The sequence below is a fragment of the Acomys minous genome (genome assembly GCF_964271855.1).
Source record: "Acomys minous genome assembly, chromosome: 1".
NCBI lineage: Eukaryota > Metazoa > Chordata > Mammalia > Rodentia > Muridae > Acomys > Acomys minous.
In genome coordinates, this window is record NC_140483.1 from 20,685,208 (window position 1) to 20,829,386 (window position 144,179).

The 144,179-nt window shown below is 40.2% G+C and overlaps 2 protein-coding genes and 2 long non-coding RNA genes across 5 annotated transcripts; 2 read left to right on the forward strand and 2 right to left on the reverse strand.

Moving 5' to 3' along the window:
- Positions 1 to 28,755: 28,755 nt before the first annotated feature.
- On the reverse strand, positions 28,756 to 88,760 carry LOC311595336. 2 transcript variants are annotated; one of them, XR_014778404.1, is made up of 4 exons: positions 88,717 to 88,760; positions 39,773 to 39,820; positions 30,183 to 30,563; positions 28,756 to 29,911 (listed from the first exon to the last, which is right to left on the reverse strand). It is a non-coding gene; the product is annotated as an uncharacterized lncRNA (long non-coding RNA). The 2 variants fall into 2 exon arrangements; XR_014778405.1 differs by lacking the exon at positions 88,717 to 88,760 and adding an exon at positions 45,551 to 45,607.
- Positions 43,217 to 44,146, reverse strand: LOC311591927 (olfactory receptor 10J5; the record flags this gene model as incomplete). Its single annotated transcript, XM_084771762.1, has 1 exon — positions 43,217 to 44,146. The coding sequence occupies one exon, from the start codon at positions 44,144 to 44,146 to the stop codon at positions 43,217 to 43,219; it is 930 nt and encodes a 309-aa protein (XP_084627888.1).
- Positions 88,761 to 89,832: 1,072 nt separating the features above from the next.
- Positions 89,833 to 90,987, forward strand: APCS (amyloid P component, serum). Its single transcript, XM_084797612.1, has 2 exons — positions 89,833 to 90,109; positions 90,227 to 90,987. Exons 1-2 carry the CDS (start codon positions 90,043 to 90,045, stop codon positions 90,832 to 90,834), a joined length of 675 nt encoding a protein of 224 aa, XP_084653738.1. The 5' UTR covers positions 89,833 to 90,042; the 3' UTR covers positions 90,835 to 90,987.
- A 3,472-nt stretch (positions 90,988 to 94,459) lies between these two features.
- On the forward strand, positions 94,460 to 106,281 carry LOC311605394. The gene is made up of 3 exons (XR_014781922.1): positions 94,460 to 94,528; positions 99,781 to 99,907; positions 102,755 to 106,281. It is a non-coding gene; the product is annotated as an uncharacterized lncRNA (long non-coding RNA).
- The last annotated feature ends 37,898 nt before the right edge of the window (positions 106,282 to 144,179 follow it).

Genomic DNA, 144,179 nt, shown 5'->3' on the forward strand with positions numbered 1-144,179 from the left:
CATGAACAGCAATTAATGATTTTTAAGGAGAGCATATAGGGGGCATATGGAAGAATTTGGAGGGGGAAGAGGAAATTATATAATTATATTACAATCTCCAAAATAATAAAAATAATAAAAAAAAGAATAATGACCTGGTATCTTACCTGACAGGAGTAATATGACATCATATTGTTTGATAGAAGAGATTCTTTCAAATCCCCTTCCTTAGCCTGACAACTGCTTCTGAGTGTTATTGCCTGAGACCCTCTCTTTGGAAGAGGAGTCTGCTTTCATGGCCAATGCTAAGCTTTCCACTTGTAACTGAAGAGAAGCAAAGTAGTGGTGTTCTCAACTGCCATGAGAAAAATTATGCATTTCTGCCTCCAGGGAATGCTGCCATTTTCAGAGTATGAATCAGAAATTGCTGATGCTTCATAAAATAAGACAGATGAATCTCGGTGCCATATTGCCAAAGGCCATGTTCACTAGAGTGTCCCTTAATCCATCATTTAGTGAGCACCTGCTTACATGTCTCATGTTAGCAGGAATAATAGCAGGACAGCCGGGACCCCAACCTTTCAGCCAGCTATCTCCTGCTTTAGATTCTTAATGGGCAATTTTCTACACAGATGACACTCTAAGAATCTGCAAACAATTGTCCCCAAATACAGCACAGTGTCTTACTTCAATGGCCAGGGCCAAGTCACATGTGTTGCCTAAGACATTCTCTAGACAGTCTATTGAGGTCTAGATTTGAAGATTTGGGACAAACAGTTTGACATTTTTACCACATCTACTCCAGGAAGTTTTCCAGATGGAGTATTTATTTGTTAAAACAGTAAAAGGAAGGACAAACAAGTATTCATAAACATAGAATTTATATTTCTCTCAGGCCCAAAGAGTACTGATCCAAGGAGATCACTCCAGGATTTTTCCTCTAATTGGTGGACTTCCTGGTCTTGGAGACCTTTCCTGCTTGTAGGACCTCTGAAGCTGGAAGAAGTGATACTACTGTTGCTGTAGCCTTGGAAATATGAGAGAAAACAGCAATTCTAATTGCCTTCCTGGAAAAATATGTGTAATATGTATCTCTCTCTCTCTCATTCTCTCTCTTTTTTTCTTTCCCCACTCCAGTAATTAGAACTTCCCAAGAAATTGAATAACTCCTTTTATTTTTTTTTCTTAAACTGGTAGTTTCTACTACGAAATATTTATCCTGATTTTCATGATATATTTAAAAGTAACGGCCTGTATAATAAATAATTGCGAAATTATCACATTTAAATCAAGTATTGTCTATGTCCAAAAAAAGCCCAGGCAATATTCTTATACTGTCAGTATAAACACGGAAGGGTTATGTCCCCACGGATGAACCACTCACAGCTTGTTGCTCTGATTTCATCGCTGTGTCCACTACTACATGCCTTTTTCAGAAATTATGATTTCCTGTTGCTGCAGATATAATATTAAAAGCAAACTTTAGGAGCCACACCACTGCTCCCTTAAAAATTATTATCTGCTTCACAATTGGATGAGTTTATCCTATTTCTTCCATCAATATTAGGTCTGCTACTTGGTCAAAACTTAAATATTGTACTGTAAACCTTAGTGCTTTCAAGTGCATAATAATACACAATTTGAAATACATTTTTAGGCACAATGTCTGCTGTGATGAATCAAAAAATAGAAAAAAAACTTGTAAAGTAAGTAAATCAGAAGTTATCAACTCCATTCTTCAGAAGAGAATTATGACACACATTTCTGTGAATCTTTTTTGCAAACTTCAAACTTTGGGTTCACTGCAATTCCCTTTCTTCCAGTCTACTTTGTTTGTGTCTCAAAGTCCCTTTTTGTATAATGTGGCTTCTCTGGTCAGAGCTGGTTGACTAAGGAAAATGGACTCCGTCTCAGTAGCATCCCTCCGGCTCCCTCGCAGAGAAATACAGGAACTAAGACAGAAATAAAGATCTTGGAGGAGTTAAAATATAGAACAGAAAATGAGGAAGGAGAGACCAGAAACGGTAGTTAAAAATGCAAAGATGCTATCCACACAGACAAACCAAAACCAGGAACACTAAATTCCAGAGCTTTTGTCTGAAAGAAATAACCAGTCTGAGTCGGGGAGGGGAAGGAAGAACTGCATAGATTTTTTTTTTTTTTTTTGGTAAGGGTGAGGGGAGACCTCAAACTTTGACAGTCTTAAAACTCTCAGCTCCATGATGTAATTTCTTCCCTGATCTGTCTGCATTCTCGTCCTTGAGCTTTGTGGGAAGATACTATAACTTACAATGATTTTCCCCCTTTTCCCTGAGCTAAGCCTAATTGGTTTCTATATTTTGCAACCAACATGAAAAATAAGACTCAAAGTGATTAAACTTATCCAAGATCACATTTTCTGATAGTGAAAACTGAAAAATTAAAACCATAGCCCAGGTCCCCTAACTTATATTATGATGGATTATTGCATCCCAGAAATGCCCGCTCAGACTCAGGCAGTGGGAACACGGGGTTTTGTGCACAAAAATCAGAAAAGAGGAGACAGCCTTCAAATTAGATAGCCAAGGTGACTCCAGTAGGTTTGATGCTAAACATTCAACAGTGTGTTCTCACAGACTGCATCATTAGTTAATAAGTTACTGTATACAAAATAATATTCCTTCTTTTAAATTTTATTAATTTATTCATATTACATCTCAATGGTTATCCCATCCCTTGTATCCTCCCATTCCTCCCTCCCTCTCATTTTCCCCTTACTCCCCTCCCCTGTGACTGTGACTGAGGGGGACTTCTTCCCCCTGTATATGCTCATAGGGTATCAATATTCCTTACTTAGTAAAGGAGTTTCTGAAATGTAATTAGGATCTTAATCGAGCTCATCCTACATTAACGTGAGTCTTACACATGATGACAAGAATCTTTATGAGGAGACATGAGGAAGCCATGGTGAAGAGAAGTACACATGACAGCAAGGTCAGTGCATCATATATACATGCCAACTTAGAGCAACGATTTGGCATCTGACAGCAGAGCAATCCTGTGGTTACCTGGGCTTCGGAATTCTGGCCTCCAGAGCAGTAGAAGAATCCACTTCTACTGCTCAAAATCATCAATTTATTGTGACTTACTATATCAGTCATAAGAAACTAATCACCATCAGAAATGTTAGTATGGAGAAGGAAAATAGAAGGGAAAGAGAACTTAATAGTAGTCGGGTTATTACTGTCCACATAGGGTTCTGAAGTTACTTACCATTTACTTAGCATCTACTGAAGTTCAACAGAGGAATAACCAACAAGATGCAGAAACCAGGGTCAGGCATTGGCCCTAAGAAGCTCATGGTTTTTAAATCAGGATTGGCTGAGCTGTTTCTAGGACAGCTGGTGAAAAGTAATTAATATTCTTTAGAATACTATTTTTCATTCATTCATTTGCTAAAGATTTGGCAAGATTTTTTTTTGCCTGTCATGTCTCATCAGGAAAGACACAAAACATCTTTATTGCTCTTCCATTGTCAATACCAGCCTTATCCTCCATGCACCTCCACTGCCCTGTTATGAAGGGAGCAGCTTGTGGATGCTTACTCAGGAATGTCTTCAACATAAGCAGGGAGGTCAATAATGGTTTCTGCAAATGTTGCAGGATTATGAAGGCCACCAGTGGAAAAGTTGGAGACACTGGCTTCAAGGAGACAGGTGGGTGACATAGCTCCAGGCGCTTTAATCTCCTGGCAAAGAACCAGGAGAGAACAAAGCAGATAGTCAGGAACTCTCATCGCTGTAGGTTGCACACTCACTCACATAACATAAGCAAAAGGAGCTTTTAAAATGTACGAATACCCATGTAGAATAAATTCTGTAAAAAGGGACCAGTTTGGATTGTGCTGGAATTAGGATCTGTGAAAGCATCTTTTATTTATAGTTAGATAAGTAGACCATGAGAACATGAGCTTTTTCTACCTACTTCTTTCACTGCAAAAGAACTTGTACTATTTTCAGACTAACTAAATTAACAGACAGTTAGTTTGGCCCATTGCTATTTCAATGAAAAATCAGTTTTCTGCATGTATAGCTTATTTTAAAAAATCAGCAATGTATGCTTGAGTGTTATTTGATGATAATGTCTGAAGATAAGTGCATAATGCAACTATTTGATGAAAGAATTCCCAGGAAGAACCCATAATAAAAAGAAAAAGAAGAGGAGGAGGAGGAGGAGGAGGAGGAGGAGGAGGAGGAGGAGGAGGAGGAGGAAGAAGAAGAAGAAGAAGAAGAAGAAGAAGAAGAAGAAGAAGAAGAAGAAGAAGAAGAAGAAGGCTATGAATATCTCAAGACCCCTTTGCTTCCCTCCAACAAACAGAAGCCAAGCCTCTATATATTCAAATGCCCTGTTCTTAACAACTTGTGTTCTTAAATGTTCAGACTATAAAAGTTATCCCAACACTACTCAAAAAATGTCCCCACATCTCAACAGGCACAGAAGTGGAACAACTTCTGGTTATTCCCAAGACCTAGGCATGAAACAGCTTCATCACTGTCTAGAACTTACCCACCCACACTCGCATGGGGTACATAAGCCCAGGATGCCAGCACAGTCCAATAGGGAAAAGGTAGCTAACCCTTTGATGAGTGAGAAATTGATTACAGAAGTTAATTTGACTTAGAGAAATATAACATCTGCTGTCCCTTGAGATGGGAAAATCAATTCAAAATTTATTATTCCATGTGGAGAATCAATGCTTTGAAGGACTCTTATAATTATCTTGCAAAATATCAGAATAATTTGGGAAATTTTGAGTAATATATACTAAAGACTTATCTTTAATCCTTTGTAATGGTTTTCCATTGTACTTAATATGAAAAAAGTTAACTTCTGAGTGATTGATCCATAGCTTCAAAAAGTGACCTATTATTTATCTATAATTTCTTCATGAATGTTTAGATCCTATCAAAGGACATTTAGACTATGTCCTTCCTCAGACACCAGCCCATTGATTAAAACCCCATAAGTATTAAACCATTACGAGTGACTGAGCAATCCCTCTTGCCACTATGACCACTCCCAACTTCTCCCAAACCAACAGCTCATCAGAGTACTCATGTCTCTGTAGGTTACGATGGCAAGCACTGGTCACTCTGATTGTGTGCTCAGTTATTCTGGGCCTTGAGGTTGAGTAAAAGTTGGATATCTTGCTGGTGTTCTTCTGGTTGCTAAAAATACAACATTGCAGATTAAAATAGCAGTGTCTCCCCTTTTCTGTTGTCATCCCTATCATGCAAGAAAGACAGTTTTTAACGTCTAGGATCTATATGGTCTTCAATGCACCTAACACTTCAGTCTTCCAGACCCAGTTACCACCTCAGTCTTTGAAGAAGTTTGTCAGCACATTTATTCTATAAACTAGCCCCTCTTTCAAACACATGAAATTGTTAAGAATATGATACAGAGACCTTTCTGCTGCCCAGCCTTTGAAAAATATTTATTGGGGATTTATTGATCACTTATTAAGTAAATTTACTGTGTATATTTATTCACATGCAATGAAAAAACTAGACTGCCACTGATGCTGTTATACTATTCAGAAACAGATAATTAACATTTAACAGATAATTTCATAATATTTTGGATGATAAAACATGTTAAAAAAATAAAAAGCACCAACAGCTCCCAATTTTTACAGGATAATTCAGGATGCCATCACTAGTGGGAGACTTTGAAGCAAAAAGTTGAAAGAACAAAAAAGGCATCCATGCAACTTTCTAGGTAAAGAGCATTCCAGAAGAGCTTTTTCAAAGTTCTGAGTTAGAGCTATGCTGTGTAGGTTGGAGGAAGAGCAAAGAAGTCAGTGTGGACTGACCTGAGTCACCTGGAAGTGTGAAGAATCGAAGGGCCTGGATAATTGTCCTAAGCATGCCTACATATTAGATTCACATGGGGAGCTTTTTGTTAGTTTTCTTTTAAACTAATTCCCAAAAGAAGCAAGTAAGAAAATGTAATCTGAAAGACGGTGGAAAGGACAGCGTCCTGTGGGAGAGCCAGTTAGCTCTGTGTGAGAAAAGTCAAAGTGGACACCCATAAGAATTCAAAGATAGGAGAGTCCATGCCATAAATGAGCCATGTTTAATCCCAGGAAGAAAAAGAAAAAAATTTAGAAGTGTGGGAGCGTGGGGGTTAAGTTTCATTGTGATTGGATGTCTGAGCCAAAGGGTTCCCTTGGTAGTAAGAAATTAAGGTGGGTGTATATAAAACTTTGAAGCCATACATGGTATAGAGTACGTGTGGCAGAAATGACAGCCACTGTTAGTAAAATAGCCTTCGCGGTGCAAGAACTTTACATTTATAGTTTCAACCAGCCCCATAGAGAAGATACTGAAACACAATTCCAGAAAGTTCCAAAATGCAAGATGTGAACTTGTTGTGCACCACAGAAAGCATAAGTAGCTGAGTCTTGGTAGGGTCTTCTACCTCAGAGAGGCTTAACCTCTCTCCAGCCTTCTTTGAGCTCTGTTTGCTTGAGTTTTGTGCAAGTTAGTATTATAACACGTATGACAGTATTTATGTAGTGAATGGACACAAATATTTTTGGCATCACTCCCTAAACAATACAAGGTAAGAATTATTTATATATCATTTATATTTTATCCAGTATGATAAATACTTGTGAGATGAACTAAATGTATAGGAAGATGCGCACGCTTCATATGTAAAATAAAAGAGATGTGAGCATCTGAAGATGTTGGTATTTACAAGGGACAGTGGAACCAACCTTCCAGTGATACCAAGGAAAAACTATATCATGGTAACTGAGATCTAGGGATCTAGACCCAGGTGAAATTAGGTCCAATGGACTTGGGGATGACTATACTCATGTGTTTAATTTAGGGAGTAAAAATATCCTTTAAATTACATGTAAAGTTCTGGCAAAAGAGTAGTACAAAGCCTAGAATACAGAATGAGGAACTTGGATCACCAAAATCCTGAGAACTTGAAGAAAATCTGTGAAGAAAAAAAACAGTGCAAATCTGAAAAAAAAAATCAGCAGATTTAAATTTTCCAAAAGTTTCTGACAGCCAGAAAGCAACAATGATGCAGTACTATATAGTGGTTGTGATTTTATACCTAAAGTCTCTGATGTTGATATAACTGCCTTCTCATGGCCTGTATTTGGTGACTTGATTTGAATGGAATAAGTCTATAAAAGCGATGGGGGAGCTAGTAATAAAATGACTCCTAATGATATTCTGATATCTCATATATCAGTGCCTTATTTAGCTCTCATCAAAGAAGCTTCCTCTAGCGTCACACAGGAACAGATGCAGAAGCCGTCAGCCAGACATGATGCAGACGGAGAGACCTTAGAACATACAGCTCTAAATGGGATGTCTCCATCAAATCCCTCCACACAAAGCTCAGAGAACCCCACAGAAGAGAGGGCAGAAAGAGTGTAAGAGCCAGAGAGGATGGAAGACAACTGGAGAACAAGTCCCGCTAAATTTCAAGAGATAGGATTACACGTTCAAGTTTTGTTCAAGAACATAATCACATGTTGTGTTGGAGTTTTGATGTTTGTCCAAATGCACATTTTAATAGAACAACTTTGTCGTCTTCCTAACTCCATTAATGGGGCTCAATTCATCGCCCTGTACACTGTTCTAAGGTTGAGTACAAAGCCACTTAGGAACAGGATGGATGTGAAATAGTATCATCTGTCTTTCCCTTCACCCACTTCCTGAGCCTTGACCAACAGACATCTTATCCTGAAACAAGCAATGTACCAAGCTCAGGCAGCAGAAAGCTTATTTTTTTTTTATAGCAATCCCCAAAGCATGGAAAAACAAACAGATTGCTTGGCTTAGTAATGCACAAAGGCTGTGCTAAGAGGCAGTCACTCTTGGCAGCATAAAAGGTCTGATTGTCTATAGATGTTTGACCCTGAGGCCATGTCATACAGCTTCTCTTTTGGTGTTTTGTTTTATCTCTACTAAAATTTATTGAATTTTTCTTACAAGATACAAAATCAGAACCTACTTACTGTAACAATAAAAAACAAAGACATTGCTGGCAAACAATGAAAAAGCCAACAATGTCCCTTTTCCTTCATTCCAAAGGTAGTCAGTGGTAACAGTTTGCCCTGCATGCTGTTGCCTTTTCTTTAGGAATTGGCTTTATTTGTTTTTTACCTAGACTCCCCAACATGCATTACTTGGCAATATGCATCTTTTCACCTATAACATACTAAAGTTGTCACTTCAGATTGATAAAAGTAGATAAAATTTATTGTTTTATATAGCTGTGTGATTCTCTGTTGTGTGGATAGACAATAGCCATTTTCTTGCTATTTCCAGAATTTATGATTACACACCTAGCTCAGGGTCAGTGGGCATATTTCCTTAGCAATACATCCATTGACTACAAAGCACAAGGCCCTGGTATTGATCCCACACACAAGATAGAAAGTGATAGATGATAGATAGATAGAAATAGATAGATAGATAGATAGATAGATAGATAGATAGATAGACAGACAGACAGACAGACAGACAGACAGAGATAAGATAAATGGGGTAGTGGTTAATATTTTGACTTATAATTATATTTTATATAGCTGAGTAGTATTCCATTGTGTAAATTTACCACAATTTCTTTATCCATTCTTCAGTTGAGGGACATCTAGGTTGATTCCAGATTCTGGATATTACAAATAAGACTATTATGAAGAGAGTTGAGCAAGTGTCCTTGTTATATGGTAGAGCATCTTTTGGGTACATGCCCAGGAGTGGTAAAGCTGGGTCTTGAGGTGGAGCTATTCTCAATTTTCTGAGAAATCACCAAATTGATTTCCAAAGTGGTTCTACAAGTTTATACTCCCACCAGCAATAAAGGAGTGCTCCCCTTTCTCCATATCCTTGCCAGCATGTGCTGTCACTTGAGATTTTTTTTAAACCTTATCCAATCTGAAGGGTGGAAGATGGAATCTTAGAGTCTTTTTGAATTGCATTTCCCTGATGACTAAGGATGTTGAGCACTTCTTTAAGAGCTTCTGGGTTATTCAAGATTCCTTGTTGAGAATTCTCTGTTCAAGGAAAACATTAAATTTGCGGGCAGATGGATGGAACTATAAAATATCATCCTGAGTGAGGTAACCCAGACAGAGGAAGACACACATGGTATGTACTCAATTATAAGAGGATTTTAGCCATGTATAACGGGACGAACATACTACAATTCACAGACCCGAAGAAGATAAGTAACAAGGAAGACCCAAGGGAGGATGGTTAAATCTCACTCAGAAGGGGAAGTAAAATAGACAGCAGAGTGGTTGAAGAGAGGGAACAAGGGAGGAGAGGGAGTGAGGAGAGAAATGAGGGTGGAGGCCAGACCTAGAGAGAACAGGGGCAGGAGGGCAGGGAAGAGAAACCATGGGCAGGGGCATCTCTGAAAAGCTGGAGACCTAAGACAGGGTAAGCTTCTGGGAGGATATAAGGGTGACTCTAGGTGAGACTTCTAGTAGCAGGGGTCATGGAGACTGAGGAGGACACATTCTAACTAGAAGGACTCCTAGTGGTGGGAGAGAAGCACCAACCCACCCACAAAAGCTTAGACCCAAAATTTACCCTGCGTACAGGAGGTTGAAGGGTAAAGATACGGCTGATATTGAGGGGATGTCCAACCAGTGCCTGGCCCAACCTGAGGTCCATCTTAGGGGAGAAAGTCAACCCCTGGCCCCATTAATGATACTCTGCTATGTTCCTAGACAAGACCCTAGCATAACTGTCCTCTAAAAAGCTCCTCTCAGCATCAGATCAAAGCAGATGCCACAACTCATAGCCAAACATTTGGCAAAGCATGGGGTGGGGTTGGAGGTGGGGTCTTGTGGAAAAGTCGGAGGAAGGGTAGAAGGACCTGGAAGTGTCAAGAGCTCCATAAGAAGTCCAACAGAGCCAATTAATCAGGACCCAGAGTGGCTTATGAAGACTGAAGCACCAACCAAAGGCCACACACAGACTGGACCTAGGCCCCCTACACAGATGTAGGCAATGGGCAGCTAAGGCTTCATGTGGATCCCTTAGTAAGGGGGGCAGGGGGGCTGTCTCTGACAAGAACTCTGCTGCCTGCTTTTTGATCACTACCCCGCCCAGGCAGTGCTGCTTCACCAGGCCACAGGGGGAAGAGGATGCACTCAGTCATGATGTGACTTGATAAGCTGGGGTAGGTGGGTGTATGGGGCTCCCCTTTCAGAAAAGGGGACTGGGGAGAGGGAAGAGGGAGGGAGGGAGGGAGGGTTGGAAATGGAGGAGAGGAGAGAGAGAGAGAGCAACGATCAAATGTAAAATGAATAAGTAAGTTGATTAATTAAAAATGTATTTGTATAAATTAAAAACATTTTTAGCCCTTCAGAGTTGTACCACTAGGGAAAAATATGGATATATAATATAAATTTATCAAAACTTATACATAACACAAAGAGGAATATTAGTAAGGGTTTCCCTTGTCCATTTTCTCACTGTTGATGAATTACAAACTTTCAGAGTCCGGAGTGAGGCTAGCATTCCAATACAGCTTTGGCATTTATGTCTCTATTAGCCATGTTGAGCATTTTTCATACATTTCAGAAAATTAGTTATCTTTTTCATTCTTCACAAAATTGGCTTTAAAAAGGCAATAAACGAGTGTGAATATTTTTCTTTGCATTTTTAGTTAAATTAATAAACTTTGTTGTTTAGAGTAGTTTTAGTTTAACAGCGAAGTTGAGAAGAAAGTCCAAAGTTGCCACATATTCTACTCCTCCCCAACATGTGCTTCCACTTTGGGAACACTTTGGGCACAGTGGCACACTTTGCCATCTGTGAACCACCACTGACACATGACTATCATCATCCACAGGCTGCACATCAGTATTCTGCCTCTAATTGCTTATAAGTTTTGACAGTTTTATAATCTGAATATATCACAGTATCATACAAAAGTATTTCGCTGCCCTTAAACATCCCCTCTATTCCACCTATTTATCCTTCCATCTTCTGTAACCATTGAAGATATTTTTGAAATATATCTAAGCCTTCCACACAGCCTTGGAAAAATAAGTGAGATCCTTTCTGAATCAGGAAGATGAATGAGAAAGCGGTGGCTCCCAGTGGCCACAGTGGAACTTTGGGCTGATAGTCTTTGACAGAAACAAGATGAGTGACACATCCCATGTTGCATGCTGCCAGATGTCAAAACCTGATCTTTTTTTTTTTCAGGGAAAAAGAAAGAGAGAGAAAAGTTGGAAGTCTTCATTCATCTTGCACAGAGGAGTAATCACTCTACAAATTCTGATATGCAGAGAAAAATGCAAATCCTTTACTTGACCATAATTATTATGCCTAACATAAAGAAACATCCCACCCACTGGTTAGGGAGCATGAAGACATTATACAGTTTAGTCTTCATTCTCTCTCCAATAATTTGAACAGTTTACTTAGGCAGCAGGCTCAGTCTCTCGATCTTCACCAATAATTATCCTCCAGATGCCAGTTGGGCGGCAACAATTAGTCAGAAGTGATATGAAGAGAATCCTGTCTCCATGTGTACTCACTGGCCCCCACATCAGATAAGCTGACTGGTCAGGAAGCTTCAGGTATCTGCCTGTCTCTGTCTCCTTAGAACTGGGATTATAGGCATACACTACTACTCAGGGATTTTTTTTTCATGAGTTTTGGGTGTCTAACTCAGGTCCTCATGCTTGTGTGGCAAGCACTTTGATGCTCTATCTCCCAGCCCTACTGTAATATCGTTGTCATGAGTCAATATTGCCTGCTGCCTCTGTATTCTCTGTGAATTGTACTCCTGAAGTTTCTCTGCTGAATAGACAAGCTGAAAGAGTCGCAATTCGGAATCATCCTCGGTTTCTAAGACAAACATCCCTGAGTGACCACTGTGGAACTGGCCACAACTAGAATGGTTTCAGCAATGCCACACTAGTGGGGAAGCCAAAGAAACTATATTGGCTCACATATAAGTCCAGGCCAAGTCATGGGCAGAAAAATCACAAAACACCTTTATGTTTCATGAGTACTATGAATGGAAGGTGCAGCCCTTCCATAAAATGACCTAACAGATTAACTCTCTGCGATGTAATGAAGGGCCTTCCTAACCCTGGAACGTGATGGATAACCAGGACTTTCTGTGAAAGGAAGTTAAGGGACAGCACTGAGGCCTCTTACTTCTGCAAACTGCTCTAGCTCCTAGGTCTGACACACCAAATGTCACCAACTCCAGTTTCCTCTCACCAGGGAGGTAGAAGACAGCACTGACCACTTCCTTGCATAAAGCTATTAAATGAAAATCGCAGTGTTGGGTATGGATGCCTTCCTGCAAGTTGGAAGTCAGAAAGGTCCCAGGAGCTCCCAAAATAACACAGGCCACTGCCGTTTTTCTTTGCTGTCTACCAGGACTAGACGGTAAGACTGTATTGCTAAATACATCATATACTTGGTCAAACTGGAGCTGAGCTAGAGGTTTCCTCCCTGATGTGTACCTTTTATAGTGCTGGAAGGTGCTAAATGTGCTGTTGGGAGAAAAAAGTTATCAATGGTCCTACCCAGCTATGGACCCCATGAGCTAAGATTAATGAATGACTTGATGGGCTGGACTTGCCCACTTATGATATAACAGTGGTGTAATTGGTGTGGAAGTAATTAACGAAAACCAACCGTGCTAATTGGGTTTTAAATCTGCTCCACAAAAGGGAATGTATTTCTGGTACTGTAAATCTGGTCAAGAGCCCATGGACAATGTGATGGTTTAAAAATGGATGGCCCCCATAGGCCCAGCTATGGGAATGTTTGCTAACTAGGGAGCCACACTATTTGAAAAGGATTAGAAGGTGTGACTTTGTTGAAGCAGGTGTGGCCTTGTTGGAGGACGTATTACTGGGGGGTGGGCTGTGGGGTTTCAGGAACTCAAGCTAGGCCCAGCGGCTCTCTCTCCTCCTGCTGCCTGTGGATTCAACATTGAACTCTAAGCCGCTGCTCCAGCACCATGTCTCCCTGCATGCCATCTTGCTCCCCACGATGATAATAATGGACTAAACCTCTGAAAGTCAAAGCAAACCCTAGTTAAACGCTTCCCTCTAGAAGAGTTGCCATGGTCATGGTGTCTTCACAGCAACAGAGCACTAACCAAGACAGCCAAGAAGGCCAGCAGCCTTAGAAAGAAACTGACTACTGTTGTTTGCCTAGAGTTACATGTTGTCAAACTGTCTTCTAAATACTTCTAAATACATTTGATTGTTTTGGCTCTCAGCCTTCAAAGGAAAAGCTTTAAGACCAAAGGTGGTTATTATAGAGACTTACAGATGGTCAAAATGAAAATAAATAACTGTTAAGTTTTCAGCCCTAAACAGAACATCTACACTGCTTCCCTGACCTCATGCCAGCCACTGAGACTCAAGAAACATCACAGAAGAGGGTGCAGGAAGAATATAAGAGCCAGAAGATGGCTGGGGAATCCTTTAAAACAGCGTCTTCTGGATGTGATAGGCCTAGTGCATCCATGAATTCGCTGCACCTGTGGTTACCTACAGAAGAAATTCACATTTCCTCATGGATGATAACAGGTTCATGAAGCTCCACATTGTGGGATTATGGGTAGTTAGTAGGAAAGAAGAGTCATTTTCTTTAGTGGTATAGCTACATGGCAACCTGCCCATGCTCTAGTAAGCAATCCTTTACCTAAGCTCATGTGTACAGCCATAATTAAACTCAGTGGGTCACACACACAAAAAAAAAAGACAGCAAAGCAAGAGGAGGGGCTTTCTGGGAAGAAAATAGGTCTAAGAAGGACAGGAAGGAGTATAAAAGGGTGTAATGTGTGATTAAAGTTTATTAAAATGTATTATATACATGTATGAAACTGTCAAGGGATTTTATTTTTTTATAATTTATTTTTAATACATTCACATCCTGATTGTAGCCCACTCCCTCACTTCCTCCAGGTACCCCCTTCCCTCCCTCTTCCTCTCAGGCCCCCTCCCCTATTCCTTAGAAAGGGGGAGCCCTCCTCCCCTACCATGTGACCCAAGCCTATCAAGTCTCATCAGAACTATCTGTATCCTCTTCCTCTGTGGCCTGGCAAGGTTGCCCCGCCAGGAGACAGTGATGAACTACAGGGCAACAGGGTCCATGTCAGAGACAGCCCCTGCAAAGGATTTTAAAATATAAAAAAAAAATGGCTAGGTGTGAAAACGAATGATCAAAGAGCCCATTTTTCCTTGGAGATTTTTTTTTGCAGATCAGGTCTTGGCTGCACTGTCTGCTGCACGTCTTAGGAAAGAATGGTTTCTGGGGCAGGCTGGCTCCTTGGCAGCCTCTCTGGGAACACTCTCCTAGAACAGAGCATCCTTCTCCTAGAAATCATTAGGACCACTGCTCCCTGGACCCCCACCCCCACCCTAAGAGCTTTCTAGGAACAGTAGCTTCTGTAGCACTTGATGCTTTCAGAGTCTCCCTTCTCTCCAAAACTTTGCAGACTTCTTTTCACTAGCCTTTCTCACTAGGACCATCAGCTTCCTCCTTGCTCTGACTTCCCAGGCTTCTATACTTCAGTGATGGGAATGGGGTGTCCTTTATCTCTCTCATCCAGGGCAGTGGGTTTTGCCATCCTTGGAAAGCACCAAGGACTTCAATCCTGAAACCATCTATGCCCTACACTCTCTATGCTGCAGAAACCCAAGGACAGTCTGTCATTCACAGTCTAGATAAAAAGTTGGGACCCCCTAATGCTCTTTCCACAGTCTTTTTCATAGTAAAATGATAATCAGTCCCTTCTCCTTTCAATCTGCATTCATCGTCCATTGAAGCAAACACCATAAACTGCAATATGAGGCATGAAAGTCTTTGCCTCCACATCAGACAAATGTTAGAAAGGGCCTGTAACTTTAAAAAATATAAAAACATAAAAAATAAAATTAATAAATGATAACACTAAAAGATTAAAAGTTACAAACACAAATGTTGGCAAGGATAGGTACAAGATGGAACCTTTATACACCATTCGTGGGAATGTGAACTAATCCAGACACCAAGGAACTAAGAATGGAGGTTCTCAAAAAAAAAAAAAGAAGAAGAAAGAAAGAAAAAAAGAAAGAAAGAAAGAAAACTAAACATAGATTTATCTTACAATCCAAGTATATCATTCTAGGATATTAACTTGAGGATCTCCATGTTATCCTATCACAGACATGCTTTCACATCAATGTTTATTGTAGCAGTATTCGCAATAGTTAATCTATGGAACCAACCTAAGAATCTAGCAACCAAAACTATGCATAAAGAGAATATTCTTTGTGTGTTTGTGTGTGAAAGTTTTCTAGTCATAAAGAATTAAGCTGTCATTTGCAGAAAATTGATGCTATTGGAGATGATCATGTTAAGTGAATTGAGTCAGTTTCGAACAGACGAATATGAGATGCTTTCTTTCATTTTGTGGTTGCTAGATTTTATATAGACACATAAAATTATTTATGCATATATGACATGAAACTATCAAAGAAAATGTCTTTAGGAACAAAGGAGACTGATAGAAAGCTGGGTCAGAAAAGTGAAAATAAAGGGTATGGATGATGTTCCCAGCATACAGCATATAGTTGAACAAATTTGTTTGTTTGATTGTTTTAAATAAACTCAAACTATGCTCTGGCTTCTTGCTCCCATCTGAAAAGAGCCATCTCTCAACTATGGTTTCATCATTTAACTCAAATACATCACATCACTTGCCACAGCAGGGCTTTGGCTCTCCTTATTTCTTAGAAGCTTAGGCCACTTAGCTTCTTAGCCTCTCTGTTCAGTCGCTTTGGTTCTTAAATGGAGGTTCTTGTAGTGGTGGAAATATGTGGATGTGGGTTTCTTGGTTCTGTTTCAGTCTCCTCTGAGTACAGCTGGAGCTCAATTCGTTCTCTTTTGTCAAGTTAGCTTTTTTTTTTTTTTTTTGTCAAGTTAGCTTTAACACAATGAAACCTACTGCCAGTTCAGTGAATTCAAATAGGGGATGCGCTCATTCCTCCCAACTAGTGTAGCTGGCTGAATTGATGGCGAAGTCGTTGTTTGCACCAATGCTCCAGGGGTTCCTTGGAAAGAATGGAGTCACCCACACATTCCAGATCCCTTTAGTGATTAGGTCCTAATATACAACCTTTCTTTATTTGTACTTTCCAAGAGCAGAGCAGTTATTCTTCAACTCCCAGGGAAGGCTCCACTCCTTGGACAGGACACTCAGCATTTCCTTCCTAGGACCACTGAGATGTTTAGAAGAGAGGCAGATAGCTGGGTACTAGGGCACATGTCAGCAATCCCAGAGCTAGGGAGGGCAAGGCAGGAGGATTGCTGCAAGTTCAACCTAGGAGGATACAAGCAAGGAAGGCAGTCTAGGCTACAGAATGAAGCTTTATCTTAAAAAAAAAAATAGAAGTGAAGGGAAGGAGGAAAGAAGGGAGGGAGGGAGGGAGGGAGGGAGGGAGGGAGGGAGGGAGGAAAAGAGAGAAAACTAGGTGGACCAAGCTACCTACATTTTCAGAGGTGCCTTCTTCACCCCTGGAGAGGGCACCCTAGTGTAGTGAAATGTAGCTTCTTTTTGAATGGTTTGAAACATTTCCTATTTGCTGTGATCTTTATTGTACACTTGGAAGGATTTAGAATCACCGAGGAGACAAACTTCTGGGGACATGTGTGAAAAAGTTTTTAGATTGGCTTAACTGAAGTGGGAAAACCTACCTTAAATGCGAGTAGTATCGTCCCACGAGCTGGGCTCCCAAGCTGAACAAAAAGGAAAAAGCGAGCAGACAGTAGTATTCATCTCTCTCTGCTTCCTGACTGGGGAAGTGGTGTGTGGTGTTGTGTGGTGTGATGTGATGTGGTGTGGTATGGAATGATATGTGGTGTGGTATGATGTGGTGTGGTGTGGTATGATATGTGGTGTGGTGTGATGTGGTGTGATGTGGTGTGGTGTGGTGTGGTGTGATGTGGTGTGGTGTGGTATGGGATGTGGTGTGTGGTGTGGGGGGGTGTGATGTGGTGTGGTGTGATGTGATGTGGTGTGTAGTGTGGTATGGTGTGATGTGGTGTGTAGTGTGGTGTGGTGTGGTGTGATGTGATGTGGTATGGGATGTGGTGTGTGGTGTGGTGTGGTGTGGTGTGGTGTGATGTGATGTGATGTGGTGTAATGTGGTGTGATTTGATGTGGCGTCATGTGGTGTGCTATGATGTGGTATCATGTGGTGTGGTATGATGTGGTGTGTGGTGTGATGTGTTGTGGTGTGATGTGGTGTGGTGTGATGTGGTGTGGTGTGATGTGTTGTGGTGTGATGTGTTGTGATATGATATGGGGTGGTGTGGTGTGGTGTGACTGATAAGACATGATGTGACAGGATTGATGTGGTGTGGCATGGCATCATGTGATGTGATGAAGTGAGTGAGTGATGTGACTATATGCCTCATGCTCCTAGCATTAGGCTTCCACCATGATGATGGAGCTAAAGTAAACAAGTCCCTCTTTATTTGCTTCTGGCTATGTATTTGTAATAGAAATGAAAAGTGTCCAGTGAAACATTTTTATTTTGCCAATCAAATGTACTTATTCATTAAAAAATTACTTATTTTGTTTCAGATTATATATTGAGGTCATATATTGAATTATAACATAATTACATCATCTCCCCCTTCCCTTTCCTCCCTCCAAAACCTCAATTATACCCTTCTTTTAGTGTGTAACAACTAATAAATATATGTTAAAGAAAACTATTATCATAACTGATTTAGCAAATTAAAAATGCATATTATACTATAAAACTACTAAGGGATAATTTGAAGATAGTCCTTTAGTATTTCATTCAAGGGAATTTAGCATTACTTTTTAAATTTACCATATTGACTGTTTTTGTCTTTCCTTAGGATAATAAACACTTTGTACTTTTCTTTACTGAAGCACTGGCAAAGAAAAAAAAAGAGGAAGAGGAGAAAAAGGAGTGGGAGGAGGAGGAGGAAGAGGAGAAAGAGGAGGAGAAGGAGTGGCCACTCTGGGATTAAAGGAGAGGTTTTTCATTGGCTTTGTGCCTAAATAACAAAAACTTTAGTTTTATGGTTAATTATGATGTGGTGTGTGTGTGTGTGTGTATGTGTGTGTGTGTGTGTGTGTGTGTGTGTGTGTGTGTGTGTGTGTGTGTGTGTGTGTATGACTGTGTAGAGTTATGTGCTTATGAGTACAATGCCATTGGAAACCAAAAGAGGGTCTTAGATGCCCTGGAGTTGGAGTTACAGGTGTTTATGAGCCACTCACTGTGATTTCTGGTAACCAATCTTGGGTCTTTTACAAGAGAGTAAGTGTTCATAAGCCTGAGACTCTTCCTCAGCTTCTTGAAACATATTTCTTAAAAATCAATGGGTACAAAAAGAAATATTAATGGAAATTAGAAAGCCAAATATTTGAATAACAATAAACATAAGGTATTTAAAAAACATCATATGTACTTCAGCTGTGACTATAAGAAACATTAAAGCCCTAGATTCATATGTTAGGAAAGTAAACTAAAACCAATTAACTGTGTATTTGTAAATTGGATCCAATAAGGTATCTATAAATCTATAAATAGAGAACAACAATAGAAACCTAAAGAAATAATACAAATAAATGCAAAGATTTAGACAAACAGAAAACTAACTAACACAGAGACCAACAAAAACCAAATGTCTGTTCTTTAGGAAAAACGAATAATGTTTAATAAGTTGCTAATTAGGTAGACCAAAAAACAAAGCACAAGAAACATATCTGAATCTTTAAAGTTTCACTGGATATGTGTGTTCTCGTGTGAGTGCACGATGGGGAAAGTAGTACAAGAACGACAGGGGGAGGTTGTGCATGTGTGTTAGGGGAAAGGCTTGTATGCCAGGAAGCGCATGTGGAGGTCAGGGACCACTGTGGGAATCTGCTTCTCTTCTTCCACCTCACATAGGCTTCAGTGATCAGACTCGGGACTCCAGGCTTGCCCAGCAAACACCTCAACCTGCCGAGTCATTTTGCCAGACCCAGAATCTTATTGAGATAAAAAACCAAATTAGAGTCGGATAATTTTGCATCAATATTTTAAATTTTAAACCTAAGATAAAGAATTCACAAAACCTAGCAAAACACTCACACACACACACACACACACACACACACACACACACACACACACACACAAAGATCTGTGTAATCTTATACTAAAGAAACTCGATGATTTCCATACTTCTGCCCTTACTTGTACTTTTACTTTCTGTGGTTTCACTTACTCAGGGTTCAAAACATTGGATGAGAAGTTCCAGCCACAAGCAGCTCCCATGTTCTAGACTGAGCACCATTCTGATCAGCATGATGTAATCCCTCCCTCTCCTACCCAATCCTGTTCATCCTTTGTGCAGCGTATCTACCCTGTATATACTACTCCTTTGTTAGTCACCTCGTAGCCACCAGATGCATTGCAGGGGTATTTCTGTGCTTATCTTCCTGTATCTCTTATCTTATTTGATAATGGCTTCAAGCCATTAATTAAGGACACTGAGAATGCAAAGACATCTCCCAAAGAATCCAGAAGATACTTTCTTCTAACTGAAATGCTAATACAATACAATATTTTGATAGAAAGACTACATTCGTGTGACTATTATTATAGTACACTATAATTCTATTTGGCAATGAGTTACTCTTGTTAATCGTTTACTGTGCCTAATTTATAAGCTAAGCTTTGTAGTATTATTTGTATGGAAGGAAAGGACAGGCTTGGGAACTACTTATGGCTTCAGGCATGTTTCACTTCCCAGTCTTTAACATACATCACATGGATAACAGGGAAAGCGGTATATGTTTAAAAATCTGTCTTCCAAGGAATCTGTCAACCAAACAATCAACATTAAAACACTAGTCTTATTTCAAACATTTCTTCGGAGAACAAAAACAAAGGAACTTTCCTCGATTTATTTGTTTAGAGCATCACCTAACAGCATATACTGACAAGGAATGCAGCAACATGAAAGCTGAATAATGCATCACAATTATGTTGCATTTATTCTAGGAATAAAAAAAATTGGGGTTAACACTTTAAAATCAATCAACTTAATTCACCACAATTACAGAAATGAAAGGAAAACCGTATCATCTTCTCAACAGACACAGAAACCCAGCCTCCATTCATAATGACGAGACGCGTATCACTTCAACCCCAGCAGAGAACACCGTAAACGCATTATAGAACATAGATTTATTTTTGTGGTATCACTTTGCATGTACAAAATATATTTTGGCTTATTCCATAATTCTCTGCTCCTTGGGGTAATAAAGAGCTGATTAATGGAGAGCTTAACAACTGTACACGGAAGCCCTCTGTGAGGGGGCAGTCATTTCACCAGCTCAACAAGGCATTGAAAAATTAACTGAATGTAACAGGCAACGGGAAACATAAGCAACACAAAAGAAGCTCCAGAAATAAAGGGATGAGATCCTGATAACGAAGCAATTCAAATGCCAGTCACATTTGTTTCTCAGTCCTTGGACAAGGCTTTGGTGACATTAAAACACGTCACTCTAGGGTCTAAGAGGTGAACTCTCTGTGCTGATTGTAAAATACCAGACATGGAGATTTACCTTAGATACATGCAAAACACAGAACTGTAGACAGTTAATTACTTCCACAAAGAGCTGGTCTTCTAAAAAGTGGAGGGGAGCTACTTTTTTTTAATATAGTTTATTAATTTATTCATATTACATCTCAATTGTTATCCCATCCCTTGTATCCTCCCATTCCTCCCTCCCTCTCGCTTTCCCCTTACTCCCTTCCCCTATACCTGTGACTGAGGGGGACCTCCTCCCCCTGTATATGCTCATAGGGTGTCAAGTCTCTTCTGGGTAGCCTGCTATCCTTCCTCTGAGTGCCACCAGGCCTCCCCATCCAGGGGACGCAGAGGGGAACTACTTTTGAAGAGGAAAGGGATCAGTGGGTTAGAAGAGACAGGATAAGGAAAGGTAATGGTATAGGTATGAGCAAAGACGATGGTATACATGTATAAAGGTGTCATAATGAAGCCACAGTGAAGTTGTGTATTCTAATTGAAATTTTTCAATTAAAAAAATGAAAAAAAATAGAAGTTTTCTTGTGGAACTCATTTCCTTAGGAGCTGCACTCCGTCCCTGGGACAGCCTGAGGTGAGCCAGCACAAACCATCCCTGCTGTGAGGTTTCCTTACCAGGCCTCTGTATGGGCTTAGATCCCAGCAAGTCCTAAGGGAGGCTTCAAGAGCAAACACCAACAGTCACTGGGGTAGAAAAAAGTTTTTGGAACAAGTCTTTCAACCCCACTGTGCAAACTGCAATTCCCGGGTTCTGGGCCTAAGGAGGTCAGTTCCGTGTCCTTGCACTAAGCATCAGAGGAAAGAAGGCAGCTGATGAGTAAGAAGTCAGGGAGGTCTCGACAGCAAATTCAATTTCTGCAGCTTTCTCCAGCTGTACAGCCAACTTCACCTGGTAATCTATGTATTCTCCAGGGAACAGAACCTCTTCCTGAGCACGTTTAAGAAAGAGAAAGGCAGAAAAATATTTACCCGGCGAAATGTCAGGGAAGGAAAAACACAGACAGAATCGTTTTATTAACAGTTTCCTTCCTCCTTACATTACACATTCTCCAAGGTAGCCCACTACCTCTGCAAACTCCAAGACCAGGAACCCTGCCTGCGTAGACAGCACTCGACCTAGGAAGGTGCTAAGGGCTTTAACCTTATAGCAGGAGCATCTGTCATTAAAGCTTAGATCGTGCAGGGTCTACATGCACAGGGTGAGGTGCACAGGGGCTTCTAGTGTATCAATAATTTGTGAACGATTTTTCACTTCTCTTCTCAGGTGCCAAGAGTTTGAGATTCTCAAATGTAGGAAGAGATGACCTTTGCCTGACAAATCGATGGTAGTTAATTATTAAAAGGTACCATTACTGCCTGCATCCCAACCTTCAGGGGCCTTCACTCCAGTAATGAGGATAGGCGGAACCGTTGGAAAGCATTCATATCAGAAAACAGGCAGATTGTGGATGGGTATAACTAATAACTCATTGTACCAGGAGCCCAGATTTGGAGGTCTTTGTTTCCTACTCATGGGATGGGTCTTCTTGACTTCTTCCTCATCACTCTTGGGTTCTCTTAAATGACAGGAGGGAACCCCTGAGCTCTGGCCTTGCGGACTAAGGAAGGAGTCCTGAGGGCTGGCATGCTTGCCTCTTTCATCTTGCTGCTGCGTTCTCCTTTCTCCAACAGACTTCTCTCCCCCGCCCGCCCTCATCTCTGCCCCTCCCCCCTACCCTCCCGTTCTCTCTTCCTAGTGCTTGTTTACTGCTCACTCTGTGTTTCTGGGTTGCTAGGCACAGAGGTGGCTATAAAGAAATGCAGTCTGACCTTTCTTTCAAAGGCTTGTCGTTTCTCTCCACCGTCAGCTAAGGAACATTCTCCCATGCCCTTCCACCCATCCTTTCATCAGAGCCCTCATAACCATGAAAGAACCTCTCTTTCTTTTCCAAAGGCTCATAACACCTCGCCCAGAAGCCCCTTTCCCCTGACTCACTAAAGTATTCCCCGCTATGGATTATGGTTCTCTGCGTGTTAAATATTCACTGGACGCTGACTGTGGAAATGGAAATTGGTCCTTCTGCCCAACATCATTTGTCTCAGAAGAGACATAAAAAGCCTCCTCTTCACTAGCTGGACTTGACCTCTCTGCTCTTCATTTGCCCAGATATCCACCCACAGGGAATCCCGGCCGCTTCTGTGTTCAAGTCCAAATTTACAGAGGACCTTCAGATTTCAGACATCTTCGCAAGCACAGAGCTCAGAGCCGAAAGCCCTGGAGCTTGCTCTTCCTTTCCTGGTCCAGTTTCCTCTGGGAAAAGTGTCATCTCCTACTGCCCCCAAACCAGGAGCTGAGTAGAAGCAACACGACAAATAATTTCTGCTTCACAGGGTACAACATGAAGTCGCTGGAACTGCTGATGTTTCATAAAAGAAGCTGTGCAGTCAGAATCATGTCTGGGGAAAACGCACTCAGTCTGCTCTTGCCTCTGGAAATATCCCTGACAATCTTCACTTTAATAGTTTAAATTTAATCAACTTGCCTTCTGTTCTCAAAGTTTAAATCTCAGTATTAATAAACCAATAAAGGCCCATCAGTACCAGCACTAGAGCATATGGTATGTGCTCAAAAAAAAAAAAAAAAAAAAAAAACGTAAAGAAATAGACATTTCCCGCATGCTTCCGGATCCTGCTTCTTTTCTAATAATCATTTTAACATCGAAAAACAAAATTTATCATTGTTCTCACGGCTGCGTAACTGAAAGTCTTGGTGGGTGCTACAGAGAGGTCACCTCTTCTTCTCCCCGCCTAGGAGTTCCTCCCACTGTCCCGTGAATCTGTAATTTAAGTGGAAATTTCAAGATTCATTATATTAGAATCCTGGGGAAAAATCTCTCATACTCTCAAGATATAACCACAAGAAAAACAATCCAATTAGAACATATGGAATAGTCCTGTTCTGTGGAGTATTACTTGGCAATAAAAAGTGATTAACTTTTAACACATACAACAATTTGAGAGGGTCTGCCTACATTGTCTTTATTTTTCATAATCTAGCTCTTGAAGATGAAGATTAGAAGGGCGCTAATTTGCCTAATCCCTCTAGTCTCATGCAAAAAGTCAAGTATGTTCTCCTTAAGCCTTGTTTGAGCAGCACACAAAACTCGATGTTTATTATTATTTTTATTCAATCCAAACTAAATTTTCCACAGGATGTTTCCTTTGAGCCACAAGTTATTTAGATGTATTGTATTTGGTTTTCAAACATTCAGATATCTTCTGCATATCTTCCTGTTACTGATTCATAATACAATTATGTTGTAATAATACTTTGTGCCATTTTAATCATTGTAAAGACAGTTTGAGTTGGTTTTGAATACTAGAAAATATTCTATCTCTGCAATCTCCATGACCTTTGAAGGGGTGTATAATGTTTACTCTGCCATTTTAAAATTAGATGGTTTATACATAACAGAAAAACTTAGTTTTAAAAAACTGTAGCTTCTTTTTCTATTCTTTAAATTTTCATTTTTTCCTCTATATCTACAAAGTTTGAGCCTATTGTCTCATCAATTATTGAGACAGAATAATTGAAAATTTTAATAATGCACATTCTGACCATGGATTTGTCTGTCTCCTCAGTTGTATTAGTTTGCTGCATTAATTTTGAAACTTCAGCATTGTATGTGTAGATATGCTGTTTTCTCAGTGAATTGAAATTTACCATTTTTATTTACTTTAAGTTTACAGGTCAGTGGTCTTTTTGCTTAAAGAAAGATAACATGATTAAACTTGAAAAAGAACTAAGCCGGAGGACTAACTTCTCCCATGTAAAAGGTTTTCTACAAATCAAAGCATCCAGTTGTCAGGACTGCACTATATGGTGCTGGAAAGACAGTTCTGCAGTGAACATTATGACCTGCTCTTCCAGAGGACCCGGGTTCAGTTCCCAGTACTCATGGATGGTGGCATCGCAATCTTCCCAACACCAGCTGCAGAGGATCCAATGCTCTCCTTCAGCCTCCTCAGGCAGCTTCACTCATGTGGAATTCATGTACACAAATATGCATATACACAGGAAAGTGAAATAAACTAAAAGGCTGTCCTGTGGAGGTACAGTGTAGAGTGATGAGGCAGAACTGGCAACGTGGTGATAAAGCCTTTCACCTTTGGGAACTGATACCCAATATGCTACCATGAGGATTCAGTGAGGGGGGAGATTAGTTTGTATCATTTAGTCTAGGGATGGCTTATGTGCTCATGACATTGGCTAGGCCAATCACTTCTTCGTAGGACATTTAAGGATATTGCAACCAAGGAAGAAATAAATAGACCTTTCTAAAACTAATAAACTTTCATGCCTCAGAAGTCACTTTGGAGAAAGGGAAAAGACCCTCCCAAGAGAAAAAATATATATTTTTGAGTCATTGGTGTAAGCAGTGTCTAAAGTCCAGAGGAAGCTATTACAGCTTCACAGTAAAAAGTAAATATCCATGCAATATAAAAATTTTAAAGTACACCTTTCACATTAAAAGACCTGGCCCTTGTTGCTTGGAAATGCTTCACTGTGTTTCCATGGGTTTACTTCTGTTTTCCGTATTCTACTGCAGTGACTTACATGTATGCTAATATTTCACAGCTTTACAGTCCAGGTCAATGTAGATTTGTGGTAAGCCTGGATATCCTGCCTTTTTCTACTCGAAAGTCTTGGCTGTCCCAGGTGTTTCCACTTACACTTTAACTTCAATTTTCGGTTTGCATTTTTTAAAACTTGTGTAATGTTGATTGAGAGACTGTTCGAGTTTGAACACTATCCTAGAAAATACACAGTATTTTCAGCATTTGTTTTGTGTGAGTGCACATGTGGAGGTTGGAGGGAAACTTGTGGAAGCAGGTTCTTTCCTCCCACCATACGGATCGCAGGAGCTGAACGTGGGCAGCCAGGATTGCTACCCATTGACCCGTCTGACTAGCTCCCGAGAACTGTTGTCCGAACATTTAACACATAATGTACATATGTGTTTGTCCATTTATTCATGTGCATATCCATTTATTCAAGTCCACTTCATTTCTCTCAGCAGCATGTTATAGTATATTCAGAAGTCTTTAGATATTTGTATAAATTATCATTATAACTGTAATTAAATTTAACAACATGTTAGGGTGTCTTAATTTCAGGCTATCTGTTACTTAATATTGAGAAATATAACTGATGGAAGTCATTAGTCTTGTATTCTGTAAACTTACCAAATTTGTGTGCTAATTCTAGTACATTTTCAACCATTTTTGGTTTTCCAAGTTCCCAACATAATACTATTTATACTTATTCTGTTTTAATTTCGGTGTTTTGAATTTATATCCTTAGCTTTATTGTGCTGGTTAAAAGCAGGACAGTGTTAAGTATAAGTGCCAAGAAGAGCACCTTGTCTCACCCTTGTTCTGAGAGAGAAAGCATTGTCATCGACTCTTAGTGGTTGACAGCAGTTGCCTTCAGTTCTTAGATGGCCAGGAGATTTTCATAAGGGAGAATTCAATTTTGCCTGTTTCTTCTATATCAATTTTGAGGTAATAATCTGACTTTTTTTTCCTTCATGACTTACACAATAAATTCATTAGCTAATATTTTTACTTATTACTGAGAAAAACCTTACTAGCTTATGGTATATAACTGGTTTTATATATTGTTGGGTGTTGTTTTGTTTTGTGTGTATGTGGGTGGTGGTGGTATGTTGGAGTCAGTTGGCTGCCAGGATCTCCCTGTGTTCACCTTTCAATGCTGGGGTTACAGGCACATACAGCTCTGCCTGATTTTATGTGGTTTCTGGGGATTTGAACTCAGATCCTCTTGTTTTTCACAGCAATCATTTTTGCCCACTGAGCCAGCTCAACAGCCCTCATATTGATGTTTATTACTAGTATATTCATCAATGGATATAGATCTTTAATTTTTGTTATTAAATTATACGTGAAGATTGTCTCACTTTGTTGTGTATAAAAAATGTGACTTCTCTATGAGCATATACAGGGGGAGAAAGTCCCCCTTGGTCACAGTCAAAGGGGAGGGGAATAAGGGGAAAATGGGAGTGAGGGAGGAATGGGAGGATACAAGGGATGGGATAACAATTGAGATGTTAATAAAATATATTTTTTAAAAATGTGACTTCCTAAAATGAAATGAAAAGTACTCTCATTTTTAATTCAAAAATGCAAACTTTTCCTTAAATCTCTGATAGAATATCAGTGATATTATTGAGTCCCGAGACATTCATTTGAATACATTTAATTTAATTTAATTTGTTTTATTTAATAACGCATGGTTATTCAGATTTTCTGTTTATTCTTGAATTAAACTTAATCACATATAGCTTCAAATAATTTACCTATCCCATATGTGCCTAAATTTATTGACCATGGTTTTCATAATATTTATAATTTTTTTACATGGACTGCCTCTACATTACAAGTCTTCTTTAGTTATTTTTCCTTTTCTTCCTGGTTCGGCTATCTAGACATTAATCAGTTTTGTTTAGAAAATATTTTGATTAAGTGAGATGTGGGGGTACATATCTATGACCCTCCACCTCGGAAGCTAAAGTAGGAAAGTGGCAAAAATCTGTTAGTCAGCGCTACATAGAGACAAAGAAAGAATAATTTGGTTACATTGACATTATTTGATTTCTTTTTAAAATCTTTTTTCTCTTATTGAAAACAGATTCCTTTCTCATACACTATACCCTGATTATAGTTTCCCCTTTCTCTACTCCTCCTAGTTCCTCTTTCCTTCAAATCCACTCCTTTTCTGTCTCTGATTGGAAAAGAACAGACTTCTAAGAGAAAATGTCCAAACATGACAAAATAAAATATAAGATGAAGTAAACACTATTATATTGAGGTTGGACACAGCAACCGAACAGAGGGGAGAAGAGTGATATTATTTAATTTGTACTCACTGACTTCAGTTTGAATATTCAATGTTTATTTTCTTCTGCTTAATTTCCTCTTCTTTTAAAACAAAAACTTAGACAACTGTGGGACACTGCTATTAAGGTCAAAGTCTCACAGTACCAGATAACCCCTGAGCTCAGTGTAAAAAGTATGGATTCCATTTGTCGGCAGGGCTCCATCTTCTCTACCCGATCTGGAGAGCCTGAATCCCCACATTCACTGCCTGATGAATGTCATGTAGTCCTTAGGGGGGAATCAGGTTCAGTTTCCTTTCTCCTGGCAAAACTTGTTCAGCAATCACCTGGGGATTCCTGGAAATACCCTACCCTATGCTAATGAGACTTTAGCTTTCAACAAATGGCCTTTAACCATACCTTGAGTTCTTCCCCCACCCATAGGATAACTAAGTACTATCCTCTCCCTCTTATAGGGCTGTGCTATTTCATGTAAATGAAGTATCCCTGAAATCCCTAGCCCCAGTAAATCAAACACATTCACCCTCATAACCCCTCAAACTGCCCCCAAGTTTGTAAGTCCCTGATACCACATGAAATAAGCAATGCTACTATCAGCTTTTCACCATGACCCTCTGAGATCCCTCATTTATTATTCTGAGGAAAGAAGGGCTCGCCTCCTCCGTGAAGAATCCCAATGAATCGCTGGGCTTGCCTGGCAATCAGGAAACCACATAGCTTCCGGACCCAGGGCTTGGCTGCTGACCAGGCAACCATAGCTGCTTTGGCCATTGCTGAAGCCCGCCCTGCTGCCTTGAGCTCAATGCTGACCTGCCAGAGAAACAGCCAGCAAACCTGTATCCACCAGACTTATGCTCCATCTATGAACCGACCAGGCATGGGCTTTTAATTAAGCCATTAATACAGTGGCTTAGCCAAAGGGCTGTAACACTTCAGTATCATCACGGGCTTTGAAATGCTGGGGTTTTCACTGTTCTCTGGTACCGGCAATCTCATTTAAAAGAGCTAACGGTAACACCCAATGGAAAAATCCCTTCTAACCCAAAGGTGATACTAGGAGCCTTTCCTAGCACACAGGCCTCTGCTCTGAGAGCTCTAGCTGCTCCTGGAAGAGGCAGAACCTTGATCTCAGGGGTTCCTCTGCTTCTGTTCAGACGCCAACAGCACCTGGACCATCCCCCTAGAGAAATGCACACTTCCGGTGCATCAAGCGACAGCAGCAGTGGGAATGCATGACAGCTGAATATTGCCCATTCTTTAATAGCTTGAATGTTTAAGGTTAAAACACTTCATCTAAAGCATTAACTATCACACAAAGTTTTCATATTTTGTGTTTTCACTTCCATTCAGCTCAAGATAGCTACCAATTATTACATTTTAATATTTTATTGCCTTTTATTTATCAGTCTTGCAAGGGTCTTTGTTCTTCTTCTACCATGCGGGTCCCAGGACCTAAATTCAGATAATGAGTTGTGGTGGTGGGTGCCTTTGTCTGTTGAACTTCTTTGCCAGGCCATTGTTCCAATTATTCTTTTGACTTGTCATTGACCCATGAGGTATTTAATGGTATTATTTGACATAACATTCATGGATTTTTTTTCATGTACATTTGTTATTAAATTCTATTTTAATTCTATAAAATGTTAGAAAACAATTTTGCACAGTATGATTCCTTCTAAATATATTTGTTTTAAAGTTATTTTATAATTTCTTTTATTTCTTTTACTTTTGAGATTATAAAATAATTACATAATTTCTCCCTTTAATTTTCTTCCCTTGATGCCCTCCTTTCTTAAATTCATTGTCTCATTTTCCAATAATTATTCTTGCATATATATATACACATATATATATATTCATAAATGCATAAGCACAACTTTCTCAGTGTGTAGTATTGCTTGTATGTATGCTTTAGGGACTGACCATCTAGTATTGCACAATCAGTTGGTGTGCTCCTTCTTAGGAAGATTATTATTATTGTTTGAGAATTGCAAATATGCTTATTAATGGGTTTTGATCACATTTCCCTCCCACTCTCTTTCTCCCAATTCCTTGCCTATCTTCCTTCCCAACTCCATGTGCTTGTTTTTTAGCCCACTAAGTCCGCTTCATGCTGCCTATATGTTCACGGGTGTAGGACCATCTTCTGAAGCATGCGTAGCTTCCCAAGAGTCACATCCCTGAAGAGCTGATTCTCCCTCTCACAACAGCCATCAGTTGCTGGTATCTCCTCAGCTAAGGTGGAATTTCATGAGTTCTTCCTCTAGCCACTCTAGGATTTTGGCTGGGTTTATCTGGTGAAGGTCTTGTGGATGCAGTCATAATCACTATGTACAATTGTGCTGTCCTGTCCAGCAAATAGTGTTCTTCTGTAGACATCCACTCTCTTGGTTCTTTTTGCTGTTATTGGAAAAGACATTTAAAAAAAAAATAAACAACAAAATTTTTATGGTGTCAGAAGTTGTAGTTCTGCACCTACTCATCAGTAAGGGAAGCCATATTGGTCTCCATTCACTCCGTGTGGTCCTTTATCATAACAGGAAAGGGCCATACCATAATCCTGTGCTCTTTCCAATGTTCCCATCTCAGTGAACATCTGTAGGTCTTCTCGTGGTGTCCTTGACCTTTCTGGCTCCCTCTATCCTTCCTCCCACTCTTCCACAGCACTCACCAAGCTCAGCACATTGCTTGGCCATGACTCTGCATCTTTTTCCATCAGTTGCCAGATAAAATAGAGCATCACTAATAATGACAGGGGTTGGCTCTTTCCCATGGTGTGGGTCTCAGGCTGGGCCAGTTGACGATTTGCCATTCCCTCCATCTCTGTTCCATCTTTACCCATACACTTCTTGTAGACAAGACACCTTCCTGGTTCCTTCTTCCAAGATGATCATTGAGTCTTAAGAAAGGGGATACGATACAGATATTGTATTTAAAGATGAGCACTCCAAAGTTTCTTATTCTCTGAATGTTGTCCAATTCTGGGTCACTGTCTTAATCATCCTCTACCACAAAAAGAGCCATCTGCATGAGGGTAGAGAGATGCACTAACCTATGGGTATAAAGATAAATAATTAAGAGTCAGTTTAGCTCATTTGGCAGATTCTACTGTAAGGCCCATGACTAGTCACTCCATAGTTGTGGGTCCCAGCTAAATATTCAGGCATGAGTTCCATCTTGTAAAATAGGCCCAAAATCCAATCAGTAGCATCAAGGCAATTATTATAGTTCTCAGGGTTCACAGTTGGGTAAGACCTGTTGTATACCCTGTATATCTCTCCCTGGTAGTATACATAGAACCCTCTAGCACTTTGAAAGCTAACTAGTAGGGATGAACATATCAGTTCTAGACTATAACCAGAGCACCAGAAGTGGCCATTTGGGGGTAGGAGTCTGTGGACACCCCCACATACACACACCAGCAAAAAACAAAAACAAAAACAAAACAAAACAAAAACCTAGAAAAACCCGTAACTTCCAGGAGGCTTTTTATTGATAATCTGTGTTATTGATAATCTGTGTTATCTGAGAGAGGTACTGCTCTCCTACATTTTAGGGAAATTCCATTTAAACATCATTTGTATGTGTATATATTTTAGAAAGCTTCTGCAGTAGTTTCCATGTGGCTGTTTCAAAAATCTTTAGAGTTAGTCATTGCTCCGCCTGTTCTTTTTCTGCCTTACACTTCATCTCCCATCCCACTTCACCCTTCCTAGTCCATTACTACGCCCGCTTTTTTTTTTTTTTTAACCACTAACTTTCTATTCCCCCTTCCTGGAAATCCCCACATGATCTCCTGACCAGTGTTCTGGCTTCTACGGGTATTCCAGTCCAAACACACACTACCTAAAGAGTTGAAGTCATCATCTGCATCTTGGCTAATGTTACAAATACGTGAAGTAAATTGTGTTCTTTTGCTAGACAAGTTTCCTGTACAAGTTGGCAGAAAGTACTCTTCAGGCATTTCCTGTTTTTACTTTTTCTCTCTACTTGTTACATAGACTAGGGAGAACTATGAAGATTGTCAACATTAATTATGTTTTTCTCTCCTCGTTTTAGTTTTGCTGTGTTTCGGTGTGGTGTTTTCAGGCTCTGTTATTAGGTATTTCTGATTCAGAATACTGTTTGCTGATAAACTGCTTGTCTCCTTCGTCGCGTGAACTATCCCCTGTGTCTGACTTAACTAAAGGAAAATATGCCTCTGGTTAAATACAACAAATCTGATATTGATGTAGCCCCTATAGTATTCTTAAACATAGTATTTTTATAATATATAATGTTCCATCCTTATTTTAAACTGTTTCTCATTATATTTAAAGGATGCCTTATGTAATAAGGCATAATAGCCTTGTTTCATTTTGTCTGACAGTCTCACTATTTTATCTAGACCTAATGTAATTATTAGTACAGTTGGGCCTAATCTATCACCTTGCTATTCAGATGTATGTTCCACCTCTTCTTTGTTCCAGGTTCCCCTTTTCCTGTCATACTTGGATTAATTATGTTTTAAGATTCTATCTCATAGCCAACTTTGGCTTATTAGCTATACTTCTTTGTTCTACTTTTAAGTGGTTGCTCAGGGGCTTATAATACTCATTCTGAATGTGTCATAGCACACCTTTAGAAAGCGTTATCCCACCTCACACACAACATCAGATGAGAACAATACCCTTGCCTATTCATACTGTCACCCTTTTCTTACATTTCATTCTGCATGGCTTGTACTGCAATACATATTTTCTAAAGATTTTAAATGATGTTTCCTTTATGAATATTTCTGTCTGACAGAGAGAGAGAAAGAGACAGACAGGGAGAGAGAAAGACAGAGACAGAGAGAGCTGTGTGTTTAACTACACATTCCACAGCAGATGTGTGGACATAAATTGGCAACTTTGTGGAATCAGCTCACTTTTCACATTTTTAAAAGATTTCTTATTTATTTTTTGTATTTATGGGTGTTTTGCCTGCATGTATATCTGTAGGCTATGTGTATGTGTGCAGTATCCACAGAAGTCAGAAGGAAGCATAAAACCCTCGGAGACTGGAGTTACAGATCACTGTGAGTTGCAATGTGGGGGCTGGGAATCGAACCCAAGTCCTCCAGAAGAGTGGCTGGTGCGCTTTACCACTGAGCCATCTTTCCAGCCCCCTCTTCTTCTATCTTTACATGAGTTCTGGAGACGGAAATAATGTCATGAGGCTTGCACTGTTGGAGTGCAAGTGCTTTTGCTTGCTGAACCATCTTGACGGCCCCTTAAAATAATTTTAAAGTGTATTTGAGATTTAGACATTTCACAGTTTTTCACTTTCTTCACCCCATGTGTATATCCTCATTTCAGTGTGGTATTACTTTTTTCTCCACTTGAAGGACTTTTAGTTTTTATTGTATTTCAGGTGTGCTGACAATAAATTCTCTCACGTTGGACTTAAAATCATTAATGAGGCTTATTTTTTCTGAATATAAAATCTAAAAGCATACAGATTTTATCATTTAGTACTTTAAAGATAGTGTGGTGTTGCTTCTGACTTTCACTTTTTCAGAAAGAAGTCTGATTCTTTTCATATTTCTATGCAAATTGTTCTGGTTTAATTTCTCTTGCTGTGACAGATACCTTGGCCAAAAGAAACTTTAGGAGAGAGTTGGTTTGTTTGGCTTACAATTCCAGGTCATAGCCTATCTCTGAGATAAGTCCAGGCGAAATTGAAGGCTGGCAATGCGTAACAGTTTTCTCTGAGATAGAAACATTCCATCCTTCAGGGAAGCTCATTAAAGATGAAAGTAAACAACCCAAAATTGCATCAGGAAGTCCCTAAAACTGACCAAATCCACTAGGTCCTTCCCTGTCAGAGTAAGCAATGAGTCTCCGACTATCTGAGCTAAACTGCAAAGGCTCAGACAAGCCAATCTGCAAAGTGGACTATTGAGATTAGACCAGCTGCCTGGGAGAAACAAACCAGCTGAGTTACCTGGAAGATAATAAACCAGTTGAATCAGTTGGAAAGGACATTCTCCTATCTGTTGGGATCCCTAAATGCTGGCAGTATGCTTGATATTCTCAGCTTTGAGAACTGTCACTTGTGCTGGGATGAGCTTTGGTAATACAGCTGTGTCTGAGTCATTTCTGCTCCAATAAGTGACACCTTTCCCATATTCCTGTCACCCCAATAAAACTCACTAGTTCACCAACTTAGACTTGGGTATATCTGTTCTCTGGTCTGACATGGGCTCCCTATCTGGAGTGAGGAAGGATGTGTGTTGTTTCTCCCCAGTAAAAAGCTGTCACACAACAGCCTGCTGCTTGGTATTCCGCACATTACCCTAGAACAAAGAACTCACTTCACAGCAAAAGAAACTATGACACGAACTATTGAGGGTGCTGCCAGCTGGCTGGCTCACTATGGTTTTGAAATTCCCGAGTAAGCTTTGAGCTGTAGGAGTGAGATTGTGTTTTCCCTGAACTTCATGCGTTTCACTGAACTTCATCTTTGGGTTCTGTAGTAGGCATGTCATTGGAGGGTCTCCTTGAGGGCTCATATGGTTTCCCATGGTTGGAGATGACAATATTTAAAGGTACACCTTTTGAGAAGTGAGACCTGGTAGAAGACATGTCATTGATAGAGTGTCAACCTTGGAAGGGCTTAATGAAAGTATCATGCATCTGGATTATTTCCCACAAGAATGACTTGATATATATATATATATATATATATATATATATATATATGTGTGTGTGTGTGTGTGTGTGTGTATGTATGTATGCATGCCAGTTCCACAGCCTCCTGCACCTTGTCTCACCATCTAACTACCAACTCTTCTTCCTATTGTTTTCCTATGATTCCAAGCACCATGCTGTGACGTCACATGCCATGAAGACTTCACCAAAACCAAACAGATACTGCCTCCGTACACTTGGATCTCTAGAACTGTGAGCTAAATGAAAGTCCTTTGTTTATAAATAACCTAGTTTCAAGTTACTTTTTTGCATTACCAAAAACGGATTAATACGATAGGCTTATAGTTTGTGCGAAATTTTAAATTATGACTTCTAATATTTATTATGACTTCTAATAGTATTATCATGACATAAATATTATGACTGTAACAACCCTCTCTTATTCTTTTTGATGAGATTATTTAGATTATATTGTTTGTTTGTTTGTTTGTTCCATTAATAGTCCATTTTATTGTCTTAAGTATCTGAGTGTTTGGCTTTTGTTTTGTTTTCTGAGATAGAGTCTTACATGTAGCCAAGAATGAGTTTGAACTCCTGACTCTCCTGTCTCCTCCTCTCCCCTAGTCCTTGGATTATAGGTGTGTATCACCACACTCAGTGTACACATTATTTGGGATTGAATCCAGGGAGTGATGCATACAAAGCAATCTCTTTAAAGGAGCTGCATTCTCAACTCCAATGCATTGTTTTCAATAGCCTGTTTGGTTGTTTTTTCTCCTATTGGAATAAATTTCTGTTCATATGTCTTCAACCTCAGTGAACTTTCCTTCTACAGCTTCTAGGCTGTGGTTAATCTTATCCAGGAATTTTTCCATTGCAAATGTCTTATTTATTTTATATTTTGTTTCTTTGTCTTCCTTTCATCTTCTCATTCCATCCCCATCTTCTTCCAATCCTTTCACATATTTGAAATAGTGAATATTTTACCATTCTTGACCACTAATTCTGTCATCTCTTATCTCTTTATTTTAAATAATTTCTCTCTTGACTCTAAGTAGCATTTTTATATTTACCAGATTTTTAGTGATTACTAGAGATGTTTTATTTCATATAGACTTGTTCATATATTATTAAACAGTATTGAGCATTGTTTAACTGTAAATTTGGGGTTACTTATGGGTCACTTTGACCCTTCTTCCTTCTTTCTAAATTGTATATGGCATATCACCTGACTCAGTCTTAAGGTTGAAGGAGCCACCTTCTCATTGTATGGTCTTCCTGACATCTCAGTTGGATGTTTGGGGCTTTCGGTTAATCCTCTCTACTCTCCAGCCAAGTCTACAGTTGAGAATTTCTGTCTGTTTTACATTTCCCCATAATTGTTTTCTGACAGCTTTAAATCACCTTCCCTGATGTATATGTGTTTCAGTATTCTGTGAATGACCAGGGAGGGAGGTGCTTCTCCTAGAGCTTTTATTTTGTACAGCTTCCTTTTCTTCTTATATTTTCCTTCACAACTTGCCGTTTTCTACTGACTATTGTCCAAAAATCTGATAACAGTTGATTCATATATTTTACAATTAAAAATCTGTTTTGGAAGGAGGAAGAAATAGCATTGCTTCCTTGACCGGAGCAACAGAGCATAATTGACTTAACTTTACACCTTTCTTTGGATATTATCATTTGAATATGCTTCAACTTCAAATTTCCTTTCATCACTTACTCTGTAGAAAAATAAATAGAGCTGTGCCTTCTACAGCTGGCTAAGCATTGCACCACTAATCACTGCAGAGACATCGCCTGAGAAAGGGACTTCATTTCCTAGTTCCAGAATGATCCACACACATGACAGATTTCCTGCCATGAACTGACATCACCAGCACCAGATTCCTCCAGTACAAGCACCGACATTAGCAACCTAGAGTATGTGGCTGAAAATATCCATGGGTCACAGCATCTCTCTTTCTACAGCAGACTGCCTCCACAACACAACTTATCCCTCATAGTTTTCTGGCAAAGTCCCAAGTACAGGTTTCCAGCAAGTTCTTTTAGAGTGACAAATTGCCTTGCCTCTGCTATAGAGTGTCTTAAGGTTCCCCTTGATGTGCCTGGTCATTAGTCTACCTCCAATGGATCAGGAGGCCTCCTCGGCCATCCTTCTAGCTACTAGGTATCCATGTCCTCATTGAATGAGCAGGAACTAGGAAATTAACCATAGAGTGGGTCCTTGAACCAATTAGCAGAGAATATATCAGACCTGAAACGACATCATATTTATTACCTGACAAAAGTCAGCACAGTAGAGTAATTCATTGCCTCAGTTCATTTCCAGAATTATAACAATTTATTGACTCTGATCCTCTAGATTGACAGAAAAAAATAAGTGTTCTTGAGAGAGTATCCAACATCACTGGTTCAAGCACACATTGTAAATCTTCACCCAAACTCCCACAAAGGACTTAAACTATATACTAGGATTACTGCATCTCTGCTCTGTGGATTCTAGCCTCTTGCTTCGCACTACTACCCCATGGATTAACATACACCTTCACAACTCCACATAGTCTTCTTGGTGTTAAGACTGCACCAATTCTCTTTAAACAAAGCCTCTCACAACACAGCCACATGAATCCTAAATCTTGCAATAGCATGTTATAATGGTATAGCACTGTGCTCTCAAACTGTTGAAAAATTAAAAGGTATTTTTTTTATATAACATGGAGTTTTCTTCTAAATCTAACATCTAGTCTTCACCTCTTCCTATAAATCTAAAATAGTCATTTTCTTTCAGCTTGAGAAACTTTCTTTATTATTTATAGTAAAGCATTTATTTTCTCCCTTTCCATGCCTCTGAAAGTACTTTGCTTTCGTTTTTATGTTAATTTTTCTGAATGACCTTGCCTCTGTGAGGGTAAGCATATGAAGTCATAGGACAACTTGCATGTGTCAGTCCTCTCTACCATCTAAGTTGCAGGCACCTGAACTTGGGTAGTCCTGTTTGACAGCACATATCTTGACCTGCCAAGCCATCTCATTGGTCTGGGAATTAAATTGTAGGTTCAAATACACAAAATTTAAGTACAGGTTTTCTTTTTTCTTACTTTGGATTCACTAAGAATCTTGGATTTAAAAGTTTATATTTTCCACTAATTTAAGTAAATTTTTGTCAGCATATTTTAAATGCTTCTATGGTGAATTCTATTCTTTCTTTTTGAGAGTTCATGGGTATTAGATTTATTCTTTTTACTCAAATCACCAAGATTATACCTTTTCCACCCGTTTTTCTCTATCCTATGATTCAATAACCTTTATAGTCAAGTTTCTTGACTCTATTCTACAATGTTAACAAGTGGTTAAGTAGATTGGCAAATTCTTCATTTCACATATTTTAATTTTTAAGTCTTTATTTCTTGACTGAAACTTTATGACTGTTCACTCACTGTAGGCATATACTCCCATAAGACCTTGAACCTATATATGCCAAATGCTGTAATGCTTCTGAATACTAATATACATCACAAAAATGTTCTTCCGTACATATGACTTTCCCTTTTCTGCAGGTCACACTTTTTGTTGTTCTCAAAAGGAGCATTTTCAAATTGCATATTAAAGTTTGTTTATAAATGATAAAGTTTCTAGATTTATTAACCTAATGCATCTGTGTTCTGAGTAGACTCCATTTGAGGATGTCTCAGTTTAAGACAACACTTGTACTTGGCAAAATCATTGACTTTAACCTCCTCTCACCAATATACGCAGAAACAAAATTTACTGACCATTACATCGTTCTCTCTTCTAGTACTAGAACTTCTGTGTATAGTACTAATGACCTTATATTAAAATGAGTTACAAACAGATGGCTGCCCATTCTGAGCAATACTTACCTATCCTAGTGCCTGACTCTTAGTGTAAGGATGCTTTCTATGAAAATAGTGAGTGAAATAATCGGAACCCTTTTGATTGTAAGACATAGTTCATAAAATACTGCAAAATATATGGGACATTTATTTAAGCAAGAAATCTAATACAAACTCAGTTCAGTTCCAACTGAATATATAAAATGCCCATAACATATACTCAAAATTATATCCATGATCATAATAGACCTTGGAACAAAGCCAAGAAAGGAAGAATCAATATTGATTGAAATGAAGCTTTAACATGTGAAAAGTAAAGTGTATATATTAATCATAGTTCGTTCTCTAATTAAAAATAATGAATTGTGTGCATTTATACATATGAATAAAATTATATGCAGCATTGGCTATACGATAGGCAGATTTTTACCTAATACCTCTGTTTTAGCCTTACTCCTGCTTCTAATGGCCTGTGTTATCTTAGGAGACTAAATTACCCACAGCACTGCGTTCATCTGACCAAAACAATGAAATAGAGCAGGCATGTTTATACTACTTTACAGGAGGGCTGTGGGGATCAAATGAGTTTATGAATGTAAAGGAACTTCTCTGAACTGCAAAGAGCTGTAAAAACCGAAGAGGTGGTATTTATGGTAGACCTTCGTGGCTATGACAAAACCTGACATTGACAATTGAAAGGAGGAAGGATCTACTCCAGCTTAAGTCTTCAGTGTGTGATCAATTGGCTGTCCTGTTTTGGGGATGTAGTGAGGCACAACACTGTAGCAGGGAAGACACAGAAAACTAAAGCTGGTCATCTCATAGTGGCCAGTGAGAAAAGGGTGGACACGACAGGATATCACCCCAATGGGATGCCTCAGTGGCACAGTTCTTCCTGCTGGACCCAACACAGTACAGTTTCTATAATCTTCTCAAATAGCAATACTAGCTGGAGACCAAAGTTTCAGTATATGTGCTTGTTGGAGAGACACTTCATATCCTAACAGTATTCAATGAAATAATGCAAATAATTCACACCTTCCTGTACTGCCCATCACATCTAAGCGCCCAGTGCCAGCTCCCTGTGCACAGAAGCCAACAAATGGCCCAACACACATGTTCTGTCACACAGCAGCAGCAATACAACTGACATGGTTTTTTACACATTTTAAACATGTCTTTTTCAAAGAAAGGTCTGCATGTTCCTACTGTCTTTGATTAAATTTATTTTTCTTGCTCCTTTTTTTTTTTCTTTTCCCATGAAATTATACCCATTGATAAAATGTTTTCTTGTTCTTACTTTCAGGTGTGCGAAAGCCATTTTCTCCTCTAATGTATCACAGATTGCATTCAGAGAATGGAAAAAACATCAAGTAAAACTTTTTTCTGGAGAAGTTACAAAATCAATGCTGTGAAGATCGCATCATAGAAATTTTGAGATTCATGATAATCTTTCTATAACTTTTTTTCTGAAAGCTATATTTTTGAAATGTCTTAACTCTTGATTTTATATCTCAGGCTAAAGAGCACTTGCTTGTAAGTTTGTCAAAGTTATTTTCCTGATTAGGGTTCAAACCTATTGATCCAATGTTAGTCCCAGTTCCTTCAAAATAATGATTTTTTCTACTTTTAAGGGATTCATTGTTACAAATATGTGAAGAAGTAATAAATACTGTAAATAATTCTGCAATAGGGAAAAGCTCTTTCAAGTGCATTCCCATGTTGCTTACCTCTACTCTGCTCATTTTGTTTTCTTCTTGACTTCAGATGAGAGAAGTCTAAAAGGCAGACAGGAAAATAATAGGTTGTACTTACCAATAATCATGGCAACCCTTGAAACGACCTTATAGTAAGTGCTCACACATTCAGCTTTCTGAAGATGTATTAAGCCCCTACTTTTGCTCAGCTAAAACTCAACATGATGTTGAGCCAACAGAGAAGAATGACAATCCTGTCCTCCTAATATTTCTGGCCTTTTCAGGATGGTGTGCCACTGTTTAAACTCTTCCTCTCTCTTAATCACCCTCCCACACATCAGTTGACCCAAGTGCCACACAAATTTATTAAAATACCAGCTTTCTGTGAATTTTTTTCTGGCCTCTTAAAATAAATTTGTCCATTTCTCTTTTATACTTTTTAAGACTACCCTTGACCCAGACAACAATGCCTTACATGGGCCTTCAGCAGTTGTTTTGTACCTCTTGTCATTTTGTCTGACTTCACCCATTGAACTATGAATAACATGAAAAATAGCTCCTGCATTACTCATTATTGTAGCCCAATAGCCAGTTAATTGCTTGGCACATAGTGCTTGGAAAATATACTTGGTGTATATAAATAACATTATAGGCATTTTCTGATGAACAAAGAAGTTGAACAAAAATATGCTACAAAATGAATAGAGGTGTTTGTAATGTGCAAGGGGAGGAAAAATAAGATAAAGGAACTTGAGTATGGCAAGATATTGGAGGGATGACGATAAGAAAACACAATGAAGACATGAAAATAGTCCCACATTAGTAAGCAATGTGGGTATTGTGGATAAATTATAGGAGCCAGAAACCAATGACTCAGTGTCCCTGACTCATCCTACTGGGGGGGGGGGATCTGGGACGGCATAACCTTGCCCACCCATTTGCTGCACTCCAGACATCTCTCACAGTGAGTCAAAAAGCCGCTCAAGCATGTAAAACAACTACCTTAGTGGGTTGTTCACTTACTGGTGAATGTTGGACAAAAGGACAGGAATGGTGCCGAACACTTAAGGAATCAGTAGAGGAAGTGGTAAACCCTGAGTAAAGATTGTATTTACCTCCTGATCCCTGCATATCTCCATCTTATAAGAATATATATAATACCCACGTGAACTGAGTATGCATCAAAGGTTCCATCCTGAAAATAGTCAAAGGAAATACGGGAGCAAATAGTCTCTAAAGGTGGAAATTAAATTTTGTGTCAGATTTGTGTGCTTTATATTACTACACTCTTTCAAAATGGAGCTTCCAACTGAGTAAGACTGTCAATGAATTTCCCCCAGTGGACTGTATAGCACCATCCATTAGTGTGAGAGCTAAGCAACAGACAGGAAGCTTCCCAGTCAGTACTCACTTGATGGCCCCATGTCCTGTTACCAATGTGTGTGCTGCCTTTAGTAATAGGGTCTTGCCACCAAGTTCTAATGAACAACCAAAAGCAATGGAGCAACTTGTGTTGGTACCTCCAAGACCTCACTGGAGAAGTTTCTTTGTGCTGTGAATAATGGTTACCACAGAAACTCTCAATAAGTTTTAAGTTTAGAGAATAAGTGTCTGGGGATGGATCAACAAACAAATGGGACATCTATATCACACATTCATCACTAGGCTCAGGGACCATCACAGAAGAGCATATGGGAAGACTGTTAAGAGCCAGTGGTCAGGAAGGATCAGATCAAAACAATGGCTTTGGGACAGCTGTACTCATGAACTCATAGTGGCTGTGATTTCCTGCAAATTCTACCCCAAGTCGACATTCTTGCATGAAGTGAGAAGGGGCTCATGAGTTCCCATCCCTAACTGAGGAGCTAAGGACAGTTGATGTTTTTTGGTGGGGAAAGAGTCAGTTTTCTGCAAAGATGCGACTCCTGTTAGGTCAGCAACACTCTATAATCTAGTGGGTAGCCCCACACACAGAAGTATGTGCAAAGTACAAATTAGAAATGATTAGTTATTAAATAAAAGCACAGAAACACAAAGAAAGACATAAATTTGGTGTATAGTAAGGTGGAGATGGAGCTAGAAGGAGTTTGGAGTAGATAAGATCAAAGTAAACTATGAAAATCTCAGAGAATTAATGAAAATATTTCTATTTTATTTTTATTTTAATGAAAAAACATTCATATTTAAACATGAAATTCAGTGAATCATTTAAAAGACTTCAGAAAAGTTATGATATCTCAAGCACCCCAAAGCAATTATGAACCTCTGATATCAGATAATTATGCCATTGAACTGGCGTGATTGATACGGGTGATACATATACAGGACACTTAACATCCAGCCTTGGACCTCCTCACATGGGTATCTACAGAACAGAAAGGCTACGGGCCACCTAGAAGATGCTCAGCCCAATATCTGTGAGTCAGAATGGAAAATAAGAGCTTGGGGATATAGTAACCATGTGTGTCACAAAGTTGGTAAAATGTGGTTGTTTTCATATCTGTGTCTCTTGGAAAATTTTCCAGCTCTTTTCTGAGTAGAGATAAACAAATTCAAGTGGGAATATCTACAACACAAAAATCACCCAATCATCTTTATTTAGAATGAAAAATAATAGACTACGATCCCGCTAATTTTAATATAAATACCTGGAGAAATATAAAATATGCACAGATTGCTGCAAGAATAAAACTTAGCAACATTAAACTTGAACTCTGGAATCAGCACAGCCCATATATAAGAAAGCAACTTCAATTTCATTTTAGCTGCTATGTAAAAAATAAAAGCAAAAATTTCCATAGGTTGAAAGGAGTCATTATAAAAAATGTAACTAGAGAGAAGCTTCCTCAGTGTGTTTTCTTAACTGCTTAGTCTCTGGAAGACAAAGCATTTTGCTTTGATTGTACATGGAAAAAAATGAACTACACAGAGAAGCTGATAATATTTAAGGATTTAATGTAACTAAATAATGAAATATGGGACCCTTTTGCAAAGGTCTTTACTTTTCAATCGCTAAGAATTGAGAAAAGCCTCTCTAAAATGAGTATATTTTAACTCTTCAAAATGAAAGTCTTCTCCTTTGAGCATGAAGACGGAGATGAAAGCTGTTGTCCCTCAGCTCGTTGTGCACTGACCCCTTTCTACTGTGTTACACTTGTGTCCTCTCTACATATAGATGACTTGACTTTCTGAGAGTCTAGGTGAAGTGGAAACCAAAGGAGGTTTCCAAACCAAAACTACCCAGAATGTAAATAAGTAAGCTTAATTCAATAAAAAAAATGATTCTTGGACCTGAGATCCAAACATTAGAGCTGAAATCTTGTTTTCTGCCATCACTGAGATACTAAAAATAAAGGCATTTCCACTCTCTGACACTATTCTCTACAGACATCGTATTTGAGCAAGCATGTGGATAATGGCTTATTGGCAAATAGACATGCTGGGCTAAAGGTGTCCCGACCAAAAGTTCAAAATCTGTTAAGAGGTGTTTCTGCCCACAACTCTACATAAAGCATCTTTGACCTCTTTGTTCCTGAGACTGTAGACAACAGGGTTCAGCAAAGGAGTGATTATGGTATAGGTCACAGAGAGAAGAAGGTCTTTTTCTACTGAGCTTTCTGACTTGGGTTTAAGGTAGGCAATGGAGGCACAGCCATAATGGACAATGACCACAGTGAGATGAGAGGCACAGGTGGCAAAGGCTTTCTTCCGGCCTTCAGCTGAGGCAATTTTAAGGATGGAGGAGATGATGAGGACATAGGAGATGAGTATCACCCCGATAGGCACAAGAATCACAAATGAACTGACACCATAATTGATTATCTCATTAAGAGTGGTATCAACACAAGAAAGTTTCATTACTGGATATATGTCACAGAAAAAGTGCTCCACCACCGTGCCGCAGAAGGGCAAACTGAACATCGCTGGCACGTGGAGAACGGCCATAACCAGACCAGTGCCTAAAGAGCCACAAACCAACCAGGCACACATTCCTTTGCTCATGATGGTCGTATATCTCAGAGGCACACAAATGGCCACATAACGATCATAGCCCATTGCTGTGAGCAGGAAGCAGTTGTTGGTGGCCAAGGTGACAAAAAAGAACATTTGGGTTGCACAACCTGCCAAGGATATGGTAAGGTTGTAAAAAATCAGACTGGAAAGCATTCTCGGGACAATGACCAGTGTGTATACAGTCTCTGAACTTGCCAACATGCTCAGGAAAAAGTACATGGGCGTGTGAAGGTGGTGGTCCAGGTGCGTGATCGTCACTATGATGATGTTGCCAGCCAAAGTGAAAATGTAGATGGTTAGGAAAACCACAAAAAGGGTTGTTTGGTGCTTTCCAAAGCTAGAGAATCCCAAGAAGATGAAACTTGTCACTTCAGTGAAGTTCTTTTTCTGCATTCTGCACTACTGGGGTCTCAAAGTGATAAGAAGAGTCGTCAAGGGGAAACATCCATCAGCTATGGAACTTTAAAGTAAGCAATGATGACAGGCTGCACTGAAGGCTAAACAGACTCTCTTCCTTTGTGGCAAAGACTCTCCACATCTGGAGACTTAGTCCATGAAGAGGAAACACTGGCATGCCTTTTTGTAATGTATGTGTAGAAGCATTAACAAATCCTCCTTTGTAAGCCTTCTGAATACTTGCTCATCTCACACAGTATGGTGACATTGGAAGTGAAGGGGGTAGGATGGAGACGGCCATGCTCTGTTATCCACTGAACAAAAATTAACACCAGTAAAGGACATGTCAAGAAAATCATAAAGATAGATGTTTATGAACGAAATGATTTGGTAGTATGAAGTATTTGAGGAAGATGGACTTTGAAAAAGAAATAGTTGCTAGATTTAGTGACAAAGTCACTAGGAACCTCTTTACACAGTCCTACAGTGGAATTCTAAACGTGAAGATTTGAGTTCAGCAAGAAAATACGGGCCAGAAATATCACATCCTCAAAGAACAATTGCAAAATGGCTTATTCCTCATTCAGTCGACTAAAAATTGACCTCCCACAGCTCAACCAAAGAAATGTATATTTGTTGATTGCAGTAGTCCTTCAAGTGAAGTCAAGAAAAGATCTTTGAGCACGAAACAATTAGTTTCCACTGAAAACAAAAAGAATTTTTAAGACAATGTGAAGCATAGAGGAAAGAATATAAACTCCATAGTTAAGAGGGGATGAATGGGTGAAGTATTTGGAGCCCAACTGATTCCTGTTTTGAAAACTACCAAACAGTCCATTTGATGTAATTATGAGAGGCAGAAAATACTAGCCCCTTGATGAGAGAGAAAGAGAGAGACAGAGAGAGAGAGACAGAGAGAGACAGAGAGACAGAGAGAGAGACAGAGAGAGAAAGAGAGAGAGCGAGAGAGAGAGACAGAGACAGAGACACAGACACAGACACAGACACAGAGACAGAGACAGAGACTCAGAGAGAAAGAGACAGAGAGACAGAGAGAGAACATATATATGGGCTGGAGATTTGGTTACCTATCATACATGAGGACTTGGGTTCAGTCTCCAAAAATGTACGGTGGCACACATGGAGGTAGGAGCAGAAGGAGCAGAAGGTTAAGGTCATCCTCAACTATGTTGTGAACTAAAGGTCAGCAAACAGACAGGCAGAAAGATAGACAGAGACAGAGACAGAGAGAACCTGAAAGGATAAAAGGATATCTCACACAGTGACCACTTCACTGCTTCTGTTCCGTTTCCACAGTTACTAAACAGACATTCTTTCTCCTGCTCTCTAAGTTGTGCCTATTGGCATCACGTGCTCATGCTTATGAAACCATTCCCTCACTTGTCACTGAAGAAGTCTCCACTACTAAGGCGGTCAGACTTTGTTTTTTTTTCCTTCCATGTCCCTTGGTTTGACACGTCTGACCCTACTCATGGAAACATTCTCTAGCCTTGGTTTCCATGGTACCACATTTATGCTTCTGTCATCCCAGAGCTTGCTTACTTACAGACCATGAATCTGTTCATTCTGCCTGCACTGTGGCTACTTACCTGCTCTCTGGCTCCTCCTCTGCCCTTGCTTCTTTTCTATCCATTCTCTAGATCACAATTTTCTCTGTGTTTCTACATTGACTGCTTTCAAATATCTATTTTTATCAAAAATATTTCACAAATATCCAACTTACTTCTCTCTTCACTTTTATGTGCCTTGAAATCCCAATGAAGTTTATATAATTTTTGAAACAAATTAATGCCAGCCAATCTCCATGTTTGTATCTTCTTCAGTGACTTCATGACATCATTCTAGTCAATGCATGCTGGCGTCCTAGAGCTTCACCTACAGTACATAAAATTCCATAGACTTTCCTTAAAGTATACTTTGCTCTGTCCCAGTTTCTAGATCCATAGTTACCAGCCTAATGGTAAGGTACTCAACTACTTGTCATTGACTCAGGCCTATAATCTCAGCATTTGGTAGAGGCCTAAGGGTTACAAGTTGACAACCAGCCTCAACTATTCTGAAAGATCCTTTCTCAAATCAACAACAAAAGCAGTGGTTAAGATAGCTTAATCATCTAGCTAGAAAACAAAACATGTCATTATAAAAACCATATGTCTATGGAATGACAAATAACTTTGGGAAAAGACCTATAAATTTTAGGACCTACACGACTTCCATTACTATATGGATCAACATGGCGTGAGACAGACACAAACACAGACAAGTGGGACTCCATAAACCCCCAGGGCTGTGATTCTTTGTGGCTACTGTTTCATTGTTCTCTATTTGTCTTCAGAATTACCTTTTCTATCACATGCTGTAATTCTTAGAAATTTGAGTTTACTGAATTTTATCCCCATTAATTCAAATGCCTCTGAAGAAGTTTCCATCTCTAAAGCCTTTGCTTTTTCCCTCTTATTCTTGTTCTTCTCCACATCATTTAACATATCTGCCCGCTGCCCCATGAAAACATAGAACAATGTAATGTATAATTCAAAAATACATCATTTAGGTGGTCAATCATTTTTTCTAAAGGCCTAAGGTATCTCAATGATACACTTTCAACAATTGTTCCTGGAACAAGCAAAGTCTCAGAAAGGAAAAAACAAACTTCAAATTTTACCCCATGACATATGCAGAAATTATTCTAAATGAATCATAGGCATGTACAAAAGACAAAGCTATAAGAAATTCTAGGACAAAAATAAGAGATGAAAATTTGTGACCCTCAAATAAGAGAAAGGTTCTTAGTGGTAAAGCAAAATGCCTAAATTAAAATAGAACAAATTGCAGCTTAAGTCTCATCATTGTTAGAAAAACAAAAAGATAAACCATGCGCTAGTAGAAAGCATTCCCAGCATAAAACTCTGAAATTATATCCAGAATATATAAAGAGCTTTGGAAGTCAATGATAGGGACACATTTTAAATTGCAAAATATTTAAACATTTACAAAAAATACATAAAATACCTAATAATCACATGAAGGAATCTGAGCAACATTACCCATTGAAGAGATGCACAATAAAATCACAGTGAGATGCACACCTACTCAAATGGCTAAAATTAGAAGGCTTAACAACACCTAATGCAGTAACCAAGTGAAAGAACTGGGAGTCTTAAATATTGATGGTTGGAATGTGAAGTGTTATAGCCTATTTGGAGGACAATGTGATCATTTTTTATTGAGTTAAATCTGTACCAACATCCATTACTCCATAATTTTTCCTGGGCATTTACACAAGAGAAAAAAAAAAGTGTCCACAAAGGGATATTCATGTCTAGATTTTTTAGGAGTCATTTTCCTAAAAGCCCAAAGCTAAAAACTAAGTCTAAATTATGATACAGTTACATAAAGAAATATTCTCAGCTATATAATTAAATATTAAAATGGTCTGGGGAATTGTTTCAAATGAGTCAGAGTACTAGTTTCTCTTCCAGAGAACCTGGGTTCAATTCCCAGCTCTTATAGATCTGAAGACTTAACAAAATCAGAAAATGCATTCTAAAATTATTGAACTATATATTGTGAGATATACGAAGCTTTGTTGCATTCCATTGTGTGACATCATATGGAGTCACACAACATTGTATAAAGCCCTATTGTTTGTCATTAGGGTCTTGTGCATGTTAAGCCAACATCTGCCACTAAACTACACCCCTAACCTCTTGCATCATATTACATTGTAATATTTTATGTACTTCAGCAGAGTTAATACTTAAAATGATTCTCATTTGATTAATGCTTGAAGGAAGTACTGGAGAGAAACATGGTAATATTAGAAACATTGGAATTAGGTAACTTGGATGTGGATCAAGAGATTGTGGATGTCAAAACATGAGGGCTAAGACAAAGCAGTTGTTTTGTGTCTACAATGGCTTCAGATGCCAAGTTGGAGCTGGACACTTAAACAGACTGTCTGAGTTGTAATATACTAGACGTACACTGCATTTCCAATCTGAGGAAGGCACCTCTGCTGTACTGACAAAAATTATCACAACATCCACTGACTCTCAGAAAGTCTGTTGGCCTTTACACCATCTCCTCTGCTACAGGAAGGATAACATCCCTGATGCACAGGAACATTCCCATATCCACTATCTAATCTGTGCTCACATCCATATTTTTAACTCTTACCTGGAATGCCCATTGTTTCATGCAGCCCATTAAGACATTAGGACCTGTCCTTAGTACTTAGAATAACATCTTCATCCTTCCCAATTCGTATTTGGATTTGAAGTGAAGTTATATTCTCATTCTTAACATTAAAACCGAAGAAATTCAAGCTTATCAAACTCAAATAAATCTACTTTTAATTTTTAAAATTGTCTCACATAAACGTTTTAAGACTCGGCTCCTTGCCTACCACATCCACGAAGTCCTGTCATAACAACCCAATACCTCACCCCCCTCCCTTTCATAAGGGCTGTGCCCACTGGTGTGCTGCAGCCTGCTTGCCTCCGCTCAGCTCAGCACAGCAGCAGGCTGCACACATCATCTCCTGGCCCCATATTCAAAACTTTCATGTTTGCTAGATTTAAATCTATAGAGAATTTTTTAACTCAGGAACTAACAAACATTAAAAATCAAGACTTGCTTATTTCCTGAGACTTGGTTGTTAGAATTTACTTCCTGCTGCTTTGAGCAATGTTGTCTCCTTTGTGGTGGCCCCACTTTGAGTCGGAGTGCAAAACTCTCCAAAATTGCTCTAAAATTTCTCCATCAAACTCAAGAAAGCACTCAATAAGTTCTCACTGGTTGAAGAATCTAGAATTATCAGTGCAATGTAAGTTAGCTGTATGACAAAGAAACAAAGGTGCTACCCATAAAAATAGTAGGGCCTAGCAATGAGCTGCATGCTGCTAGCATGCAGCACCGCGGAGTGAAAAGTGATTTCTTTCTCTGTCTTTCTTCACATATTTCTGCAGGGAACCAAATGGCACTGCAAATTGAGAGCAACTTTGGGAAGGGAAAACAGTGGAGCAAGAAAGAGAGGATGTCTAGCCAATGGACAGGACGTTCCTCACAGTTGAGTGGAGAGTGGGGTCTGACTTTCACACGAACTCTGGTGACCCATATTTGACCACGTCCCCTGGATGGGGAGGCCTGGTGGCACTCAGAGGAAGGATTGCAGGATACCAAGAAGAGACTTGATACCCTATGAGCATATACGGGGGAAGAGGTCTCCCTCAGTTACAGTCATAGGGGAGGTGAGTAAGGGGAAAATGGGAGGGAGGGAGGGAGGAATGGGAGGATACAAGGGATGGGATAACAATTTAGATGTAATATGAATAAATTAATAAAAATATTTTTAAAAAAGAAAAGAGTTCAAGAAATCCAAATGAATAAAAATCAAAATGTGATGCTTAAAGATTAAAAAAAAAAAAAAGGAAGAAAGAAAGAGAGGATGAGCAGTTCAGAGAGTTTTCACTTAGTAAACGATCACTATGGCAAATGACAGGGACAAGGATGTCAGTGGCGATCACAGGGGGTCAGACTTCCAATAGCTGAATTTTCCAGCCCTTGCTTTTGCTATGTGGTCAATGCATTTACTGTCCAAATCAAGAGCTTGGAGTTAGGTGAAGTGTTAGCAAATCATCTGTGTGTACCAACATTACTATCACTCCTGGGCCCTCTCCTTTTTCTTGTTGTATAGATGTCAAACTCACTGGTTCTTCAATTAGTTGCTTAAGATGATCCCCAAATATAACACCCAAGAAACTGTGAAATTCTGAGAAACCTGTTTAGTTTTGCCATCTTTCAGTCGCATATGCATGTTACATAGCAGTAGGACTGATGTCAAAGAAATTTTGTGAGGATTAAATGAGCTAATCCATCTAAAGTATTTAGGACACAGTACATACTCAATAATTGATGTCTTGGATTATCTTTGGTGTGGCTTTATAGCAAAGAGAAAATATTCAGGATTTTTTTTAAAAAATCAATGAAAACAACAAAAAAGTATTAAATTATGAAAGTTGACAGGGAGAAAGGGATTGGGAGGGTTTAAATGGATTAATTTATGAAGGAAATAACACTGAAAGGAACTAATGAAATGAAAAGTTAGTGTAGCCAATGTTTTGATTATGAAGACTATATGTCAAATAAGACAGGAAATAGAAATGTTTAAAACATGGAAAGAATTTATTATCAAATATATTGGTATGTATAAGAAATCATACCTATTTTCTAAATCTTAGTTTACCTGTGATACAACGGGAATTTTTTTTTAATCTACAACTTGGATCAGTTCCCTGGAAATTAACATAATATGTAAATGAGTACTGCAAAAAACAAAGAAAGAAAACTCTTGAACCACTCCTCCTAAGACTTAGGAACACAATTCTAAGATACCAGGGAGACATAAAGCAGACAATTCTAAGATAGCAAAGAGGCAGAAAGCAGCCCCTTTATAAATCTGTGATTATTATATCTCTCTGAGTCATCTATGCATGGAAAATTCTTGGTAGCAGATGAGTGTAGGAAAGAATCTAGAAAGCTGTGCTGTTAGAGCTCAACAGGCTTCCCTGTGATGTTTAATTCCAGGTCTTGGCCAAGGATGAGCACAGGACCAGTTGGGACCAGAACCTGACTGAGAATAATAGATGGTAGTCCCAGCCCATCTCAGCTCTGTTCTGACCACATCTGCAAAACAACAAAAATAAAATAAATTGGAAAACTGTCTCTGTGCCTCCTCAAGGCTCCTCCTCGCAATTGCTCACCTCTCTCCAGATCTAGATAGACCTGCAGCTTAGAGGGGAAAACTGGTGTGTCACGACATACTCGTTTGTTCCCAGGCTCTGAAGGCAGTGCTAATAGAAGAGGAAGCTTCTGTGCAGACAGAGACCAAGAGGGAAATCTCAGAAGGAAGCCATGTTGTCTACTCTGCCCTCCTGGGTGTCCTGTCTTCACATTTCCCTAGGCATCTCAAGAGAACCAGGAGTCATGTTCCAAATAGATACCAGGGGAATTTATTAAAAACAGGGATTTTTATCTGTCTTGGGTGTTGGTGCTGTGGGATCCCCAGAGCCTGCCTCCCAGGTGCTTTCACTTCCCTTTCTTCAGAACCTTGCTGACGATATCGGTTTATGAGTTTTCTCTTCAGAAGACAGTGGACTCATTGGCATGTTGTTTCCAGGGGGAAAAAAGACATTGGTGGGATTATTTCACTCTCAACTGGATAGATTTTTTTTTTTTTAGAAAATCATATCCCAAGTATTAATTGTTAGGCTCCCAGGGGACTTTGAATGTGGGTATCAAATTCCTGACACCTAAAGTTCCCTCTGTTTGCACAATGCCAACTCCGCTTGGGTGGTGCAAGTTTCTTTCCACAATTATGATGGCTATTGACTGTCAACTGGATGGCATCTGGAGCTAACCAAAATCCAAACAGAGAGGGCACACCTGTGAGGGACTTCTGCTCAATTTGAAGTAGGAAGATCCATGGCTAATCCAGATCTTTGAGGTAGGAACTCTTTCTTTTAATCCAGATCTTTCAAACTGGGAAGACACATGCCTTTAATCCAGATCATGACCCCAGGTGGCAAAGGGCAAGAGGAAAGGACATCTCTCCCTCACCCACACCAGCCCGTGGCAGACAAGTGGCAGGGCCAGCTTTCTTGCTCTAATGTCCTCTGGGTCAGCTCTCCTATGCTTTCCAGGCTAAGGATGGAGCCAGATCTCCCCTGCCTGTACCCTCTGGGCAGGCTCACTACCATCTCCAGCAACCAGGGACAGCTCTTCTGGACTTCCAAGGTAAAGTGCTGGACCTGCTGTCCAGTGAGACTGGAGTGGCTCTGCCCAACACTCAGATATCAACATGGCCCAGGTAGCAGCCCAGACCAGCTATGTCTACCTGGTCTTTGGTGGTAACAGACCTCCACTTCTGCAGGGCAATGGACTCAGACACAGCCTTGGCAGCAGCAAAGGCCAGGACCTCACCATGGCTTCAGGTGGCATTGCCAGCTACTCACATCAGGCTATCCCTTGCTACCCTCAAGTCTCCAGTTCTGTCTTCACTGTGTGCACAACTTTCTCCCTCTCTTTCTCCTCTATCCCTTCCCCACTTCCTTGCTCATCTCAGTGACACCCAGTGCCTCTGGGTATCTGGAGTCATCTCAGGAGTACTATGTCCTGTGTGGGTGGCATGGCACCAAGAAGAGTTATCTCTGACTTCCTCTCCAATTACCCCTTAGTTCAGTTTTCTCTTCAGTTCATAATGACCTTGACACTTTGCATAGTCCTTAATACTTCCAAAGTTATGTGAAGCAAATATGTAAATTCATCATAAATGAAGTTCATGTTCTTTTATCCCCAAGATCTATACCCTTCTCCTAGCACAAGTTTCTATCAGCCCTTGCATGTGACAGAGGTAATGCGAGCATTAGGTCTAAATCCTCCAACGTGTAGAGTTTCATTGTGCATTTTTATACACATAGCATTAACACTGTTCTTTTTCATTTGAAAACTTTCATACATTAAATGTTGATCATATTTCTCACTCACCCAACTCCTCTCAGATTCTGCCATCTCCCCATCCATACAAGTTCATAGTCATTCTCTCTCTCTCTCTCTCTCTCTCTCTCTCTCTCTCTCTCTCTCTCTCTCTCTCTCTCTCTCTCTCTCCTCTCCCTCTCCCTCTCCCTCTCTCTCTCTCAAAAAAAAAAAAAAACAACAGAAAACAAACAACAAAAAATGAAAATCAGAATAAATCAATAAGACAAAAAAAAATCCCAAAACAAAACTACAAAAAACATAGAGTTTGTTTTGTGTTGACCAACTACTTCTGGGCATGGGTCCCCCTTAAAGTGTAGTAGATATACCCAGTGGTAATTTATTGGTGAAAACTGATTTTCTTTTTGCCAGTGGATATCCATTGCAGATAACTTCTTGGTTAGGGGTGAGGGGACCCAGTGTCCACTCTTCCCTCTCTGTGCTAGGATCCCATTTCCCTGAATCTGTATAGGTCTTGTGCCAGGAACCACAGTGTTTATGAGTTTATATGTTTATCAGTCTTGTGTCTCGAAGTCACTGTCTCCTTGGAGTCATTCATCACAATCTTTCCAATTCCTCTCCTGCATGGATCCCTGAGCATTGGGAGAAGGACATCCTACTTAGCATATCCCCTCTGTGGCACATGGCAGCAGCATATCCTGGAAATATGTACTGTTGGAGGTTGCAGAGTTTGGAGCTGAGTGATGCTGATGATTACCTGTCTCCCCTCACAACACACAGGGTATCCCTCCACAACCCTAGTCAGTAGAGGTGAAGCTTTAGTTGGGCACCAGCTTGCTCTCTGTGGTCTATGATGCAAGTAAGTGTTCTCTTCACAACAGCTCCAGGGCAACCAACAGCCTTGGCAATAGCCTGTTGCGTTTAGAGGGTCCATGGGTCCCTTCAGAGGCTTTACTAGGTGACATAAGGTGTCGAGTTGGGTCATTGTCTCCCCAATTGTGTTTGGACTCCATTTACGTTCTTTACATGTATATTTTTTCTTTCTTTTTTTCTTTCTTCCCTTCTTTCTTTCTTGTTTTGTTACCTGGAAATTCCAAATATTACAATTCAGTGATTGTCATAAATACTCTCAAGTTTTCTAGAGTTTCCTCATGTCCCTCTTCTATCCTTCTCCCCTCTTTTGTTTATATATATAATCTTCCTCCCCTCTAATTGTTCCCTTTCTACTTTCATGGCCCGTACACACACACACACACACACACACACACACACACACACACACACACACACCTTTAAAACTAATTTTGTGTATGAGAGAAATTATACTATTTATATTCCTGTGTCTGCCTGACTTCACTTAACAAAATGGTCTCCAGCTCCATCAATTTTTATACAAATGTCACAATCTCATTCTTCACAGCTGGGTAAATTTTCATGGCACGTGTATCATATTTTCTTTTTCATTCATCTGTAGGTAGATTTCTGGCAATATCTTAGCTATTGTGAGCACTGCCGCAGTAGACGTGCAAGTATATCTGTAGTGTGTTGGCTTTTATTCTTTCAGGGATATACCAGGAATGATGTAAGTCAGTCATATGGCTCTATTTTTATTATTTGAGGAAACTCCAGATTTAAGACATGATTCCATAAGCCGCACCAGTTTATTTTTTACCAACAGTGTATAAGGATCTCCTTTCTCCACATCCTTGCTAGAACTTATCCAATATTTGTTTGTATCTTTAAACAAAATTTTAACCATAGTGAAATGTTGCAGGTAAAACACAAGAGACCCCTGTACAAACTTTTCCCAGATTTACAAGTTGCTTACATTTTGTCCCATTTGCCTCATCAGGTGACATCTAAATTATATTAGAGTAAATCAGTGTCTGCTTCCTAAGGGAAAGATGAGTGTCTTATATAACATAATCAAAATTTAAATATATTAAGGCCATTGTCTCATCTTAAACATGTACTTTCAAGAAACAAAATAATACATAAAGCTTGGTGATCCTAGTTTTAGCAGGAGATTTTGGTAGGACAGTGAAGGAATTCCCCCTTTGGACCTTTTCCTCTAGAAGGAAACAAGTTTATTTAGTACACTCTAAAGACTGAAGCAGCAGGCACAGCAGTAAGAACCAACTGGCACTTGTGGCCATGGGCTGCAGGAGTGTCTATGTTGGAGGAGGCCTTCTTCATTGGGCTGAGCCAGTCTGTGTGTCTCATACCTGGATGGATATGTCATTACTATGAGAATGAGGGCAGGTCTGAGACATCAGGTTACAGCTAATTGAGTTAACCGTATCATTCTGATGCCCTCCTATATTGCAGGATGGAATTGTGGTTTGGGCAAGGGGGTGAGGAAATGCTTTTGGGAACAAGCTTTTCCTATTTCTAGTGACTTTGTTATGGTGTCCCAGGGAAGGAAGGGCACCAGAGTCGGAAGACCCTTCCCTCACTCCTCATTACCTCCCCCTCTTCTACCTGATCAGGAGCATTGTTCTAAAGCAGCCAGCCTCCTGAGATTGACCGCTTACCCAATACAAACATCCATCCCTTTGCAAACCCTGCAGTATTCATCTCTAATTTTCTCCATGACCCAAATAACCACTCTTACTTTTCCCTTGATCATTGCTCATCTGTCTCACCTATCTTCTGTGTGCCTTATCCCTCTTCTCTTTTTGTGTTCTCTCAAAGAACTGTGGCTTTTTTCTAACCACTCAAGAAGAGTGGTTAGCAAATGCAGGGCTCATTGCTTTCAAACATTTCAGTTTTCCCTTCAAACAAGGACATTCGTCTTAGTGAACACATAGCACTCCCTCAAACCAGGAATGAACACTGTAAATCCTTACTATCATGAAAATCTTAGTTCATAATCAGGGTTTTCCCAAGTGTGTCCATCCAAATCTCAATCACAAGGGAGTCAAATTCAGAATTACTCAGAATCAAACTTTACATTTAATATTTTTTATCCTGTCAATCTCTCTTAGTCTAGAAAAGGTTTTCTTTCTTTCTTTTTTTCTTTTCTTTTCTTTTTTTTTTTTAATTTAGTTTGGTTGTTGTTGTTGTTTTACTCCAAAGATTACAGTTCAGTGATTGTCTTAAATATCCTCACATTTTCTAGAGTTTTCTCATGGTTATGTTTGTGTTTGGGTTGCTGATAAAGAAGAAATGATTTTTTCATTGTTTATTGCATGCTAATAAGTGGCAAGATTCTGAATTATTCTTTTTCTTTTCTGTTGTTTTCCATGCTATGAATGGAATTCAGAGCCTTGTGGAGGCTAGGCCAGTGCTCCACCATTAAACTATTCCCCCAGCCTTGCTTTTTCGCCTTTTTTTTTAATTAAAAATGTTTTTAATACAATACATTCTAATTATGGTTTTCCATTTCCCCTCCTCCAGCTCCCCCCCCCTATGTTCTCCCCACTTCTCCACCAAACCAAACCCACCCTTTCTTTCTCTTTCTCTTTCATTAGGATACAAGCAGGCATTTTTTTTTTAAAGAAGCAGCTTTCCTTTTCTGAGATGGACTCTTAACATATGAGTCAGTCTAGATTCCAATTTACTATGCTCTTGCTTCAGCCTTCTGTGTGTTGGAGTGAGATATACATGCCAACCTGTCAGCATCCAAATTACGCTACCCCCAATGATGTCCAATCACTTTACTTAAAGAATATAAGTCAAGTTTCTCTATTTATTTTAGTCTCTCATTTATCATTTTGGGTTGATAGCCATTTTGCACTTCATCATATTTTTATTACTAATTTGTCATATTATTATAGATTTGTGGTTTGCTATTTTATTCAATGGTTTATAATTACTTTCATTATCTACACTGGCATTCAAATTATTTTAAATTCGTTCCAAGTGGGCCCCTTTAATTTATCTTTGGTTCAGTTTTGACCAGTATTCGTTACCGTAACCAGAAGAGAACTACAAATCAAAGTCAAACAGGAGTATTACCTGTTTGAGTGGCAGCTTCTAAAAATAATCAAAAACTGGATGTGGATAAATTGTAATTCTTGTACATTATTAATAAAAATGTAAAATAGTGATGCCATTTTGAGAGATAGTAAGACAGTGTTTCGCCAAAATAATTTCAATTGCTCACTAGTCTTGGAGAGTAAAACAGGGTGTCCTGAGCATGACAAGACCACTGTGTTCATGGACTCACAGCGCTGTGGTTGCCTGCACAGGACCTGTGCAAGGTCAGTCCAGTCAACATTGATCCTGCGGCTAGAAGGAGTTCATAAGTCCCCACCTCTGCTTCAGGAAATATGGCCAATTGATGGTCTGGTCGAAGGATAGTCACTTCTCTCTTAGGGTATGTGCCCTGGGAAATATACCATACTCTACTGAATAAATCTACCCAGAAAGTATATGAACATCACAAATTGATAGGATACTAAACAACAAAAAAGGGGGGAAGGGAAGAAAGAGGACACCAAGTTGTGGGGGGATCAGGAGGAGGAAAAGATCAGGTAGGAGTTAAGTGAGGGTATTTGGGGTAAATATATCTCCCACCCAGAAGTATATAGACATCACAAATTGGGTCCAATGGGTAGTAAATTTTTTTAAATGATTTTCTGTTAAAAAATGGAATTTTCAAGCAATGCACAAATTCTACTTCTGGATCTACCAGAAGAATTGAAGTCAAGATCTTGGAAAGACAGAGCACCACAGGTTCACAGCAACATTATTCACAATAGCTAAGATATAAAAAAAATATATATATATATGATGAATGAATAAAGAAAATGTTATATGTATGTGCAATAGAACAGATGAGAAGTGAGGAATAACTGTTGCTTCACAGGCATATAGCTCTGATTATACACAGTTAATATATTCATACACCTGTGAACACCATTAAGCCTTAGTAAACAAAGCTTTATTGGGTACTTAAAAGTGCATCCAAGTATACAAACCACAATAAAGAATAAAGGATCCTTAATCTGAGAGAATAAACATAACAAGTTGATTAAGAGTGAATAGTTTTTTTGTCTCCTTACTTTTCAAATCTATCATCTATCTATCTATCTATCTATCTATCTTTCTATCTATCATCTATCTATTTATCTATCTATGTCTGTGTGTTTGTTTGAAAGAAATGTCAAGATAATTTTCTATTACTTAATTCCCCAAAACATTTATTTAGCACCTAGTATTTATGGAGCAAATTGATAGGCAGTAGGTGAGACCTTTAAAAAGGAGAAAATACTTTAAGACTCTTTTTACTTAAAAATGTATTTATATAATATCATTTGATATACATAAGAACAGGGTGTCTATATATAAATACTTTCATTATAAGACCAAGTATTGGAATCACGAAAAACTGACATACTGTTAATAATAACTTTAAGCACTTGGTATCCACAAAACACTCAACCAAAAATATTTAGCATGCATTTAGTATTCACTACAACTCTGTTTCATATATGAGGGACAATAGATTCAGAAGGTTGAACATCTTATGAAGTTTACACATTAAGAAAATGGAGGGACATAATTGGAATACAGATTTATCTGATTCCAAAACATTTACACTTCATCACTATGGCATTCGGAAGGTGGAAACATCCCATCTTAGATCAGGAGACATTCCATGAAGCAGATGGCATGTGAGATTGACTTTTAAGAACTATTCAAGCTCTTATCAGAGACATGTCTAAAAACTATTTTAGGTATAAAGAAAGTGAGTCAAAGTACATAAAAGGAAAGCCCTCAAGTATGTAAGAGGACCCACAAGAAGGAGAAAGACCAGTGGATTGAGAGAAATACCAAGAGACCAGGGGAGGGGAGAATTGAATGATTCTTGGGTTACTTGAATGATTCTAGACCTTCAGTTACTAAGTATATATTTTACTTAAGGGGTAAAGTACACTCCAAGCAGAACTCCATCTCTGCATATGCTTCCCTCAGACTTACAGCTGAATGACATCAATTAGAATATGAACAGTTCTGAGGATTCAAATAAAGAACGGCAGTTCCTAAATCTGGAAATCCAAATCCATTCAAGCAGGTTGGGAAGTGGAATGAAGAACAGGGTATGAAGTTCTTTCCAGAAAAAGGAAAGAACATAAGAGCAGTTGCGGAGAAACTAATATGTTGTTTTTAACAAAATTTCAATAGTTCAATTTTACCAATAAAGACTCAGGGGATAGATACTCGAGTGAAAGCCTGCTAGCTCAGAGAAGCATAAAAAGCACCCAGAAGACATTCCTCCTCAGCCAACATCCTCAAGGAAAGGAAAAACAAAACAAAAACAAACAAAACACCTTCCCTATGCCTTTTCAAAAAAATCTCGATCTGAATGTTTCTCTCTTCTAGTTCCTGTGCATCTCTCTACCCATCTTCCTGATTTCTTCTTATTCTTTATGGTTTTTTTCCTATGTTCACTCACTGCTAACTGGTTGCTTGCTCTGCCTCTTGACATATAATTGAAGCAGAAAGCTCTTGGACTAAAGGTGTATGCTAGGGCTGAGCCACACCATAACTAGAAACAGGTTTTCCCAGTAAACAACACAATCTTGGAGTTCATGATGTGATAAAATATCCGGCAACAGTAGTCACATTAAAATGAAGAGCACTTTAACAAGAAAAACTATTTATACTAAATAGAATATTAAATATCTGTAGTTAACAAATTTTTGGAAATCTGGAAGAAAGAACAAGTGTACAACATTCTTACTTATAAGGGAAACAGAAATCAATGCATAAAACCTAACAAGTAAGAAAGGAAAGCCTAAATACCTCACGTTATGTAGTAGACATTCAAAAGATATGTTCAGTGGATGTGTGCATGAATGGATGTGGAGACACCATCATCATAAATATGGTTATTAAATTTTGCATTAAGTGGCTAGAGACATATGAGAGAAAAAGACCTTATATATAAGCTCATAAAGACCTAGACCATGGCTCAGAAACTTCTGAAATGTCACAGGACCTTCCAATTAAGGGGTTTGTGGAAAACAGGGTGAGGCCATCTTGATACAGGCAGCCCAACCTCTCAACCTATTCATAACCCCACAACTGCACATCCACCTCTCTTCCAGTCACAAAATCTAACCCCTGGCAGTCAATTCTGTCTAAAAACTGTCATTGATTTCCCAGCCCAGAGCCTCATCATTCCTGTTTCTACAGAGACTCTGATAGCAGGCATCAGAATGTATGACTGGAAAATCACTCACTCACACAGTGCTGACACTTTCCATCCCCTGTTGCTATCCAAGATTCATATAAAGCCTGAATTCCCTGCATTTCCAGTATGTGAATCTCTACATAATTACATTAGATGAGTAGACAGAGCCATGTCTGCCTTTTTGCCCTTTGGTCATCATTGTCACTTTAAGCTTTCAGCATTGCCAGCCTTTGCTCAGTCAAATAGGGACATGTGGAGTCCAAGAGCATATGTGGTAGAGTAGGTAGGTTGGAAGTGACAGACCATGAAAATGAGAGAGGTTGATGAAAACAAATTGAATTCATGATATGTCTTAATATATATAATTATAGATGTGTATATATGTGCAATCCCATGTGTATGTATTTCAATCATGTCTATTTACCTCCTACTAAATACCTCCAGCTCCTCTTAGACCCTCCTCATCACATCCCCCTCCCAAGTTCGTGTCAACTTTTTAATAGCCTACTAAGTCCAAAGAGAGCTACTCATATGTGCATAGATGTAAGGGCTATCCACTGCAGCATGGGAAAAACCTATCAAAGTCCACACTGGCACAAAAAAATTACTCTCCCTCCCCCTAAAAGCTGTAAAATGTTAATACCTCCTCATCTGTGAGTGGGGCCTTGTGAGGCCCTGTGTCTTGATCTTGTGTAGGTCTTGTGCAGGTAACTATAGCTGCTGCTAGTTTATGAGTGTATCAGCCCTGCAATGTGCAGAGGACACTGTCTTACAGCAGGTGTCCTCCAACCTGTGGCTTACACCCTTTCCAGTCCTTTTCTGTCGTGTTTCCCAAGCTTTCATAGGGAAGGGTGTGATGTAGACGTTACACTTTAGGCGGAGCCCTCTGCCATCAGTTGCCCCTGTACTTTGATCAGTAGTGAATCTCTGTATTGACTGATATATGATCTTCCTTGTTCACATTTCAAGGGTAGATGATGTTATTACTTTATTTCTCTCACATATGTGAGTAATAGGTATTCATTTTTGCACACAAATCTTCTAATGCTCACATGAGCTTGATCAAAATTGGAGAAACATTTACAGAACATTATCAAGTTCCTCCTGCCTGTACTGACCTCTACACAAAAGACTTATTCTTGTCCCACAGCTCTTAGATGAAGAGCAATGAGATGATCATTTTTAAGTCTAGAAATAGATTACAAACTCACCACTGAGAATGACAAGATTTCCCCTAATTTCTACTAGCAGTTTCCTGACCCAATGCACATCTGTGCAGATGGGAGTCCTCAATGGACATTGATTGCCAAGCTCTGGTTTGATGGAAAGTCTTTGAAGCAAGCATTTTATGCAGAGGCTCATCCAAAGATGATTTCCATATGGGAGCATGTTTCTTAGGTTTGATAACTGCCAGTCTGCTATGAGAAAGATTAAGAATTTGGGCATGTGGGATTCTGTGCTGTCCCTGGAAAATACCATGTTTGTTTATCAGAGTCTACTTTGAACCCAACAACACGAACTTGGTTTTTAACTATGAGAGGCAGGAATACCTAGTCACCATGACCTGTAAGTGGGGGTAAGAAAAATCACCAACAAGAAATACTTACAGGAAAAGATAATGATACCCTGACCTGTAGATCAGGTCTGCTATTTTCTTTTAATTTCTCATTTATTGAATTACTGGGTTTATATTAAATATAAAATCTCTTGGTGTTTGCTCATTATTTTCATCATTCAAAGTATCTCCTAAGCAGTCCCATTTTTAAAATCGAATGCTGGGAACTAACCAAAAACAGTTGAAGCCAAAGAAACCACTGGAAAGAGCATATGAGGGCATGGGCTTTGGTTATAATACAATGCTGGAAAACTGGACATTCCAGAAATGGGTGATTGAGTCCATTGCCTTCTGAGCCTGCAAATAGTTCCTAAATGCTGAAGGAGAAATCCAGCCTGTGTTTCTCTCAGGTCCTATCAGCTTCACAACCAAGTGATAAGAGAACGGGTAAGAGAGTCAAGAGCCAGGCAGGTGCTTTGTGAAAAGAGAGTAGAGGATCAATGAGAGGTGGGTTTCCTATCCTTCACCTACATCAATCTGAGAATTGTCTCATCAAAGTGAATTTGAACTTGGTCTATATCAGGGACCTAAGAATACAGCTTAACTTATGATTTGTTTCCAAGAAGTCCTATAGACCCTAAAAGAAATTCACTTAGCAGGCAGGATGAAAGTCAATAAGCCCCGTTATGGGAGCAACTTTGGTAGAGAAAATAGGAGACCATCAAGAGCAACAGATGGCCCTTTTGGGTTAGTGACTTTTTGTCACCCAAAGCAAGAGTAGTGATGGAACGTAAGGTAGAAAGGATTTATTTTGTCCAGCTTTAGGGATTTCAGGACATGCTTGGCTGGATCTATTACTTTGGGGCTTAAGATGAGATAGAAAGTACATTATGACAGCAAGCACACACTGGAGCAATAGGCGATTGCCTCAGATTGGCTGGAAAGCAGAGAGGCAAAGAAAGAGCCTCAAGATAAGGCAAGCTTCCAATGACCTATTTCCTCCAAGTAGACCTAATTCCCAAAAAGACCCATTCAGCTATGAATGCATCCAGGTACTAACCCCCTAAAGATTGTAGTACCTTCACCATCCAGTCAGTTAATAGTGCCACCATCTGGGGAACAGCTTTTAATGTGAGCCTTTCTAGGACACTTCTTTTCCAAATCACACAACACGTCATCCCTATCCCCAGAAGCTCATGTTTATATGATAATATATAATGCTTGGGGGTTTTCTCTAAGGGTACACTCTTAGTCTCAACAGTTCTGATGTTTCTCAAAAGTCCAAAATCAAAGTCTCCTCTGAGACTAAATTTAAACATATTATTCGCTTGAGTTACTATAAAATAAGGTAAATTCAAATATAAACAATTGTATGCAGTAAATATTATCATTCTAAAATGGAAAATGGGGCAAAGAAAAGTGGTGGGATTAAGACAAGACCAAAGCCCATGAAAGCAAATATTAAATCTTTTTTTTTTAATGTATTAATTTAATTATTTACTTTTTCTTCCCATTGCAGCTTCCCATCCCTCCTCCCCTACCCTCACCCTCACTCCCTCCCTCTCTCCTCAGATAAGGGTAGGACTCTCATGGATATCAACCCACCTTGGCATATCAAGTTGCAGTAGGACTAGGCTAATCTTATCCTATTGTGGCGAGATAGGGCAGCCCAGTTAGGAGAAAGGGATCGAAAGTCAGGCAACAGAGTCAGAGAGAGGCCCTGCTTCTGCTTTTAGGAGTCCCACATGAAGACCAAGCTACACAACTGTTACATATAGGTAGAGGGCCTAGTCATTCCCATGCATGTTCTTTGGTTGGTAGTTCAGTCTCTGTGGGCCCCTATGGATCCAGCTTAGTGGATTCTGTGGGGTTTATGTCTGGAATCAGGAGGCCTTGGTACTGTAATGTGAACTGCTAGCATCTTGCTGCCTGAAAATTACATAGCTTCTTCCTTAGACTGGCTCTCTTCTTCCTGCCTATGAGTTTCCTTAATAGGTGTTCCACATCCTCAGCAATCTCTAGTTCCTGTGTCCACTGTGGCTTATATTTTGCCCTCTTAGCTCTATACACCGACTTCTCTAGAAACAACACAGAGAATCTAAACTCCTATATATTGGCTGATTTCAGGATTTCCTTTCAAATCCCCAAGGAAGCATCTGTGACCCTGGAACTGTGGCACTCTGCGTGCTTGCAGCATCAGCATTGTGTGGACAATGGGAAGTTCTGCCTCCAGCTTGAACTTGGACCACAGTTGTGGTGACCCCTCTCTGGGTCTGAGTGCCTGAGTGCAGTGAAATGAACTCTGATGAAACAACATTCCAGTAAGCGAGTGCAATGAAATGCATTCTGATGAAACAACATTCCAGTAAGCCCCAAGAAGCAGGATGTCTTTTTTAAAAATCTTTCAAACAATTCTACACTTTCACGCAGAACCCTGTGGTGGATGCAGTCTTGGTAATTCCTGTGATACCTTCAAGACACCTTTCCTATTTTCCCAGTGCAGTGTACTTTTCCCCCCTCCTTTCTTTTCTTAACTTTTTCCCTGTGAAGGGGCAAATATTCTTCCTTTGAATTCAACCTCTGCCAAATTGCTCCCTCCAAACAAGCTTCAATTTCCAACAAGCCTTTCTGCTACGAATTCTACCATTGGCTTAACCTGTTCATGAATACAGGGAAACAGGAAATTATCCTGAAGGTGATCTTCAGAAAGGATGAGTTAAATAATCCCTTAGATTAGAAATGGAGGAGAAACAGGTGGACAGTGTTACCAGTTGAGAAGCAGTTTATGGAGAAGACCAGAGACGTGCTCTATTAGTGTGACACTCAGCCCATTCCAGGGCTTATCCATGGAAATACATGTTGGGAAGGATCCCTTCAAAGTGTTGTGGTTTTTTTACATATCCATGTTCTATGAAACATGGAGAAAGTCATAAAACTTTGATGCTCTATAACCATCTTAGTCATTCACTTATCAAATCAATTTATTCCACATCGACTATTTACCAGGCTCCATGCTAGGCACTGGAATCACGAGGCTCAACAAAAGAGATGAGTCCTGGCCAAAATAGTTTTTATCATTGGAACAAAAGTATCTTAGTCATCAGTAACCAATATTTAAAAGAATGGCTTGTGAGTTATTATTTCTGTTCAACTTGTAGTTAAATCTACATTCTTTCCTCCCAAGCTCTCTTTCTAGCCTAGACATAAACCTTCTATTTCAGAAATGTTAACTGCCATTGGGATTATCTCTCAGTCAATGTCACAGGAAGTTTGTCCTCAGCAAATCCTTATTGTTAATTGAAATGGAATGCTGGTGACCTTCCCAGGGTACTTCCTAAAGTTGTCAGAGGTATCAGTAATGGTGTCCAAAGAGAGGAATTTCTTAACTGGGGAAAGCAATCATGTCATTGAAAATTTATTAGCAGAAAAGAAAACTTAACAACATGAGACTTGTAAATAGCCTGCAAAAAAAATTTGGAGTCAGAGATCATAATAATTTCTGGATCATCTGCTTATCCTGACATCTGTGAAGAACTGGAGGACGAGAGGCACAATCAAAGCCCTAGAGTAGATGCCCAGTGAGAAGAACAAAAGTAAATAAGTGACTTTAGTGTAGCTAGTCATCATCACTCCAAGTCACTCACCTGACCCTCTACCATAAGAACTGACTTGGGGCTGCTGAGAAAAGATCCTTCTGTGCAACCTACATAGAAATTTGGAAGGACAAAAAAAATCACAGGGAGTGATACTTTACACCATTCCATGTCTCACAAGTTTTAGAGTAATTCCATATAGGCCCCTTAAGTCTAGAGTCTACATTGTATTGGGAAGGAAATTGCTAATTTTGGAGTCTAAGAGTGAACTTTTTAGATTGTCCAAAGAGATGCCACAACATTGAAGCAGAAAGAGAAAACAGACCTCAATGACCTCATTCACTAACATGATAGATCTCATAGGACTATAAATTGGCTTCTTTCAGTTTCAAAGTTTTCTATTAACCTCTCTAGTTATATAACTAGGTCACACCACATAAAGTTAGAATTATTTTTTGTAGTCAAAATGTTGGAATACCAGCAATTCTATATAGTTCAATCTAGTCAGTATCCTGAGAAGCAATCTCACAGTTGGGGTAGTACAATTTATCTAGAAAAAAAAATTATAGCTATAGGGGTCCGAATAGACAGATAGGGTGCTGATGATGCTTTGCAAGACGAGATAACCCCTTCTGATGGAAACAGAATATGCTACACTGATGTCTTCCTCCAGTGTGGTCTGTTGGGTATCACCCTCCATGGATAGATAGGAAGAAAAGGATAGAGAGGTAAAGGACAAGGAGGAGCAACGACAAGGAGGCAGAAAGAAAGAGAAAGGGGGGACAAGGATAAAAGAGAAGGGAGAGACAAGGAAAGGAAAGAGGAGAAAAAACAGGAATGGAAGAATGCTGTATCAATTTATAATGCTATCCATGATATTATTAGTGTCAATTAGTCATACTGGAGGATTTCATCATGACACTTTCACACACGTCTGTGATATATTTTATCATTTTCACAGGACTTTCTTGTTCCCTGCCTCTTTTTACAGTCCCTTCCCTCTTCTCAATTAGCTCTTTTTCCAGCTAAGTGCCTTACTAAAAAAAAAATTGATAAGTTTCATCAGAGATGTTCATGAGAGCTTAGGTAAAAAGCTTATTTAAAGGAACACAGGCATTTCCCAGTGGTTACATCACTGAAGAAAATGTCTCTCTGAAGAGTCATGGGGAGGGATAGAAGGACCTGGAGAGGACAAGAACGCCTCAAGAAAACTGACAGAGTCAACTTACCTTGGTCCATGGGGGCTTACAGAGATGGAAGCACCAGCAAAACAGCATGCACGGACTGGACCTAGGCCCTCTACACATACATAACTGATGGCAGCATCTTCACGTGGGTCCGCTAGTAAGTTGAGCTAGTGCTGTCTATGACATGGACTCTGTTGCCTGCTTTTGGATCCCTTCCCCCTAATGAGGCTGCCTTGCCTGGGTTCAATTGATGAGGATGAGCTCAGTCCTGATGCAAACTTGGTTTGCTGGGGTGGGTTGGGGGAGGTGGCTCCCCTTTTCTGAGGAGAAGGGTAAAGGATATAAGAGGAAAATGGTCAGACAGCAGGAGTGGGAGGAGAGGAAAAAGAGGGCTACAGTCAGGTTGTAAAACAAATATATAAATTTTAAAAAGAAAATATCTTTCATGGGGCTGGCAAGATAGCCCCATGATTAGAGCCCTGGCTGCTCTTCCAGGGGACTGAGGTTGGGTTCCCAGAACCCACATAGCAACTGCCAATCATCTGTAACTCTACTTCCAGGGGACCAGATGCTTTCTTCTGGCTCCCAGGGGCACCAAGCACACACAGTGGAGTTCAGACATTCATATAGGCAAAACACCCACATGCAGAAATGAAAATAAATCTAAATTTGAAAGAAAACGTCTCTCCCTCTCCCCTCAATCAATAACCTAATGAATCTTAAGGGAAGGTTGGAGTTGCATGACAAAGCGCCCAGCCTACCTAAGTCTTTTACTCAGGTAATTAGAGCTGCTTTGAGTTCAGTGAAGATTTTTAAGCATCCAATACTTGAATTCCTTTTGCTTACAGCAACACGATTTTGTTTTCTGTCTCAGCTAGCATGAAACTCCACATAGAAAATTGCTGGTGCATTTTGAAGGTCTCCATCTAAAACCTGCTTGTTTTAACTTCAAGGTATAAGTGGCTTCGGCGCCATGTTCATGCTCAATACAGGAAGAAGGGAAGAGGTTGCACCAAAAAAGTTTCCATCCATCCCTGTTGTCTTTCAGGAAAGCAAAGCCTAAAGCCTCCCTGCTCTTTGAAGAAATCTATTATGCCTTGCTGGCTGAAGCTATGCCACGTGGCCACTTACATGCAGAGCATGCTGAGGTGGTGCGCACTTCCTAGTGGCAACGCTGAGCTTCTCTGAATGTTCCACCTTTTGGCGACCAGCTCCTTGACATTTAGAAGCTGGGGGAGTTGAGGGAGCTGTGTCCCAGAGTTTGGCCACTCTCCGTGTTACTGCTGAAAACCATCTGCCTCCTGCTTCCAGCATCCCTGCATCTCTTTACAGGGAACCCTGCAGGTCTCCAGCGGTGCCCAGATCCCTCTTCTCTCTAACATTTACAGGGACAGAGCACCCTGATGGGCCAATTCAGAGATCTTGTTCTGTGAGTTATTCTTAAAGACACAGCCTATAGCCTGCTCCTGCAGGCCTCAGTGGTTTTGCAAACACTTAATTACATCTTTTAAATGTCTTTCTGTTTACAACAACTAGCATGGTTTCTGCTTCCTGAAACAGGGCTCTAGCTGACGCACAAGCCTCTGTTTTGCTACAGGTAGCGATGTGGAAAGCAAGCTCTGCGGGGACTCAAGTCTCTGCCCAGGCTTGTCAAGGAAAAAACTAACAAGAACTAATTTCCTCAGCTTCCCTGAGCCTGCCCAAGCGAACACATATTTACTTTCCAGGCACAGCTTTAGTCACCCAGATCTGAATCTATGTAAGTGTCCTTGCTTCTGACATTAGTCCTGTCCTGGACAAATGACACTAATTGTGCATCCTGAGGTTTAAGTAGCCTATTCACTTTAGTTTTCTTTCTATTGAACAATATGATTTCAGAAATCATAAACTGATGCATGAATGCATCTCAGAACATTCAGTTTCCAGGAATAATAATCATTTTTGGAATCTCTAATAGATTTCTAATGGCGTTTGCTAAAATCTAACATTTATTCAGTTTCCAACTCTAAGGTTGTAAGAAGCGTTCTTTTGAGCTGTTCGAATTTTTTTTTCATCGTGTTTTTAAACTGTTATTTTTGTTGTTTTGTTTTAACTAGAACTGACAAATACAATGGTAAATATGAGGGCAAAAATAACAATATAATGATTATGATGATAGCTAACATGTTATATATTGCCATGTTCCAGATGCTATTCTGCATTCTATATGCAAAATTGACATGAACAAACTCCAGAGCAGAGCTGGATGTGTAGCTCAAGAGTCAAGTACCCGCCTAGCATGGGCAAATCATCTGTTCAGTGCCGCAGACATTTAATGAGATACACAATACAATTATTGCAAGATAGCAGATAAGCACTTAAACATGGACAATGTGAAAACCCAATGGAGATGAATCATCTGGAAAACAGCAGGCACAGAACTGGAGGTCAGATACCTGGGTTAGGACTCCATGCACCTCATAGCTCCCACACACTTCTTACTGGAAATGTGGAATAAAATACCTTACACGCAGAAACAATGAAGTGTTGCATCTACCACTAGATCGGCACCATCTTGAAAACCAGATAGTTTAGTTTTACAATTAAGCTTAGTTGTTTAGGGGTTAAGATGTTTTTAGGTCTAGCCCAAGGGATATGTCCCATGAAAGTCTTCACTTACCAGGAAGGTGAGACAGAGGGGAGGACATCCTATTGGGACTCTAGATGAGAGAAGCATGGGAGAATGGGGAAATAGAAGGATCCAGAGGGTCCTAGAAACCTACAAGAAGAACATTATGATGGGCAGATCTGGGCCCAGGGGTCCTGCTCAAACTATAGTACCAGCCAAGGACAATACGTGCAGTAAACTTCAAACCCTTACACAGATCTAGCCTATGGACAGGACATTCTCCACAGTTGAGTGGAAAGTAGGGTCTAACTTTCACACAAACTCTGGTGCCCCATATTTGACCACATTCCCTGGATGAGGAGGCCTGGTAGCACTCAGAGGAAGGATAGCAGGCTACCAAGAAGAGACTTGATACCCTATAAGCATATACAGGGGGAGGAAGTCCCCCTCAGTCACAGTCATAGGGGAGAGGAGTAAGGGGAAAATGTGAAGAAGAGAGGAATGGGAAGATACAAAGGATGGGATAACAATTGAGATGTAATATGAATAAATCAATAAAATATATTTTTTAAATTTCCATTATAAGACTCTGTGGTGTGCATTCACTGAAACTCGTGAAAACCATTGTCCTGAAGACACTACATACAACAACAGATCCTCGAGCCATAACTAAAAAGCAACATTTCTTACTCCTTGTCCCTGCTACTGTGTGTCCACACACATAAGGATATCCACCATGAGAAACCATGCTCATGGTGGAGCCAGTTGACTCCCAAGTGTAACTGCCCACAAGTCCTTTTGTTTGTGTACAATGTTCTATTCAAACACACATCCTTGAGTGTCTGAAGATCTGTTTCTTTTTCTTTAAAAAAAAACAAAACAAAACAAAACAAAACAAAAAAACTCCCTTCTCACTCAGTACTTAATCTGACATTTTAGTGTCTAAGAGGTTAGTCTATCTAAACTGGCCTTACAATTATTCTCCTACTTGGAAAATGGTTCTCTCTCTCTCTCTCTCTCTCTCTCTCTCTCTCTCTCTCTCTCTCTCTCTCTCTCTCTCAATCTATGTGTGTGTGTGCGCGCACGCGCGCGTGTGTCTTCTCTCTTTCTCTCTGTCACCCTGTCTCTCTCTCTCTCCTCTTCTCTTCTCCAAGACAGATTCCTCCTCCTCCTGATCAAGATAACTCTCCATATGGCCAGCAGAACGTCTCAGAACAAGGTGCTTGTTTTTCACATCTTCTAAGAGCACAGGGTAATAACAGTGAAAGTTTCAATGAATGAAACTGAGTAGTAATGTTCACTCAACAGGATACATGATGGAGTAAATAGAATTTTCTTATACATCCATTTTAAGAATAAAATCATTATAATCCACTTTATTTAGTAGGACAAGCAACTCAGATTTTTACGTCAGAAGCAGCTGCCTAGTCCATCAACAATTTGTTAAGAAGTAGCTTCCCATCTCAGAATTAAATTTGCCAGTCCCTTTTCTTCTAAGAATAGCCCCAGGGACTATTCCTGCCAAGAGTACATGCACAGAAATGCCACTGGCCACTCCTAGACCACCATGGTAAGAAGCAAGGGAGGGTTTCAGCCTTGTCCTTTTCTTGTCCTCACCTGCAGGCAGAGCATTCATCCCAAGACTGTGAAGTCTGGAAATAGCAGAGCCATATGATGTAAGATCTTTGAAATACAACTTGGAAGAGAGTATCTTGCCAACCGGGAACAAACAATTATATTTTAAAAGAGCCAGAAATACTTTCTCGTGGTGTTAAGTCATGAATTTTTTATAGATTATTATTTTAACCACTATTAGTTAATACTTGTGTTGTTTATCTTGAATTTTTAATTTTTGCTTTGTGCTTAGCTTCTTGCAAAGTAAACATGCCTGCAAACAGACTTACTGCACAAGATAAATGAGCAATAAATGTGTTAGTTTTGTCAACTTAACATAAATTTATAATTACCAGGAAAGAGAGAATCTCAAGTGAACAATTTCCTCCATCAGATTGACCAATGTTTATGTCTGTGAGGCATTTTCTCAATTCTTGGTTGATATACTAGGGCCCTGGCATGGTGGGCGTTGCCATGTGTAGGCAGGTGACCCTGGCCTGTATACAAAAGGTAGCTGAAGTAAACTAGAGGAGACACATAAGTAAAGCCTCATTCCTCTATGGCTTTGGCTGTGGTTCCTGCCTCCAGGTTCCTGCTTGTGTCACTGCCCTGACTTCCCTCAGTAACAAACTATAACATGGAAATATAAGACAAATAGACCCTTTTCTTCCCAAGTTCCCTTTTAAATCATGGTTCACGACAGTAACAGAAAACAAACCAGGACAGTGCATTATGCAAATATAAAGTCCTTGGAGTTAGGAACTGTTTAATTTAAAGATCCATTCATCTAGAAGGCCAGCTGGAATGTGAGAGACAAGCTTATAAAGATTGTGGTATCAAAATAATAGTATCTACTTTGAACATCTCTGGCCTTTTGCTTCCTGTCCTTCTTCCATACCATGTGGCCTCTTTCTGCTGCTACTTTAAGATGCTGCCTTTGAAAAGGCATGGTGGCTGGTCCCTAAAGAAAATGTTTCCTCTTAAACTGTCTAAAAATCCCCCACTTAGTTCCAACAACAGACAAGTCAACTTGATTGACACTGTCTCAGAAATGTCTTTACCACTGGGTATCCAGATGTCCCCATCAAAATCTGAAATCAACCTCTTTTTCCTTCACCAACAAATTTTGACTTAAAAAAAAAAAAGGACTCAAAGAACACAAAAGTATAATCGCCATGACACAGTCAACATTACACCACAGCCTCTTATTTAATGATGTCGACCTGTCTTATACTAGTCTTGTCTCACACTCTCCCCTATGTTTTTACTGCTTCAGAAACATTCCCATAATAACAAGTGTAACATCCAATATGATTCACGTAGTATAAAGTACTCTGCTACACTGCACATTATTAAACAGTGTCTGAGTCTCTTCAGCTATCGGCAGTGCCTATTCTTTCTCGGTCAAAAGACAAGCTTTATTCATATTTTCAAATCCAGGCCAAATGTTGCCTCTTGTACAAAGCTGTGCAACAGCCACTCCTCATCCCCATAGTGACGGTTAGGACCCTTTGTTAACTGTAGCTGCAAAATTCTGTGATTCCTGTCTGCATAAGACTGGCATGTAAGGGAGAATAATTCGATTACCATTTTTCCAAGTCCTGGAGAGACCTTATCTCTTTATTCCTAGCACTAGACCTAGCACCTGACACTGAAATACTGAAACATATTTTTATTGAAACAAGACACTATGCTACAAAGGCATTAGCAAAAATCACAAGATGAAACACAAAAGCTTGGGGAATGCTTGCAAGGCAAGTGGATCAGCAAAAATCTCTTGAACAAACATTTGTTCAACTGGAAAAATTATTAATGACAATTATTCCAAGCTTCTGGAGATTTCCCTGCGTGCTTGCAATCATTTATTCGTTAAACTTTCTAAACGGCTTTAATAAGGACACATTTTGGGAAAATGGAGAACTGACATTTTAGACAGGTCTGTACCCACCCCACTCTGTATTGCAGAAGAGCTATTGCAGGTGAAGATGAAAGCTGGGAAAGTGGGAAATTCCTTCTCCATGAGCTCAGATCTTCACAAGACCTATTCACATGGAGCAGAAGCCATGCATGTACCCATTCAATGACTACACCGCAGGGAATTTTTCATAGGCCAGTTAACAGAGAGCAAGCATCATCCTTCCTACCCTCGTTTCCTGTTCGATACACATAAGTACTGCATGGATATAAGCACAAATTTCACACAATGAATAATTAACAATTGATTGAAAAGTATGAATTATACTAATCATTAAGCATTCCTTAAGAAGAGAGGCTTTACCACCTGTATTGTCCTTGGCTGGTGCCTTAGTTTGAGCGGGACCCCTGTGCCCAAATCTGCCTATCATAATGTTCTACTTGTAGGCTTCTAGGACCCTCTGGATCCTTCTACTTTGGACAATACAGGCGGTAAACCTTAAACCCCTACCTAGATCTAGCCAATGGACAGAACACTCTCCACAGAAGAGTGGAGAGTGGGATATTACTTTCTCACATACTCTGGTGCCTCACCTTTGACCATGTCCCCTGGAGGGGGTGACCTGGTGGCACTCAGAGGAAGGACAGCGGGTTACCAAGAAGAGACTTGATACCCTATGAGCATATACAGGGGGAGGTAATCCCCCTCAGGAACAGTCATAGGGGAGGGGAATAAGGGGAAAATGGGAGGGAGGGAAGAATGGGAGGATACAAGGGATGGGATAACCATTGAGATGTAACAAGAATAAATTAATAAAGGAGAGAGAAAAAACATTAAAAAAAAAGAGAGGCTTGTTGGTATATAATTTTTTAAAAATTGATGCAAAATGAGTTTAATTTTGGTGCATTGGTATAGAACTCAAATTTAAGATTATTCTTCACGCACATTATATCTATATTTCTTCTCTAATGTGAAGTATTATACCCATACAACTCAATTATAATACAAGGTTTACTTCCAGTACCTTGAAAGTGGTACTGCAGGCTGTTTAGGATAATTAAGTGATACAAGCCTATTTTTAGTTGATCAAATCATGGCCATGTCAATTACTAGTCTATTTTTATCACAAGTGTATACATCCTAGGTTTAACAGAGAGATATGATTTATAGATGTATAAGGTAAAATAGTTAGATAAGGTCTTCAAAAGCCTCAGAGACCTACAGAATATGGCATTTAAAGATTTTTTTATTACTTTAAAGATTCTTTGACAAGAAGACAGGTTAGCTCCTGGCAACACCCCACATACTTCAACAAAGATGATAAGCATCAAAGAATCTTCTTAGGGAGATGGCTTCAAATACAGCAAACAAGCCACTGGGGAAAATGTCCTCATTTCTGCCAGATAGAATTCTGCTTAAAAACAGGCAAGCTTGGATGCAGGCAGAGTCAACAGCCAAACAAGCTCTGCCAAGACAGGGTAAGAAAGTCTTCAATAGTTCCTGCCTCTGTCATATAGACTGGGCCAAAAGGCTGAAGAAGATGTTCCAATGGTATAAAGAGCTTTAGGTGACTGTTCAGGCAGCAAACTGTCTACCATTTTTTCATTTTGGAATCTGTTAACTTGCGCTTCCAGTTTACTTGGGTAATTAAGTTTTATTCTTTCTGAAGACCCGATAGCTTAGTCTTACAATTAAGCTTAGTTGTTTAGGGATTAAGATGCTTTTGGGTCTAGATAGACCTTTTAAGTTGATAGAGATGAGATATGATAAATATTGGTTTACACTTAGAATTTCAGACTCACCAAGACAGCAAAGATGTTTTTCTCAAGGTTGCCAAATACAAATAGCCAAAACCCTATGAATGTAACATTTATATAATTCCTGATTGTTTCACCACCTTCTTGACGTCATCATACTTAACAGCTGTGTCCAGCTGGCATTTAGATCCAAGACAGACACATTGGCAGTTCCTACCCCCATGGAAGGCCACAGCAGTTAGCTTCATATTCAGCTCTGGGATGACTTTGCCACAACCTTGGCAATACCAATGGATGAAGCAATAATGTTTTGGGCAGCCCCATGGCCATCAGGCCACAGATTTCCAGAGGGTCAATCCATAGTTTTCTAGGTATCAGTGAGGTATGGACTGTGGTTATGAGTTCTTCCATGATGCCAAAGTCATTACCTTGGCCAAGGGAGCTAAGCACTTGGTGGTGCAGAAAGCATTGCTGACAATTTTGAGTGAGTTGGCATACTTCTTGTGGTTCGCTCCCATCACAAACATGAGGACATTGGCAGAAGGGGCAGAGATAATGACCCTTTTGGCCCCACCCTTCAAGTGGGCCTTGGCCTTCTCCATGGTGGTGAAGACACAGTAGACTCCACAACATACTCAATGCCAGCATCACCCCATTTCATATTAGCAGGATAATGCTCCTGGAAGATGGTGATGAGCTTCTCATTGATGACAAAGCTTCCTGTTCTCAGCCTTGACTGTGCCATTGAACTTGCCATGGGTAGAGTCATACTGGAACATGTAAACCATGATGTTGAGGTCAATAAAGGGGTCATTGATGGCAATAATCTACACTTTCCCAGATGAGGAGACAGCCCTGGTAACTAGTCACCCAATACAGCCAAATCCCTTCATTCCATCATTCACCATCATGTCTAAAGGACAAGGCTGGCACTGCACAAAAAGATGCATCTATCTCTGGAACAGAGAGATGCAAAGAACGTGTCTGAAGTCTTAGCCAGAGCAATAAGGCAAGTGAAAGAAATAAAGGAAATACAAATTTATTTGTAGAAAATCTGATTCTATGCACAAAAGACCCTAAAGACTGCCAGGAAACTCCTAAAGCTGCTAAACTTTCAGAAAACAAGTAGGATACAAAATTACTACACAAGGAAAATCATCAAGGAACAAAAAAGGCTTAAGCACCAGAGGATCAGGACATCTGCTATGAGACAAGGTCTTCTACAAATGATAAAGAAACCACACTCATGAAATTTGAACATTATGGTTGCCTACACAAAACTTGCACAATGATATTAGTTGACATGTGAACATGAATGGATAAATCTCATGAAGAATAACTTTAAGGTGTTCCTACTCTACCCTTATGCCCCAGTACTACATTCCAATAAAAACTACTGATGAATGATCAAAAAAATTGATTCTGAGAGAGGGAGAGAGGCTGAGAGAGAGAGAGAGAAAAATCAGATAAACAATTGAATTCACAATATCTTCAAAAAATTAAAAATCTAGAAATAAATCTAACCAAAGAAGTGAGTTGTACAACAACAACTTTAAGGATCTAAAGGAAGAGATAATATGGTAGAAGATGGAAAGTGCTCCCATACTCTGGATTGGTAGGTTAATATATTGAATATTGTCATCCTCCCAAAAGCAATCTACAAATTCAATATAATCTTCCATAAAACTCCTGAGTTAGAGACGCTAAATCAATTAGAAGAAAAAGTGGGGAAGAACCTGGAACACATTGGCACAGGAGACAACTTCCTGAACAGAACACCAACAGCCCAGGTCTTAAGGTCATCAATTAATAAATGGGACCTCATGAGGCTGAGAAGTTTCAGTAAGGCAAGTGATACTGTCAAGAGAACAAAGCGACAGCCTACAGACTGGGAAAAGATCTTCACCAACCCTACATCTGACAAAGGTCTAATATCCAAAATATATAAAGACCTCAAGAAATTAAATACCACAAAACCAAATAACCCAATTGAGAAATGGGGCTCAGAATTAAACAGAATTCTCAACAAAGGAATATCGAATGGATAAAAAACACTTAAAGAAATGCTCAACATCTTTAGTCATCAGAGAAATTGCAAATCAAAACAACTCTGAGATTCCATCTTACACCCATCAGAATGGACAAGATCAAAAATTCAAGCAACACCACATGCTGGTGAGGATGTGGAGAAAGAAGAACACTCCTTCATTGCTGGTGGGAATGCAGACTAGTGCAGCCACTTTGGAAATCTATCTGGCACTATCTCAGAAAACTGGGAATAGGGCTTCCTCAAGACCCAGCTATTCCACTCCTTGGAATATACCCAGAAGATGCTCCAGCATACAACAGGGACATATGCTCAACCACATTCATAGCAGCCTTATTCATAATAGCCAGAACATGGAAACAGCCTAAATGTCCCTCAGTAGAAGAATGGATAAAGAAACTGTGGTACATTTACACTATGGAATACTACTCAGCTATTAAAAACAAGGAATTTCCAAATTTTGTGGACAAATGGATTGAACTAGAAATGATCATAATGAGTGAGTTAACCCAGAAGCAGAGAGACTCAAACAGTATATACTCACTTATAACTGGACACTAGCCCAAGGGGCATGTCTCATGAAAGTCTTCACTTACAAGGAAAGTAGGATAGAGGTGAGGACATCCTAAGGTGAGATAAATATAGGAGATAGGGAAATAGATGGATCCAAAGGGTCCTAGAAACCTACAAGAAGAACACTACGATGGGTGGATCTGGGCCCAGGGGTTCTACTCGATCTATGGCACCAACAAAGGACAATACGTGCAGTCATCATCAAATGCCTACCTAGATCTAGCCAAAGGACAGGACATTATCCACAGTTAAGTGGAGACTGGGGACTGACTTTCACATGAACTCTGGTGCCCCAGATTTGGCCATGTCCCCTTGATGGTAAGGCCCATTGGCACTCAGAGGAAGGATAGCAGGCTACCAAGAAGAAACTTGATACCCTAGCATCATATTCAGGGGGAGGAGGTTCCCATCAGCCACAGTCATAGGGAAGGGGAATGGGGTGAAAGCGGGAGGGAGGGAGGAATGGGAGGATGCACGGGATGGGATAGCAATTGAGATGTAATATGAATGATTTTATTTTTCAATAAAAAATAGTATCGTAAATAAATAAATAAATAAACAAATATGTTAAAATTAAAAAAAACTCCTGAGTTAATTCTTTATGAAAATTAAAATTTTAATCTTATATTTCATGGGAAATGCAGAAGACCCAGGATAGCTGAAATAATCCTGAATAATAAAAATACTATTGGAAATCACAATATTCATGATCTCAAATTAAATTACAGAGCTATTTTAATAAAAACAGCAGTGATAGTGGCATCAAAACAGACATATTAATCAATGGACTAGAACTGAGAGTGCATATATAAGCCTACATTCCTACAACCATCCAATTTGACAAAGAAGTGAACAATACACATTGGAGAAAAGAAAACATCTTCAACAAATGGTCAAACTTGGTAGCTATTTATGGTAGATGAGAACTCTCACCCTGTGCAAAACTCAACCATAAGTAGATTAAGAACCTCAATATAAGACCTAATATTCTGAATCTGTTAAAGAATAAGTAGTAAATATACAGTTCAACTTAAAGACACAGGAAAAAAGGACTTTCTAAACAGAACTCCATCAGCGTAGACATTAAGATCAAGAATTGAAAAATCGAGCTTCATGAGACTTGAAAGCTTCTGTACAGTAAAGGATGCCATCCTCAGAGTCTAGAGGCAGCCTGAATAACAGGGAAAAAAAACTTTCCCAGCTATATAGCTGACAGAAGGCTAAGGTCTAGGATACATAAGGGATTGAACTAAATCTAAACATCAAGATAACAAACAGCTCAATTTAAAATTGGGGCATGGAAATAAACAGAGCTCTCAGCAGATGAAACACAAATGGCTGAGAGATTTTTTTGTTGTTGTTTTATGTTCAACATCATTATCCATCAGAGAAATGCAAATTGAAACTACTTTGAGATTTCATATTGCCCTAGTCTGAATGGCTAAGATTAAATAAAATGATAACAAATGTTAATGTGGATTTGAGGTAAAGGGAACACTTATTCACTGCTAGTAAGAGTACAAACTGATACAGCCTCTGTGGAAATCATTATGCAGGTTCCTCAAAAGCTAGAACTAGATCTACCATACAATCTAGTTGTAGTGTTTTGGAACATTCACCGAATGGATTTTGTATCCTACTATGGAGCTACTTGCTCATCCATGTTCATTTTTGCTCTCTACATGATAGCCAAGAAATACAAATAGCTCAAATGCCCATCATGCATAGAATAGATGGTGAAAATGTATATTCGCCGAATAGAATGTTATTTAGCTATTAAGAAAGAGAAGTTTGAGCCAGGTGTGGTGGCACACGCCTTTAATCTCAGCACTCAGGGAGGCAGAGGCAGGCAGATCTCTATGTGTTGGAGGCCACTCTGGTCTGCAAAATGAGTCCAGGCTAGCCAATGCTACACAGAGAAACCCTGTCTTGAAAAGAAAAAAAAAAGGAAGGCAGGCAGGCAGGAAGGAAGGAAGGAAGGAAGGAAGGAAGGAAGGAAGGAAGGAAGAAATTTTCATGTAAATGGATGGATCTGGAAATAGCCATCAATAGTCATTGAGGTAACACAGATCCAGAAGACAAATCTACAAGTTGTCTTTCATGTGTAGGTGTTTGCTAGCTTTGACTCTTTAGATATGTGCATTTAAGTTGGAGTGCCCATAGAAGACAGAAAATCAATACAGTCCCCGGGGGATGATTTGAGGGAGGAGAGATATAATGCAGGTGATATGAAGTGTAACTGTAGAATAACAAAATGAGAAAGATTCTGTGAGGTGGGGATAGAAAGAGAAGTAGAAGGGGGAGTATGAGGTGAAATAACTAACGCCAAAGCCCTTTGGAAAAGTTGCGTGAAAACCCTAGTTAGATGATTCCTAAAATGTATACATATACATGTATTCAAAGAGGTTTAGATGGAACTACATCAAACAGGGGGAGATGGCAGGAGCCATGATTTACCTGGATACCACGAGCTATCAAATAAAGAGTCCTGTCTTAGGAATAAGTTATCTCTTTTTTTGAGTTCTTGGTCAGTGGAGTCCCATGTACTCCCTAACATTTTAGGCTACTGTCACTGCTCTTTGTTACCCTCCATAAATTGATGGTAAGACTCCCTAGCCGAAGACACTATAAACTTGAGTCAGAGAACACAGCAAAATCAAGCTGGTAGCAAAGTAAGCTTGCTCCCTAATGGCTAGCTTTCATGGTCCTAAAAAGTGTTATGTGGGATACATGAAAAGAAAAATAATCATCAGCCCTACTTGGCTGGAAACCAATATGAACTACAACAATGGACAGTCTATCCTGCTAATGACCCCTACCTCCTAATAGCCCATCAATAAGATCACATCAGTGGGTTCCATTGATAAAAATTAGTTCCCTCACTATGCTATGGGTGTCATCAGTAGGACACCAAGCTTTCAACACATGGGTCATTTAGGGTGACACTTCATATCCAATTCATAATTTAGTGAGTAAGTGAGACCTTATAAGTATTCAGCAACTTATATTTTAGGTAAAAAATACAACAAATATTTCTACTAAATAAAGACATCTTTCTTTTTTAACATATATATTTATTTTATTACACATGATTAAAGCAAACTAAATATAGCAGGGAGAACCATGAGACAATTGTGGATTATATAAATGTTACATTCATAGTGATTTGGCTATTTGTATTTGTCAAACTTGAAATAAACATCTTTCCTTTCTTGTTGGGTTTAAATTTCTGATCAAAATTCAATATCTATCATATCTCATCTCTATTAACTTAAATCCTTTATCTTGATCTAAAAAGATCTTATCCTCTAACCGACTAAACTTGATTGTAAAACTAAACTATCTGGTCTTCAACCCCACTCAGAGACTTGAGAAGGAATAAAACTTAAATGCCTGGGTGACTTTCAAATAGAAATAATTTCATAAAGACGAAATATTAAAAATACTCTCAAAGAAGAGATAGAGTGACCAATCTTGCCTGGATGAGGTAAAAAAGTAGACAAGAAGAAAGAAATTGATGATGATGATGATGATGATGATGATGATGATGATGATGATAAAGAAGAAAAAGATGATGATAATGACTGATAATGATGATGAAGGTGGTGGTGGTAGTGATGATGATAAAGAGCAAAAAGAAGAGGAAAGAAAATAAATAAGAGACATAGGAAACAAATGAGGAGAAAGTGGAGGAGTAAGTGGAGAGTCCTACCATTATTATCACCTATGGAGTCCCAACCACATCAAATATATTTCTCACCACTTTCTTTTCTAGTCACTCATACCAAGTCTCATAGATTAATTGCCATTTTTCAGTCATTCCTGAAATTTCCTTTGCATAGTTTTATTATTATTTTGGTTAAAATATATTTATAAGTGTAGATGTACATGAGTATATACATCATTCAAATATGAAATTTACCTCTTACTGCAAGTTTTTGACAAAACTGTCTTGCAAAACCCTATTACAGAGCAATAGATATTTACCTTCAGTAAATCAGACATTTCTTTGAAAATATGATTCTTAGATTGGAGAATATACGCATGGTGTCTGCAATTGCAATCTTTTCTGTTCAGTTTCAAAAATTCCCAAACCCGTTAAAATGAGTTTCAAAATCCATCAGGAGCCTGATGCTCAGAGTTACCTCTAAAAGTACGTTAGGGACTGGTGCTCACTGAGACATTGACATCTCCTATTGATGTGCCCATTCTGCCAAGTAGGAGAAACAGTTAGGAGAAGATGCTCCTGTTCCTACAACCTTCAACCTTCAGCAGCCTATTGGCAGGAAATAAAAACATGGGTGGGCAATAAGTGTGTCTTTAACCTACTTTAGTGACTGTGAAAACAAGTAAGACAAAAAAGTGAAAAGAGTTGATACGAAGTTAAAATAACTCAAATATCCCCAAACTGTAGAAATGACTAACATAATGTATCTTCTAATTCTATCTCACACTGGACATATCAAAAATTTGTCCTAGTCATATGCATCACGACCTAGAAAAAAAATAAGATAAAGACACAGAGGAGCTTTTTAGAAAATATATTGCCAAAAAGGACACATGATTAGAAACAAACTGTTAACCTCTCCTTCCCACTCTATTCCAACCTATCCACCCAGAGAAGACACAAAAACATTTGGAAGGTGTGAGCCAATGAAAATTATAGTTGACATTTACAGTGGAGCATTCAAAGCTATTTGCACACAATTAACCACTACTGACCCAGTTACCGTGCAGCCTTCATAGAATGTAATCATTCTCAAAAGCTTTCAAGAGGGTAGGAGAGGACACCTTCAACGCAGGTGCCATTTCCTGAGAAGCAACATTCACCTGATCTTCATTGTGGCCACATCAAGACAACAAGAATAATTTGGATTTAAAAAAAAATACAGGTTTCCTCTGACATTAGTAAAGTGTTCTCCACATAAATATACATTATGTGAGTGGTCAACCAGGATGAGCCCAGGGAATCTCCTCTTCTTTTCTGAAAGCCATCTTTTTTTTTTTTTCAACCATCAAATGGTAACACTCTTTAAAATGCCATTAAGGGTCAAGTAATGGGACTGGGAGTCCTAGGTTGACCCTGGGGTTACGCAACTGAAGTCATTTCTGCCATCATCACCAGTCAAAGATGAAAGTCAAACGCTGAAAGGCCAGGTGAAATGACAGTCAGGAGGGCTGTCAATCACAGTGCTCACCTCCAGGAGTAAGTCATCAAAGCACTACTGGAAAGCTGCTACATGGTGGTGGTGGAGAGCCTCAGAGTAGAAAGCCTAGCTTTTGCCTTTCTGGAAGGGAGCTCAAGTACGAGAAACAGCCTGAGTGCTTCAGCCAATTTACAACAAAGCTCTCTATTTTGTTCACTTGTGAGATACAAAATGTTTGTGAGCAGGAAAAACATTGCCCCAGACTAAAGGTCCTCCTGATGAAATGAGTCAATCTATTAAGAAATCCTTCTGTCCACATCATTCTGTGTACATGATATCCCCAACCTCCGGATACCTGACTCAGTAAACAGTTGGGATCTACAGCTGAGTGCTGAACATGTTGGGTAGGAGGCTTCTTTTATGTTTACTTTATCCATATGGGCTTAAGCCAGACAATGATGTCATAGGTATACAGGACAAGAACTGTGGAAAGGATGGAGGCATAAACACAATGACGCAATCCTCAACACCATGGTAGCAGTGGGTGCTGATATAAGAATTGTAAACTAAGCCCAGGAGATTATTGCGATAAATAAATGTTGTTTATTTCAAGGATAATATAAATACAGGAAAGCTTCAAGATAAAATGACACAGAAGTGGGTCACTGCAGACCAGACGTGTTAGTGGAGCATAGGTATCACGTGAACAGCTGTTACGATCAACACTCAAGAACCATACCACACACCAGTTTTGTTTCCAAGGTCTTTATCTCATGAAGGCCTAGGAAATCACACACCAGTCGATTGTGGCTCAAGATGACAAAGACCAAGAAAGCTGTGAAGGTCTCTAATCTGTGAGACTAGAAAGTACTACAGAATGCTGACCAGTGTGTATGGGCTCTGACGTAGCCACCGTGTATGGTGACCAATGGTTTGGGTAATCTATAGTTATGTCCCCTTCTAGTGAAGACAGAGACGGCAGCACTCACAGATGTTCAGGATACCAGGCAAGTTGGATTGTGAAACCTCTGTGAGGCTCTTGCTCTGTATTCTGATGGGCTGGATATGACAGTGAAATAGGTCTGTAGGGTAGGAAAGGTCTTCAGATAATGAACTTGTAGTCATGGGAACAAACATGAGGGAAAACAGAATGATAAACACGGTACATGACAGCCCCAGCCAAATCTTTTTCCAGCTGACTATATGAAAAAGCTGACCCTATTTCCTCAATACCTGTTTTCACTGTCACTGTAGACTGAGCAATAATTTCCATGCACATCAAAGTTTCTTTTCAACATATTCAAGATGTAGGGTTACACTGAGTCCTTGACATTGATTTTTTTCTTTTTTTTTAATTTCCTTCTTCCAGGTGTTTGTGTCATGAGAGATCATGCGTAGCACAGAGATTGTTATGACAAGCAAGTTCCAATAAAAAGCCAATTTTATAAAAAAAAAAAAAGTTATATTAGAATGATTGACAAGAATTCCTTTTGACAATAAGAGCTAAATTTTGTGCTTAAGAAACTAAAAATGATCATCTCAAAAAGAAATGCAAGGATTACGAAAGGAAATAGACAGAAAGGGAGACACTGTGACATCCTAGAGAATAGTTTCAGTTGAATTCTGAATGTAAAAGTGAGATCCTAGTGAGACAACATTGTCTGAACATCTCACTGAACCCCAGAGTAGAACATAACTACCTTAGCAGGGATTTTCTTTTATAAATGAAGCCTGAAATTAAGAATGGAGGACTGAGATCAAGAAAAGAGACTACTATGTATCAATAGGGCCCCGCAAGTGACCAGCCAATTTGTGATGACTCTGGGATTGGGAAATGGAGGTTGTACCTGGAGCCCAGACTGAGTTTGAAAGAGCCACTTTGGTAAAGAGTTGGTTCTAATCTTGGGTGTTCTGTAGTCTGTTTTGTGCTGTGTAACAGAAAGGCATAGACTGGATAATTTATAAATAAGGGAAGAACAGTTGGCTCATTGTTCAAAAGTCCAAGAATAGACTGCATCTGCAAGGGCTAGCTTGCTGTCTAGCTTGATAGAAGACATCAGATAATAAAGGAGAATCTTAAAAGGAGTAGGAGTGCCAAATGTGCTTCTATAATATGGCCACTTATGCAATGATCACACTAATCCATAAGGGCATGGTCCTCACTGCCAACCCATCTCTTAAAGGCATACCCTCTTAACACTGCAACATTGGAGACTAAGTTTTCAACACATGAACTCTGAGGAATATATGCAAACCATAGAGTTCTATCAGCCTTCTAAAATCCACCTCCATCTCCATGAAAATGTACTCATGTCATTCCATGAGCTTCCAAAGCCTCAAATTGTTGCTATGTCAACTCAAAAATCCAGAGTCCTTGACCTCTTCAGCACTATAAGGAACATCCGGAAACAATTAAAACAAGCTTTCTTGATAAAGGATGAGGTCTGCACTTACCTATGGGTCTAAGGACAGATATTTAGAACATAGGGATTATGCACATTTAGTAGGCATAAAATGAGCTTAGCATGGACACAATAGACACGCTAAACTGCACAGAGGGAAGCCTAGGAAGCCCCAACCACACACAAAGTCCTATAGACAACTAAGGAATGGTGAGAGTGAGAGAAATGATCATTCCTAGGGAAGAAAACACCAACTGGTTATTCAATACCATCTAACAAGGATGCTTTTCCTCTGCTTTATAAAAACCTATTTCTTTTTTGATAATCCATACATGCACACAGTGTTTCCCAGTATCACTCATCACCACCCCCATTCCCCATCCCCAGCTCCTCCTGTATTTCTCCAGTACATCCTCCTCTTAAATTCTTTTTACTATAGCCTGTTGCGTCCAATTAGTGCTACCTATAGATGCATGGCTACAGAGCTATCTACTGCAGTATGGTTAGCCTACAAAGAGCCAAATCCCTAAAGAAAATGGAGTCCTCCTCTCACATCCTTCAACTGACAGTGGACCCTTTGATACTCAATTCCATCTGCAACTTCTTTAAAAATGTCATTCATTGTCTGTGTCTACCAGGATTCGAAGCACAAATGCTATGTAATCCCTAGATTTTTTTCCCTAAAGTGATACCAAAAGGTTACTTGCTTCCTTCTTAATCACACATTTCAGCCTTAAATATCTTCCCTTCCTACTACATTACTATGAACAGTGAAACGAAGCCACAGCAGCACCTTGGATGTTTAACTATCTAGAGATTTTTCTCTCTCAGGCACCCCAGTTGCCTTTGAGTTCTGCCTTTTCTAAAGCTCCGTTTATAAATAACAGAAGTTTATTTGTCTCACAATTATTAGAAGCTGGAAAATCCCAGGGTAAGGAGTCATATGTGAGGGTGATCTTCTCCAAAGGCATCACATAGAAAAGAACAACAGAGAGGAGGAAGAAGGGACGAAACTTACTGTTATGACTAACTCCCTCTTGCAATAGTGCTCTGAGTTCATTCATGACGATAGAGTGCAGTGAGCTGGTAGCCATTTAATGGAGTACCAACAGAACCTAGAAGGTAAAAGGCTGGTTTGTGAGGATGCCGGAACTGGGAAGAAGTAGAGGTCAGCCAGCCTCCTGGAGCCTGGTATTTGGAGTCTGAAAGAGGCAGTTCCTAAAAATACCTCTATTAGGAAGAGACGGTAGTAATCTAAGTGGGAAATGCACACTGGTTTAAGGGCTCACCAAAGAAAATCTGCTTCCTTTTTCATTTGTCCCTTGTCAGAATTACTGAAACACAGTAAATGTCTCTTTCTCTCTCTCTCTTTCAACTATCATTCTGTTAAGATTGGATTCTACCATGCTCACTTTATGAAAATTGCTTTAGAAAGGTCACTGGTGAGATTTTTTATTGCTAAATCCAACATCCTTTCCACTTAGATCTCTCTGATGTACCTAACACCACTGGACACAGCATTGTGGAAACTTGCACTAGCTTGGTCTCCATGATACTACACACAGGTCCTCCCTCTTCTCTTGCCTTCAAATCCATGAACATAAATTTTCCCTCAAATTGGAGTTGGCCTCTGATACTTTCTCTCTTCTCTCTCCCACTGTAAGAGACAATCCCTCCTTTTATTATCACTTATAGAATAATTCCTCTGAATATATTTCTAAACCTAAGCGGCAGTCATAGATTATGAATTTACTGACTTTTCTTCCCCTAGGTCACACTATCATTTCACAATTATCACTTTAAACACAGTACATCACCTCCATCCCTTCCCCTGGGCTCTCTATTGTTTGATCCATGGATAGCATCTTAGTCTTCCTAACAACTTGTGCCACACTTGGGACGCATCCCCAAAAGTTCCAACTTCTTCCACCGAACTCATATGACAGTGGGACCTTTGGAAATGATTCATTATTTGTAGATTATAGCTTACTGGCTTACCTTTAGGTGCCTTCATTATTAAAAGCAAGCTTCCTCTCGCATGCCTGCTCTGTCTCACCATTGGTGCCTTTTATCGTATTGTAATGCAGCAAGAATGCTCTCTCCAGAGGCTAGTACCATGCTCTGAGACTGACCAGCATCTATAACTGTGCTAAATTATAAATTACCTAGTCACTTGAGCTATAGGAAGTGATTTATGATAGTAGGCAATAAAAAATTTAGAATAAAGTCCACTTTGAGTTACCATCATACAGACTTTCATCCTCATCTTTTCCCTTGATTTTTTTCTGTGGTATGATTGTATACATTTTATTTTATACAACCACATAACAGCATGGCAACTACTTACTTTTAAATACCCATTGCCTTTTTCTATCTAAATTTTCTTTAGATAATCTTGTAACTCACATAACCCATGGGAAATAATTCTTTCCTGGTACTAAAAAATTTTAGTGCTGCTCCTCATACTTCCATCTCTTACTCTCTGGTTTTTTCCTAATAGATACTGTGATTTTTAACATGCCATAATACACAAAACCTTATAGTCCTAAGGCAGTAGTGAATCCTTTGGGTAAACTTTAATTACATATTAGATATCTGTCTTGCTGCATTCATTCTTTTGCTTCCAACAGTGCCTTCTCCATTCCTCTCTGAAGGTAATATGCTGACTCTCTAAAGCAGGACAACTCTACTATAGCCATAGACATCACCACGATTTTACTGGAGCCATCGAGGAGGAAACTATAGCCTGGGCCTGGATGCTCACTGGCAAGAAGGCATCTGAAAGTCTCTGGGCAAAGCAAAAATTATTTCTATGTGAGAACTCTACTCAATTCTGAAGACTCGGGATTCATTTTTAAATACCTTGATATCAGAGTCTCAATATCTCTGTTAGAAATACTTTTTGGATTTTGTCTTGATGGTTACTAAAGCATGGGCTATTTTCTTATAAAACCTGAGAAGCATTTCATGGTGGGGGAACTATTAAAAAAAAAAGTAGCCACTTTTTCTATTTTCTTCTCATTCTAATAGTAGCCACCTTTATTTTTTACCCAATAGTTTCTCTTTACAGTATTTCCATATTCAACACTACGTGCTACCACTAGTCTCCAACAGAAACATAAATCTCTATCCATCCCATTAAGCTCTTTGGGCTGGCTCCTATGTTCCCCAGACTGCTTCTATGGATTAATCACCAATTTAAAAAGGTTCTACTCTACACAGATAACTGAAAATGTTTTTGGTGACAGAATGGTAATTTATTAACTTATGAAAAAAACTGTAAGCAGCTAACTAACCTAGTCTTTGAATTTTATGTTATTCACCAATTAATACCTAAGCCTGGAATTACACATTCCCTATGTTCATAGTAAAGGCTATCCTCAGCTCAGCATTTCCTAAATATTTTATTCAATTATATTACACCTTGTGTTTCTACTAAACTGTATGTGTAAAAAAAAACATTTTAACCTGGAGCTGTTGAGATGGCCCAGTGGATAAAATGACTGCTACCCAAGCACAATAGGCTAAGTTCAGATTCCCAGTTCCCACATAAGAGCTAGGTATGGCATCATACATCTATGATTCTGGTGCTAAATGTAGGCTATAGAAAGGGTTTTCTAAGAGAGAGAGAGAGAGAGAGAGAGAGAGAGAGAGAGAGAGAGAGAGAGAGAGAGAGAGAGAGAGAGAGTTTTCTGCTCAGCAAGTTGAGCCAAGGCTACAAGTTCTATATCTAGATACTTTTGTCTCAAAAAATATGGTAGAGGCCATAAAGGAAGACACATGTGCACACTCTCTTTGATATTTAAATTTACTGTGGTGGCTTGAATAAGAATGGTCCCAATATGTTCATATATCTGAATGCTTGGTTCCCAGTTAGTGGAACTGTTTGAGAAGGAGGAAGAGGCACAGCCTTGTTGGAAGAGGTTCTTCCCTGGGGATGGGATTTGATGTCATAAAGGACTCATGCCATTCGCAGCCTTCCCCTATCATCTGTCTGTCTCATGGTTGTGTCTCAAGATGTAGACTGCCAGTTACTGTTCCTGCGCCAGCCACGGCTGTCTGTCTACTGTCATGCTCTCTGCCATGATGGTCATGAACTCTAACCCTCTAAAACTGTAAGCCCTAAATAAATTATAAGTTGCCATGGCCATGGTGTCTTACCACAGCAATGGAAAACTAACAGACATTTTTAAGAGTCAAAAAAAGTGAAAATAATGTGTTTTGAGCCATTATAAAAGTCTTATAAAGCAGATCATCTTGGAGATTAATTTTGAAGAACATTTAGGATTTGAATAAAATTTCAAGGCAATGAATAGAAGTAACAAAATCAGAAAAGCCAGTCATAAGTGAAGAGCAGCAATTAGAGGTGTTTGATTGGAGAATAGGATTTGATTAGGAGATTATAGACAAGTTAGAGTGATACTGGAGATAGCATGGGCTTACAAGTGGAAGGTTCAGTATTTAATCCAGGAGATAATGGGATTATAACTCCAACTAACTATAGTACTCACCCATCCTCTACAAGTCGGATAAGGCTTCACAGCCTGAAATTCACCTTATACTAGGAAAAAAAAAGATAGTGGATAATAGCTACTGCCCAGTGATGAAGATTGAAAATTAATGAGAGCAAAGTTAAATAAAACTATTATCCATGGTAGTTACTGTGTAACTGAAAGATCTAATTAACCTGAGATGAGATGAGAGAAAAGAAAGTAAATAATAAAACAGACAAAAAGAATGAGAATAAAGATTCTGTAGACTTTAGAGGCGAGAAAGGCAAGCAAGCAAGCAGAAAAGGATGGGAAAATCAGTTTGATATCCTAGAAGCTGAGAAGGTTGGAGTGGTGACTAATAATGGTTGACTTTTAAATTAGTAGCAGAGAAAATAGGGATTAAGGTCATTGGCAATGTAAGAGAGTTGGCTCCCGCTTAACCCCCATACCTAATATTGTGCCTGGGAATAAGAGCACAAATGTGAGTACAAGGCATTGATGAGGTCATCTGCAAAGATATACCATGCACGCCCAAGGGGTCAGAGGAAAGAGTGGGAAATGGGGAGATGCTGACATTTCAGTAGGTGCGTGTGTCACCAAGAACAATGAGTCATGATGAGAAATGAGGACGTTTAGGATAAGAAGGTATCATGAGTCACAAAACAGGGAGAGGCTGACCAACAACAGTAGAAAATTATTAAGCTTCAGGGCAAACAGAAAGTTTGTACTTCGGCTGTCTCTATCCTCTTAGCAATGCCTGGATACATTGCCTAATATTTAATCAATCAAATTTTAAAAGACAAATAGACATTTTAGGGTGTTTAGCATAAACTAATACTCTAGAGTGTCCTACACAGAAAAAGGCTACCGTGCATAACTTTAATAGATATGCAATTGCCCTGTCCCCATATCCCCTACTAGCAAAGCACGGGGTCACGAGATGGAGAGTCAGCTGCAAAATGGAGCAAGGCTTTCCTCATGTGACCGACCTGGCCCCGTGTTCTATCTGTAGGACCTTGCGGATCTGCAGCTTTGCTCTTCCCAGAAATAAAATCTGGGTCACAGGGGTTAGAGTTCTAGCACCAACTTGTGTCTAATGAATAACTATCATTGATTTCCCAGCCCAGGGACGCAGCATTCCTTCTCTGTGGACAGCTCTGACTATCGGCAGAAAGGAGGAGGACCTGAGAGGTGCCTCCCATGGTGTTGCTGATCTCCACCACTTACTGTCACCAAAGAAATATACGAAACCTGAGTGCTTGAAGTCTTAAGAGCGCAGTGGGCAGCCACCTTTCTGTCTCTTATCCAAGTAACTGCTGCTACTGCCATATCCCTGGACCAAGAATGGACAGACTGCTGCTTTGTCTGGCTGTCTTCACCAGCCTTCTTTCAGAAGCCATTTCTCAGACAGGTAAGACATTTAGGCTATAGTCAGGGAGCAGAAAATGAAGAAAAAAAAAAGTCCAATCTGAGATATTGTTTCTCTGAATTTGTTGAAAGCCATCATATTTCTTACTTTATCTCGCAGACCTCAAAAGGAAGGTATTTGTGTTCCCCAGAGAATCTGAAAGTGACCACGTGAAGTTGATCCCACATCTGGAGAAGCCTCTGGAGAATTTTACCCTGTGCTTTCGATCCTTTAGTGACCTTTCCCGCCATCACAGTCTTTTCTCCTACAGTGTCAGGGGCAGAGACAATGAGTTACTAGTGTATAAGGAAAGAGATGGGGAATACAGCCTATTCATTGGACATTCGAAAGTCACAAGCCGTGGTAAAGAAGAGTTCGCTTCTCCAGCACACTTCTGCACCAGCTGGGAGTCCTCCTCCGGCATTGCTGAATTTTGGGTCAATGGGAAGCCGTGGGTGAAAAAGGGTCTGAAGAAGGGGTATGCTGTAGAAGACCAACCCAGTATTGTCCTAGGACAAGAGCAGGATTCCTATGGGGGAGGGTTTGATAAGGCCCAGTCCTTTGTGGGAGAGATTGGGGATTTGAACATGTGGGATTCAGTGCTGAGTCCAGAAGACATTCAAAATGTGTACCAAGGCTACTCTCTTAATCCCAACATTCTGAATTGGGAGGCTCTGAGCTATGAAGCCAACGGCGATGTAGTCGTCAGGCCCCGGGTGTGGGATTAAGATCTTACGAAAACAAAACTTCATGAAAATGAAATTACCGATGTTCCTTAAAGAGGTCGTTGCCAACACAACTCAACACTTAATCTGTCGCCTTCGCTTCCTTGTGAATGCCCTGCCTACATAGTTGTCTAATAAAAATATTGTCCAATTCCACCTGCATTGACAGAGTCTTAAAATGTGTTCTCTTGGCTCTAGCATTTTGTTTGTTTGTTTGTTTGTATTTGGTTTAGGTTTTCATTTTATAATAATTGGTGTTTCGATGTCTAGGAAAGTTGAGTTGTAAGGGGGGGGGGCAGTTTTTTAAAAAGTAGAATGCCTGAGTGTTAAGAAAAGGAAAGTGGCAACATTTACAAGCTGCTGGTAACCAGTTTAATCATGGGTCAAAATATGTGTAAGTTTTCAGTGGAAATCTTTGATTTGTTTTTCCAAGAACAAGTCAATAAAAAAAAAATCTGATGTTGCTCAAAGGATAAAACTTTAATGAGATAAGTAAGTGACAGTTGAGAACTTGACAGCAAATAATGAGATGGGAAAGCTACAATTGGAATGAAAACTAAACACATATTAGAAACTTGGTCTTGAGGAAGCCCTATTCCCATTTTTCTGAGAAAGCACCAGATAGCTTTCCAAAGTGGTTGTACTAGTTTGCATTCCCACCAGCAATGCAGGAGTGTTCCTCTTTCTCCACACCCTCGCCAGCATGAGGTGTCAGTTGAGTTATTGATCTTAGCCATTCTGATGGGTGTAAGATGGAATCTCAGTGTCGTTTTGATTTGCATTTCTCTGATGACTAAGGAGGTCGAGCATTTCTTTAAGTGTTTCTCAGCCATTTGATATTCCTCTGTTGAGAATTCTCTGTTTAGCTCTGCGCCCCATTTCTCTATTGGGTTATTTGGTTTGGTGGTGTTTAATTTCTTGAGTTCTTTATATATTTTGGATATTAGACCTGTCCCTTGGATGGAGATGCCTGGTGGCACTCAGAGGAAAGATAATAGGTCACCAAGGAGAGACTTGATACCGTATGAGCATATTCAGGGGGAGGAGGTCCCCCTCAGACACAGACTTAAGGGAGGGGAGGGGAGTAGGGGGGAAGTGGGAGGAAGGGAGGAATGGGAGGATACATGGGATGGGCTAACAACTAAGATGTAATATGAATAAATTAATTTTTAAAAAAAGAAACTTGGATTATTTTGTATGAAGAGAAACATACCTGATGTCTCAAAATCCCCAATGGTAATATAGAACACCTGGCTTATTCAGTGCCATCAGAGGTTATCAAGGACATACTGTATGTTTTCTGGCCATGTAATAAATATTGCTAGCAGAAACTTCTTCTTTTAATTCCTTCTATGATCCCTGCTTCTCACAACAGTGACTTTGCCATTTGTAATCCACATCTCTGTGCATGCTGCAGTTACAACTTGGCACCGCAATAGTCACATGAGCTACAACACTCCAAAATAGTTTCCAGATATTATTAGTGGCAGTTGTTGATACGATTTTTTTAAAAAAGCATAAAACACAGCACCCAGCACGCTCTCTCCTCTAAAGACATGAATCACCTTCCCAAAGAAGATGGAGTTTTGGATGCCTATGGACAAAAGGGCAGGTCTAGCTCAAAGATAATCGAGCATGAAGCACAGAAAAGCCACAAATGGGGCATCCAGAACAATAACCAAAGCAATCGTTTCTGAGGTCAATTACTCAGAAAGGACGGAGAAGCAACCATCAGACAAGAGCAGGAGGGATAGATTCCGGGAATTTTATAACAAGACAGTGATCTCAGGTGGGAAGCAGCAGGTAGAACTCAGAGACATCTGCTACTTAGAATATCAAGTTACTGTGGACGGAGATGCTAGCAATGAGGCAAACATTCATTTTCAACCTCCACTGTTTTAAAATAAGATTTTTCGTACAATATATTCTGATCACAACTTCTCCTCCCCCCAACTCTTCCCAGATTCTCCCTGCCACTCCTCCACACACCCCATCCAACTCCACACCTGCCTTCTCTCACTTCAAAAAACAAATAGGCACCAGGCGTGGTGGCGCGCACCTTTAATCCCATCACTCGGAAGGCAGAGACAGGTGGATCTCTGTGAGTTCGAAGACAGCCAGGTCTACAAAGTGAGTTCAGGACAGCCAAGGCTACACAGAGAAACCCTGTCTCAAAAAAAAAAAAACCAAAAAAACACAAAAAACAAAAAACAACAAACAGGCAAAAAAGAGCAGAATTTAAAGAAGAAAAAGTACAAGAAACACATACACTACACTACATTACACTACACACACACAGGCATGCACACGCACACACACACACACACACACACACACACACACACACACACACACACGAAATTGGAAACCATACAATAATACAAGCAAGGAGCAGTAAGATAAAAATGACCAGCTAAAGCAATTTGAGACAAAAACAAATCTATGAAAAACACCATTGAGTAAATTTTGCATTGACATCTACTGCTGGGCATGGGGCCTACCCATAAGTATGGTTTATAAACCCAGTGGGACCCCATTAGAGAAAACCAATTTTTCCTTTATGAGAAGTCATCAATTGGAGATAGCTTTTTAGTCAAGGATGGGAACTCATGTCTACTTCTTCCTCTCAGTTCTTGGACCCCACCTGTGCAGGACCTGTGCATGCTGCCACAGTCTCTGTGAGTTCGTCTGTGGGTCAGCCCTGTTCTATCTGGAATGCCATCTTTTCCTTGGTATCCCCCAGCCCCACTGGCTCCTAAGATCATTTCTCCTCTTCCATATCAGTTACCCAAGCCATGAGGAGGGTGGATTTGATGAAGACATTCCATTTAGGACTGAGGGTTATGAGGTCCCTCACTCTCTGCCCACTGTCCACTCATGGGTGCCCATATTAGATCCCATCTATTGCAGAAGGAAGCTTCTCTGATGATAGCTGAACTCAGCGTCCATCTTATAAGTTTAGGTTTGCTTTACGGTGTTGTAATGTTAATAAACCTTTCAGAGGTAGGCCCATGAATAAGAGTCCTGCACTGACATCTAAAACCAGATGTGCCCACAGAGACCTATAACCACACAGCTGGGCCTGGGAGGTAGAAACAAAGGATCACTGAAACTCACTGATCAGGAGATTCATCTGAAAAATGGTGAGATCCAGATTCAGTTAGAAAACGTGGCTCAAGGAGATATGGCAGAACAGGGCATTTGACACCTTTCCTTGCCTCTTCACATGCACACACAGACACCTGCATACACACACACACACACACACACACACACACACACACACACACACACACGTGTACACATTCACATACTCTATACACAGAGATAGACTATTCTATAGTAAACAGTATTTCTATAAGAGCATGTGAACACACTGCTTGCCTTAACATTGCATCTCCATAGTAGGCTGTCTTCGCTTAGCAGCCCCTTTGCAAGTAACATAAGACAAATTTCAGAAATAAATCTAGTACAGTCAAATAGTAGAATCTATCTGTTCAATATTTATTGAGCCACTATTCTATTCCAGGCATGATGCCAGGTACTGAAGATGTTATACTGGTGAAATAATCATGGTGCTTGCCTTTTGTGGGGAGTCTATATCCTGATAAGTCTATGTTGTCTAAATACAGGTTCCTCCTAACGACACCCAGCCTGTGCGGTAATCCATCCTTCACGTCTTCAGGTTTATCTTCAGGTTAGTATGTTCCTATTCCCCTTCCCAGCTCCCTCTGAGTTAAAGGAATCATTTATTCCCATCTATCATTTGTAACTCGGTGTGTGTGTGTGTGTGTGTGTGTGTGTGTGTGTGTGTGTGTGTGTGTGTGTCTTAGAATCTGGTGTTTATACCCAGTTTCTTGCACTTAAAAAAAAAATCCTCTGCCTTTCAGAGAGTGGCTCTCTGTTGGGTAGAATCCCAGATAACTATGTGTCTGTTCTTTCTGCTATGTGGCCCATACTTAATGCAAAAGAAACTCACGCAGCCTTTAGTCCTGCAAATTCTAGGAGTCCATGAGACGAGCTTAATTCAGACAAGACTTCCTTGCTTCTAAAATGGCCCTGGCCTTCTCGAGTTCTGTGAGTCTTTGACGAGCAAGGAGCATGCTGCAGTTTTGTGTTTCCATGGGAACCCTCTCACTAAGCCTGAAGTGAAATAAACTGAGAGACCAACAACCTTCTTCTGAAGGAACCAGGTACATGACCCATTATTCCATCAAGCAACAGCTCAAAGCAGCAACTCTCTCCAAACAAGTTCTTTCCCTTGCTTGAAGTCTGTCACACCTTGTTCTGGTTGAGGAACACAAGCATCACAGATTCCTGATCATCTCTTTTGTCAATTCTTATATATGGAATTGTGTATGCTATCATCATCATCATCATCATTATCATCATCATCTATTTTACAGTAGGAAATGTTCAATTAAAAATTATATAAAATTTCTTCCCACAAGAGACAAAAGCTATTTAACAAAAATCTCAAAAGCAAGCATAAGCAGCCTTCCTTTTGATTATTTGTCAGGGCTGCCCAAGAAACTCTTAAAGCATTAGATGCTGTTGCTATTGCCCTTGGTTGCCCCTAGAGGTAGACTTTAAGCCCCTGGTGTTGAAGAAACCGTGCGTGTCAAATAGAGAGCCCAGACACCCCATGGCAAGAACAGACCTGAATGCCTCTTTTTTGAGGACTAGCTTTCGCAGTACCAGAGATTCCATGCAAGTGTCCAAAGGTAGGAAGCAACAATATGAACCACAATGACCAGAAAGATACAATAACCCTAAGGGTGCAGTAATGGTATGGATACCTTGGCAGTAACCAACAGCTCTCTAATTGGACAGAAGACCCACTTTCAACAAGAAAGAAATAATGCCCAGTATTAGACACTTAACACACTACCTAGAGCTAGTAAAAAAAAATGGACCTTCAATTACTTCACCAAACCAGCACAACCCCTAACTTCATTCTAAATATTTGTCTTTACAGCTACAGAAAACTGCAGTTCTCTCCATATACGAAGAAACTGTATCTATGCAACAGAGGGAGGCCATTAAAGAAACTACAACCAATTGAAATTCCAAGTTGTGCCTCCCAAGTAGATACACCTACAACACCCACGCCTAAGCTCAGGGATCACTGTAGAAAGGGGGCAGAAATATAAGGTCCAGAGGGACAGGAAATTTGCTATGAGATTGTGTCTTCTAGGAGTGTCAGTAACTATACCCACGAAGTATCAATCTGGATGCCTAAACATTACCTGAAAAAGAATGACATCAATAGAAAAGTTAATGTAGAAGTAGGGCATCTCATGAAGCCTCAAGCCTACTCACAGCACTACAGGCTGAGAGGGAGAGAGACCGTCTTCCTCAGGGAAGAGCACACCAATTAGCTATCCAACACCAAATGTTCAGCCGTGAAAACACACGGCTGAGCATGTTCAATTTATGTATTTAGGAGTCTGTGTTATGTATGCATGCATATATTATGTATGTGTTATGTATGTATACATGCATACATGGATGTATGGATGTATGCAACAACAACTAATTGGAAAAAACCATGAATTTGAAAAAAGAACAGGGAAGAGTGTATGGGAGGGTTTTGAGGGAAGAAAGGGAAGAGCAAAATTATGTTATTACATTATATTATATTCAAAAAATAATTTTCAAGCAGAAAGTACAGTTCCATTTCAATGCGTTTAACATGGGAATAGAATTCCTGGCAATTGAGGAATTGAGCAGTCTTCTCAAGTACTGTAGAAACAGCAAAGAGTGACAGAGAAGATGCCAAGTGATTTGAAATCTATAAGGAATATAGAAATATTTGGGGGTCACAACAATCCAGGCAACTGATTGCCTATTCATTCTTAAATTACCCTCATACTTTGACTTCCTTGTGTCTGTCATTAAAACTGTAGGACTTAGGGAACAAGCAATACACAGTTGTGTGATGGGAGGCCTAGTGTTGTAAGAGTAAGAATCTGAGTCTTATTTTCATGGCTACGAAAGAGCAGGTAGGAGTATTTTTCAGGTCCTAGGACTAATGTTTTTTACCAGAGTAGTCCATAATGAATTTCTAGAGAAGAGACCTCATGTTCAGTGCTCTGTGGTTTCCAAGGGAAAGTTTGGGAATGTCTGAGGCTAAAGCAATAAGATCTCTTTGACTTGGACTATGTCTTGGCCCAGAGTTAGTTAGAATAGAGAAAATGGTATTTTTGTGAACATTAGAGAATACCAAGTGTAGTCACATTTGAAGAAAATGGAAGACTTCTTCAAGTATTTGTTAAACATTCTGTTGTCTGGAAAGAGTACTTGTATAAGACTTCAAAGAACAAGAATGGGCCATCCTTAAAGACTCACTTTTACTCTTTACCAGGCTATGACTAAATGCATGATAAGCTTATACTGTGACCTAAATTTGTATTCCGGGACTAAGGAGCTGACTCAGTAGGTTTGCTGCTGCTCAAAGTTGGTGAGTTGAGTTTGGATTCTCAGAACCACATATAAGCTGAGTACGGCAGCACGTGATTGTAATACCAGCACTGAGAAAGTAGAAACATACAGATCCCTGGCTCTCTTTAGCTAGACAGTTTAGGCGAATCACCAAGCTCCAGGTTTATTAGAACACCATATGTAAAAGTGTAAGGTTTAGGGCAATTGAATACAGGCACATATATACAGCACAGATACACATATACATACATGCACTCACATATATATATACAAACACATATACACATATTCATACACTTATACATAAAATATTTTAAAATAAAAATAAATGAATTTGAAAAACAATTGAGCTTGGACTTCAGGGTTTCTGTTTTACTTTTTGTCTAAGGCCATTCTTTTCTGAGATCAGCATGAGAAATTTCAAGAGGCAATCCCAAACAGAGGTGATTAAAGTATATGTGGATAGTAGTATAGAGCCACAGGACCCAAGAGGAAAGGAAATCTCAGGTTACCAACACCTACCGAGGCCACAGCCACACACCATCAGAATGAGAGCCAAGGGCAGGCCCGAAGCCCTTCTCTCTGTGTCCTAGAAGCTGCAGAAGTTGTCCAAATTGACCTCATAGAAATATTTGAGGCACTAGATGTGAAGATGCATGGAAGACCTCCTGGACAGAAGCTGTGGCCTGGCATGTGTCCTCAGCGTTCCTGTGACAATGAGGAGGAAGAGAATGCCTCCCTGGAACAGAAAGTCACTTGTTTTAACTTCTTGGTATGTAGTTCTACAGAAATAAAGAAAAAAAAGGAGGAAGAGGAGGAGGTGTGGAAGGATTACTCATACACCCTATTGCCAGCCTCTGTCACTGGACCTAATTCTTTTCCAAACAAACCCACGCGTGTCCCCTGCCAGTATGAGAAACAAGGTGAGCTCTTGTGACATAGACAGAGGAGCACCACATTTGACTTTGCAAAAGTATTTTCTTCACTGATAATTAACCGAGGATAAAATACTGACGTGCAAGAGAGCCAAGAATTACACCCAAGGAATTTCACTTCTTCGAGTGAGTTGAGCTGTTTTTCACTGGGAGAAAATTTAAGTAGCAGGCCACGTAAGAACAAAGGCAGCTCAGTTTCCTTGAGTGGTTGACTTGTGAGGCACTCCTAGGTTCCTTTGTATATTCTGACTCTGTGTAGGCCCATGTGCAGTAAATCCCTTGGAAAATTAACCCAGAAGAGAGGAGCTCGATAAGAGAAGTGTTTCCTGAGGAGGCTGTCCCTGATCACAGAGGCTACAAAGTAGCGCCTCTAAAGGCAAAACCAGGTGTGGTTGGCCCCTTGTGTCTCCGCTATTGTCACCTTTTAGATCCTATGATTGTATACAGCTGTTCACGTATGCCTTTACCAGCACTGTACGGTGATATAAGTAACCTACTAATGTTATCAGACTGGCCTGGTAACTAGCAAGGCTGGGCCTTGAAAAGAACCAGAATTCTGTTACTTAACAAAAAATGACAATCAGACCTCCTAACATTGTAGCAATCTTTCAGAAATAAACCACAATTCTTTGGCAATCTCCAAAATAAGAAAAGAGTATACATACATTCCATTTACTCAATTATTGGTCAGCTTTTGGTCTAGGGAGGCTGCTGTACTGAGCTCAAACTATCCTTCTCTTGATAATTTCAATGCTTCATCACATCATCTGCTTCTTGTGACGTCATCCCTGGCTCCTTAGACCTATTTTACTTAGAAATAAATTAGGAGGGAAAAGCAGGGAGAGGAAGAGAGGTGTGCATTCCCATTTTCCTTTTAATATCACTATTCTTTCACACACAAAACTCAATTACAATCAATCTAGCACGGATATTTTAATTTTAAAAAAAAACAGACTCTGTTTCTAGGCACCAATTTCGTTTATAAAGATTAAAATGTTTTGGAAGGTCCATGATGTCTATAAGAATTTCTTTCCTTTTTCAAATGGTATTTCCTTTCGCCCTCAAATTATACCTCCCTCTCCACTTTCTTTTCCTTCCGTCTCTGGAAGGAACATTGGCTTCGTGGCTAAGAATTTGATGCATGAGCACATTTCAGTGTTCTCACTCTCCCACAGGGTTTTTATCCTTCTGGAATGTATAAATCATTTTTGAAAGCTCCTTTCTGTGCTATATTGTGCTTTTGAGATTATCTACTGGTGTGTTCCTCACACAGAAACGCCCGCAGGCTCAGCCCCAGACAGGGCCCAGGCTTGGGTGGTAGAAGGGGCTGCAGCTACTGTGCTCCGCTGCACTCACTTCTGGCTGAGTGGACTCAAACAGCAGTCAGCGGGTATGGGAGGGCCCCTGTTAACATAGGCCTTATGCTTATTGACAGGCATTCCAGCCACGGAGAGTCCCCTCCAGCCTCCAGGGATGGAACGAGCCATGTCTTTAACTCTGTGCCCTTTCTAACTTCTTCTTTCCCAAGGCAAACTCTGGTGCTCCTGGCTTCCTTGTTTTTTCTTCGTAGGCCTCTAAGACGTCGACCAGAGAGGACTGAGTAGTTGACTTCCCTATGCCACACTCTCCATCCTGCGACCATCGCTCTTCCTGCCTCACTTCTGGGACAGTAGAAAGCACCCTGTTTACAATCTGAGGTACAAGTTCCCTCATGCTTGTTTTGAACTGAGCGCCTCACAAGAGACAGGTTGAACGTGAGATACTTACTGCACGGATGACTCTAAAATCCTCCAAATATAGAACAAAATAAAGAGAAAGCACACGCTGGGATACTGTGTGGGAAAGTCATGGTAGAGGCCGTCTCCACAGCAATCTTTTGAAGCAAATCAATCCATCTGTAAATTGCACACTCACCTCTACATGAAGCATATGGCTCCTTATTTTCAAAGATGGAGTATTTTCTAAAACATAAGGATTTCCAGATTCCCAAAAATCTAGATTGTTTCCTAGATTTCTAGAGGCAGTTACCTAAATACAATGACTGCTAATGTTCTCTTGCCCTTTAAGTAAAATGATCCAGAATGACCACTTGATATATGGTAGCAATCTCAGAGTCCCTCACCTAATTTTTACAAAACATTGTATGTTGTGTAAGAGAGAAGGTGGGACAGTGGAAGGCTTTGGGTTCTTTTCTACCTTATTCCAAATTTTACTCCACCCAAGTGATGCCCTTTTCTTGTACCAAACAATCATCAATTCCTTCCACTTTCTAAATGGCTCAAAGTGATGGCCATGGTCTTAGCAGCATTAAATAAAGGAGCCAGGCCCTTCAGGGAAATTATCTAGCAATCTAAAATCAAATTATATCTCTTTATTTTTCAACTTCTTTCTCCCCCCAAAAAAAAATGTTAGTTTGCCTCCCACCCCTGGCTTTGATGAAGGTCTGATATTCTCTTGCCATTTCTGGGTCTCTGCCTTCTTCCCAGCAGCTTCCCTTCTCTCCCTGGGAACTTGCCCTGAAACCCTTAAGTCCCTGTGGACACTTTTACAATAGAGTGATATTTGCCCGTGATTCACCTCACCTAAATTATTCTGGCTGGAAGTAGAAATACCACATCTTCACTCCTACTGTGTTCCTGAAGGTCAGCTCTCCCTCGGAGTAATTCTGTTCTAATACAGTCTTAGTAGAAGTTTCTCTTAAGCAAAGCTATCCACCCATGAGTCTAAGTAAACCTCATGTCGGTGTCTCAGCTGCTCTTATTTTCCCTAGTGCAAATCTATGCTGGAGAGGGACAGGACTTCTGTGGCTTTCACACAGGAGAATAAAAGGATGTCCACTCATGTACTGCACAGCGGTATAACAGTATGCCCCTCCAAATACTTTGAAAACATATGCAGTACTCTCAGATTGTGGTACTTTAGGAACCAGAGATTAAATGGAAGACTAAGGAGACAGCAAGACTGATGATGGGAGGGCAATGACGTGTGTGCCCATGTGAGCCAACATGGTCCTGATTAGAACTACAAAGCTACTGATCCCCTTTGTTCTTCCTATTCTCTTTTCCTTTCCTTTCTTGTGTCTCCTCCTCCTCAACTTCCTCCTCCTTCTCTTCTCACCACTCCTCTTCCTCCCTCTCTCTCCTATACCCATTTCTTCAACACTGTCCTAGAATCCACATTATGATGAAAATTTCTTTGCTTCTATGCTTTCAGACATAGCAACTGAAGAACCAACCTCACAACCCGGCAGAGGTGATTGGGGTATTTATGTTCTTTTCCTGGAACTTTCCAGACTCTGTGAATACCAGTGCACCCTCTTGGTGTGTTTCCTCATCCTGTAAAATTGACCCCGCCCCCACTTGTGCTATCATTGTGACTTTATTTCTGACCATCACTTCCATACCGCCACGTGCTTGAGAACACGGTGGCTAGGTCAGAGACAGGGTACATAATGGAGCTTCTTCCATGGATACCCACCAGCCTTGTAGGCCAAATGCCGCTGAGGAAATTCTGTGACAAAAGTATTCTTCTTTGCTACCTCAGCCATCACCACCCACTTTTTCTTCACAGAGATGCTATGACTGCTACATCCTTACCTACAAACACACGAGAGACAGTCATCATGAAGGAGCGCATCCTGCTTTAAAAAATAATGAAGCTTTGCAACTAGTCTGACCATGGTATCTATCCAGGTGAGACTATACCCCTTCCTCATACAGTGTTTGGTATGTCTTCCTTGTCTACAGGTCTGGACATCATCTCCTATGTTCTCATTCTTCCCACTGTCTCAAAGATCACCCAGCTAACAGCTGGATGAAGGCCTTTGTCACTCCAAACATTGGCAATTATAGATGGGCCTCTATTGCCTGCCTCAAGCCTGGGTCAGAAAATTCTGTAGAACAAGACCTCCTTCTCCAAGTCACCTACACTTTCAACATTCTTATATTTAACTATGTTGTTTACGGGTCAGGAGACAAAATAGTCAAATGTGCCATATGTAGAAGTATGGACAGATTTCTCAGTTGATCTATTCTGAAGAGACAGAACTCTCGTGTCTCTGTTGCATTAAACAGCCTCACAGTTCCAATGTGGTAAATCTGTTCTGTAGTGGGCTGGCCACATTTTACCTCAGTATCTCCAATTTAAAATGTTATTTCTGATTTCATATATTTCAAGGCTTTTCTCAGCCATTTTTCAAATGAGTTTTTGAGCTTTTTATGGAAAGAATGGATATGATTTATTTTAAAAAGGCACTCCCAAATTCCAGTCATGGACATACCTGTTAAAAAACTTCATACATATATACAATGTATTACGGGCATATCCATCTCCTTTTCCCTCCACATAGGCCTGCCCAGTCTCCCTCCCACAACATATCTACATCTCCCTCCTAACTCTACATCTTTTTAAAAAATCTTCTGAGTCCAATGTCAGCTGCCTATGCAGGTTTGTAAATGTTGTCATCTACTAGGGCATTGGTAACCTACCAATGACCACATATGCCACACACACCAATGAAAAGTAATTCTCTCTCTCTCTGTCAGGAGAAAACAACTGAAATTGGCTCCTCATCTAAAGACGGAACATCAGAAGACCCTCCATGTTGGACTCTTTAACTTTCCTGATCTTGTGAAGGTCTTGTGTGGGTAACCAAAGCTTCTATGAATTTATGTGCATCGCAGTTATGTCATGTTCAAGGGCCAGCCTTTTACAGTGCTCTTTCCCTTCCTCCCGCTCTTACATTCTTCCTACCTTCCTCCCCTGTAAGGTGCTCTGAGCCAGGGAATGGGTGACATAAATGTTCCATGTGTGACTGAGCACTCACAGTTGCCTTTTATCAGCATTTTGAAGTTATGAGTCTCTGCATTAATCATTACCCACTCTAATAAGAAGCTTTTCTGACCAAGGCTGAGAGCAGCACAAATGTATGAATATAAACATAAATACTTAGAAGAGAGTTTGACAACATGACCATTTACAAAAGTAACATCAATAGTCTCTCCCCCTAGGGCCTATGACTTTCCTGAGCATGTGGTTTTGACCATGCTTTAAATAGCTTACAATTTTTTATAAGACATCTTCATACTTGTTCATTTCCCTTATTTTTCCACTGTCTACCCCCATGCCCACTTAAGCCTTTTCTCCCAGTATTCTCCCTCCTGCTCTTTCATATCAGAGCTATAGTAATAAAAAAAAAAAACACTGTATTGTCACAAAAATAGACACACAGATCAACGGGATAGAGTAGCAGACCAAGATGTAAGACAAGCAATTATACTAAGTGATCTTTAACAAAGATGCCCCAAAATATATAATGTCAAAAAGACAGCATCTGCAGCAAATAGTTCTAGGAAATACGGGTTCCCAAACTGCAAATGTAACTTTTATTCTCCTTGTGCAATGGTCATCTCAGAGGCTTACTGCCTCTGCCTGATAACCTAGGCCTGGTCCTGGAAGCTTTAGTCTCTGTACAATCTAACCTAAACCTAGAATATTTTCAGCCTCTGAGACTTACTGCTGAATAAGCTCACCTGAACTCTGGCTGCCCAGTTCAACTCAGCTGTTCTGCCTCCAACTCCTCTCCAAGCTGACTGGTTCAAACTGTCTTTCTTCAGCTTCTAACTGAAGTGCTCTGCTTGGCATCAAACTGACTCTAGCAATCTGTTCTAATCTTCTTTTCATTCTCTGGATAATTCTATCTTCGCCTACATCTAGCATGTTCTCTCTTCAACTCTTTCTGTAAAACTCTTCTGGTAACTCGCCTCTCTCTTCTCTGAGCTTCTCTCTCTCTCTCTCTCTCTCTCTCTCTCTCTCTCTCTCTCTCTCTCTCTCTCTCTCCCTCTCTCTCTCTCTCTATCTCTCTCTCTCTCTCTCTCTGTCTCTCTCTCTCTCTGTGTGTCTCTCTCTGTCTCTCTCTCTGTATCTCTCTGTCTCTGTCTGTCTTTGTCTCTCTCTCTCTCTGTCTCTCTCTGTCTGTCTCTCTCTGTCTCTCTCTCTCTGTCTGTCTCTCTCTCTGTCTCTGTCTCTCTCTGTCTCTCTGTCTCTCTCTCTGTCTCTCTCTCTGTCTCTCTCTCTGTCTCTCTCTCTGTCTCTCTCTCTGTCTCTCTCTCTCTCTGTCTCTCTCTCTCTCTCTCTCTCTCTCTCTCTCTCTCTCTCTCCTCTCTCTCTCGTAGCTTTTCTTTCCACTCAGCATATCCTACTCTGTCAAATTGTTCTCTTATTAGTTACTTTGTCTGCTCCCCAATTATACATCACTTTCAAACATGGGTGCTTCCTTCTGTTAACTAAATTTACCTTCACTGTTTAGAAATAAAGATTTATATTAAGAGCATGTCTGCATTCCAGCCAGATCACACAGACCTAAGAGGTCTTTGGATGTGACCGGAACAGCCTTGTTGCCGGATTAGACCCTGCACCAACTCAACAATTACAGATTTTTGTGTTCCTGTCATAATTATTCCCCAGGCTTATCTATATGAGGAGTAAGAAGTGGTGCTCCTGCTCCAAAAAATCAGGAGAAAAAAAGAGAGATTTCCATTCTTCTGTTCATTGGACTAGGACTCACCCTCTCAGTGGGAGCAGGAGGAACTACAGGATCAGCATTAGTACAAACCTACCACCTAGCTTGGGATTTCAACACAAAATAGATCAAGCCATGGTCACCACCACAGATAGCCAGTGGCTGGAGTGGCACTACAAATTAGAAGGGCTCTGGATCCCTTGACATGAGTACAACGGGACTTGTGTTATCCTAGGGAGGAATGTTATTTCTATGTAAATGAATCAAGATTGGTTGAACAAAATTTTAAGACCCCTCACAATCCCCACAACAATTTGAGGTCCTAATGAGTCTTCAATAACCCTGTCCCCTGGTCCTTCTACCATCTCATTGCTGAGGTCTGTCCCTTGATGGGCTAATTGCAACCTTTGGACCTCTCCCCCTTCTCACCCTATGCCTTATATAGTTTCTCAAAAAGCAAGTTACTAATATAGCCAAAGTCACCATCAATCGAGTTCTGGGACAATATCAAGCTATTCCTGCTGATACATATGATGACACTTCCTCATTATAAAAATAAAAAGTGGGGGAAAATGTGGGTTATTCAGCCAGATGAAGGAGAGTAGAGCATTGTCTATACTGAGGACTTCTCTCAGAGAGCACAGCAGGAGTGGGGCCCCTCTCTACCAAAATCAGGCCTGGGCCTACTTGTTAAGAGACAGTTGTTCTGGGTCCAGCCCAGGAACAAGTTTCATCTTGTTGGCAGAGTCAAAACTGATTTCATATTCCAAGGCCCAGAACCCAACTCCTATCCTGCTTCTTCAGTTGTTTCATGTTTGTCTGTTAACCAGTAAAGGAAATAACGAGGGAACTGCCATTATCCATCATCCAAACTAATGCACACAAGTTGTAAATGTGTTCCCTGTCTTGACTTAAAGCTTGCCCACCCCTTTGTTCCCTTATCATTTCAAGAGGGGACTAGACTGCAAAAAGCCAAGTTGAATGTCCTGAAACCAGGTGACCTGGAAAGGCCCAGTTACCCACCTTTACTTCCTTACTCAACCCCTTGTGTGAGATATGACTGGTCAGTGCAGCAGCCCACCCAGCTCGCCCTCACTTTGTGTTCCCATTCTTTGAAAACGCTGTACAATCTCACTGCAGGAATTCTGTTCAGATCTGGAACTGGCTGCCTCCCTTCGCATGCAGAAAATAAAGCTTTCATATTTAAGCATCTCTGAAGTGAGTTTTCCACCCAGAACCCGACATACTCAGCTCCATAGAGACAAGGACCATGTCACCACGTTAAAATCAGTTAAGCTTCTGTTTCCCAGCAGAGAACTGAATTCTCAAAAATCATGTGACCAACCTGCTAATCTGAGAAGCTTTGAATGGCCCTGCGTCTACTGCAGCAGTTCCTTCTCTGTGTGTTGCATCATTAACGTCTGCCTGTCTTCAAACAGGTCCACATATGCAAATTAGGTGCATTTCATCCCTTGTTTTTCTGTCCTCCCCTCCCCCTGATTCAAGCTATATAAGATAGACCCCCATTTTAATAAACGAATTATCCTCCTACACAGTCTCCCGGATCATTCATACCCACTGTACTGACCACAGCCCAAGACCGTGCTCCCCAGCTCCTCCGCACCATGAGACTACCAGTGTGTAAAAGCCAGTCAGGTCAGGGAATCCACAGGGAAACGTGGTTTTCAATATGCAGTAGATGAAGTTAGATTTTTTTTTTACCTCACACCCTAAAAAAAAATTCCACTGAATCAAGGAGCTGAACATAAGATAGAACACCCTAAAACTGCTACAGGGAAAAGTCAGGAGAACAGTTCAACCTAACAGGCACAGGTAAGGACTTTACTAGGACTCTGGTAGCCGAGGGAATAAGACCAACGATCAGTGACGCTAAGAAGCTTCTGTTCAGCAAAGGAAATTGACGCGCAAGTTGAGAGGCAGCCAACAGAATGGGAGAAAAGTTCGGCTACCTGTACATCTGCCAGAAGATTAGTGTTTAGAAAATACAAAGAAAATTTTTGAAAATTAACCATCCGTAAAATAAACAACTCAATTAAAGGTGAGCTATGGGTCGGAATACAATGTTCTTGAAATAAGAAGTACAAATGGCCGGTAGACGCTTACAAAGGCATTTGACATCCATAGCTATCATGGAAATGTGAATTAAAACCACTTTAAAATCCCATCTCGTCCCGGTTAGAATGGCGATCATCGGGAATACAAATGGCAGTGAGAGTTGGCAAGGCTGTGATGAACTGGAAACTGCTGTGCACTGTCAGTAAGAGAGTAATCTACTGCACAACTTCAGAAGTCAGTCTGGAGATTTCCCAAAACTCTAGAAATAGAATTACCGCATGACCTACCTATACTATCCCTGAGCATATACCCAAAGGATTTCATATCTTTCTACAAAGGTACTTACACATTCATTTTTGTTGATGATCCACTCACAAAAATTTAATCTCACAGTACAATCTACAGATGTCAGAAATGAACATGAAGGTAAGGAGAGCCACTAGCAAAGGAGACCCCAAATGAAAATTGTGCCAAAATCTTGAAGGGAAGGTGATAGGTATGTATTTTTAAAAACTAGAGCACATTAAGAATGTCAGAATATACTGGCTTAGTAATTGAAAATTTTGTCTTTATTATTCAATTTATACTAAAGTCTTTCCTTCCATTATATATGATCCTCACTGTGCTGAGTATAGTCATAGATCATGCATAATTCTCACCTCTCTAATCTAAGTGTGCTGATCCAATTCTCTATGGTTGCTGGCTCTATCCATGAAACCAGATCCTTTCTAATTGCTATGATGAGAAAATGAGGTGGTCAAAAAGATTTATGCACTGTTTGGAGAAAGAACCATAAAAGTATTCTTCATTTTCATATACCATGACACCTGCTAGATAATGCCATAATGGGGAAAAAAATAGAACAACAAGGGAAAAAAACTACAGCAGCCAAAAGCCATTCAGAGATATGGAGTTCTAAATCATTTAATTCACAAAATAACTGTAAAGTAAAAACATCTTTCCATATGAAGCCCCTTTTAGAGAAATCATCTGTATGGGTCAGTTTTGTGCTGCTATGACAGAATACCACTGACTATAGTTTATAAATAAAGAACGTCACGGTCCTGGAGAATGAGACTTCCAAGACCTTGGCATCAGCACCAAGTAAGGACCCTCATGTTGCATCATCATTCATTGGAAAAAGAAAGAGAGGGTATGACAGCAACAGAACAAAAGAGGAATAAACTAATTTTTAATAAATAACTTTGGATCACTAAACTACTCCTACAAAGAGTTTTTAAGCAACTCATAATGGTTTTTATTGGGTCTCACTTTTCAATATACATTATGTAATGAGTTTTCAACTTGATGGCACAGAGGCCCCAAGCTTAATCTGACCTGAAAGTCTTCTCCCTGAGGGCTAGCTTTTGTACAAGAAAGTGCCTGTACACGCCTCCAAACGATGAAAGCAACCAACAAGCTTCCCCATCTATGATGCTTATGAGCTACAATGACTGGCATGGTATGATGAGGCACAGATGCCAACAGATCACTCATTAGACTTGAGACCCACTGTCAACAAGAAAAAAAAATCATGTCTTGTACTGAAAATCCAGACAACCTAAGGGCTAATAAAGTCATTGATCTTGGAGAACCTACACCTGCCACTTCACTAAACCAGCATAATCCTTAACTACAGTCTAAGTATTTATCCTTAAACCCACAGATAAGTGTAGTTCTCATCCTACATCAAAGAACTTCCCTTTGGAACAGAGAGCATCACAGAAAACCACAAATGAGGAAAATTCAGAGTTGTAGAGTTCAGTCCCAATTGACCTACAACTGATCCGGTCCCAACATCTACCACACAACTCCTATACCTAAGATCCAGTGATCATTGTGGAAGAGGTAGGAAAAGATTGTCAGAGCCAAAGGAAAAGGGAGTTTTCTGTGAGATTGTGTCTTCTAAAAATATTAGTAGCTCCATCCATGAGGTCTCACCAGCATGACCACCTATAAGTGACCTGAACAACACCAGGACAACCAGATACACAATGGAAAAGTGAGAAATCCCATGAGGTTCCAACCCTGGGTAAAGAACTACAGACATCTATGGAAGTTGATAACCAGAGAAATAGTCTTCATCAGGGAAAGCAGAAGGAAAATTATGTAACTAATTATAATCTTTAAAAAAAATTTTGTTTGGTTTTTGAAACAGGATTTCTTTATATAGTCCTGGATGGCTTGGAGCTTGCTACCTAGGCCAGGATAGTTTTAAACTTACAAAGATTCTCTTGACTCTGCCTCTTTTTTTTATTAATTTATTCTTATTACATCTCAATGGTTATCTCACTCCTTGTATCCTCCCATTCCTCCCTCCCTCCCATTTTCCCCTTACTCCCCTCCCCTATGACTGTGACTGAGGGGGACTTCCTCCCCCTTTATATGCTCATAGGGTATCAAGTCTTTTCTTGGTAGCCTGCTATCCTTCCTCTGAGTGCCACGAGGCCTCCTCATCCAGGGGACGTGATCAAATATGAGGCACCAGAGTGCATGTGAAAGTCATACCCCACTCTCCACTCAACTGTGGAGAATTGACTCTGCCTCTTAAGTGCTGAAATTAAAGGCATACACCACCACACCTGGTGTGTATGTGTGTGTGTGTGTGTGTGTGTGTGTGTGTATGTGTATACCCACACACACACATGAACTGTGATATATAATCAAGTTATATATCCTAACCCTCAGACAATTAGGATTTTTTCTCTTTTCTTACATGCATATATTTATATATGCTGTCTTAGGTAATTTTTCTGGTTTCTTTCTGCGTCTGTGATAAAGCATTAACCAAAACCAATCTAGAGAGAAGAAAGCTTATTTCAGCTTAGTTTTACAGTTCATCATCAAAGAAGACAAGACATGGACTCGAGGAAGTAACTTAGAGACAGGAAGTGAAGTAGAAACCATGGAGAAATGCTGCTCACTGGATTGCCCCTGGGCATCCATGTAGCTACCCTTTCTATATAGCCAGGCCCGGTTGCTCAGGGATAACAACCTACAATGGGTTGAACCCTGCTACATCAAAGTATAATCCATAAAATTCCTCTCATGAACATGCCCATATGCCCACCCAACAGAGGCGATTCCTCTATTGAGGTTCTCTCTTCCTACATGTGCCAAGTTGACAACCAATATTGGTCATGACAGTAATGGTAGAGAGAGCCTAAGATTTTTTTGTGACTTTACTAAAATGTATGCTGTCTCAGGAACACAATCTGTAATAAATGCAGTGCCAAAAGCAACATACAGGTTCAATACAATCTCCATCAAAATTCCAATGCTGTTTTTTAGTGCCGTGCGTGTGTGTTTGTGTGTGTGTGTGTGTGTGTGTGTGTGTGTGTGTGTGTGTGTACAGTTTTGATGTTTTTATGGAACTTTAAAAGACTCCAAATAACCCAAAGTATTCCTGAACAAAAAGAAGAGTGCTGGCAGTGTTGTCAGATTTCAAGTTATGCAATGGAGCTAAAGTAACAAAAATACAAAGTATAGGCACAAAAACAGGTATGTCAATCAATGGTGTCAATCAATGAAATAGAATAAAATCATCAAATGTAAGCCCAAAAGTATACATTGGAGGAAAAAATGATATTTTCAAATGATGCTGTGGAAATAGGATACTCACACACAGACAGATGAAACTAGATACCTACCTCTCACCCTGTACAGAAATGAACTCCAAATGGGTCAAAGACCTTAATACAAGGTCAGAAATGATGAGCAAAAAATGAGGGGAAATATTCCAAGATACAGGCCTTAGGTAAGGACTGTGAAAAATTCTATTAACTTTGGGTAATAATACCAACAATTGACAAATTAAACTTCATGGCATTAAAAGGCTTCTTCACAGCAAAGAGGATAATTAAGGAAAGATCCAGCCTACAGAATGGAAGAAATTCTTTCCTAACTACACACGCATCTAAGAGAGGAATAGCTCAAAAACATATATAGTGAGAAATCAAAGAACTGAATCAATGAGTGGGCTAATGAATGAACACACAGTTGTCAGTGAATGAAATTCCAGTGTCCATGGGAAAATGTGTCCAACTCACTAGCTATCAGAGAAAGGCAAATTACAACTAAACTGAGATTCTGCCTCATTCCAATCAGAACAACAACAGTCATAAAGAAAAATGATGTGAAGAAAAGGAAACTCTTCTGGTGGGAGCATAAAGCAGTCCAGCCACTATTGAAAGTCAGTATGGAAGTGTCTCAGAAAACTGAAAGTAGATCTACCATGGGACCCAGCTATAACACCCCTGGGTATTTATAGGAAAGATCCCATGTCCACATGCCACAGAGTATATGATGCACTGTTCACAGTAGAAAGGTTATTGGAAAACCTAGGTATGTGCCAGCAGAAGAATGCATAAGAAAACATGGTCCATAGGTAAATATGCAAGATGGAACTTAATTCAACCATAAAGAAGGTATGGCTGTATTGCCATTTGCCCACATGGGTACAAGTAGAGTTTACTTTATCAAGCAAATTAAATCAGCCTCAGAAAGGACATGAATTCTCTCTTATTTATGGTCCTAGATTTTTGCACAGAAACATAAAACTACATATAACTGTGTAGCATGAAAATAGAAACAAAATTGTCTACTGAAATGAAAGGGACGGCCAGGTGTGGTGGCGCATACCTTCAATCCTAGCACTTGGGAGGCAGAGACAGGCAGGATTACTGGTCTACAAAGTGAGTCCAGCGCTGGCAAGTCTGTTACACAGAGAAACCCTGTCTGGAAGATAAAAAGAAATGAAGGAGACCAACATGGGGAAAGAGGAGAAGAAGGAAGAGAGAAAGAAGGAAAAAGGAGAGCTACAAAGAGGTGGAAAGAAAAGGGGAAGAAAGGTAGGATGGCGGATATGCTCAAAGTCCATTGTACACTTCTGTGAAAATGTCTTTATGGAATCCAGGACATATAGTAAGTCTACACTGATTAAAAAGGCAAAGGCACTAGTTTTCAGGTGTATTTGCTCTGCTCATCCCTTAATGGCAATTCATTTAAGTGAATGGTTTCTTTCCCTTCTCTGAGAAGGGCAGAGAGGTAATATTACAAAGAGTTCACTCAGAACAAGGACCTGCCAGCATCTGGAACTTGTCATATTCTAGGTTGGGAAGGCCAGAGCTCCTTCTGACATCTCTTTCCTCCTGTGTGTCTTTGTGCTTTCTGTGTCAAGGCTCCCTAAAGCTTGGGCAGGCCAGATCTGGGCCTGAGAGGCTTGGGCATGTTGTGAGGCTTTTGAAAGCACATCCAGGCCAGGCGTGGTGGCGCACGCCTTTAATCCCAGCACTCGGGAGGCAGAGGCAGGCGGATTGCTGTGAGTTCGAGGCCAACCTGGTCTACAAAGTGAGTCCAGGACAGTCAAGGCTACACAGAGAAACCCTGTCTCTAAAAAAAAAAAAAGAAAGCACATCCAGAGTCAAGCCACCAAGCTCCATACCTCCAAGCCTGAGTGCCTGATATGTGGGGCATTCCTTCCTCAAGGAGGAGAGTCTCTCCTGAATAGGAAAGACCCCTCCCCTTACCATCAAGGCTTCCTGTAATGCGAGCTCATAACTCCATGGGTTCCTTATGGACCAATGTGTTAGTTGCAATTTTCCTGAGAAATAGAATCAATGGGGTATATATAATTATAACAAGAGATTTATTAGGTTGGCTCACATAGTCTGAGGCTGAACAGTCCCATAATGGCCATCTGTAGGCCAGGGAAAGAAAAGTCTGTAGCTGCTTGGTCCAAGAAGTTGAAAACCTCAGACTGACAAATAAGGAGAATGATACAGGACAAGTCAAGCCCAAACCCAAAGAACCTCTTGCTCAACATCAAGAAATACACACATGGAACGGAAAAGCAATAGAGAGACAAAGAGAAGACAAGTCTTCTACTTTCTGCTTTGCCTTTATAGCTCAGCTCTGAGCCCATTGCATGGTGCTGCACACATTAGCATCTGCACACACACACACACACACACACACACACACACACACACACACACACACACACACACACACACACCAAGCCCATCAACATGACAATCTTGCAGACACACCGCACTGGTTAGTCTTATGTCAACTTGACACACAATCTAGAGTGGTCTGAAGGGTCAGCAATGCTGTTCACCCTAACTCCAACCACATAGGCAGCCATTTTACCTGTGCCCCTGAAGTTCTTTCTGAGAATACATGCCTCTAGTTTCATTTCTGCTGCTGTGATTAAAAACGTCCTCACCGAAAGCAACTATAGGGAAGACAGAGGCTTTACTGAGCTTGTGAGTCTGGGTGACAGTCCACTGTTGCAGGGAAGTCACAGAAGCAGCCGACTGAGATGTCTGGTCCACATCACATCTGCACTCAAGAGCAGGGGAAAAGCCATGCAACCCTGCTGCCTGCCTGTCTGCCTGCTGCCCGCCTGCCCGCCTACCCTCATCTAGTTTTCTCCTGTGCTTAACCTGTCAAGGGCCCTGATCATGATGAAATAGTGCAGCTCAAATCCAGGGTGGGCCTTCCCACCTCAGTTAACCATCTAGACAAGCTCCCACAACCTGACCTAGATAATTTCCCCGGTAATTCAGTAGCTATTTAAAACTAAGAGGCACACCATTGCAGAACATTATCTCCTTGTGCCCTTGCTGCTCCTCCTCTCATGGGGTCATTTCTGGAATCGGAAATGCATTTGCTTACTATTATAGTCTGTGCCTGGAACCGTGCTTTGTAGAAAAGGTGCAAGATAATCCCTTACTCTGTGCGTGGGTACTTCAGACGTCTTGGCATGTTTTCTACAGCTAGGCATGCTTGCGGTCTTAGACCAATGGTGCTATTGAACAAAAATACCTGAGACTGAGTAATTGCAAACAATAGAACTTTATTTCTCATAGTGCTGGAGTCTAACATGTCCAAAAATCAAAGCAGGTTCAGTCTTCAGGATGGTGCTTTGCTCCATCCTCCAGAGGACAAAAAGCTGTGTCCTCATGTGGCACAAGAGACAGAAAGGCTACAAAGGTCCTAGAGGATTCCCTCCAGCCCTTTTATGAGGCTACTAATTCCATTTATGAGGGCTCAGTCTTCAGGACTTAATCATCCCCTTAAGAATTCATCGTTTAATATATTCCCATGGGGACTTAAGCCGCATGTGAATTTTGGAGGGGCAAACATCTAAGCCACAGAGGCTGCTGCCATTTTTCTCTGTGCCCTTTGCATTTGTCCCTCACCCACAGACTAGTGTCGAGTATTAAGCAAATCCACAGTGGCAAGCCCACATGGGTCTGTGTTTCTGCTTTTGCCTGGGTTTCCTGCAAGCCAACTTCTCAGCTGCTTTAAGACCTCTCTTGGCCCCAGTGTTGATTTAGTCATTTGCACTGATTAATCCCTTAGCAACCCAGAACCAGATGCAGTAGAGATTTTCACAAAAGGGCATGGAGCTGTACAGAAAAGCATCCTCCTTTCACTTGAACGCAGTCTTGGAAACTTAAAGAGAAACATTTTAAAAACAAAACAAAACAGTGATGTGCCATGTTCAATTAACAACCCAGACATTTCTTAATTATCCTTTTGGCTAAGTGACAAGTAAATCCACTCAGAGGCTCGAAACTCCTTGCCATTTTAGATTTTCAATTGTACTGGGGCAAAAGCTTGGCCTCCTTTGTATTGGGCCCCAAATACCCAAATTTCTCACAGCCTAGCTCCTCAACCCTGTTTCTTTTGCAATAGAGACAGTGACTAGAATAGGAGGGAAAAAAGACCTGAAAATGCCAAACACCAGTAAAATAAAGACTGGATTGAGTGAAGCCACTATCCCTGAAAAATGAAAGAATAAAGTTGGAATGACCTGGAAATATAAGTGAAGGGTAGATATAAGATGAGTCTAGCCCTTTAGAAATTCATGTTTTAAAAGAACAGGAATTTCAAATAGCATAGAAGCATGGCCCACAGAAGGTTATGGAAGCATTTTGTCAATTAAGATTTCTTCTTCCTGGATGTGTTTACAAAGCCAACCAGCACAGCCTCTAAAACTTAAGTAGTAATCCTTGCAGCTATTGAGTTACACTGTGCCCATCCTCCTCAGTGAGCCCTTGAAGAGAATATCGGCCTCCCGTATCATTCTGATTCCTCAGTGGCTAACTGAAAAGGATGGGCACAGTGGTTCTCAACAGCTGTGAACATCACTTCATTTAATGCTTAAACTTTATGGTGCCTGAGTTTTGTCAACATATCTGGAAAGAGGGGACCTTACTTGAGAGATTGCTTTCATAAGAGAGTCCCGGAGCCAAGCCTGTGATGCATCTTTTTGTTGTATGATTGACATGGGAAAGTTCATCCCACAGGACACAGAACCACCTCTGGGAAGGAGGTCCTGAACTATATAAGAGAGCAGGTTGAGTGGGCCATGAAGGACAAGACAGTAAGCAACATTCTTCCATGTCCTTTGCTTGAGTTTCTGCCCTGGTTTCCCTGAGCAACAGAGTGTGACCTGAGAATTGTAAGCAGAAATAGACCCTTCCTTGCCCGGGTCGCTTAGACTGTTTCATCTTAGCAGTAGAAACGCTGAGACAAGAAATGTGGCACTCCACAACAGTCTTCCAATCTGATCCTTAAAGCCACTGTACAATGTATGCATTTGTAGGGGCTAGGTATGTCTGTGTGTGTTTGTATGTGTGTGCATGTTTATGTGTGTGTGTATGTTTGTGTGTGTGTTTCTGTGTGTGTGTTTGTGTGTCTGTGTGTGTCTGTGTGTGTCTGTGTGTGTTTGTGTTTGTGTGTATCTGTGTTTGTGTGTATGTGTTTGTGTTTGTGTGTATGTGTGTGTGTGTGTGTGTGTGTGTGTGTGTGTGTGTGTGTACTCATGCAGGTAAACGTGAGTGTGCATGTGTGTAGATACCACATGGACATCATTTATCTTCATCAGTCTTTCCCCACCTTGTTAATTGAGACAGGGTCTCTCATTGAATCTGGAGCTCGTTATGTCATCTGGGCATCCTTGGACCTCTACGTCCCCAGACCTAGGATTCAGAGCATACATTGGCACAGCTGGCTTTTTCACAAAGGCCTGGGATCTGAACTCAGGTACTCATGCTTGAGGAGAAAGCATTTTACCAACTGAGTCTTTGCCCTTACACCTTAGATGTGCATTTTTATATCAGCTTTGGGGTTAATGGTAGAAAAATTAACGCATTTGCTTCCAGACATAGTTGGCTATTGACAAGAAAACAACTGACACTAAGATCTGCCAGCTAACTTCAAAGTGTGTGCGCTTTCACCATCTCACAGCCATCTCTTTATCCTTAATCTTCTTGCCCTGCTTAATTTTGAGTCGCTCTGGTCTCTTCCTGGATGTCCTTTCTGTAAAAGGGTTTTTCTTAAATAACATATTAATATGCTTTTCAGGAGGTACCACAGTCTAAGTATATTTATATCTTGTAAATATGTCATAGTTTCCCAATTCTTACCTGCCTCCTTGAGATAACCAACCCTTCTGCAAGAGGACTGCTTCTGCACCTCAGGGCCTAGCACAGTCCTTAGTGTAAGCCATATCCCAATGAGCTACTTATCCAAGTGAAACATAGAGTGACCACGATTATAGCTGCTCCTTCACAGCCTAGTGAGTTGGCAGTGAGTGTCCACTGCCCTCCAGTCCTGTGAAGTAGCCAGGTTCTCATGTGGTAGGCTTTGGTTCTGGTTAAGTGGCTCCCTCCCACTCTCCTGCCTCATGAATTTTGTACTTCCCCGTATGATCTTACTCTTTCCTTTCTTTTTTTCCAGGTTCAAGATGTCCTATGACAAAGCTCTCGGTGTACTCTACAGCAGCGTTCCCCCTTCTTATACAACGTTTTCAAATAGCAATAGTGTAGAAAAGGCAGAAGAACGATGCATAAAGTCGCCTGTGAAAGCATACACTCGAGCGACAGCATTGCTTAGAGTCAAAAACAAGGTTTTGTGATCAGACTACCAGTTAGAACTGTGCCTGTGCCTGTGCCTGTGCCTGTGCCTGTGTCTGTGCTTGTGCCTGTGCCTGTGCCTGTGCCTGTGCCTGTGCCTGTGCCTGTATCTGTGCCTGTGCCTGTGCCTGTGCCTGTGCCTGTGCCTGTGCCTGTGCCTGTGCCTGTGCCTGTGCCTGTGCCTGTGCCTGTCCTAATCTTGGGACTCTCCAGCCCCTCCATATATCTCTTTCCAGGATGGCAGAATAAGATGGTAGCAGTCTCTAGGGAAGAAGTCACCCTTTTCCCTATTGTTATAGCTGCATTTTAGAAAGATTAAGTAAACTACCATATAGTTAATAAGTAGTAAACTATCTGCCTGAAACAGAATTCTATCATTTCCATATTGGGGGGACACAGAAAAGACAGAACAAATAATATGTCTCTATGTAAGTGCATATACACAAATGAACACACATGAATTTATACAAGCACCTACCTATTTATTATCAAAATTTTATTTCTTGAGGCAGGTGAGATGGCTCTGTGGCAAAGGTGCTTGGTACATGAGGCAGGTGACCTAAGTTCAATCCCCAGAACCTACATAGATTGGAAGGAGAAAGCTAACTCCACAGAGTTTTCCTTTGATCTCCACACATACACCATCACACGTGTGAATGTACACATGTGTATGCTCACATGCGCGTGCGCGCACACACACAAACACATCCTCATAACAACATTTTAAAATGTCAACTCTTAAAGGTATATTGCAATGCAGACGTCACACCAGACAATGGGCCTAGAGAAATGACTTAAGATATACCAATCCCTGCCTGATAGAGGTGTAGATGAGTCCAACAGTTAACCACATGGTTACAATAAAGTATGATAACACTTGTGAACCTAGGTGTAGAATGCTATGGTAGTGCACACTGATGAGCTCTGACTAATGGGAAATATTACCAGACCAAGTGAGGTTAAAGCTAAACATGTGAGGACACAAAGGGGCAGCCTCGAGTCTGCAAGGCTGGATGCAAGCCTGCTGAACAGCCTGGGAAAGGAAGACAAGAGGTCTACTCCAGGCAGCGGAAGCAGCAACAGTTAAGCAATAAAAATAATTTGAGCTACAAAGTGTTTAATAGAGCTAAGACTGAAAATTCACAGGACATTGACAGAAGAGCAAAGTGGAAAGACAGTGTTAATCACACGATGAGTGACTGGATAATCCATCTGAAAGGCTGTGTATCCTAAGGATGACGAAGAGTGCTCATGTGTCTTCAAGTAAAGTGATGGTGTGATCTAATTTCTCATTCAGAAAGCTCGCCTGCTACCATAGGGGTTGACAGATGAGGAAGGGAGAGACTGGCTGGTAAGGCAGCGTGGAACTGCAGAAGACAGGTGAAGGTGGACTAGGCTGGGAAGGAGGAGGAGTTGATGGGGAGAAACCGTCAGATCTGAAAAAATTGTGGGAGGGAAGATTGACAATTTTGCATGATGGATTTACATGAGAGCTGAGGGAGTCAACAATGATCTGGAAATGTTTAACTTAGGCAGCTGGGTGAACAGTTAACCGATGCAAAGAATGCTGAGAGAAGTGACTGCAGAGTGAGAAAAAAAAAAAGATAATGGTTTGGATTTGAGCCTTTGAAGGCTAAAATACCTGTGAGCTATTCAAATAGGGATAATCTGGACGCAGATAGACTGCGGATCTAGAATTGAAAAGAGTGATATGAGTTAATGGTGTAGAAATTATAAATACATAGAAGTCAGTTTTCAAAATAGAAATGAACTGGGTTCATCCAGAGAAAATGTGCCGGAAAGAGCTCTCCTTATGGTGAAGTGCTGAGAGGAAACGAGGAGCTGGGACACTGTACAGGGGTGTGAGGGGAATCCTGAAAATGAGATGCGCTTTCCTGAGCCTAAGGTATGGGGAAAAAGGAGATTCCCACCCATTCGTTTCGTTCATTTTTTTTTTCTAAAGCCAGAAATCTATTCATAGACAAGAGACGGTGCTATAAAAGTGCATACTGGCATCTCAGTTCCATGTTGGGTAATTTGTGGAATAGACTCAGAAATCTGACCCTGAACTAGAAAACAAGAAGTGAATGAAATTAGAGGGGGGTGGGAGGAAGGAAGGGAGGGAGGAAGGGGAGAGGGAGGGAAAGGAGAAGGGGGAGGAAAGTACTATAAAGTCTGACATTCCAGCTCCAGCTCCAGACTTGCATCTTTGAATGTCAGGAGCCACAGAAGCCTTACTAGGAAGTTCCCCTTACCTGGGCCACCTGGGCCCACTCACTCCTCAACCTAATAGATTTCAACTCTCTACCCACCTTCAAATTCTTCAGAACCATTCATACAATGGGAGTCAAGGCTTATTTTCTAGGCACAGCGCAGCCTTCCTCTGACCACTTTCATAGTGTGCCCCATTATTGAGGAAAGCACCCTGTGATCCTTCTCTCCTGGCTGGGAGCCTATGTCACTAGAAGAGTGCTGCTGACAGAATCTGACCAGTGTCACATGTTGTTTGACTATTGTTTACCGTTAAAGGAGGCCAACTTCTCCTTCACCAACAGACTAGGGAGTGACGAGAACACAAGGAAGATGACACGACAGTACCATATGAAGTTCTTGTGATTAAGTGGGCTGTGAAGAATACGCTGGCTTGAGACAGCTTGCATCTTCTTCTCCCAAGGTTGGTCACCAGGCAACAGGGACTTGAAAGGACAAGTTGTGAATATGCTTGGCAAGGAGGATCTGAGAAGGGCAAGGATCTTCTTTCTCGTGTCAAGGAACTGTCTAAAAGATTTAGGAGGACCCTCCACAGAACACACACATGTACAAAGGTTAATATTTAAATGCCTTCTCAAACCAAAAATCACACCTATGTGTGGATAACAATGTCAATATGTCAATGGCAGTGTTTGTGTCCCAATGTACCAGAGTTAACGCATCAGTTACTGCAAGTGAAGATGGGGCCACCACTTCTGGGAGACTCTAACAAGCTTGTTAACTTAGTATCTTACCCTCAACTTAGATATTACCCTCTCGCTCTATCCCCTTCAAGAAGGTTAAATAATAGCACAATCCCAGCAGCTGAAACAAAAAGAGAAACATCAATAGAATGACACTGCCTAAGGTAGTAGACAGAGTTAGTAAAAGGAAACCAAAACTTTCAATAATTGAGAGGGAAGGACACATCGTGGCAATTGTCCAATATAGCAGTAAGACACAGGAAATAGAAATTCTACTGAGCCTGGTTGGAAACAGAAATTGGAGAGTGAAAATCAAACTGTTTATACCCATCCAACTGTGTTAAAAGTGATCAATAAGCTGATTACATGGAAATAGGATTTGTAAAAATTGTTTAGTTCTCAACAGGTTCACCTAATAACACATGGGATTTATTTTTCAACCTTCTAAAGTGAGGGCTTTCATGCACATTTTCAAAACTGTATTAGGCATGGATGCGGGGAGCTGGCCCTACCAACTTCCGGCACTCAAAAAGCATTTGTTAGATAACACTGCTGTGTGGATGAGGCTAAGCCTTGGCTGCAAAGGCTTAGAATAAGCTGTGAATGAGGCCTGGGTCTCATTGTCCTGAAACAAAGCTTTTCTTATACATGCACCACGCCTTCGCTTTTACATAGATGAGAAAAGGCCAACCCATCTACCTCTATAACACAGAGGCAGAAACAGAGGGAACACTACATTTATCTGATTAATCCAGACTTGCTCTTCTCAGAAACCTATATGAAGAGAAGAATAAACCACTTGCCCAGGCTGAGTAATGCCCTTTCCATTCACTTTCGAAAACTATTTTATTAATTCTTTAAGAATGTAATCGGTACATTTTGACCATAGCCTCTTTAAATCCTCCCAGACCAGACCAACCACCATTTCCCTGTGCCATCTGACTCCAATTTCATGTCTTCTTCCCCCGCCCCCCCCGCCCCCCAGTAACTCATGACTCACTCCAGTGTGTGCCATATATAACTTCTGGGCATGGAGTCCTCCACTGGAACACAATTAATTTACCAGGAGCCTCATCCTTTAAGAATCCTGGGAAGCCACAATACCATAGCATCTTGTTTGGCTTCTTACTTCATGCTCAAGTGGCCACTGGCTTGATTTTGTGCAGATAACCACAGCTATGAGTTCCTGAGCGCAATGGTCCTGCCAGGACCAGAAGACAACTTTTAGACTTTTCATTATGCCACTTTTCTATCCTGAGCCTAGTGTTAGTCACATTTTCAGGCACTTTAGGACATTAGAAAATCTCCAAAGCCCCTCTAAGAAGTGTTTAAGAATCCAATTTCACAACCCAGAAGCCAAAGAATGAAGCACTCATTGAGACTTATGAAGAATTTTGGAATCAACACATCAGGAGCAAATGTGGCTTTCCCCATCCTCACCTAAGCCGCACATTTTTCCATCTTCTAATACAGAAGCTACATCTATTAGGCTCGTTAAGTATTTGCAAGAGACTGGTTTGACAGCTTCCTACATAACTTAATTAACATTCACAGTACAAAGCAAATTTGGACTTCTAAATTTAGAAAGGTGGTTCTTATACAACTGAGATAATGGGCCTCAAGAACCCAGGGTTGACTTCCTGCTCATATCAAATTACAAGATGACCACCCTTCACTTGGAGATGTGTGTTGTCACGTGGTTATGGAATGGTTTGTCTTCTTTGAGAATGAATCTCTCATTACTCCTCCCTGGCCTTCTCTTGTTCTTGGGGGATGAGGGTAAGGGTGGAGGAAGAGTACAGAGCAGAGAACACAAAGATAAACAAAATATGACAGCATATAATTATTTAACCACACATGCATATATTTAGCCCTTTCTTTATTTTCTGTAATGGAAAGATTGGCCTATAAAAAATTAAATTTCTTCTCTATTATTAATGACTTGGCATCTGCTTTACAGGCTTTTGGAGATCTCTCTATGGGACAAAAATTGTTCAAAGCCAGAGAGGCAGGAAAGAAGGCACAAAGACAAATAGAAAGCTGTGAATATTGGGATGCAGAGAAAAGGGAAGGCAAGTAATGAAGACAAGACTGATCAACTGAGGCTTTCTCTGATGCCATTATGTGTGGAGAAAGACCGTAGCTCCTTTTCAAAACCAGGAACATGCTTGTCAACTTAGTATCTTACCCTCAACTTAGATATTACCCTCTCACTCTGTGCCCCTCATGAAGCCGGTAATAGCCTGGTGCCAGCGCCTTAGTAGCTTTCCCCTGAGTACCTGGTGTATGAAGAAGGAACATAGCTCTTTCTCTAAAATCAAGGATACCCTTAGCAGAGCTGGTAATGGCCTGGGGCCAAGGACTTGGAAGAGCTGTGGCTTCAGATCCTGAGAACACAACTTTTCCCATCCTATGAGGCTGTGGTTATCAGTCCCACGGCTGCTGTGTGCTCAGTCTGTACTGTTCTTAAGATATCCTGTGTTCTCCTGGTACAGCATTGCTTGTTCGCTTTCTGCTGACTTTGTCCCATTTCTCCTCTGGAGATATATAAGATGCTGCACTTCTTAATAAAATTGTGTGGCATACAACATAGTTTATTGAAGACCTTCCAATCCCAGGATTTCTTCTTATCTTCTCTGTCTTCTATCCTATTTATCTTTTGACCTCCTGATTCTTTCCCCAAACACTCTGTTGCTGAAAAACAGCCTGCTGGCCTAGGGCACCAAGCTGGTCCATAGAAAGATAATAAATAATGGGATATGCAGTTTAAGCACATTGTTGGGCCCAAGTACCTTCCACCAGAGTGAAAAATCTTGCATGCCTCATGCAGAAAGTCCAGCCAAATGATCTTTCAGTCTTCATCTAGTGAGGACCTTTGATCCCTCAGCACCTGTCTTCACCTGCTAGCCAGCAACAAGGTCTAGTTTATGCTTTGTATTTGCAGAAGAGTATTCTACTATATCTACTTAATCCATTCCCTGTTAATACCCATTTTGCTTTGGCTTCCCCCCCCCCCCACATTACCAGCCATGCTGAAGTGAATAAGCTTCATCATATGCTAGGCCATACATGTTCATTGATAAAACAAGGTAAACACCACCAAACATCCAATGCTCATAAGGCACAATTAAACATAAAACATAACCTCATTAATCTGAAAAATGTTTGCCCATGAAACCAATGCATTTTAAGACTGCATGCGAAATAGTTTGCATTAGCTATAATAGAGTGATTGTGGAATGGCAGAAGAAAACTAAATCGTCTGTATTACAATGGGAAGTTGATGGATTACTTAGATTTAATAAATCAAGATAAGAAACAGAACAGAATAGAAATAAGGAGTAACTAGGAGATGACAAAGCCAAATGAATTTCCTCGGAGAAGCAGGGCCCAGAGATAAGGAAAAGTAAAGCAGAAAGCCTACTTGTCCCTCAGAAGCTCTTTAATACTCTATGGGATCTACTGCCTAGGTAAGAATAAAATTTAGGAGTAAAAGCAATAAAAACTCAAAACTAAATAAATATCCCTAAGGGGGAATTGTGGAAAATAATGTATTAACAATTTGAATTTCAAACCTAAAGGAACTTTTAAAGAATATTTATTTATAATTAAATGTTCTTCCAGGAGAATTACATTACCACAGGTAATAAGTGAGACCATCCTTTCCCTCATATCCTCACCAATATTAAGATTAAACTTCTTCAAGGTCTCCACAGGAGGTGGTTGAAGAAAGTCAGGGAACTCTCAGTTCTTCTGGTGGTACTACCCTCGGTTATACAACCAAACATGTTCACAAAAAGGAAAGCCACTAGGAAACCACACAATTTGGAAAGTTAGTACAAGATGAAAATGTCAGACTCATCGTTCAACATTATACAACTGTGCAGGAAGCATCGGTACAGGAAATACCCAGGCAAATGCAGGTCTTCTGAAGCCCGTGCCTAAGTGCCTCGAAGGCCACAGGTCCACAGAGCCAGCCTTGAACATGCATGGATACTTTGTATACTGAATTTTCATGCATGAGGAATCCAACATGTTAGTTTTTCAGAAAAGACTCCATCCTAGTTACTAAGCAGTCTAATTTGGGAAACTTTGGCCTATACGCTTTCTGTCAGAGCCCGAGAAGCACTAAGGGCTAGATGTTATCAAAAGCAAAGTGTGGGACTGGGGAGATGGCTCAGTGGGTAAAATGCTTGCCATACAAGCATAGAGACCCGAGTTTAGAACCCATGTAAAAGTCAGATGACATATATTCCTGCATCCCCAGTTCTGGAGAAACAGAGACAGAAGGATCCCTGGGACTTACATGCCAGCCACTCTATCCAAAAATGACAGCCTCCATGTTCAGCGGGAAACCATATCCCAAAACATAAAATAGAGCAATAGAAGAAGATGCCCAACATCTGGCTTCTGTAACACACAACACACACACACACACACACACACACACACACACACACACGTGCGCACCAATGCCATACACATTTTTAAGCTCAAGCTCAACATGTTTAGGAAAAAATGAGTAGTTTTTATTCTTAATTCACTGGTGACAAGAATTGAAGAGGACAGATTACACACCAAGCTTACTCCACAAACAAAAGGTTTTGCTTAGTGTAGTGGATGTGAACATGTTTTTGTCTTGATCCCAAGTGCGAGATGTGAAACAGACTTGCATTATGGCATGCAGTGTTTGTCAGCTGAAACACGCTTTTGAGGGGACACGTGGCGTTTGTCCACTAGAAGAGAAACTGCCTCTTGTGGGGGTATCATCTTTGTCAGCTGATAGATATTCATTCTAGTATGGGCTCTGAGATGAGATATATATGAGTCTAAATCCAGAGGCTTGGCATTTTGGTTTTTGCATCTCTTCCTATCGTTTGGCTGTTCATCGCTCTGCTTTGAGACACTTCTACAGAGAAAAGCTCCAGAGAATACTTTGAGGTTCTGGATTCTGGCTGCTGTGGTTGCAGTCACTTTTACTGAGTTGCTGGTTTGCTGTTTAATGGGTCTGCTGGAGTCCTGACACTGAAGAATGGAATAGCTCCAAGGAACTGAGTCTAAAAAGGCCTACTTCTCCTGTCCCTATTAACCTCTTTTCTCTCCTATCAAGGGTAGGTGGGTTGGAAGGGAGGTATAGGCATTAAAGAACGCCAAATAAACTGGGTTTGTAAAAGTTCAAAGCCTGCAGTTTATCTTCCTGGTTCATACCTAAATGGGACTGAGTGGGGCAAGGCTCCAAGTAGAAAAGTCCGAGTGCTTATGTCTAGGAAAGAAAAGGCTTCACCAGTGAAGTGAATACAAGCATAGAAGAAAGGCTGAGGGCTGGGTATTTATTTCCCATTTTCTATCACATGTATTGAAAGAAAACCTTTAGGCAAAGTAAATTTACCAGCATTTATGTGATAAAACATAACTCAAGAATTAGGCAACACCCAAAGTAGAAGTATAGAGAGATGCATCACTGCAATGTTAGCAACTGGCTTTTATAAACTGAGGTCAGAACCCAGGTAAAGAACTCAATGGATTGGCATTTGTCTGATTTGAGTATAGTTGGAAAGGAGGTCCACAGTTGAGTCAATCTGCTTGTTAGTTGGCTATGGCTCATGCTGTAGCCAATCCTAAACCATCAGGGAAACATGAGGATAAATTCTGGAGGATGTGTGGAAGGAGGAATGCTTACCCACTGCCTGTGGGAGTATAAACTAGTATAGTCTTTACGGAAATTGATTGGAGGTTTCACAAGAAAGAACTCTCATATAACCCAGCTATAACACTTCTGGGGATATACTCCAAAGACTCCATCCTATGACAGAGATACTTGCACAGCTATGGTTATTGCTGTCCTAGTCAAGGTGAAAATGAAGAGGAACCTGTCTAGCTATCCATCAACAGGTAAGTAGATAATGAAAATGAGATACACATACACAATGAAAATTCATTAGACTTTTTTATTAACTTATTCCTATTACATCTCAATTGTTAGCCCATCCCTTGTATCCTCCTATTCCTTCCTCCCTCCCGCTTCCCGCTACTCCCCTTCCATATGTCTGTGACTGAGAGGGACCTCCTCCCCCTGTATATGCTCATAGGGTATCGAGTCTCTTCTTGGTGATCTGTTATCCTTCCTCTGAGTGCCACCAAGCCTCCCCATCCAGGGGATGTGGTCAAACATGGGGCACCAGAGCTTGTATGAAAGTCAGACCTCACTCTCCACTCAATGGTGGAGAATGTCCTGTCCATCGGCTAGGTCTGGGTAGTGGTTCGTGGTCTACTGCCTATGTTTTCCTTGGCTAGTGCCATAGTTTGAACAGGATCCCAGGACCCAGATCCACCTGTCATAATGTTCTTCTTGTAGGTTTCCAGGACCCTCTGGATCCTTCTATTTCCCCATTCTCCCATGCTTCTCTCACCTAAAGTCCCAATAGGATGTCCTCCCCTCTGACCCATTTTCCTGGTAAGTAAAGTCTTTCATGGGACATGCCCCTTGGGCTAGTGTCTCGATATAAGTGAGTATACACCATTTGTCTCTTTTTGCTTCATTAAACATTAAAGAAAAATAAAATTATAAAATCTTCTTAAATGTGGATTCTAGTTTGTAATGTGCACATGTATGTTCGTAAATGGTTATAAGTGTAGATAAACCTAAGAAAACTAAAAAGAGACCGAGAGAGTAAGGAAGGGGGGACCAGGGCAAAGGGACACATGTGACAAATAGAGGAAAGAGGACTAGGAGAGGCTACACTGGAAGGCAAGAAGCCAAGAGGAGGGAGATAAGAAGGTGGACAGGAATCTATGAATATTTACTTTGATTTTTTAAATGTATTAATGAAATTTGATATTTTGTATGCTAATTCTGTTTGTTTTTGAGATTACACTGTAATTACATCTTTCCTCCACTTCTCTTTTCACCCTCCAATTACTCAGGTACCACACCTTGCACTTTGTCAAATTTGTGGCCCTATTTCCCTAAAAATATAAATACAACCTGTTTGGTCAGCCCATATATGTTTCCAGGGCTGGCCATTTGCTATTCAGTAACCAATTAGCGTGACACTCTTCCCTGGAGAAGATGATTTCTCTTACTCTCAACATCCTTAGTTGCCTATAGCTCTTTGACTAGGCTTGAGGCTGCATAAGCTTTACTCCTTCCACATTAGCCTGACAATGTTCTTCCCAAAAGCCATAGACTACCAAAACAAAAAACAGAAGAAAAAAAAAGACAAAAAAACAAACCTCAGCAGCAGGTATGAGAAGCCCTCTTTTGAGTTGTTGGTCAGGATTGTCCAAGAAACTTCCAAAACACTGTAAGCTGTTGCTGCTGTCCCTGATTGCCTCCCAGAGGAGGAAGATAAGTCCCTACTGCAGAAATACATTTTTTAAATGAACCAGCTGCAAAAATACTTCAAACGAAAGTTTCCATTTACTTGGTAAGGACTCTGGGTCCAGAAACAAGCTCAGGTTAATAAGCCCCTGATTATTTAACACATGACTAAACATTAATACACACTGATACCTGCGTGAGCCTGTCTCTGGCAGGCCAAGATAGGGTATGCCCTCAAAGCCAGCCTGCACTGGATGCTGGCGCTTCTGTGCCTGAGACGGCACCGATACACTTCACTGAACAAAAAAGTAAAAAAACAGATTTTGTTATTCTCTCTCTGAAAACACTGACTACCCCATAGGCAAGGTGATTTTGAGAATTGTCTTTTTTGTGTGTTTTTGTTTTATTCTATTTCTTTCCAGTTGAATATTTTTTATATGTATGATTATCATAAATTACTTAAGAGATTACTCAATCCATTACCGGCACCTTAGAACTGATTTGTTTCCAAAGAGCTCCAGAGAAATGGCCGTCGGTTATTTTTGACTTCAGTCATTTACACATAAATCATATTTACAGAAGATTACCTATATCACCTATTTGAATTTGTTTCTCTGCCAAACCAGATTCCCTCTAGGCCTAGAGTTTATGTATAAGCCTCCAGTTGCTTTGCAGCTTTGGGTTGTCAGTATTCAACCCCCCACCTTAGATCTTCACGTTTTCCTCTAAGTGTGTGTACACGTTTGTTGTCCTAATTCTTTGACAAATAGGAATGTTTCTATCATCTCTAGTGCCTACTGAGTTTTCTTCCCTGTAGTGTTTTGGGGTGGTATCATGTCACAATGCCTTTGCATATATTTTAAGACTCTCAATATGGTCATTGCAAATGCCTCTTACGCCATCCACTTTGTTCAGAAAGAACTACCTGAGAAACATAAGACCAACACTGGAGTACAGATCGCCAGAGTGGCTCACTGTGGTTGTGACTAAGTCAACTGATGGTACAATAAACCTGAGACTTTATGCATGTGCATCCTTAAAGGCACCTCCCAGCCCACGCCAACCTAAACACCACAGCTATCAGTCACTACAGAGAAATGACAGGGATGTCTTCCACTCTTCCCCAACACTTTAGCTTTAGTGTAATTTGCTCTTCTTCTGAAACTTGGCTTTGCCATTGACTATATATATTTTTTTCTATATGACATATGTAATGTCATATAGAAAAGGAGTAAGTAGAAGGCAGCACAGTGCTGAGTCGGAGAATGACAGTTCACAGGAGGAAGGGGGCTTGCGTCACCTTGATTTATCCCAGAAGACATTTATGGGGCACGGGAAGTAAGTCTTTTGTGTTCATACCCCTGGGAAGAGGCTTGACTGATGGAAAAGGAAGGAATCAAGGTCATAGGAAGTTGGTACTGGAGGTAAAGTGAGGCTTGGTGGATATTGACATGACATAGAACAACAGTGCCATAAGTAGAGGAAGTCACAGGAACCAAAGCAATTTTTGATTCTTGATTCCTCAAAACTTCAAACACATTTAGAAGACTCATACTAATCCTAAAAACATTGTATTTGTTCCATTCCATGTGCACGGACTCTAAGATTCAAGTGTGAGGAAGTGACTCAGCAAAGCTGAGAAAGCTCGTTGCTAGTAAGTTTCAAATTAACAGCTCAGGATTTTATCCACACCAGCACACACCTCATGTGAACCTGGGCTCCTCGTGCAGCAGTAGACTACTGAAAGGCTGTAACCAGAAAAGAGAGTCGGGCTTGGGTGGAAAGCATGAAATAAAAATCACACACAGGACTGCCCAAATGTGGGCTGAACCAAAGATGACACCAATGAACACACCAAACTAGGCAGAGAAAAGCCCATGAGGCCTGGATCCTACATGTAAAAATATAGACAACTAAGGAAAGCTGGGAACAGGAGGGCAGCCTTTCCCAAGGAAGACCACACCAATCCACTGTCCAGTGCCAAAAGGTCAGTGCAGAAAACACACACATTGGAAGCATTATACAAACTGAATAGGTTTAAATTTAGGAATGTGTGTGTGTGTGTGTGTGTGTGTGTGTGTGTGTGTGTGTGTGTATTCCTGTCTTTATATATATTTATATTCCTATATATAGGAATATTTTATATATATTATACCTTATTACATTCCTATATAATATTACATATATATGTATATAATAAATATACATATACATATATACGCAATAAAATTAGTGAGGGGCATAGATTAAAAGGACAGTGGAGAGGGTAATATGGGAGGGTTTGGATAGCGGAATGGGAAAGGGAAAACTTGTAATTAAATTATAATCTTAAAAGTAAAATGTATCAAAATCAAGAACAAAAGTGAAAATAACAACTTAAAGCAAAACTAATGAAAATCTTATTCCAGGCATTTGAATAATAAATTAACTGTTAGGTTAGTTCAACAGAGAGTGGCCAGCTCCATTTCCTGTGGCTTATTTAATGTGTTGAAACTATAGACAATATAGCATGTTATGTCTTGTGGAAAAATTAGAACATAAAAATTAAACATCTCTTAATGTTTTGCTAGAAAATATACAGTGAGCACCTCTGGCAGTCAGGAGAGCTGGTTCCAAGGTCATGAGAGCTGGTGAGCTGGCCCTGTCCCTCACAGCTATAGCAGGGTCCCCTCTGGGATCTGGGCCTGGGTGGGAGCTGAGCTTGTCAGTGCACTGACTCTCCCTTATCTGCACCACCAGGGCACGCTCTCAGGCGTTGCTCCCACTAGGCCACCCAATGCTGCCATGGGCATGAGGCAGGCTCAGTTCTTCGGCTCTCACATGTTCAGGACAGGCTCACTCTTGCTTTTGCCATCAGGGCCAGCTCCACTGTGTTGCCTAGATGAGGTGCAGGGCCCTCTCTCCTGAGTGTTACATCCAGTGAAGAGTCAGGGCTAGCTCTCCTGACTACCACTGGTGGCGAGGGTGTAGAGGAGGAAGGCATCCTTCCTGCACCAACCCATGCCATCTCATGGCAGACAGGGCCATCTCACTTGAACCTGCTCCACCAGGGACAGCTCTACTGTGCTGTGCAGGTGAGGTACAGGGATATACTGTGGGACACATGGTAACATACTACAGCTTCCATGATGAGATGTTTTTGTTTTCTGTGCTTTGTTTTTTTGTTGTTGTTGTTGTTTGTTTTTGGGTTTTGTTTTGGTTTTTGGTTGGTTTGGTGTGTGTGTGTGTGTGTGTTTGTGTGTGTGTGTGTGTTTTATTTTGGGGGTGGCAGGTTGAAAGGGTGAAGTACAGACATGAGGGGATGAGGAGATGAATGAATGAGATGTGAAATTTACAAAGAATCAATTCAAAAGTTAAATGTATATATATATATATATATATATATATATATATATATATATATATATATAGTGAGCATATGAAATAAAGGCATTAATCTTACCTTCAGTGGGCTTGATTTAGTATCACATATATAATAATGACTTATAAAATATAAGCCAGTATATAGTTATTAGCTATTGTTATTTCAGTAATTACTGAGAAAAGGATAATATAGTTGAAACTACCAAATATAAACTTTACTTGGAAGATAGAGCACAGTAACCTATAGAGAGAAGAGATAAAGAGTTCTGTTTCTGAGCTATTCATCCAACAAAAATGACATAGGAAGTAAAGACTGGGAATGTGGGCTATAGTGCATGGTTGTGAAGCATGCTGAAAGTGACTGAAGGAACCGTGCAGGGTTGAAGTTCTCAAAGCCTACTTTATTCAGGGCTCTTAAGCACATCCGCCTCACTTCTAACCCGCCAACCAGAGGAAGGGGAGAAAGAATGTTAACAGGAAAAAGGGGTTGTGCAGCTGTTTAGACATAGGTCCTTGGGATCATTTCACTCTGTGTTGTCAGGATACCGCCAGCCCAGTCCAATAGCCAACACCAAACAGCACACGAATTCGTAGAGGTGGCGCAATCCAACAGAAACTGCGAGACTCTGCCATATCAGCACGAGTTAGCTGCAGCAGCCAGAAGCAGCTAGAGCACCACGAGATATTCTCTGAAGCATTTCTCTCTGCGAAGCGGAGATCAGCAAAGTGCTGCACGGCATAGAAATGCCAAGACCCTTCTCACTGTCTTTTGATTCTTTTCCTACTCCTTCCCACCGTCAGGCGCCCTCTCACATGTCAGCTCCCAGCAAAACATCACATGCCCTCTCCTCCAGAAAAACATCATGTGACCTCTCACAAGACAGATTTCAGCAAAACACCACATAACAAAACTGAGTCTTCAATGAAACCAGAAACTTCCATTTCAGAAACTAATTTCTGGATATTATAAATGTAAATATCCATGGTGAGTCAGGATATACAGAGTAACTGTTTGAGAAAAAAAAAAAACCAAAGTGAGAATGGAAACTTTAGAGTCACAATAACAACTAGCATTTATTTAGTTCTTCTCATCGATTAAGATTGTTTCAAGTGTTTTATAAAAATTAAATAGATGACATTGTTTTTCTCATTTTGTAAGTAAGGAAATAGAGAGAGGAAGAAGATAAGAACTTGTCCACGTCACACCAGCTGGAGTCGGCATTGGAACCTGACTATAAGCCTCCATAGTTCAAAAACTTAATTAACGTCCCGTTTTCAAGTTCCTGCCACAAAGAAATAATAAATGGCTAAGATCAAATGTAGAGGAGAGACTATCAAGAGCCACGAAAGTTCACAGCTATGAGAAAGGAACTGGGCCAGCACTAGAAAAGGCATTGAGGGCATAAGGTAGAGGACTGGAGGTCAAAATTGTTTATCTTTCTAGTGATAAAACAGGGTGGATTATGCATGTTACACAGGGAGGTTAATACAAGGAATTGGTTATACTGGTTATGGAAATTCTAAAAATACTGACAGATTCTAATGAGACATCCCATGGATTAGTAACAATAAGAAGAACCACAAAAACTGAAACTTATGACCAAAGCTCATTTGTAACTAACTAGTTTATTTAGGATGTGGTACCAATGAGCTATAAAGAGGCATCTGGGAGAATGAGACAAATCCAAAATAAAAGATTCGTGATAAAATCACTACTTTGAACAACTGAAGCAAATTTCTACCAAAAAAGATTCTCTCAGGAAGGACATAGAAGGCTCTAAAGTTGATTGAACAGGAAAAGTATTTTTTTTCTTCAGCATCTACCCTACATTTTGGCATGAACACAGCTGTTTTGCCAGGCAGATTATCCCAGATCTCTGGAGTGTGGTAGAAGCCTCAAGAGGGCAAGTGGAGCATGGGCAACTTACTTCAGGTAAGACAGTGGAGCCTGAGGAGAACAGAAACTATCACAGCTGAGTTGAACCCAAAGATGGTGTAAAAAGGATGTGTTTGAGCACTTAATCGGGCCTGATACATAAAGTCCTCTTGGAACCAGTTGTAGGTATCACCCAATAGAGTCTGGGGTTCACGTGTTACCTAGACAGGAGACAGAAAGACTTTACCAATGACACTTAAGGCACCATGAGAAAGATGAACGTCATCCCTTTGAAACTGGCATGGCAGTTTCTACTAACACTGGACATACTGATACCATATGACCTAAAGAGTTTATTTCTAAGAATAGCCCCAAATATAAACATATTTTTCAAAAAATTCACACTATAATGTCCACAAAAGTAAATTCACGCTATCTAGATAATGGAAACTTTCCATATGTCTCTTATTAGTAAAGTGGATCAAGCATATTAGAGTCATATATTGTTATTTTTAATGAAAATGAATGTGTTGTTAAGCTGCAGGAAATTGACCAATATGATGCAAGAAGCCAGACACAACACCATGCAAACTAATCCTGCCTTATATGTAGTTCAAAGTAAAACCAAGTTATGCTAGAAATCAGGCTAATGATGACTTTTAGAGAGAACAGAGAGGGTGGGCATGACAAGGAGGCACTGCGAGCACTTCTGAGGCAGTGAGAATGTTCCACCACATTTCTTTTTATTTTTTTTCATAATATTTTTATTGATTATTTGGGAATTTCATATCATGCACCCCATCACACTCACTTATCAGTCCTCCCAGGTCCATCTGCCACCCTTGTCTTGCCTCCCCAAAGAAGAAGAAGAAGAAGAAGAAGAAGAAGAAGAAGAAGAAGAAGAAGAAGAAGAAGAAGAAGAAGAAGAAGAAGAAGAAGAAGAAGAAGAAGAGGAGGAGGAGAAGGAGGAGGAGGAGGAGGAGGAGGAGGAGAGGGAGAGAGAGAGGGAGAGAGAGAGACAGAGAGAGAAGGAGAAAGAGGGAGAGAGAGAGACAGAGAGTGAGGAGAGAGAGACAGAGAGAGAGAGAGACAGACAGACAGACAGACAGACAGACACAGAGAGAGACAGAGACAGAGAGCGAGGAGAGAGAGAGAGACAGAGAGAGAGAGAGAGAGAGAGAGAGAGAGAGAGAGAGAGAGAGAGAGAGAGTTCCAATTTGTGTAGCTTATAATCTGACTGAAGCATGGTCACACTCACTCCCAGCAGTCATCCCCTTAAGAAAACTGACTCTTTGCTCACCCACACCCCTGCAGTACAACTGTCAAGACTACACTTTGGCATCCTTATTGTAATTTTAAGAGATCTCTTCAACGGTTTCCTGTCTAGGTTTTTACTTTTGGGGGATTTGGGGGTTATCTCAGAAACCTTCTATATCCATCTTTCTCCGCTGTGAGTCCTCAGTCACTGATGCCACGGCAAAAGTACTTTCCTTTCCCTTTACCACCAGTAGGAGCAGGGATCATGGACTTCCACATGGCCCTCAGTGACAACATGGACCACAGAAGTCCACATGGTCTCTGGCATCATCAGTAATGTTCCGTGGACCTCAGCATGGTCTCCAGTGGCAGTAAAGACCATGGACATCAATATGGTCCTCTGTCGCAGCATGAGCAACAGACACCATCATAGCCCTAAGTGGCGGCACAAGCCAAGGACATCAACATGGTCCCCAGGGCAACACATTCAAAGATACCAGTATGACCTCTGGCAACAGCATGGCCCATGGACATCAAAACTGTCCCCAGCTGCAGTAGAATCACGAACCCACACATGACACACGTGTTCTTTCTGTCTCCACCATACACGCACTGCTTCATCCTCTATCTTTCCCATTTCTCCATCACATATCCATTCAAGGAAGTGGCATTGGAAACTACAGCATGTTACATAATAAGCTATATATAAATAAATATATATTATATGTATGTATGTATATACACACATATATATTATATTAATGTTATATAATATAATAATGTGATAGTATACTATTATTAATATGTGTTGTACAAATATTCATTGCAACAAGTCATTGGTCTGGTTCAATGTTTCTTGTTTCTGATGCACCATAAACACTGGACCATTGTCGAGACTCTTCTTAAATATCCTGCCATTGTCCACAGTCAGAGTGATCTTGCAGCTAGGCAGGGTGATCAGGGGCAGGTTCTGTGCAAGTTTCAGGATACTGCACACCTCTCTGTCATCAATGTTGGCATCCCCAAGGCTGACCAGGCTATACCTCTGTGTTTGTGGCCTGCAGGCAGCACTGCTGCCCCCCTCCCCTATCTCTTAACAGTGCCATCATCAGCTCTAGTCCAGTTGTATTCATCGATGACATCTGGTCCTGCAGTACCAGCTCATCCACACACTCCAACAGCTAGTAGATGGAGTAAATGGTAGGATGGCCAGACTCAAAGCACTGGCTCTGGGCCCAGATGGCAGCAGACTTACTTAGCCTCCTCAGAGCTTCTGCTCGACACCTCACTTTATTCCTTGACCTAAGTGGTAGTTATATAAGTTGCTTATATTGGAAGAACAACAAAACCTTCTGGATACAGAGGGTTTTAGAAACCTACAAGAAGAACATTATGATAGGCAGATTTGGGCCCAGGGGTCCCGCTCAAACTATGGCACCAGCCAAGGAGAATATAGGCCGTAAATTTCAAACCCCTACCCAGATCTAGCCAATGGACAGGAATTCTCCACAGTTGAGTGGAGAGTGGGGTATAACTTTCACACGTACTCTGGTGCCCCATATTTGACCATGTCCCCTGGAGGGGCAGACCTGGTGGCACTCAGAGGAAGGATAGCAGGCTACCAAGAAGAGACTTGATAGCCTATGAGCATACAAAGGGGGAGGAAGTCCCCTTCAGTCACAGTCATGGGGGAGGGGAGTAAGGGGAAAATGGAAGGGAGGGAAGAATGGGAGGATACAAGGGATGGGATAACCATTGAGATGTAACAAGAATAAATTAATAAAAAAAAATAAGTTGCTCATATTGTAATAATGCCTCAAATTGTGTGCATCTGATTGTTCACATCATTATATGCATTTAACACTTATATCTTTTAAGTGTTATACACTTATATCTTTATACACTTATATCTTTAGAAAAATATAATGATAGGTACAGTGCTAGATACAAAGATTGGCAAGTTAGTCACTTTGTTAATATTAGCTACAGTAAATACAATTTTGGATGTCAGATAATGTGTATGTGTAATCTTTGAATCTTTGATTCCCTGCCTAATACCCTACAGCCAAGACTAGAATTGAGAAAACATATAGTGGGAGGCGTCTGGGGAAAAGCTGTTCAAGACATCATGCCTTTGGGTGGAGAGAGGTATTTACTCATTCCTATCCTCTCTTCCTAAAGCCAAAGAGGCTCTTCTGCCATTTCCTCATTTTCTATAGAGAGGGAATCCTAGCCTTAAACACTTTTTATATTTTAAGTCTTTGGGGATACGCATATCCTTACAAAGAGACTTTTCTCCTTTTTTTTTTTTCTCTTTCATATCAATTAACATTTATCACCCTATGCATAATTAAGATCCATTTAATTATGAGCACTAAATGGAAGCTTGCTCCCGTGAGCAAAAAACTACTTGTGCTTTTTTGACAAAGAAAATGAACTCTGCACACTCTCTGGTTCCCTCTCCTCTGCTTGGCACTAAGTATCTACATTAAGATTCTCACCTGATTTAATCCCTCTGGTTGTCCAAAGTCTCCCTACAGAATACTGGGAAGAAATGTTTGGGCCATCGGTTACTGCCAGCCTCAGCCATTTTGTTACAGTTTCTTGGACAGAGAAAGCTGTTTGCCTCCCTAGTTATCCTTCTCCCTTTTTTATGTGGGGAAATTTTAGTCTGTCCAAGCACGACTGCTTCACTTTACTAAATGCATTCCACACTCGAGGGCATACTTAGCCACATTTCTAATTGGCCTGTTCCTTTCAGGCATAAATGGAAGATTGCTGCCAGGCAGCCATTCTCTCTTCTGTTAACTGCATATCTCTAGCTCTGTACCTTAGTGAGCAATCAATTCATATTGGCTTTTGAATCAATAACCTGCGGTTGGGACAGCAGATGCCCCATAGTGTCTTAGGCATAATGTTGCTTACACTGTTTCACCTCGCTGGAGAAACTGTGAACAATGAGGCCACTGATGGGTCCTATAGGGAAGGGACAGGGCATAAACAATGGTACTAGCTTAGTGCTCCAGTGTAAGCCCAGAAGTAGAAAAGAAAACTCAGTATTGAAATTGGGAAACAAGACAAAAATAATCACAGGGAGGCAAAAATTAGTGAGGACGGGAAGTTGGGATGCTTACAACATAGCAGAGTGGGCACTTGTCTTGCAAAGAAACAGATGAGTAAATGAACACAATAATAGAACTTCCATGGGAACTTCAGAGTCAAAGGTGAGAATTACAGCCAGCAAATATGATCGCCTGTGTGAGCTGGACTCCCACTCCCTTGCATGACGCTGCCAACACAGCACAGCATTAGCCTAAAGTTACCTGTGCTGTAGGTGAAGTCACAGCTCACTTCTTCATACCCTGAAATCTAGATCCTTCTCCCAGCATCTTTCCAAAATTGCAAACACAAATCTATCTACCCGCACACTCTCTGGCCATAGGCAGCACAGTTTGCTTTCCTCCAAGCAATAAAAGGGGCCAGCCCACCAGGTTTCCAAACTTTTTTGATCTTTTTCTATCTGATAGATGAAAATTAACATCACAGTGAATTTACAATTTGCATTTTTCCAATTATAAAGAATGCTGCACATCTTTTTGAGATTTTTATGGACTGCTGATATGTCCTCCTCTCTGAAGTATTTATTCGTGCCTTTTGCTTATATTTCTAGTGGGCTCTTGGACTCTTCCCAAGCAATCTACAAAAGCTTCTTGCACAGTGCAGAACTCAGCTCTTTGTTTTATAAATATTTTTTTCTAGATTGTCTATCTTCTGAATTCATCTCCATGATAGAGGGTGCTTGGTGTAGTTGAAGTTATCAGTATTTTCATGACTTGTGCTCTGTATCAAGATTAGGCTTTCTTCTAACCAGAATTATTCTTAAAGGCTCTTAATTGTTCTAATCATTTATGGCTTTATATCATCTTCTCTCCATTGCATTTAAATCTTTAATTCACTCAGAAACCATTTTGGTCTGGCATGTTAAGTATGCATGAGGCAACATTTTTTTCCAGATGGCTACCCAGATGCCTGAGCAGTCTTGCTCTGCACTCATGTTTTGAAATGATGTCTTTATTGGAGCCTGAATTCCTGGATACACTTGGCTTTGTTTCTGACCTTTCTAGCCTGATACACTGATCTCTCTACTTACGTGAAACTATCATCCTCTTTTAACTTGTGTGGTACTATATTAAATGAGAGAAACAACCCTAGCCACTCCTGCTTTTTTTATTGATCTCAGTGAACTATAGAATCAGTTTGCTTTATTGAAAAACAGCCCCTCTAATGACTTCGTAAGATGGTGCTGGATTCAGAACTTGCTTTTTGCTATCCTAGTACACTGTCTTCTTCTCCATGCATTCATAAACCCCCTTTGTGTCCCTGGGAGCAGTGGAAAGTCCTCTTCAACTGGCTCTTGTGTGTATCTTCAGGTTATTCTCAGGAATTTTGCCTGTTTCTGATTCCTGTTACCACCAAAAGAAGGGAAGAGAAGAAAGAATGACAATAGGACCAGTTCATCCCTCCATGCCCTCTAGCTGGATGCCACTTGTATATACAGTGGACATCACCTTCTTTATGTTAATTGCATATTCTGCTACATTTCTAAAATTCCTTACCAATTCTACATATTTTCAGATGTATTTGAGGTTGTCTAGGCTGTGGGTCCAGATGAAGTTACAAAAAAAAGAAGAAGAAGGAGAAGAAGAAGAAGAAGAAGAAGAAGAAGAAGAAGAAGAAGAAGAAGAAGAAGAAGAAGAAGAAGAGGAAGATTTTTTTCTCTCTTTTGCCCTTCTTCCCTGGCATGTATTTTCCTTGGACATTATATTCGAGGTTCGTTGGTCTTTGGGTGGAGGCTTCCATCAGCGTCTCCGGGTAATTCTCAAGCCTTTGGCCTCGGGTTACATCACTGGTCCTTCATTCTGAGGACCTTCATTCAGTTTCTTGGATGGAGTTGCTACCGAGTTCCCTGGCTCTAGCTCTGACAGTCTTCTGTAGGCATATTTTTTAAATCTATTTTTACTTTGGGTTCTTTACACCTCTTTCTCCCTGCTCCTCCCCAATCCCTTCCAATACCTCAACACCAGATAGGAGGGAAAGGTTAGAGGGGAGAGGGGACATAGTTTTGCTTAGCTCTTTCCTGCCGTTTAGGATCATCGGGTTCCTCTGGGCAAGCCCCACCCGGGTTTCAGGATATCTCTGACTTCTTTTTGTCACACTGCATCAACAGAAACCAGGGGCAGCAGAAGGGGGAGCACCAGTGGCCTTCTCTGTTCTCAGAGCTCCCAGTCTCTCTCTGAGTCTGGCATTTATCCCAACTGACGAAGACCACCCATGGGGCAGCTCACAGCTGTCAAAGATCACGTGCCCTCTCAGAAGGCAATTATCAGCTGTGGACAAACTGGAGCTGCCCCCATATCCCATCCTGGGAGTAAAACAAAAACATGTCTACATGCAAACCAAAACTTTCACAACAGTCTTCATGGACATTTTTTTCCCCTATGTGGTCATGTGACCCAATATATTAAGTAACTTTTATGTACATAAATGTCCTGTTAATTCTGTTTTTCTGGAGACTAGCACATATGGTATTGAAATACAGGTTTGAGGAAAGAAATCAGACCACAAAAGTAGAGCCTCGTGATGGGATTAGTGTTTTCATAAAAGGAAAGAGAAGGCTCTCTGTCTAGATACAATGCAAAGACAGCCATCTACAAACAAGGAAGAGGGACTTTACCAGAACTCAGCCTGTAGACAGTGGATCTTGACTTCTATTCTTTAGAAATGTGAAAAGTGCATCTTGTTGTTTAAGCTGCCCAGTCAATGCTATTGTGTTAGAGAGCAGCCCTTAGTCAGTGTGATATTCTCCTCATATGATAACTTTTACCAATTAATCTCTTTTTAAATTTTTAGCTTTTTATATGATGCTAGAGATTAATACTTGGATCTTGTACATATTCAACTACTTTTAATACTTGTAATAAACCTCCTATGGCCACTACATACTATACACTTAAAGTGCTATTTGATTCACCTTGCTAATTTCATTTGATGTAATGTCTATATCAGTTTTTATAAACGACACTGATCTGTCATATTTTTATATTCAATCTTTATTAGGCTCACCACATTTATGAAAAAAAAATTTGGAAGCTATCACTCATTTATCTACCCTAGAGCAGCCATCTCAAATACAGTAGCCAACCAAAACATGTGGCTTTTTAAATTTAAATGAACTAAAATTCAATAAAACTAGAATCCAGCCCATCCACAGAATGAGTTGCATTCAAGAGCTCAATGGCCATGTGCCTGGCAGCCATGCTTGTTGGTGGTTTGGACTCAGAATGTCTAAAGACACACCATTGCTATAGGAGCATTTGAAAAACAGCCAGGACACCTGTTCACCTACACAATGCTTGCAAGAAATAGTACCTACACAATTATCTGTGGGCCTTTCTTCTTTCTGAGATCATGTTCTCAAAATGTATCTATTCCTGGTTTCAAATGTATTTAAATAGACTTTAAATTTCATCTGTTATGAGTCGTCTAACTTTCCTTTAGTCTTCAGTTATTTCCTCAGCCTTTTTTATTGTAAGAGGGATCTGTGTGACCTTCCTGCTTTCTTGAATAGATGAAGTGATGGTCAGCTGTAGTCTCCGGGTATTCAGACAAACACTAATCTAGGGGCTTCTGGAAAGAATCTAGTAGTCCACTGCAATATGCATTAGGTAAAGAAGATTTTATAGATATTCTGACGATAATTCAATCTGTTGACATTTCTTAAGAACAGAATGGGATTTCTTTTAAAGAAAAATCTGTACAAGGCATGGCATGGGATGTCCCTGGCCCATGGATTTCAGACTTACTTATGCAGCCCATGATCAAAACTGATGGAGACTAGCTATTAGTTTCTCTGTTTTGTTAATTTCTCAAGAGGACAGCTTTTCATTTTGTCATTAGTAATTTCTCATTCCCCTATTTTCTAAATCATTAATTTTTGCTTTTATCTTTGTTAATTCCTTTATTTTACTCTCCACTAGATAATATTATTGGGTTTTTAATAACTTTTTGATATATGTGATTAATACATTTATTTTATTCTTTCTTACTATTAGCATATATTTTGAGATTAATAATATTTCTCAAAGCACTGAATTAAAAATATTCCAAACCTCCCAGTGACCTTCAAACACTGTTATTACATTTCTAAATATTCTACAACTTGTTTGGGTTTTTTCTTAGGGAATCATAAAATGTTTCAATGTGCATGCTTATCTTTAAGAAGTGTATATTTTGCTGGGATTCGCCCTGGTTCCTTTAGGACACACATATGTTTGATTTTTTTTCTTTGCTGTTATTTATTTTATAACTTGATACTTTGCTATTTCTTCATTATTTAAAGTATCAGGTTTGGATTTTAACTAACATTCCTGAGAATACTAATACTACTATACTACCATCCTCAGACTGAAAGTCTTTGTGAGGACATCACTCACATACACTAGGGAGGACCAGCTCAGCATCAAGCAAATGAAGCCTTAGGAGGGAAAAGACATGTGGAGACCAATGGCATCTCCGGAGAGTGCTACCTCTCAGGATCTGGGCATCAAGCTTAGGATGAAATGCCTCTACCCACTGAGCCATATCACTGATCCTACATAAAACATAATTTCATGTACAGAATCGGGAGACTTGGAGAGAATTAGAGAGATACGGAGTATGTAGGGAAAGGGAAAGAATGAGACAGTAGTAACAATTGTACATATACAATATAGTCAAGACAGAAGGTAGACTAGAAATCCAAGGAGATTAGTAGACATGGGAGGTTTTGGCTAGAAGAGTACCTCCCCAGCCCTAGGAATCTTGAGTTCTCCATGTGAAGATATCAAAGGGAAAGAATATAATGATCAATGCCTAGAACCTGTACAAAAAAGGAATAAACAATAAATCTAATACAAACCTTTTTCTACAGTGAGTTGAAATATAGTACACTCCATCTTTAGGATAAGGGTGACCTAGGAGTAAACACTATACACACAAACTTGCTACCTGGTGTCACATCAGCACATTACCTTGAACATAAGCTACAATCCTGAATGATGTGCCCTATTCCAGGCTGCTAGGCTGAAGTAAATACAAAATTTCTCTTCAGAGAGAGAGAGAGATTTATTCCACACATTCCTACAGATATTCTTTTGTTTATAGTGAAAACAAAATAGCCAAATAAGTCAGACACATGAGAAAATAAATTCAAGAAAAACAATAAACATCTCAAAGTTCCCTCTAAAGCATCATATATAAGCATTATCAGACACAGATTAAAAAATTACTTGGCTTGCCATGTTAAAAAGGCATTTTAAAGCTTGAAAATATCTACAAAGAATCAGAAAAGCTGACAGGACACATTTGAGAGAAAGTCAAATGAAATTCTAGAGCTGAAAAGTTAACAAAGCTTTAAAATGAAAAAAACATGTTAAAAATGCATAAGTCATAAGAAACACCTCAACATGGATGAACTAAAAGTACAGAAAACATAAAAGAAATGGAAAATAGAATAAGACTATGAAACCAATGTTTAATCAGATTCCCAAAGAGAAAGGCAGTGTGGGACAAACAATTCGTTGAAGGTAATAAACAGCTGAGCAGATTGCAAAACGGAAAAAGGGCATTAGTCCAAGTAATCAAGAGGACTGAAGCAACTGACAGGATAAAATTTTTGCAATCTAGATATAATACCGTACAACTACAGAAAATAAATGAAAAAGAAAACAAAAACCACACTTAGAATGCCTACTTAGTTCCTTCTCCTAACATGGGTGGTGGGGGGGGGAATATTTTGTACTGTTTTTCTTTTCTTTTAGAGATTAAAATATAGTTACATTTCTTCCTCCCATGTTCTCCCCCAAAACCTCTGAGACAACCCTTCTTTCTCTTTCAGATTCATGGCCTTTGTTTTCATTCATTGTTATAGCATACATATACACATTTATATGTACAAATATATTCCTAACTATAATCTGCTCGGTCTGGACAATGTTTCCAGGGCTGATAATTTGGGATCGGCTAACCAATTGGTGTGCTCTTCCCTCTGATGAAGAACTATCCTTATAAGAGAAAACAAGTTGAGAGGTGGGTTTTATAATCACAACTGTGAAGCTAGAGAGGGTGGGATGGTGTTTTTGATGTAATAGACGAAAAAAAAAATATTTGCCATCTAAAACTTCTGTATCTAATGAAAACTTTCAAAAATGAAGATATTATAAGAAAAGTGTGAAATATCACTATGTACTTATGAAATTGACAAAATTAATTTGTCAGATACTAACAAAGATGTGGAACAATTTGTACTCACAGAAATATTTACTAATAAGAGTACAAATTAGGGTCGCTGCCTTGTGAAACTGTAAGGCATTTCCTTGCAGATTATGCTTCTACTACTAGCACCCACAAGTTCTACTCTTCAGGATATGCTACCAAAAAGTTATTCACCTAGTGAAAAAAAAAATATTACAACTCATTTTGTCTTTGTTCATGGGAATGAGATTCTGAGCAACTTCAAGACAGGAGCTGGTCATCAGAAAGGCCAGCACATTCTTAGAAGGTGGAAAGCCCCAGCCTCCCGCCTCCAGGACAGGAAAGGGAAACTGAAAAGTCTGCTTAATCTCATGGTCATTAATTCAACCACTTACATCTATGTGATAAAGTCCCAATTAAAACCCTGAAAACCCCTCAGTAGAGCTGTCTGGACCCTTCAGCTTGACGTATTGATGAATGAACCATCCAAATTCCAAAGAAGACACGGAAATTCTTGCATTCCCCGCCCCCCAACTGTCTCTGCCTTATGTGTTTCTTCATTTGGATCTTCCTGACCTGCAAAATTATCATCACAAGTACCGTATTCTAGTGAATTATCAAACCGGAGAGAACAATAAAATGCCACGATTTCATAGACAGCCTAAAGTGTAGGTTCCCCTAAGACTTGGGGCTGGTCTTAAATACTATTGTTCTGCTAAAGGAACATAGCAATAAAATAATTCCAAGTAAAAGTCTGTTATGCCCATAGATCAGTCTCACTTAGCCATCATCCAAGAAGCTTCCTCTTGCAGCAGGTGGGAAACAATAGAGAGTATGCAAATTAGACAATGCTCAGAGAGAGACCTTAGAACACCCAGTCCTAAGTGGGATGTCTTCATTGAACTCCTCTGCTTGCAGAAGAGAGACAGAGCAATTATAAGAGCAAGGGGACTCGAGGACCCCAAGAAGAAAGTGCAGCCTTCTAAACACAGCAGGACTGACACACATATGAACTCACAGAGACTGTGGCAGCATGCACAGAGCCTGCATGGGTTCAAGACAAGATGGAGTCTCAACACTGAGACAGAGAAGTAAGCGTGACCTCCTGTTCTGAGCCAGAGAGCTACTTTCCAGTGACAACTACTTGCAACAAAAAAAAAATCATTTTTACCCAATGGAGTCTCACTGGATATGAAAAAAAAAACATACTTAAAGGCAGGCCCTATGTCCAGGAGTAGACAGACAACCAAAACAAATTCAGTGGTGACTTTGTAGATTTTTTTGTCTCATATTGCTTTGTTTAAATACTTTTTTTTTATCTTATTGGCTTTTGCTGGTATATTATAGCTTCTCATTTTGTGTTTTAAGGCTTTGGGATT

Bases quoted from the DNA above. Each gene is read 5' to 3' on its own strand.
- APCS (XM_084797612.1), top strand. From the start codon at position 90,043: ATGGACAGACTGCTGCTTTGTCTGGCTGTCTTCACCAGCCTTCTTTCA. The intron at 90,110-90,226 runs GTAAGACATTTA...TTTATCTCGCAG, and splicing joins AGAAGCCATTTCTCAGACAG to ACCTCAAAAGGAAGGTATTT.